At 39.7% G+C, this 101,254-nt stretch overlaps 13 protein-coding genes, 2 long non-coding RNA genes and 10 other non-coding genes across 35 annotated transcripts; 7 read left to right on the forward strand and 18 right to left on the reverse strand.

Annotated features, from left to right (window-relative positions):
* The first annotated feature begins 1,951 nt into the window (after positions 1 to 1,951).
* Positions 1,952 to 6,678, forward strand: scyl3 (SCY1-like, kinase-like 3). Of its 2 annotated transcripts, XR_013326450.1 has the most exons (15): positions 1,952 to 2,324; positions 2,887 to 3,061; positions 3,136 to 3,324; positions 3,432 to 3,545; positions 3,612 to 3,668; positions 3,728 to 3,830; positions 3,894 to 4,005; positions 4,071 to 4,148; positions 4,218 to 4,357; positions 4,431 to 4,609; positions 4,761 to 4,932; positions 5,013 to 5,177; positions 5,257 to 5,891; positions 5,993 to 6,164; positions 6,534 to 6,678. XR_013326450.1 is itself a non-coding variant. In XM_077717522.1 (14 exons), exons 2-14 carry the CDS (start codon positions 2,897 to 2,899, stop codon positions 6,056 to 6,058), a joined length of 2,175 nt encoding a protein of 724 aa, XP_077573648.1. In that variant the 5' UTR covers positions 1,952 to 2,324; positions 2,887 to 2,896; the 3' UTR covers positions 6,059 to 6,372. The 2 variants fall into 2 exon arrangements, 1 of the variants encoding a protein (XP_077573648.1); XM_077717522.1 differs by lacking the exon at positions 6,534 to 6,678 and having other exon boundaries at positions 5,993 to 6,372.
* A 941-nt stretch (positions 6,679 to 7,619) lies between these two features.
* On the reverse strand, positions 7,620 to 15,118 carry firrm (fignl1 interacting regulator of recombination and mitosis). 3 transcript variants are annotated; one of them, XM_077716974.1, is made up of 25 exons: positions 14,945 to 15,118; positions 14,671 to 14,778; positions 14,540 to 14,579; positions 14,383 to 14,471; positions 14,201 to 14,305; positions 13,987 to 14,127; positions 13,610 to 13,772; positions 13,437 to 13,521; positions 12,867 to 13,005; positions 12,596 to 12,685; positions 12,436 to 12,500; positions 11,730 to 11,878; positions 11,529 to 11,658; positions 11,187 to 11,373; positions 10,292 to 10,374; positions 9,810 to 9,861; positions 9,649 to 9,738; positions 9,373 to 9,558; positions 9,047 to 9,163; positions 8,854 to 8,949; positions 8,635 to 8,748; positions 8,442 to 8,549; positions 8,286 to 8,366; positions 8,061 to 8,207; positions 7,620 to 7,951 (listed from the first exon to the last, which is right to left on the reverse strand). In XM_077716974.1, exons 2-25 carry the CDS (start codon positions 14,764 to 14,766, stop codon positions 7,745 to 7,747), a joined length of 2,760 nt encoding a protein of 919 aa, XP_077573100.1. In that variant the 5' UTR covers positions 14,767 to 14,778; positions 14,945 to 15,118; the 3' UTR covers positions 7,620 to 7,744. The 3 variants fall into 3 exon arrangements, 2 of the variants coding, with proteins under 2 accessions (XP_077573100.1, XP_077573101.1); XM_077716975.1 differs by having other exon boundaries at positions 14,861 to 15,118; XR_013326362.1 differs by lacking the exon at positions 7,620 to 7,951 and having other exon boundaries at positions 8,140 to 8,207; positions 8,431 to 8,549.
* Positions 15,119 to 16,798: 1,680 nt separating this feature from the next.
* On the reverse strand, positions 16,799 to 17,853 carry LOC144196451 (14 kDa phosphohistidine phosphatase). The gene is made up of 3 exons (XM_077716639.1): positions 17,683 to 17,853; positions 17,101 to 17,225; positions 16,799 to 17,000 (listed from the first exon to the last, which is right to left on the reverse strand). Exons 1-3 carry the CDS (start codon positions 17,828 to 17,830, stop codon positions 16,908 to 16,910), a joined length of 366 nt encoding a protein of 121 aa, XP_077572765.1. The 5' UTR covers positions 17,831 to 17,853; the 3' UTR covers positions 16,799 to 16,907.
* trnak-cuu (transfer RNA lysine (anticodon CUU)) lies at positions 17,448 to 17,520 on the forward strand. Its single transcript has one exon. It is a non-coding gene; the product is annotated as a tRNA-Lys (tRNA).
* Positions 17,854 to 19,133: 1,280 nt separating the features above from the next.
* On the forward strand, positions 19,134 to 21,887 carry sele (selectin E). Its single transcript, XM_077716637.1, has 9 exons — positions 19,134 to 19,228; positions 19,314 to 19,386; positions 19,471 to 19,869; positions 19,953 to 20,057; positions 20,154 to 20,345; positions 20,442 to 20,633; positions 21,033 to 21,230; positions 21,307 to 21,439; positions 21,536 to 21,887. Exons 2-9 carry the CDS (start codon positions 19,353 to 19,355, stop codon positions 21,594 to 21,596), a joined length of 1,314 nt encoding a protein of 437 aa, XP_077572763.1. The 5' UTR covers positions 19,134 to 19,228; positions 19,314 to 19,352; the 3' UTR covers positions 21,597 to 21,887.
* LOC144196453 (uncharacterized) lies at positions 19,446 to 25,593 on the reverse strand. Its single transcript, XR_013326328.1, has 4 exons — positions 25,552 to 25,593; positions 22,182 to 22,237; positions 20,406 to 20,625; positions 19,446 to 20,034 (listed from the first exon to the last, which is right to left on the reverse strand). It is a non-coding gene; the product is annotated as an uncharacterized LOC144196453 (long non-coding RNA).
* On the forward strand, positions 23,078 to 25,466 carry LOC144196982 (L-selectin). The gene is made up of 7 exons (XM_077717504.1): positions 23,078 to 23,097; positions 23,327 to 23,722; positions 24,194 to 24,298; positions 24,608 to 24,799; positions 24,887 to 24,979; positions 25,057 to 25,078; positions 25,195 to 25,466. The coding sequence occupies exons 1-7, from the start codon at positions 23,079 to 23,081 to the stop codon at positions 25,238 to 25,240; spliced, it is 873 nt and encodes a 290-aa protein (XP_077573630.1). The 5' UTR covers position 23,078; the 3' UTR covers positions 25,241 to 25,466.
* Positions 25,594 to 25,842: 249 nt separating the features above from the next.
* On the reverse strand, positions 25,843 to 25,957 carry LOC144197309 (U5 spliceosomal RNA). The gene has a single exon (XR_013326529.1). It is a non-coding gene; the product is annotated as a U5 spliceosomal RNA (small nuclear RNA).
* Positions 25,958 to 26,338: 381 nt separating this feature from the next.
* LOC144197302 (small nucleolar RNA U3) lies at positions 26,339 to 26,552 on the reverse strand. Its single transcript, XR_013326523.1, has one exon. It is a non-coding gene; the product is annotated as a small nucleolar RNA U3 (small nucleolar RNA).
* A 564-nt stretch (positions 26,553 to 27,116) lies between these two features.
* LOC144197307 (U5 spliceosomal RNA) lies at positions 27,117 to 27,230 on the reverse strand. Its single transcript, XR_013326528.1, has one exon. It is a non-coding gene; the product is annotated as a U5 spliceosomal RNA (small nuclear RNA).
* A 345-nt stretch (positions 27,231 to 27,575) lies between these two features.
* On the reverse strand, positions 27,576 to 27,789 carry LOC144197306 (small nucleolar RNA U3). The gene has a single exon (XR_013326527.1). It is a non-coding gene; the product is annotated as a small nucleolar RNA U3 (small nucleolar RNA).
* A 568-nt stretch (positions 27,790 to 28,357) lies between these two features.
* Positions 28,358 to 28,571, reverse strand: LOC144197305 (small nucleolar RNA U3). The gene has a single exon (XR_013326526.1). It is a non-coding gene; the product is annotated as a small nucleolar RNA U3 (small nucleolar RNA).
* A 513-nt stretch (positions 28,572 to 29,084) lies between these two features.
* Positions 29,085 to 29,298, reverse strand: LOC144197304 (small nucleolar RNA U3). The gene has a single exon (XR_013326525.1). It is a non-coding gene; the product is annotated as a small nucleolar RNA U3 (small nucleolar RNA).
* Positions 29,299 to 29,983: 685 nt separating this feature from the next.
* LOC144197303 (small nucleolar RNA U3) lies at positions 29,984 to 30,197 on the reverse strand. Its single transcript, XR_013326524.1, has one exon. It is a non-coding gene; the product is annotated as a small nucleolar RNA U3 (small nucleolar RNA).
* A 676-nt stretch (positions 30,198 to 30,873) lies between these two features.
* Positions 30,874 to 31,087, reverse strand: LOC144197300 (small nucleolar RNA U3). Its single transcript, XR_013326521.1, has one exon. It is a non-coding gene; the product is annotated as a small nucleolar RNA U3 (small nucleolar RNA).
* A 636-nt stretch (positions 31,088 to 31,723) lies between these two features.
* Positions 31,724 to 31,937, reverse strand: LOC144197301 (small nucleolar RNA U3). Its single transcript, XR_013326522.1, has one exon. It is a non-coding gene; the product is annotated as a small nucleolar RNA U3 (small nucleolar RNA).
* A 1,268-nt stretch (positions 31,938 to 33,205) lies between these two features.
* On the reverse strand, positions 33,206 to 44,707 carry sin3b (SIN3 transcription regulator family member B). 4 transcript variants are annotated; one of them, XM_077716634.1, is made up of 19 exons: positions 44,131 to 44,707; positions 42,930 to 43,036; positions 41,906 to 42,059; positions 40,433 to 40,804; positions 40,157 to 40,330; positions 39,515 to 39,643; positions 39,337 to 39,426; positions 39,124 to 39,242; positions 38,357 to 38,570; positions 38,142 to 38,258; positions 37,623 to 37,861; positions 37,044 to 37,227; positions 35,868 to 36,801; positions 35,342 to 35,511; positions 35,080 to 35,253; positions 34,923 to 35,015; positions 34,751 to 34,845; positions 34,396 to 34,594; positions 33,206 to 34,261 (listed from the first exon to the last, which is right to left on the reverse strand). In XM_077716634.1, exons 1-19 carry the CDS (start codon positions 44,239 to 44,241, stop codon positions 34,025 to 34,027), a joined length of 3,912 nt encoding a protein of 1,303 aa, XP_077572760.1. In that variant the 5' UTR covers positions 44,242 to 44,707; the 3' UTR covers positions 33,206 to 34,024. The 4 variants fall into 4 exon arrangements, with proteins under 4 accessions (XP_077572760.1, XP_077572761.1, XP_077572759.1 ...); XM_077716635.1 differs by having other exon boundaries at positions 35,868 to 36,807; positions 40,157 to 40,312; positions 44,131 to 44,706; XM_077716633.1 differs by having other exon boundaries at positions 35,868 to 36,807; positions 44,131 to 44,706.
* Positions 44,708 to 45,097: 390 nt separating this feature from the next.
* On the reverse strand, positions 45,098 to 50,270 carry haus5 (HAUS augmin-like complex, subunit 5). Its single transcript, XM_077716640.1, has 20 exons — positions 50,117 to 50,270; positions 49,889 to 49,993; positions 49,743 to 49,805; positions 49,527 to 49,559; positions 49,349 to 49,373; positions 49,148 to 49,280; positions 48,902 to 49,061; positions 48,713 to 48,815; positions 48,389 to 48,474; positions 48,246 to 48,300; positions 48,065 to 48,180; positions 47,565 to 47,646; positions 47,323 to 47,477; positions 47,091 to 47,253; positions 46,939 to 47,019; positions 46,708 to 46,853; positions 46,390 to 46,486; positions 46,023 to 46,161; positions 45,806 to 45,938; positions 45,098 to 45,580 (listed from the first exon to the last, which is right to left on the reverse strand). The coding sequence occupies exons 2-20, from the start codon at positions 49,984 to 49,986 to the stop codon at positions 45,481 to 45,483; spliced, it is 1,968 nt and encodes a 655-aa protein (XP_077572766.1). The 5' UTR covers positions 49,987 to 49,993; positions 50,117 to 50,270; the 3' UTR covers positions 45,098 to 45,480.
* A 172-nt stretch (positions 50,271 to 50,442) lies between these two features.
* On the reverse strand, positions 50,443 to 54,707 carry LOC144196599 (fizzy-related protein homolog). 2 transcript variants are annotated; one of them, XM_077716930.1, is made up of 14 exons: positions 54,577 to 54,707; positions 54,158 to 54,245; positions 53,966 to 54,076; positions 53,762 to 53,825; positions 53,496 to 53,623; positions 53,329 to 53,411; positions 53,073 to 53,256; positions 52,912 to 52,977; positions 52,709 to 52,811; positions 52,008 to 52,192; positions 51,662 to 51,895; positions 51,279 to 51,383; positions 51,094 to 51,186; positions 50,443 to 51,030 (listed from the first exon to the last, which is right to left on the reverse strand). In XM_077716930.1, the coding sequence occupies exons 2-14, from the start codon at positions 54,224 to 54,226 to the stop codon at positions 50,989 to 50,991; spliced, it is 1,467 nt and encodes a 488-aa protein (XP_077573056.1). In that variant the 5' UTR covers positions 54,227 to 54,245; positions 54,577 to 54,707; the 3' UTR covers positions 50,443 to 50,988. The 2 variants fall into 2 exon arrangements, with proteins under 2 accessions (XP_077573056.1, XP_077573055.1); XM_077716929.1 differs by having other exon boundaries at positions 53,496 to 53,626.
* Positions 54,708 to 58,667: 3,960 nt separating this feature from the next.
* rx1 (retinal homeobox gene 1) lies at positions 58,668 to 65,947 on the reverse strand. Of its 2 annotated transcripts, none has more exons than XM_077717796.1 (4): positions 65,667 to 65,947; positions 64,146 to 64,490; positions 61,038 to 61,282; positions 58,668 to 60,467 (listed from the first exon to the last, which is right to left on the reverse strand). In XM_077717796.1, the coding sequence occupies exons 2-4, from the start codon at positions 64,438 to 64,440 to the stop codon at positions 60,015 to 60,017; spliced, it is 993 nt and encodes a 330-aa protein (XP_077573922.1). In that variant the 5' UTR covers positions 64,441 to 64,490; positions 65,667 to 65,947; the 3' UTR covers positions 58,668 to 60,014. The 2 variants fall into 2 exon arrangements, with proteins under 2 accessions (XP_077573922.1, XP_077573921.1); XM_077717795.1 differs by having other exon boundaries at positions 64,146 to 64,467; positions 65,667 to 65,944.
* Positions 65,948 to 71,475: 5,528 nt separating this feature from the next.
* Positions 71,476 to 81,613, reverse strand: zfr2 (zinc finger RNA binding protein 2). Its single transcript, XM_077717759.1, has 19 exons — positions 81,473 to 81,613; positions 80,238 to 80,493; positions 80,045 to 80,162; positions 79,506 to 79,730; positions 78,956 to 79,254; positions 78,672 to 78,860; positions 78,320 to 78,536; positions 77,853 to 78,004; positions 77,664 to 77,783; positions 77,450 to 77,589; positions 77,173 to 77,299; positions 76,896 to 77,092; positions 76,483 to 76,651; positions 75,663 to 75,837; positions 73,425 to 73,513; positions 73,230 to 73,325; positions 73,022 to 73,133; positions 72,668 to 72,765; positions 71,476 to 72,600 (listed from the first exon to the last, which is right to left on the reverse strand). The coding sequence occupies exons 1-19, from the start codon at positions 81,523 to 81,525 to the stop codon at positions 72,433 to 72,435; spliced, it is 3,000 nt and encodes a 999-aa protein (XP_077573885.1). The 5' UTR covers positions 81,526 to 81,613; the 3' UTR covers positions 71,476 to 72,432.
* Positions 81,614 to 82,612: 999 nt separating this feature from the next.
* On the forward strand, positions 82,613 to 89,720 carry atcaya (ATCAY kinesin light chain interacting caytaxin a). Of its 2 annotated transcripts, XM_077717182.1 has the most exons (13): positions 82,613 to 83,049; positions 83,731 to 83,829; positions 85,841 to 85,896; positions 85,985 to 86,233; positions 86,394 to 86,567; positions 86,647 to 86,749; positions 86,837 to 86,968; positions 87,053 to 87,139; positions 87,558 to 87,656; positions 87,805 to 87,840; positions 87,914 to 87,979; positions 88,064 to 88,123; positions 88,294 to 89,720. In XM_077717182.1, exons 2-12 carry the CDS (start codon positions 83,753 to 83,755, stop codon positions 88,095 to 88,097), a joined length of 1,113 nt encoding a protein of 370 aa, XP_077573308.1. In that variant the 5' UTR covers positions 82,613 to 83,049; positions 83,731 to 83,752; the 3' UTR covers positions 88,098 to 88,123; positions 88,294 to 89,720. The 2 variants fall into 2 exon arrangements, with proteins under 2 accessions (XP_077573308.1, XP_077573309.1); XM_077717183.1 differs by lacking the exons at positions 82,613 to 83,049; positions 83,731 to 83,829 and adding an exon at positions 84,219 to 84,699.
* On the reverse strand, positions 84,766 to 90,908 carry LOC144196758 (uncharacterized). The gene is made up of 3 exons (XR_013326376.1): positions 90,668 to 90,908; positions 90,561 to 90,597; positions 84,766 to 86,220 (listed from the first exon to the last, which is right to left on the reverse strand). It is a non-coding gene; the product is annotated as an uncharacterized LOC144196758 (long non-coding RNA).
* mibp (muscle-specific beta 1 integrin binding protein) lies at positions 90,478 to 93,925 on the forward strand. 2 transcript variants are annotated; one of them, XM_077717184.1, is made up of 8 exons: positions 90,478 to 90,638; positions 91,555 to 91,645; positions 92,271 to 92,319; positions 92,487 to 92,661; positions 93,122 to 93,193; positions 93,282 to 93,388; positions 93,476 to 93,561; positions 93,664 to 93,925. In XM_077717184.1, the coding sequence occupies exons 1-7, from the start codon at positions 90,613 to 90,615 to the stop codon at positions 93,559 to 93,561; spliced, it is 606 nt and encodes a 201-aa protein (XP_077573310.1). In that variant the 5' UTR covers positions 90,478 to 90,612; the 3' UTR covers positions 93,664 to 93,925. The 2 variants fall into 2 exon arrangements, with proteins under 2 accessions (XP_077573310.1, XP_077573311.1); XM_077717185.1 differs by lacking the exon at positions 92,271 to 92,319 and having other exon boundaries at positions 90,500 to 90,638.
* A 2,735-nt stretch (positions 93,926 to 96,660) lies between these two features.
* On the forward strand, positions 96,661 to 99,709 carry loxl5a (lysyl oxidase-like 5a). Its single transcript, XM_077717233.1, has 7 exons — positions 96,661 to 97,446; positions 97,767 to 97,875; positions 98,405 to 98,542; positions 98,762 to 98,918; positions 99,016 to 99,111; positions 99,181 to 99,296; positions 99,492 to 99,709. The coding sequence occupies exons 1-7, from the start codon at positions 96,714 to 96,716 to the stop codon at positions 99,496 to 99,498; spliced, it is 1,356 nt and encodes a 451-aa protein (XP_077573359.1). The 5' UTR covers positions 96,661 to 96,713; the 3' UTR covers positions 99,499 to 99,709.
* The last annotated feature ends 1,545 nt before the right edge of the window (positions 99,710 to 101,254 follow it).

Genomic DNA, 101,254 nt, shown 5'->3' on the forward strand with positions numbered 1-101,254 from the left:
TCGTTTTTATTGAGAAAACGACATAGGTACCTATGTCGTTTTTTATAGAGAAAACGACATAGGTACCTATGTCGTTTTTTATTGAGAAAACGACATAGGTACCTATGTCGTTTTTTAGTGAGAAAACGACATAGGTACCTATGTCGTTTTTATTGAGAAAACGACATAGGTACCTATGTCGTTTTTTATAGAGAAAACGACATAGGTACCTATGTCATTTTTTATTGAGAAAACGACATAGGTACCTATGTCATTTTTTATAGAACACGACATAGGTACCTATGTCGTTTTTCATTGAGAAAACAACATAGGTACCTATGTCGTTTTTTCTAAAAAAAATGACATAGGTACCTATGTCATTTTTTATAGAACACGACATAGGTACCTATGTCGTTTTTCATTGAGAAAACAACATAGGTACCTATGTCGTTTTTTCTAAAAAAAATGACATAGGTACCTATGTCGTTTTTATTGAGAAAACGACATAGGTACCTATGTCGTTTTTTATAGAGAAAACGACATAGGTACCTATGTCGTTTTTTTAGAAAAAACGACATAGGTACCTATGTCGCTTTTTATTGAGAAAACGACATAGGTACCTATGTCGTTTTTTTTTAGAAAAAACGACATAGGTACCTATGTCGTTTTTATTGAGAAAACGACATAGGTACCTATGTCGTTTTTTATAGAACACGACATAGGTACCTATGTCGCTTTTTATTGAGAAAACGACATAGGTACCTATGTCGTTTTTTATTGAGAAAACGACGTAGGTACCTATGTCGTTTTTTTTTAGAAAAAACGACATAGGTACCTATGTCGTTTTTATTGAGAAAACGACATAGGTACCTATGTCGTTTTTTATAGAACACGACATAGGTACCTATGTCGTTTTTTTATTGAGAAAACGACATAGGTACCTATGTCGTTTTTTATTGAGAAAACGACATAGGTACCTATGTCGTTTTTTATTGAGAAAACGACATAGGTACCTATGTCGTTTTTTCTAAAAAAAAACGACATAGATACCTATGTCGTTTTCTCTATAAAAAAACGACATAGGTACGTACCTATGTCGTTTTTTTTAGAAAAAACGACATAGGTACTTATGTCATTTTTCGGGGAAAAAACGACATAGGTACCTATGTCATTTTCTCAATAAAAAACGACATAGGTACCTATGTCGTTTTTTTCCCCCAAAAATGACATAGGTACCTATGTCGTTTTTTTCCCCATAAAAAATGACATGGGTACCTATGTCGTTTTTTCCCCAAAAAATGACATTGGTACGTACCTATGTCGTTTTTTGGGGGGGAAAACGAATTTAAAAAAAAATGTCTTACCGAGCTCATTCATGTTTCTCTCAGAATGAATCTTTGTAAATATTTTTTCTCCATTCCCCGTAACTTATTTGGTAGTAAAGTCGTCAACCACAGGTCCTATCATCACTTCCTCTGTCGATATTTCTGACAACTTGCTGAATCCACCCTTTTTTTCCCTCTTCATTTTAACTCACTTGTTCTCCTCCCGTTAATCCTGTCACAAAAAAGACAATAATCTAACCTAATATTTAATTCCCCTAACAGCATAATTACCTAATTACCTGTTTGAATGAATGCATAATATTCATTAATTTTCTGTTCACTTTTTCCTCACAGGGGCCACGGGGGTGCTGGAGCCCATTCCAGGCAACAATGGTCTGATTTTATATTTTTAAAAACAAAACAAAAAATTTGTTTTAGTTCATGTAACAGTAGTTTTTGGCCCTTCTAATAAAAATTAAGATTTTTATTTCTCTCTATATATATTAATTTATGAAATTCAAATGTAGGCAGTTACAATTGCGTCACTACCTCACACCACTGCAGTCGATACCATTGACACTAAATATAGGGGTGTCCTTTCCCTGATATTTTGTCTTAAAATAGTTACGCTTTTTATTTTCTCTATACAGTCGTGTAATTAACAATTCAATCAGGGAAAGTCCTCAAAAATTGGTCAAAAAGTCAAATGGTCAAATACAAGCTGCAATTTCGAAATAGTAAGTCATACATTACAGCGTAAGTGATGGTTTCACCTATACCGGAAGTAGCCGTGTTTACAGCGTGTTAGCATTGTCCAGATGAAGTTCATATGATTTCTGGCGTTATTGTGAGCAACACATTGATCATTAATATTACGGCCGTGGATTATTTTATTTAATAAAGCGCTATATTGTAGTTTGTACAAGGGCCACGCTACGGCAAAACGAAGCAGCGATGGCCAGCTGCAAGGGGAACTAACGAGGCTGGCTAACCTGCCTCGCTGCCAGTCGAGTCGTACAGGTAAAGAACGCATGCTGTTAAAAGCGCATCTGTGTCTTGTTGTCGCAACTTTTTACTCTTTACACGTGGCTTCACTCATTCACTGCCATCGACAACAATAAGCGTTAAATCTAGTTTAATAGGGGTATTTAGCTGGCATTACCCGATTGCGTTTTACTGACGTCCAATCTGTTTGGACTGGGTAGATCATTAAAGTGGATTTGACGTCTATCGTCGTCAATGGCACACAATAAGTTAAGTTTTGTAATACAATTAAAGTCGATAGAATGATGCGATTTAAGTAGGAACATGCTAAAGTTACAGTGTGATCAATAATAAAACATTTTTTGTACCTTGAGCCCTTCCCTAAATTAAATTTACATCTATAAAAATAGAGATTTCCAAGTCAATATTCATCCTAACGTTATGGTTACAAAATATTCATGTTTAATTTGACTACTTTGGGATCCAGCATTTTGTTTCTCTAACACTACCTGTTGATTTTGGGCAATTTGGGTAACTTCATGTTGATTTTGGGTCAATTTCTGTCAACTGTGACTGACAATTGACTTTAATCTCGCAGGTGAGCGGCCATGGGCGCTGAAAGCAGCGCAGTTCGAAGCTGCACGCCGGAGGAGCCGCTCCTGAGCCTGCCCTTCGGTCTCACCATGTTCTCCGCCGTACTCCAGGACGGAAGGGCCGCTTCTGTGTTTGTTCACAAGCGCGGCAAAGAAGATAAGGTCAATAAAGCGGCCAAGGTGCGTTTATTTAAAAGGAGATTTATTTAAAAAAATGTTTACCACCATGCGTTACATTCACGTCTCCGCCACAGCACCTGAAGACCCTGAGGCACCCCTGCCTGTTGCGCTTCCTATCCTGCTCGGTGCAAGTGGACGGCAGCATCCACCTGGTGACGGAGCGCGTCAAACCTCTGGAGCAGGTGCTGGACCACCTGACCCCAGAAGAAATCTGCGCCGGCATCTACGACCTCTTGCAGGCACTCGTCTTTCTGCACGAGAGGGTGAGCACGCCGTCACCAGGTCCCTGCGAGGGCAGCAGCTGGAACAGATTGTGACCAGGGTTCCCCAAACTTACATTTTTTGCTAACCCATTTTCTCGAACCGTCAGGGGAAGTCGAGCCACAACAACGTATGTGTCTCGTCGGTATTTGTCAGTGAAGATGGACATTGGAAACTTGGTGGGATGGAGACTGTTTGTAAATTCTGTGAAGCGACGCCACAGGTAGGACGACCCACTGTAAAATTGGCGATAGTGGAAAATGTTTTGACTATTGTACTTTTTCCTCAGTTTCTTGCCAGCATTCGCAGTGTGAGGGACGCCAGCTGTATTCCTCCAGAAGAGCAGGTTAGTTCGTCAAACCATCACAGCATGGAGGAAAAAGAAGTTGAATGAAGTGTTTTCAGGTGGAGGGTTTTCAAATGCTTACCGATAAACACGCCCACACGCGAGACTGTTACTCTTTCGGCGCCATGCTTGCCGGGCTCCTGCCTCTATTGAATGGTTACGGTGAGGAAATTCAACATCGCACTTGATCGTATTACAAGTCTTATTATGAATCTCCTTGTGTAGTGTCGCAAGAACTGTCCGACAGTCTGAAGAAGACGTTGCAAGCCGGCCCGCTAAACTCCGACCCTTCATGTCGGCCTGCCCTCAGCTCCCTGCTGACTCATGATTTTTTCAGGTGCGCCCACCTTCTCGACGCATGCCGAAAGCTTGTTAGCTTGAACGCTTTCTTCGTCTGCGCAGGAACGACTTTCTGGAAGTGATGAACTTTCTGACCAGCCTAACACTGAAGACGGAAGAGGAAAAAAATGAATTCTTCAAGTGAGTGATGGATGGAGATGTGATAGCAGCTTGCTAACTAAAGATAATCTGAAAAATCACTTTGTGCAGATTTCTTCTGGACAGAGTCCAGACTCTCCCGGAAGAACTGACAGCTGCTCGTCTGGTCCCCAAACTACTCAACTCGTTTGTGTTTGCCGAGCCGACGGCCGTTAAAAGCTTCTTGCCGCATCTCCTAAAGCCAAAGAAGGGTATGACAAAAAACAAGCTGGTGTGAAGCCACCAGAAAACTCAAGTCACCAATTGTTCTTTCCTCTTGTGTAGATCGAAGCAGCGACGAATGCCTGCTGTCTGTCTCGTTGTACCGAAAGTACGTCATTCCACAACTTCTCAGGCTGTTCAAAGTCAACGAGGAACACGTGAGGATGGTGTTGTTGGCAAACATTCACATCTACGCTCAGTTTTTCTCTCACGAGGAGCTGAAGACTCAGATCCTACCTCAGGTACACAGTGACTTTTGCATAAGTTATCTTTCTTTATTTTGATTTTATAGTATTTAAAAATGGCATCCTGTAAAGTTGATTTCATAGGTGGGAATGGCATTAATGTCCATTAACAAATGAGAAGGAAATATGATTTTGTTTCTCTGTGTAGGTTTTGCTTGGAATGAGAGACACCAACGATACTTTGGTCGCTATGACGCTGCAGAGCCTGGCTATGTTGGTGCCCTTGCTCGGGGCTCATGTGGTAGTCGGAGGAGAAAGAACCAAGGTCTTTAAACGCACCACTCCCAAGTTTACCAGGTCTGCTGAAGCCACGCCTGAAAGTAAGAAAACATGACCACAGAGCAACCTTTTTCAGTTAATAAATCCCGCCGGATCTGAAGGTTGACTTTTCTGGTCGCAGCGTCACCCGTCCACATCATTGAAGGCTCTTATCCACAAATGGAGCAGCCTTCCAAGGTTTTGAATTTGTTCCCCAGACCGCCTGAAGATCTCATTCATGGTCACACGGGACAATTTTCAGAGAGGAGGGAAATATCACAGAATTTCACGCTGGAACCAACGTCAGGTTTGAAAAATGACACATACTACCAGATCATTTTGGAGACTTTATTTGTGTAATAGTTTCCCAATGGTGTGGTTTGCAGGCCTCAACAAGCCAAAGTCGCTTACCTTAAATGGCTTGAGTCAGCACAGAGACGTAGACTCTTCCAGCCCAGAAGAAGGGATGCACTCCCCCAAAGGCAGTGGCGAAGACTGGCCCGACTGGAGTGATCAGGACGAGGGTGAGGACCAGAAGAGCCAGCCAGTCCAGATCCTCATCGAACCCTCGGGTCGGGCATGCAGAACGTTAGAAGACGAAGAGCCTTGGGATGAATTTGAGGACACTGAAGGGACCTCTGGGACCTCGCCTGACATATTCACTCTGCCTGCTGAGAAACAAACCACTGAGCCACAGAAACTGGGATCTTCCAAAGCTTTGAAATTGAGCTCAAGCACTCACCCGGCCAGTCCACCCCCAACGGACCCCAAGCCTGCTGGGCGGCACATTGGAGATCTCGGGGAGGAGTTCACCATCAAAGTGAAGAAGAAGCTGCCGCACCAAGTGGACCCAGAGCTGGATTTGTTTGCAGACATGGTGCCGGACATCAAGCTGTCTTCTCCAACTCTGATCACATTGTGCGCGAGCGGTGATGCCGGGATGACTTTGCCCATCTCGGCCACGGGCACAACAACAACAACACTGCTGTCTTCCAAGTTTGCTGCCGCCAGTTCGATTGAGGTTAGTTTGTTCATTTTACCAGTTCAAATCCGATGGTGCTACTGAAAGGGGTAAGACAGAAACTACTAACTCCTTGCCAATTGGAATGTGTCTTTTTTTAGGCTGAAGCAGAAGGTTGGGGTGATGGAGATGACCTCAACTGGGAGGAAGACACTGGCTGGGGATGACATTCGTCAGGAAGGACCTATGGGAGGGACACTTTCCCCAATTCTGATTTTTGACTCAAAAACATTGCCTTTGTTTATTCAAGTGGATGGAATCAATACTGATCAGGTGGGTGGAGGAAGTAATTACAAATTTTAATTTGCTTGCTAACTGACATGGATCAATAAGGATAAAATAGTGCCAATTTCCTAATGGCCATGTGAAGATCTAGAACTATTCGTGTCAGGTTTGATGCCCAAAAGGTTTGTTGCACTTTGAATGAATGTGAAGTATGCATTAGATTAATTTATTAGAGGCTTTTTTTCCAGGGTGGGCGGGAGGAGGGGGTTGTTGGTCAAATAAAATGTTTACTTTAACAGAAAACGAATGTTTTTTTTCTAGATGTCATTTGTTAATTTTATAGGAACTTTACTTCTCCAATTCAACCACAGAAATTTAAGTTTGTGTGTATAACATTTGGCATTTCTATCTTTTCAGGTTAAGAAATGCTTGGACTCATTCACCGAAGACTGCAGCGTGACTTCACAAACTTTGCAAAAAAGGTACCAAATACAAAACTATTTAAGACTTGGCACCAAAAATTCCAAGCATGGGGCTTCAAGGTGAGTGTCCACTTCTAACATTCTTCCGAGGACTATGCAGGATGGCTTCACAAGCCTGCTTCCCCATCTCTGCTGTTTCAAAATTATTGGCCAAAGCAATGGGTTCTAACATATTGGAACACCCTGTATTTGTGGGCCAAACTCCATGAAGAGTCTGCACTAAGCAGGTAAAATTATAATTGCTACTCAAAATATTGGATCTCATGTCCTAGTTGGACTTATGGCATACTAACCTGATCACATCTGGATCTCAGAAGGTAAGCAGGGTCTGGTTAGTACTTGGATGGGAGATTGCCTGGGAATATCATGAGCTGGAAGCTCTAATCTTACCAAAAAGGAGTTAATTCCCCTTGGTAACATAAGTGCTTACAGCACATGGTATTCCCAGGCAATCTCCCATCCAAGTACTAACCAGACCCTGCTTACCTTCTGAGATCCAGATGTGATCAGGTTAGTATGCCATAAGTCCAACTAGGACATGAGATCCAATATTTTGAGTAGCAATTATAATTTTACCTGCTTAGTGCAGATTCTTCATGGAGTTTGGCCCACAAATATAGGGTGTTCCAATATGTTAGACCCCATTGCTTTGGCCAATAATTTTGAGACAGCAGAGATGGCGAAGCAAGGTTTGTGAAGCCATCCTGCATAGTCTTAGGGAAAATGTTAGAACAAGTGTGGAAACTTACATTTTTGCCCTTTTCTTGAAATGTTGCGGTGCCAAGTCCTAATTGATTTTGTAGTTAGTACCTTCTTTGCAAAATTTGTGAAGGCAACGTGTACTGTCTTCGGTGACTAAGTCCAAGCCTACTTTAACCTGAAAAGATAGAAATATCAAATGTTACAAACAAAAACTGTCAAAATTATTGGCCTATGGAATAGGTTCAAAATTATTGGAACACCCTATAATGTATTAGGTCAAATTGTCCACTTAAAGTACATTAATGTAAGTACTCCAATGACAACTACAAATTGTTTCTATTGAAATATTTAATCAACATCATTCAAGATTGATATATATAAAAAATAGCATCGTCATGCTGTTTAAATATTTTTTTAACAACAACAAAAAAGCCACTGCACGGGCTATTTTGTAGCCGTGGCTGCACTAATTTCACTTATAAGCACCTGTAGCTCCTGTAGTCTGCCCACCAGCCACAAAGGAGGAGACGTCATCTGTGCTTCTGTTTTGCCTGCGACGAGTGCCTGGAGTTCCCTCAGCGCACTTTCGGCCTTCTGCGTGCAGCGGCTGTAATCCTCGTCGCTCTCCTGCCGAGCTCGTTTGGCCTGCGGCTGCATACAAACGAGACAAAAGTCATCACTTTGACAGAAATAAATACGTTAAAAAAAACATGAAATGTTTCTTCGATCTTTATAGGTCAACAGCATGCATGTAACTCACCTCTGAGGGCGTCGTAGGTTGAACAGATATTTCCATGGAAACCTCCTTCGGGGACTCGAGCGCACAATTGTGTTGCTGTAAAACAGTCTTCTCCGCCTCGAGTCTTTCCAACCGTGTGTCTTTGACTTCTTCTGGTGTACTTACAGTCTATAATACCACACACATTTATTCACTCTTTGCCATTGAACAAGCAAACAATCACTAAAAAGTGGTGAGTTTTCTTACCTTGCTGAGGAAAGTCACCACCTTGCTTTTAGTTTCTTCCAAGCACAAACTGTATGAAATGACCTCCTCGTGCTGTGTTATCTTAAACAAGAACAGATATGATAGTCATGATTTTAAAAAAATGATGTGCAAAGTTAAGTCGTACCCATTGTCTACCTCCACAAAACGAGCAAAAGCCTCCAAAGTGTGTTGCTCGACCAACCAGGAGGAACTTTGCGCTAAGAGCGATCCAAACAAGTTGCTCAACCTGGACAAAATTTCACTCTGGGAACAACAGAACAAGAGAATTGTCAAGAGTCAAGCACAGTGTTGTGATTGACTCCATTTCCATTCTGATTGGACTTCATACCTGGCTTTCAGGAGGGATAAAAACCTTCCCCATCGACGAAAGGAACTCCAAGACAGCGAAGAGTAGCTCATCTGGACATTTCTGAGACACAACAGCATCCACGCACACCAGCGCCTACAAAAAAACCCACATACGCTACATAAAAAGTCAACTTTAAACCATTTTTAAAGGGCAAGCAACCAATATCAATCATAAGAAAATGGTAAAATGTACACACACCTGGATAATGACTTGAGGCTCCATGTTTTTGATCAAAACTGCTGTTATTGAAAAAAGAAGCTGCAGAGTGGAGCGGAGTATTTGATGGCTTTGCACCTGCACATTCCAGCAAAATGATTTACTCACATACCACCAACATAAAAGTTAGATCTACTTAGAACTTTAAAATCTGTCCAGTACTTGTGTGTTTCACCTGATGTGGCGTCATTCTCTGCCACAACTCTTTGACTATAGTGGAGGAAAAAGAGTGCTGATCCCCTTCACGTGACTTTTCTTGAACCACCACTAGGAGACATTGCAGTACCGCATTCTGAAAGTATGGAGTAGAGAGAAAAAAAAAACATTTAATGATGACATATCGCCCAATGTTAGACTGTCATTAACATACATGTTAACCTCAGCCAATTCCTCCCCTTATTAATGATTTCAATTCCCCTTATTAAGCGATAAATCAAAAAATAAACATACAAATGCCATGCGGCACATAGTTACTCACATAGGGTGCACATATGTCCTTACCAATTTGTCCACTTGGCCCAGTTTGTAGCCCCCAATCTGCCAGTCGGCCAAAGCTTTTTGAGCTAACGCAATGATGTCCGACTCCACAAGTTGACGGGCCTCATCGCAAAGAGAGCGGAGCAAGACTTGACTCCATATTGGAAGGTTGGCATCCTCGGATGGAGGGAACCGTGCCAGTAATTCCATCTAGTAAAAAGAATACACATACTTATTAATTTTTTACAAAAAAAGGTGGTTTGGATGCACGTTTTGGACCCTCCTCCCAATATGGCTAACCTGATGGCTGGGCGTCATGAGGAAAAGCATTCGTCGGAGCAGAAGACCCAGATGCCACTTTTGGGAGCATTCGGCTACACAGGTTTTCACCTGGCAAGGGGTGGAGCTTGTATTTAATTTAAGATCGGAAGACGGCTCCAAACTTGTGAAAAAATACCCACCAATTGAGCGATGAGAAGGACATGATGGAGACAAAGTTCTGCTGATTCGTACCTAAAATAAAGAAATAGACCAGTCAATCAAAAAGTAGGAAAATATAGCAATATAAATCTTTTTTGGAATAATAAGCTTATAAAAAGACATACTTTTCCCATGTCTGCATTAGTCCCAGCACATTAGGCCTTTCTCATTAGTTTTTATCCTTTAACATTGTAATTATTCATTTACTTTTTATAATGAGCAATTTCTATTTAAAAATGAAAATTAAGCTCCAACAATAGTCTTGAAGGCATTCAACACAACAGCCATATTCCATGCATACGTTTAAGGTACATTGTCAGTTTTGGTGAAAAATCAAGTTTTTTTTCCTTGTATTCTTAAAAATATAACTTTTCCTTTTCCAATATTGTGTCACTTTGCCATTTTGCAAGGCATTCTTTTAGCATGTTATAGCATTTGTGTCAACAACAACAGAAATTCTCACCGAGCAGTGAAGCACCAAACGTCCGTGGCCAACAGAGCAGTGTGGGTGTCGGCCTGGATCGCAGCGGTCACCAAGCACCGCTCCTATCAGGAAAAAAAAATAAAGATTCACAATGACATAAAGAGGAGTGGTTCTGGTGTGAAAACCTGAGCAGAAAATGTTATCAAGAAATAAAGTGAAAGCAGATATGAATGCAAGCGGAATCAAAGTGTCGCTTGGGGTGAATGAGAGGAAATCCTTCACAAAACATATGCAGGGGCCAATGTGATTAGAATCTTGATAAAAAAAACACCTGATTTCAGACCAAACTCTTAAAGTGAAACTTAAAGCATACACGCACAGGCCATTTCTATAAAGTTTTAATTATTAGTTAGTTTGTTTTTTGGACGATAGGTTGTATGTACAATGACGAAAAATATATACAAGTAGCATTTTTGGGAGGTCATTGTTGGTATTTTATCAAAATCAAGAACAAACATATGTTAAAGTAACAATAGTAAAATGGAGAGCAACAGGCTAAATAGACATCTGTTAACATTACCAGTTTATCTTATAACTATAACCCAAAAAAAATAACATAATAGACCCTAAAATTAAAAATAGACAGCCCCAGGCAAACTATTTTTTTTTTAATCGGAAAATATGATGGTAGTGGTTAAAGTACCAATTTTAAAATGAAGAACAACTAGCTAAGGACTAGGTATTTCTTTGAAAAAAAATTCAAATAACGATGGCCTAAAAAAATAATAAAAGGCTTTCAATGGCCAGAAAAAATGCCCACTCGAGTATTAATTGGAGCCCTGGCCAAAAAAAAGTGTAAATGATAGTCCAGAAAATACAGATAGCACACTTTTAAAATGACTTGTAACAATATAAGTGTTGGGAAAGAACTCACCAAAACAGGAAAGTACTGTAGAGGAAGCCCAGCGACACTAGCGCAGAGATGAACACACACGTGATGGTGAAGAGACACTTGACTTTGGGCCTGACCTCTGGTCATCACCCCCGGCAACAACACCGGCAGCTTGCGCTCCACATAGCAACTCCGGAAACTACGGAAAAGCGCTTGGTAGAGAGGAAGCCTGGAGACAAAGTAGTAGTTGTAATGTTTGATATATATCCGCAAGGAAATAGCATTTCTGGGACAATTTTAGAGTTGGAGCAGCGTAATTCGGATGTAAAACACGGGCAAAATATCGATTTTCGATCACAATAACGAGACATCTGGTCACTTTACCTGGGTGTTTCCTCCGAAAACTGACTGCCAGAGTGCCAAAGTGACAGCACCTCTTCAGACTGTGAGGCCAACTGATTCATCACGAGAGTCAGCAAAAGACACTGAGGAAGTTCGTGCTGCGGACTGATATCTGTGTACGATAATGTAACGATCTCAGAGTCGAGCCTTGACCGAAACCGCTTATGAAGACGCCAAACTTACGAAGTTCTTCAGCCAGGACGACTTCAGCAAAAGGCCTCAGAGGTATCACCTGAAAAAGAAGCGCATCCAGCGGAACAATGGCCGCAGCGTTCAGCTCCTCGGAAAGCGACGGCGGCAACGCCGGTGCTCGCACATTTGGAGGAAATTTACTGAAAAACAGTAACGTATTTCTACATGACTCAAAATTGCCAAGACAAACAACAGGTGATGTAGAGCTGGGCGATAAAACGTTAAAGATATTTATGGTGAAATTATTTTTGAGACAATAAGCGATTATGAGATGCAGGACAACACCGACCAGACCCACTAAAAGATCCAAGTGAATTTTCCCTGGCGTTTTTTTTAATGCCTCATACCTGTACAAAAGGCAGCCTTATTGAAAACTGTCCTCATTCAAGGACACCCTGTAATATTTTCTTATCAAGATGTTTTTCTATTTTATGTAAACGTTCTAAAATCTAAAACTTCTCTTGGGTTAATATAGGTTAAAATTGGGTAAGTATTTAATGCACAACAGAACAAACATACTTTTTAAAAACATCATATTTCATACAGGAAAGTCATTGATTTACTTATTCACAGAATTTTAAAATTGGAAAAAAAGATGTGATAGTTATTATGATAACTGATATCAGGACTGATTTTTTTGTGATAATTTATGTCATATCGCCCAGCTCTAAGGTGGCATAAAACACATGTTACATACCTCATAACCTGGAGGTAAAGTTGATGAAAGAGCGAGCAGGATTTTGCTAAGAATGCCTTGAATTCCTGTTGGAAAAAAAAAATACAGGCACATCAATCAGAGGTCAAATTGTTTTACGGTATTTCCCAATAATTTGATGACTACAAGCTGGATCTCTGACCTTAACGTAATGAACGAGCGTGTTGGCAAAAAACCTGCAGGCCTTTGCAGTTTTCTGGAAGAGCTTGTGTTCTGTGCTATGTGTAGCCTCCTTAAAAATAAATGGACAAAAGTGCACTGAGTCAAATGTCTAATGATCTATTTGAGACCTTTGACTTGAAAATACCTCATACAAGACAAAATACATCAGGCGAGAGATTTTTAAGGCCGGAAGAGAGGGTCATTATTCTATAAGAGGGCACAGAGTAGTGCTGATTGGCAAGCATTCAAACCTGCAGGGCGCTATGCTTTATCTGCTCTGCCAGATCCACGGCACTGTGAAAGGAAGCCAGCAGGTTGTCACACAGGCTGGAGGTGATGTCACCATGATGGAGATGTTCCTCCACCAGCGACTGGTACTTTAGACTCTGCCTGTGTATGATTAGGGGGTCTTAAAACAAGGCACATCTATTTGAAAAGGATATATTTGATTCGTGCAGTGATTTTACATTTTATATTAAAAATAAAGAGTTTGATTTATTTCCTTGGTGTGGAAAATTAATTGATGATAAATTAATGAAACATTATTTAAAATTAGTGATCAGCAGTGTACTTGATATTGAAAATACATGTAAATACGTGAATTTTAATATAGTGGTTACATTTATTATCAACTACAGTCTTTGAATTTAACAAAATTACTTTTTTTCTATATTTTATGCCATTAAAATGTGCATTTAAATATTGTATTTTTCATTTTTAACATTATTTTTAAATTAGATTTTTGTTTTGGCATACATCTACATCATTTAAAGAGAAAAAGACATATGTCCAGTATATTGCATGCATTCCTTGGCACTAACTTGACAAGGAACTTCCACGTGTTGGCGTGCAGAGCCATGTCCAGGTTGGAGATTATGGAGCCAATATCGAGAAGGCTGTGAATTACTGAAAGAAAAGTATTAAATTAATGAATGCATTTTTACATTACAACTTTGAATAGGACAGCGGCAACATGAGAAGCATCTCTTAATACCTGAGACAATATCGGAAACCTCTTCTTCAGAGGCACTGCTATCGAGAGAAAGCCTGTCCAGCAGCTCCAACAGGGCCTTTTGGAGGGCGTAAGCCTCCTTGAAGAGACTCTGCAGGAGGTCAGCCACCAAAGAAAAACGGCCACAGTATACCACCTCGCTCTCCTGTTAAAAATATGAAAAAAAAATTAAATTAAAAACACACATCATTGAATGAGCTGTTCATTTTAGGCATTAACGTCAACTCGGTTTCATGTGGGCCAGACCATTTTAGATTTAATATTTAGATTTTTTTTTAATAAATGGATTACATGAACTGGATAAAAAGCCCTATATGTTACCCTTTTTTTATAGATCTAAAACTGAAAATGACCCTCACCTTACAGTGTAAAAAAGTGTCCCGAAGAATCTTCAGGATGGATGTTGGTAAAGTGCGAATCATCCTCAGATCCGGGACGTCATCATACGTGCTGACGTGACCTACACACATGGACATTGTGTCGATTATCTGCATCAGTGACTAAAAATAAAGACTTGTCAGTATCAAATAATATATTTAAAATCAATTCGTAAATCAGGTTGACAAACCCGACCTTCAGATTGTTCCTCAGTAAAGAACAAAGTTCAGTGTTTTGGCTGGATAAGTCTCCTACTTGGGTTGCCAGTTCTTTCATCATCCTGTCATACATAGTCACAGCCTGCAGAGATGTCAATACAAATAAAGTTTTACAGACTTGTATGTGGGGAAACCTTGCAAATGTGTGCTTATCTTTACTTTTGGTAAAATTTTGGAGAAGCATTCATTTTCTAGATCTGACAGTGCAATGTGGGGGAGGAACATCTCTGTTATTATCTTCAGTACGCCTGGAAAAAGGAATGTATATATTAATATATAATTATAAAACAAAAGAAATCCAGCTACGCTCACGTACGTATATGTTCATTACAGTCTTCGGCCTGGTGATGTAACGAGTGAAATTAGTTAAGATAAATCACGATAGAAAAAAATCATAATGTTATATTATGGACTATAAAAATGACAAGATAGGACATGGAAGGATATGGTAAGTTTGGGCAGGACAGCCTTGAGCTCCTGGCGGCAGGTTTCCTGACTCCATTGCACAATCTGATCCAGGAGAGAAGTGTTGGTCTGGGACATTTTGACGCCAGCCTGCCAGACAACATAAAAATCAAGTTCAAGTGACTCATTTTAAACGTGAGTCAACATGTAGTTTGCCCAACAACATGTGTACCTCGACATACGAACATCGAACGACGTAGCTAAGCTAACTCGTCTCTCATTGTTTTTAGTCGTAATTTAGCAAAAGTGTATTTACAGATTTAATGGTGAACTTCTGGATTTAAGTCCATGTCCTTAACAGCAGCAGCTTGACGAAATCGGGGAAACGATTTCACCAATTCGTTGAAAACTTCACGTCGATTTCGTCGCAAGTTTTAAATTGCAACCGCGTAGCCATTTTCATGTGGCGCGCGTCCGGAAGTGATGTCATATCCGTTTCCGGACATTTTCAGTTACTAAAAAATAAAAAGGATATTTTCGTCATTTAAAAAAATAATAATAATCCAGACTAAACAACTTTGCAAGTAATGCTAATCAGGCTTTTTTTTATTTTATGGTAAATTTGGGAATTTCTCATCTTTACTTGGAGTTGGCTGTGCAGGAGTATTGGACTCACTCATTGTCTGGGAAAGCTATTGTTTCTGAAATCTCAATGTTGACTAAACTATCACACCTTCATTAATTGATGTATTTCCCAGCAACATTCCGGAGGTGTCTGCTTCCGTCAGCATGGGAAGAAAGTGACGATTCTTTTGGGAAATCTAGAAGTCCAATCTCCGAGTATCTTAAACGATGAAATCCTAGAGGATACTTTGGCTAGGGAGAGTTATTATTCACAACAACAATTTTTTTCCTACTCAAGGATGCAAAAAAAGTTGTGTTCCTCACTATCTACTCCGATAAATTTTAATATAATATTAAGATTTTTTCCCAACTAACATTGAATGCCAAGGAAAAATTTAATGGGTTTCATTGAATAACAGCTCGGTCACGAATTATGTTTTTAGTTTTAGAAACACAATTTTAAATCCACTTCTCTTTATAAACATTTAGAATCAGGACGCCTTAGTATTCTTCTTTTTAGAGTATATTTTTTGAGTAATTTTAACTTTCCTCGACCAATTCCCTCACATAAATCTTCCTCGGTTTCTATTTAAAGGAACCAAACCTTCGTTTTCTGTTATGGGCATGTCCGAATTTCCCCCTTTTAGGCACTACCCCGGCGAAACTATCATATTCCGAGAAAAGGGCCGAGTCTCACAGAAGGGAAGACTCTCCCTCGCTTTCGTTTGAGGATAACAGAAAGATTAGCGGTTCACAGGAAACTGGCTCCGGCTTAAGGATGCGACTGAAAAGGAAGACGGCCTTTTGTTTTCCTCATTTCAGGGTCACGGGGTAATTGGCAACGTTGCCAGTATGCTATGTTGGGTTCTCCGTTAAAGCTGCAATTCCTCTTCATGTGGGATTGATGCCAAAACAATGAAGGTGATGATAAAAATGGCTCCAGCGTTTAAGTGCCAACTCGTAAACTCACTCGCATCAAAGATCAGGAAGAGGAGGCAGTGCTGATAACATATCTAAAAAAAATCCTAGGAGTTTAGAGCGGGGGTGGGCAAACTTTTCGGGCTGGGGGCCACATTGACTTTAAAATTTTGACAAATGGGCCGAGTCAGCACAAAATACGATACATATAAAAAAGTGCATCCGTTAACAGTACATATGAAACAAGAACAGAAAATAGGTACTAAAGTATTAACATACTCATCACTCATCATTAAAGTAAAAAGTACAAAGTAAAGTAAAAAGGAATGCATTAAGAAATATTAAAATGTAATTTAAAAAAAGATGGAGGGGCTGTAAAACACCAAAAACAAATAAGAGTGGACAGAGCTACAGCTCTCAAATGTAATCATTTTATCATGATAACAAGTGAATGTTTCACTTTCTCTTTGGGTATTGGATGAGAAATGAAAGGCTTCCTCCGAATCGCAGGATATGTTTGATTCCAAATGTGTCACTCCCTCTTATCCTAAAAGGGAAAATAACATTCTGTAGACGAGAAAAGTTTACTCAGCCTTCTAATCTTTGAAAAATAAACAATGACACATGCTGAGCCATACACATTTAGTTTGATGAATCTATTTCCTCACAAATAGAACATACAAACCATCGTACAATTTGACTCATTTGCTAATTAGTGCAAGTGTTAAGAAATATTCTTATTTTTTGTCATCATTCCAAGTGATGTCGTAGTCGACGAAGACGCTCTTCAATTTGTCTACTGACACAGAATGGTCAGCTTTTCCAAAACCCTGAAAAAAATAAAATTAAATATACAGTTACTCTGCACACAGCTGCATGAGAAATGTTTTTTATACAATATGGAAGTATTTTGAACGAAAAATGCCTTACAGTGGACTCTCCGAAGACCCTTATTTTTTTCTCTTGACTCTTGTGCTCTATCTTTCCTCCACCGAGGCATTGACACTCCATTCCCAAGGCCTCCATGGCTGGCTTGACCTTCTCAAAAATATGATCTGCAAAAAAATTATACACACATGAGGGAGTCTAAAATGATACACACTCAAAATAGCCCACTACTGATATCAACATTGCTTTATCTGAATATTGGATAGTTAGCTTGCTGTAGTGTAAAATTGTCAAATATTTTCATTTTTTTTATCTTGTACTTTTTTATTCCAAAATGAATTGGCCAAGGTTTGTCGATTACACTGTGATCCTCGAACTGGTCCTACATCGCCCGGCTAGCTCAGTCGGTAGAGCATGAGACTCTTAATCTCAGGGTCGTGGGTTCGAGCCCCACGTTGGGCGAAGACTTTTGCAAATTTTGACAGTGTACTTTTGAGCTAACGGTCACGTGTTAAGATTGTTTCCATGAGTGACGCAATTTACAGGTTTCAAACCGTGAGACGTTTACTAATCGTTACGTTTCATACATTTTGGTCCGAACTAGTGGTAGTTGTGTCAACTTACTGTGATATTCAGCACTTTTTGTGCCACGGACAATGTCTTTGTTGACGTCGCTGCCTTTTACTTTCACTCGAACCAAAATATACTTGAAGGTTCCCTCCGGATCAATCTCCACATCGGGGATTTTAGCCAGGGATTCCGACATGTTCATTGTCGCTTTCTATGACGTTGTCCCTAATGTAAAGGAAGGAGGGCCTTTTAAGGACTACAAATTATACTTCCGGTCTTAAAGAGACAGGCACCTTTTTTTGGTGAATTCTATAATGCTTTTCATCGTCTGCGCCTTAGGAAATTTAGTGTTCAACAAGGATGGAGTACCCAGAGAAAACCCACCAAATTCAGGAAGAACATGCAAATTCCATGCTGGAATGTCAAAAAAAGTATTAAATAATTCTTGATAGACCAAGTATTTTGAGTTACATGCATGCTGCCGGAGAAAATTCCACTTGTATTTAAAAAAATAACATTTATTTTTAAAATTTGCTTATCTATTTACACAAAGTGCCGGCCAGCAAATCAACAAGATGCTTTGCTGCACAAAGCGAAAAAGCATCTGTCGCGGAAGCTCCAATGGAGCCAAACAATATAGTCAATGACTCCCGGGGGCCTATAAAAAAAATAATAGGGTTAGAATTTTTTGAGGGAAAAGAGTGAAGGTGAAGAAGTGTCAGCAATATGCAGGAAGGAAATGCAATGTCATTTCTGGAAAGCGTGCAGCCAGCCAGAGCAGGCGCCTGCACATTTCCCATATCCCAGTCTGCTCATTAAAATACCAGTGAAGTTATTGTAGTCGGTTACCTTTCCTTTCTTGTCGATGGCCCAATATTTAGAAGTTATTTTTTTTCTCTATTGTTGTTGGTTTCATTCAAATGAGCTCAAAGTCCTATATCATGGTATATTAATCTCTAAATTCTATTTTTAATTATGGTGGTGCACAAATATTTTACTACATATCAGAAGAATAAATATAAATGTATGCTTGATAAGGAAATAAATACTGTGCCTAAATGGAATTAATGCCGTCAAAACAAAATGCATATTTGGTTCATTTATATCTAATATGTATGCATGTATAGTTATATGTATTTATTTAAGTGTATTTATTAGAAATGCATAATAAATCTATTCTTTTTATCGCTAAGAAGTACATTTTTTTAAACACAAAACAGATAAAATATAATATCCGTTTTCTGCCAATCTCTCCTTTCTTAAGAATAAGAGAATCCAACTAATCAACATGTCACAAACCGCAATTGTAAGGAAATTACTATCAGCAAGCACTTCCGTTGAAGACAATGCGATTTTTTTCACCTCCTGTGGAATTTTGCAAAGTTCTAATGTGGAATTGCCCTGTAGTGGCAACTGGAAGGAGGTGGGAATTTCCACAAAAGGACTGACGACCACTTCCCGGAAAGCCGGACCATGTGGAGGATGGCCTATAAAAGCGGGCCAAATAATATCAAGGAGCCACAGTCAGCTCACTGAGTTCATTGAGACAACAACACTTAAGATCCTCAAGACAGACTCCTGCTATACATCACTTAAAACGGTAAGTGCGGATAAACATTTCAATTCAAAAACCTTGAGAATGCAAAAACATGACCGACCTCATCCTCTATTTTGTCGTTCCTCAGAATCTCATCTGCGGATTACTTCAGAGTCCTCCATCCAAAATGTCCTGGATCACCTCAGCCTTGATTTTCTCAAGTAAGTTCCAACTCCAATAGAACCATCACTCATTCTGTACAAAAAAAAATATCATTAAACACTAAATCCATGCGTCATTTTCAGCACTCTGCCTACAAGTTCAATGCTGGTCCTACTTCTACTCCAACACCACCATGAACTGGGAGGATGCCCGAACCTGGTGTCAGGAGCACTACACCGACATGGTGGCCATTCAAAACCAGGAGGAGATCGGACATCTTAACTCCTGGCTGCCCAAAATGCCCACCTACTACTGGATCGGCATCCGCAAAATCAACGGCACCTGGACCTGGGTGGGCACCAATAAGTCTCTGACGGCAGAGGCCAGCAACTGGGCTCAGGGCGAGCCCAACAACGGCATGCACGGCACAATCCTGGGCGAGAGTGAGGACTGCGTGGAGATGTACATCAAGAGAAGTGCTCAGCCCGGGAAATGGAACGACGAGAGGTGCAGGAATAGGAAAACGGCTTTGTGCTATGCAGGTGAGCGGAAATGACAGCGGTCGAGGAAGAACGCAACTTAAAATGTTCAAGTGTCTGACCTCTCTTCTTCTCCTTGTTCCCAGCTGCATGTCAAAAAGACTCATGCGTCCATGGCGAATGTGTGGAAACCATAAACAGCCACAAGTGCCAATGCTTCGAAGGCTTCTACGGAGAAAAATGTCAACATGGTGAGAATTGTCATCAATAAAAAAAATCTAAGACAAGACATTAAAAACTCTAAAAAAATGGTGCATGATTTAATAGTTCCTCTTTGTTAATTTCAGTGATTCAATGCAACGAAAGCGACTTGACCCTTCCCCCCAAAGGCAATGTTTTGTGCACGGGCCAGTACGGCAAATTCGCCTTTGACTCTTTGTGCCAGTACTCCTGCGAGGAAGGATACCAACTCAGTAGACCAGAACCCTTAAGGTGCACTGCCACCAAAAACTGGTCTCAACTGCCTCCTACATGCCAAGGTGAGCAGTGCATCTCACACACACAAAAAACACACATCTTATTTTATTCGTCTTCCTTACCGTGACCTTATTTCCTTCTTTGATTATTCTCCACAGCCGTGCAATGCCCAGCTCTACTCCAGTTAGAAAACGGCACAATCATTTTGGGGGATGAGGATCCGGAATCCGCGTTCAGCTACGGGCGCACCTGCAGGTTTAGCTGCGACCTCGGCTATAGGCTGGCGGGCCCGAGCGAAGTCACGTGCACCTCGGCTGCCCGGTGGAGTGACACGATGCCGCGCTGTGAAGGTGAGAACACACACATTAAAACCACAAATTCAAATATATTTTGACAGAAGTAATAATAATACATATTTGGTATTATGCTTGGTGACATTTTATTTTATTTTTTTTATAAAGGGCTAAACCAAGGGTGTCAGACTCGGGTTGGTTCATGGGCCGCATTAACGTCAACTCGATTTTATGTGGGCCGGACCATTTTAGATCTAATATTTAGATTTTTTTTTATAAATGGATTAAAAGAACTGGATTAAAAGCCCTGATTATTCAGTTTTTTATAGACCTAAAACAATGTTTTATTTTAGATTTTTTTAATATATTTTTAGATTTTACCAAATGATTTTTGAACTAAAAACTGAAAAAATGGATTAAAAATGACAATAATTGTATTGTTCCCCCTCTTTCCAGCAATTACATGCGCTGCCCCAGCGGTTCCCAAAAGAGGTCACATGAACTGCACCCCATCCTACTCCCCATCATGGAACTCCCATCTATACGATACAGTCTGCACATTTAGCTGCGATGAAGGCCACGAACTCCAAGGCCCTCCCATCTCGGCGTGCACGCTTCTGGGCGAATGGAACGCAGAGCCTCCAACATGCATTGGTATGAAATTGAAAATTGAGATAGTTTAAAAAGGTATGGTTCTCAGTCATTAATGTTAATTTAATTTTTCTTGCAGAATCCACAACTGAGTTCAGTGCCATTACAGCTGGGGCAACAATAGGAGGCGCTGCGTCATTGTCGACTTTGTCTTTAGTCATGTGGATTCTCAGGCGAATGAGGAAGAAGGCATCAAAGTTTGAGCTAAATAGGTAAGATACTATTTAAAATGTACAGTATATTCATGGTGGTTATCCATTTTTTTCCTCAGCAACTCATTAGATGTCTTTTCTTTTTGTTTTTTACAGCAATTCTGACATTGAAGACCCTCCTCAGGTGTACAAAAACAGCATTGACAGCCTTATTTAGCACTTTGACATGACTGCGTTAATTTGAAAAATTCAATTTAAAAATAATTGACTTACTTGTGCCATGTCGCTGACATGTATTTACTCCCAAAGGGAGTTTTATATTGAGCATATTGTTTCATACCATTAAGAACATGTGTAATGTTACATAACATAGCACACTGCCATGTTCTTATTAAGCTGTGAGTAATTTAGCATATTTATGTAATGTGATATTTATTATTAGCATTTGATATGTTCTTTTATACAGATGCATTGATTGTCAAAAATCATGGTTTAATTATTTTTTACATTTCCAATATCATGACACTAAGTTGTATAGTTGTGAGTTGTGTTTGCAAAACACACTACTAATGAAATAAAATAAAAATATGTCAAAAAAATATGAAGTGGTCACCTTGTCACTACTTTAATGTTTAAAATTATTAACCATGCTACTTATTTGCGGTATCAAGACTATGAAACACACACACACAACAAGGTAGAGTGTGCAAAAAAAATGTTGTTAAAGTGTATTTTGTCATGTGCGCAGAAGCAGAGGAAGCAATTTTCAGATCAGATAAAATACTTCATTATTATTACTTACATAATGGGGGAAATTCATATCAGCATGTCATCATGATTGCTTGTCTTCCATCAGCACTTTAGGAAGGAAAAATGAAAAAGAGGTCACGATAAAGGTGAGAAACGATATTCATCATCAATTGTGTACCAATCTGCCAACCTTTCTATCCGCAAAGGTCGAGTGTTAAGTAATATTCAGAATCTATTTCTGGATTATGCAATGAAAAGCGAATTCCCGTATTTTCCGCACTATAAGGCGCGGCTTCATTCAATGGCCTATCTTTACATTTGTTAGAAGTTGTGTTAACTAGATGGAGATGTGCTAAAGGGAAATTCATACAATGATTAACCAATATTGATCCATATATAAAGCGCCTTATAGTGCGGAAAATACAGTACTTTCAAATCAATGAATATCTAAAATAAAAAGACATCGTACTTTAGATTAAAAAATACAAAAACAAATATATTTTCTGATCCCACTGTGCACTACAAACTTAAAGCAATGAATAAACAAGCCCTAAAAGGTATTATCCTTTTTAATCTTAACACAAGATTGTTTTTTAAATAAATCATGCATGACTCATTGCCACCATTTTATCACAGTTCATACTAATTTGGGGACTGTCAATCATCGCATCGATTGACACATTGTGCAGGAACATCCAGGTATTGTCCAAACTGAGATCATATAAGAGCCTGAAATGAAACGCTGCTTTTTGCAGCCGTCTACCGCTGTGTTGTTTTCACTGGAAAATCCAAAAATTAACTCTGCTTTGGAATATACTTGTTCCGATAAACAGTATACACCCTATAGCTGCCATCACTACAGGTAAGTGAACACTCTCTGAATAAGTAGTGACATTAAGTTGTTTTTAACATTTTTGTTGTACAGGTTTTCTTTCTGAAAATGAACTGGATGCGGTTGCTGTTCCTTGGTGGGTACTTGGCCACTTTATTAACAATTTTATATACAATATTATTTTTTTTATAAATGGATTAAATGAATTCGATTAAAGGGCCTGGATATATAATATATTTTTTATAGATCTAAAACAATTTTTATCTTAGCTTTTTTAAAATATATTTTTAGATTTTACAACCCTAACCCCTAACCCTAACCACAATATACGATGCTAACTATTTGCTTATCAAATTACAAATCAGGGTGCTGCCTTGCCGCTGTCACCTCCGGATGGACGTATCACTACTCTAACATCACCATGACGTGGAGCGAGGCTCGAAAGTGGTGCCAGACGCACTATACCGACATGGTGGTGGTTCAAAACCAGGACGAGAACGCCGCGCTGGTCTCTTTCTTGCCAAACAAGAGCCACAGCCCATACTACTGGCTGGGTATCACCAAAGAGCGAGAGGACGGAGATTGGATTTGGATCGGGAATAACAGCACGTGGGTGGGCGAAGAGTCCTGGGCGGAAAATGAGCCAAACAATAAACAAAGCTGGCCCGTTTGCGTGGAGCTCTACGTCAACGCCCGAGTCGAACGAGGGAAGTGGAACGACGAAAAATGCCGAAAAGCCAAGTTTGCAGTGTGCTATCAAGGTGGTGATGGGAGACTTACCGTATTTTCACGACTATAAGGCTCACCGCATTATAAGACGCACCCTCAATGAATGACACATTTTAATTTTTGTTTCCATATATAAAGCACACTGGATTATAAGGCGGCCTGTCTATTATGGAGAAAATTTAAGACTTTTAAGTGCGCCTTATAGTCCAGAAAACACAGTAATTGGAATGCATGGAATGTTTCAGTAGATTTATCAAGACAGACAAGGCATCACTTGCCAAAAACATACTTACAAATTCATAAAAAAGCAAAAGAGCAAATGACAAATGCATTGCATTGATTCGCCTTATAATCCGGTGCACCTTTTTATGAAAATAAAATCATTAATTGATGGAGTGCTTTATAGTCGGAAAATCTGGTAGTAATAACCCCTGATTGAAATAGTTATATTTTAGTCTAGTAGTAGTATTAAAATAATAATGTACATATTTTTTTGGTTTCAGCTCAATGTAATGCAACAATATGCGGGAGAGGAAGATGCCAGGAAACTGTCAACAACGTCACATGTTTATGTGAGGAGGGCTTTGAGGGGGAAGGTTTTCAAGCAGGTAAGCGGTTCTACTGTATTTTACTCGATTAATTCCCCATCAGATCTCGGGTCATTAGACTAATGAAAATATTTAAAAAAAACATCACATTTACAATTTTGAAAACTTTGCCAATTAAAAATGTCTATTACATTTGAAACCTTCTCACTGTCTGTGCCTTTAAAAGTAATCACATCTCATCATCACTGTACATATATTGATATTATTGAAATGCCACAGTAATCATTAGGCAAACATCTGTTTCCTCAGGTTCCTTCCCTTTGAAAGGTGTTTTTGTATGTGTTTTGTTTTCATACTGGCACTCTTCAGTTTCAGTTCCCCCACCTCCAGAATGTCCCCCTCTGTCCACCCCTAATGGATACTTCCAGTGTGCAGAAGGCAACCACACATTAAACTCTTCGTGTCAGTTCATATGTCATGCCGGTTTCCTGCGAATCGGTTCGGCCGAGGTCACCTGCGGGGTGACGGCCAACTGGGGAGGCCCCAGACCCGCTTGTGCAAGTAAAATATATTTTGTTACATCATCATTTTTGAAAGCGCTACTATTATTATCATTGGCCTAACGGTCACTATCATTGTATCCCTTAGGCTATAAATTCTTGTTGATTGTAGTAGGATGTGGAGTGCTGACATTTTTTTGTAGCTGTTGCATGTGTGTTCATTGGACAAAAAGCAGGAAAAGTAAGTATTTGGAAGGCACGTAAAAATGCAATGTGACGCTATGAGAAGCGACTTTAACAATTTTTTCATTCCAACAGGAAAGAATTCAGGCCAGTTGAGGTTAGTGTTGATTATTGACAAAAAAGTGTTGTACTAAAAATTGCTCCAAATTTAACAATGCAAGTTAGAATTCCATCAGACAGCCATGGTATGTTATTTATGTTATTATTTAACAGGTTAACCGAAGAAGGAGAAAGACTGCCTAGTGAAGTGGAGGGATGAAAATCAACACATCCATATTGCCATCAATCTAGTCAACTTTATATAACAATATTTCTTATGTTTTACTCGTGATTGTCTAGATCAGGGGTGGGCAAAGCAGTGTGATATCCGGCGAGAAAAATAATAATCTGAGTGGCACACACATAGCAAATTGTTTTGTTGGAAAAAGAGAACAAAATGACACAAACAATAATTCACATCTCACCTTGCATTCATCCAATAATGTCATTAAATCAAATTTCAGTCAACTCCTAAATTTACAGTATCTTATTGGTGTATGAAAATATGACTAATACAAAATGTGTACTTACCTTCTTTCATGTGACACTTTTGCTTTCCAAAGAATTAAAAACTTGTTTGATGAAAGAGATGGTTAAGTCATGTATATACAATTATTAAGTCAATTAGGATTTTAACTCGCGGTATCACAAGAACCCAAAATTCCTGGCTCAATGTAGTAGAATTTAGATAACAAACTACTGCCATCTGATGGGCTGCAAAAGGTATGTCAAGTCTAATCAGTCCGAAGTACATTAGGGTATTGGAGGTATTTAAGCTATGGTGGTGTGACGACCTCTTGATGTATTTTCACAATGTTGAGCAGCTCCGCGTCAGCAGAGCATCAAAAAATTTGGTAAAAACTCTTACTGTTCCTCCCCACGGAAACCTTTAGTAAAAGGCGAAAGATTTATGCGATCTGAAGAGAAACAAGAGTGTACTGAAGAAAGAAGGGATGGACTGAACAGGTCGTTATAATCGGAGCTGTTTTAACAAACGGTCTGAAGTGCTGCAAACATCAGGGGCGTGTCCATTCGGATTGAGCAGCCAGTAGTGTGGCAGCAGTTGTCTTTGTATTCATCATTGCTTTGGCTCCAAATAATTACATTTTGGAAGTATTTTCGTTGACTAATTAGTCAATCCAGTTTCAATTATTCTTTTTGGCGTAAATTTGTTAAACTTTAAGATTTCCTTGAACTTTGATGACAGCAATACTGATATTTGCTTAACTATAGAACATGGAATTTATAGATGCAAGCCTATTTTCTTGGTAGAGATTTGTTTGCCTTTCTGACATTATTTCATTCACATTACAAGAGAACTACTCAGAACATATTCTTTCCATCGTTGCTCCACAAAGAAGCAATGTACATTCATCAATGGAAGAGAACATATGATAAATCATTATTCTCAGCCAGCTTCACGCTCAGGAAAGAATATCATCTCTAATCATCGTAGTGAGCGAGACCAAACACTTTAGAAACACATTTCTCAAGTCAATAACTATAGAAATGATCCCTAAGAGTATAGTCTTAATGATAGTGAAGGCGAGGACCGAAAGTCAACTGTGAAGAAACCATTTTCAGCCAGAGTTACGCTGTTTGGGTCATTTGGGTTATTTTTTTTAAATGTTGATAATGCCTGCATCAGTCTCTTCATTTCATAAAAACATCAATCATTGTGGTTAGTTTCATAATGGTTTATTATTATTTTGGTTTAGGAAAATTTTACTTTAGGCCCGGTGGTAAGTGGTTAAGAGGCGTGTCTGCCTCACAGCTCTGGGGTCCTGGGTTCAAATCCAGGTCGGTCCACCAGTGTGGAGTTTGCATGTTCTCCTCTAGCCTGAGTGGGTTTTCTCTGGGAACTCCAGTTTCCTCCCAAATCACAGGCATTCATGGAGTAGGCTGATTGGACACCACAAATTTCCCATAAAGCCCTGCGATTGGCTAGCTTTGGCCTGAAGACAGCAGGGAAGAGTTCCAGCACCCCCGCGTTACATTTGAGGACAATGTTCACAAACATGAAATTTCAGGAAATTTCGACTTTGTGTTTATAGCAACGGATAGATTTTATTCTGATTAATTTGACATGAATGGGAAGCCCCGCGTTAGCAGGGCATCAAAAAATTGGTAAAAACTCTTGTTGTTCCTCCCCACGGAAATCTTTAGTAAAAGGCGAAAGATTTATACGATCTGAAGAGAAACAAGAGTGTACTGAGGGAGAACACATTGAACGGACGAAGTCACTCTACACTAGACCTTTTTAACACACGGTCTGAACTGCAGCAATGTTGGGGGCGTGGTCTAGTCAGATTAAGCAGCCAATCGTGTGGCAGCAGTTCTCCTTCAATTCAGCACTGCTTTGGCTGCAAATAATTGTCTCCACTGTATTCACATTGATTGTATTCGAAATCCAGCTTAATCCTAAATACAACATACAAGTCTGCTTTGCTCACCTTTTAGTATATATGGTCAAGTAATAGGATGTTAATATGAAAATCCCTTAAAATTCTGCTTCCAGATTAAGTATTATCACCATTTCTTCACAATATTGTAAAACCACTCAGATCATATTCTTTCCATCTTTGCTCCATTAAGAGGCAAAGAACGATCATCAATGGAAAAGAATGTATGACAAGTCATTACTCTCTACCAGTTTCATGCTCAGAAAAGAATATTTTCTCTCATCATCGTAGACAGCGAGACCAAACACCTCAGAAACACATTTCTCAAGTCAAGAACTATAGAAATGATCCCTAAGAGTATAGTCTTAATTCTAGCTAAGTCGATGACAAATACTTAATCTGTGAAGAAACAATTTTCACCCAGAGTAACGTCGCGAGCCATTTTCTCCAAAAGAACCACAACTTGAAGAGTAGTGAAACTATAACAGAATTCTATTGTGATCTGGAAAGTTCAAGTCGAATTCAAGTTCAAAGTGAATTTCCACGATTTTGGAATTTGGGAAGAAGCCTAAGAACATACAAACTCCCCATTGGGCTAGAATAAAATTTCAACCCATAAACCCAGCAGTGGGAGGCCAAAGTACTACCCACTTTTTCACTATGTTTCTGAAGTATCAAATTGAACACAAACTATGATTAAATTCATTACAGATAAAAGCCTGTCATTACACAATTTGGGCCAACTTTACTTGTACTGCATTATATACACTATAATTGACCTTATTTTCATCTGAGATTAAAAATACACAACTTTGCTTTTTAACCCAACTTTTATAACTTTGAGTGCAGGACATTGCCATTAACTACCACTAGCCAATTTTAACTGGAAAGTGTATGATGTGATAAGACAGTATTTTTATTGACAATTTTTAAGAGCTACTCAGAACATATTCTTTCCATCTTTGCCCCACGAAGAAGTAAAGAACATTCATCAATGAAAGAGAACATGCGATAAGTCACTATTCTCTGCCAGTTTCATGCTCAGGTAAGAATATCACCTCTCATCATCGTAGTTAGCGAGACCAAACACTTTAGTAACACATTTCTCAAGTCAAGCACTATAGAAATGATCCCTAAGAGTATAGTCTTAATCTTGGTAGAGGCATCGATGGATAGTCATCTGTGAAGAAACCATTTTCAGCCAAAGTAACGTCGCCAATCACATTAGAGAGTATTGACTATAAAAAGTATTTCCTATACGATATTGCAAAATGTATGGATATCTTCAATCCAGTAGTTGGCCATGTTTGGAATGTGTGAGGAAAACATACAAACTCCACATTGGTGTTGAATAAAGATTTCAATCCATAAACCCAGCACTGTGATGCATAAGTACTAACCACTCCCTCACTATGATTCTCCAATAGCAAAATAAATACAAAGTATGGCCAAGTTCAATACAAATAAAAGCCAGTCATTATAGCATCAGAAGCAAATTAACATCTCCTATATTATATACCATAACTGCCCTTACTTGTATTTTACATAAAACACAAAAGTTAGAGTAAATCAGAAAGAGGCAATATGCCTGTGATACTTCATTCAAATAGTACTTGTGCATTATATGCTCAAAGTAATTTCATTGACATTGTAGCACAACTAACTACTCAGAACATATTCTATCCACCTTTGCAACATGAAGAAGCAAAGAACATTCATCAATGGAAGAGAACAAATGATAAATCATTATTCTCAACCAGTTTCATGATCAGGAAAGAATATCCCATCTCATCATCGTAGGTAGCGCGACCAAACACATTAGAAACACATTTCTCAAGTCAAGAACTATAGAAATGATCCCTAAGAGTATAGTCTTAATCTTAGTAGAGGCATCAATGGATAGTCATCTGTGAAGAAACCATTTTCAGCCAAAGTATTGTTGCCAATCATATTACAGAGTGTTGACTTTTAAAAGTATTTCCATCTTGATTCAGCAAAATTTAGGGATATCTTCAATCCAGTAGTTGGCCATATCCTATTTTTAGATGTGATGTAACTTATTTCAGCTCATTTTTGGACCATTGAGACTGGTTGCCAGCCAACTAACTATATTGCACGAATGGGGTTGACGGGCAAGCATTTACGATCCAATCAATGGAGAATTTTAAGTTTTAGGTGAAATTTCCACGTGCTTGGAATGTGTGAGGAAAGCAAAGGAGAACATACCAACTCCACATCGGGCTAGAATAAAGATTTCAACCTATAAACCCAGCACTGTGAGGCAAAAGTACTAACCACTCCCTCAATATGCTGCTCCAATTGCAAATTGAATACATAGTATGACCAAGTTCAATACAAATAAAAGTCAGTCATAACAGGACCTGGACCAAACACTACATACTTTTATTTTACATAAGACACAAGGTTTCTTTATTTCTATATTTATAGTTAGACTAGATCTGAAAGAGACAATGTGCCATTGACAATTAATTCAAATCATACTTGAATCAAGAGAAATGCATAATGTGTAAACAGAGTACTTTTTTTGACACTATTGCAAATCTACTCAGAACATATTCTTTCCATCATAGCTCCATGAAGAAGCAATGAACATTCATCAACGGAAGAAAACATGTGATAAATCACTATTCTTTCCCAGCTTTATGCTCAGGAAAGAATATCATCTCTAATCATCGTAGATAGCGAAACCAAACACTTTTGAAACACATTTCTCAAGTCAAGAACTATAGAAATGATCCCTAAGAGTATAGTCTTAATGTTGGTAGGGGCAACGATGGATAGTCATCTGTGAAGAAACCATTTTCAGCCAAAGTATTGTTATCGCCAATCATATTACAGACTGTTGATTTTAAAAAATATTTCCGATTTGATTCAGCAAAATCCAGTAGTTGGCCATATCCTATTTTTAGATGTGATGTAACGTATTTCAGCTCATTTTTGAACCATTATGGAGTGGGCCTGACACTGGTTCTCAGCCAACTATATTGCATGAATGGGGTCGACAGGCAAGTGTTTACGATCCAATCAATGGAGAATGTCAAGTTTTATGTGGTTTTAGGAGAACGTTCAAATGCCCTATTGGGCTAGAATAAAGATTTCAACCTATAAACCCCAGCACTGTGAGGCAAAAGTACTAACCACTCCCTCACTATGCTGCTCTAATAGCAAATTGAGCACAAAGTATAGCCAAGTTCAAAAGAAATAAAAGACTATCATTACAGCATATAGGCCAAATATACATGCCATGTCATATACTATAACTATCCATACATTTATTTTAAATTAATCACAGAAGCCTGCTTTGTTTTCCCACTAGATGAAATAAATCTAAGAGAGGCAATGTGCCATTGCAATTTCATTAACATAGCATCTGAACAAAGAAATGTGCATGATATGCTCAATGGAGTAATTTTATTGACAATATTGCAGAACTACTCAGAACATATTCTTTCCTTCTTTGCTCCATGGAGAAGCAAAGAACAATCATCAATAGAAGAGAATATATGGTAAACCCTTATCCTCTACTAGCTTCATGCTCAGGAAAGAATATCTCCTCTCATCATCATAGTTTGCGAGACCAAACACTTTTGAAACACATTCCTCTAGTCAAGAACTATAGAAATGATCCCTAAGAGTATAGTCTTAATGTCAATGTGGGCAACGATGCATAGTAATCTGTGAAGAAACCATTTTCAGCCGAAGTGACGGCGACAATCGTATTACAGTGTTGACTTTAAAAAGTATTTCCTACTTGACTTTAAAAAATGTATGGATGCCTTCAATCAGGTAGTTGGCCATATGCTATTTTTTGATGTGATGTAACGTATTTCAGCTCATTTTGGAGTGGGCCTGAGACTGGTTGCCAGCCAATTATATTGCACAAATGGGGCCGGCAGGCGAGCATTTACAATCCAATCAATGGGGATTGTAAAGTTTTGGGTCAAATTTCCAGGTGCTTGGAATGTGTGGGGAAAGCAAAGGAGAACAAACAAACTCCATACTGAGCTAGGATAAAGACTTTAACCCATAAACCCAGAACTGTGAGGCAAAAATACGAACCATTCCCTCACTATGATGCTCCAAGGGAAAATTGAATACCAAGTCATTGACTAAATTCAATAAAATTAAATCCGCGTGTAGAACAATAGACATGTAATGAGCTTGGTGATATCGTATCTTTATGATGACAGCTGAATATAATAGAGGGAAAGAGACAGAGGGAACACCTTATTGATCTTTTCCTCAGTATGATATAGCTTTTCATTAACATTACTGGCACTACTACTCCGAACATATTCTTTCTCTCCTTGCTCCATGAAGAAGCAACGAACGTTCATCAAAGAGAGAGAACATATGATAAATCATTATTCTCTACCAACTTCGCGCTCAAGAAAGAATATCTCATCTCATCATCGTAGGTAGCGAGACCAAACACTTTTGAAACACATTTCACAAGTCAAGAACTATAGAAATGATCCCTAAGAGTATAGTCTTAATTTGGGTAAGGGCGAGGACCGAAAGTCATCTGTGTAGAAACCATTTTCAGCCGAAGTGACGTTACCGGCCTTGTGCTTAATTTTCTCAAAAATACACCATGTTTTAACCAATAGTTAAACAACAGGCAAATGTTCAATTATGTTGGGATCTGAACAGTTTGACACAGTTTTAAATGATTCCACTTTATAAGTGTTGTTATCCCAGAATGCTTTGCGAAAGGGAATTTAAAAACAAATGACTTATTTGAAAAGGAATCACCAAATTAAAAGCTTAATGAGTTATAAACAAGTAGCTAAAAGTGAAATGTAGGGGTATTTTAAAATCCTATACTGAAAGAAGGGATTAGTAGGTAGATTCGACATATAAATGTGAAAAGTGGGCGAACAGTGTCTATCTATTATTGCGTCCGAGTGGTAAACAAGCAAGTACATTAAGTTCTGCAAAAGTCACATAACTGCAAGGACTATATTATCCAAGTTAAAAACTTCACCATCCCAAATGAATGAGCTCATACATTCAAAAAGGTGTAAAAATAAACCCAAATATTCTATTTCACGACAAATAGAAAATATATCACATTACTCACCTTATAGCCCCTCGCTCATGGAGGTAAGCTTACGTAGCACTTGATGGCAGCATTTAGGCATGAAGTTTAAGGAACCCATATCAATCGGTTGTAATCTGTAATAAGATATTTTTATTGTTCAAATATTGTTAAACAGTGGTTTAAAAACGCAATAACCACTTAAAATCTACGAAAAAGGAAGACAACACAATATAAGAAGCATGATTAAATTGTTTGTTCAAGATTCCCACCTGCATGATTATCTCCCGGAATGGTAGTAATTAACTATATATTCTTTATATTACGATAGAAATACGACGATTATTTACATACCAGGATGAAATACCGAAGTATTGAACGTAAAAATGCATCTTGGGAACAGATCTGGGCGCATTATGTTGAACAATTGTTTTGAAATAAATTCACCAGCCACGACCAACGCGTTAGGAAAACGTACTCGTTGCGCATGCGCGCGGCAAGATCCCGAGCACCTGATCAAGTTCGAAAATTGATTATTTTTTAAACGAAACGTGTCACGGGACATTAAGGCAAATTTCAAATTATGAATATAAAACTCTATGTGGAAAATTTGAACCCACTCCAGTAGCAATTTGAATAAACCCTAATCACATTTATGGTTAAGCTTGGTTTTGCTTCAATTCTATTATTCTTGAGACAAGACGTTGCCATTAACATCTAGAAAGGTCACAACTAGGTTGTTTATTTTATGATAACTGATACAGGATAAATGTTATACATTCTATTTTAACACTGATATTATTGATTTTATTTTCAATGTCAATACGCAAAAGGAAAAAAAAATCTGACAACACAAAGAAACATTCAGTGAAATCAAGATTATAATGCATGTCATCAGTAATAAACCAATCAACTTCGATTATTTTTTTGCCCCGCTGATAATGTTTAGCTACAATACAAAAAAGAGGGGGAGGGATGGCGGGGGTTATTGAAATTAATGCAAACATCAAGAGTTGGCCAACAGCAAACACTTTAAAGAACCATGATTTTCAAATGGTGTAAATGCATACTGTATATAGAAAAAAATACATATGCACATACTTGTCATAATGAAGTACAGGATACACAAACATACATACACGCGTTTATACCATGATCTTGTAGAAATGCGCATTAAACCCACCAACAAGCAGAAGGCTATCCGGCTATACAAGCTAAAAACTACACTGGACTTTCATTTAAAAAAAAGAAGAAAAAAAGGGAACCAAAAATGAAAACAGACATTCACATTTCTGAAACTATCACCGGGATTGTGGTCAAGTCTTGTTGACTTTTAGTGCCAGATGCTGCTTCTGATGCTGATGCTGAGTGAGTGGGTGGGTGGGTTGAAGGGTAAGACGTTCTCATAACCTCCCCCTTGAGTCCAAACTAGTTGTTGATGAGGTTTTTCTCCCAAATGGGTGAATGTACATACACAAGTACTGCAGTGTTTATTTAGTGTATGGATGTCCATGCATGTAAGCCCTGTGTGTACATCCTCTTAAGGCGAGGAAGGAGCTTTGCTACCGCTGTAATGGACCCGGTATCTATTGACCGCTTGCCCCTTGAGCTCCGTGGACAGGCAGGTGGTCTTGCAAGGGATCATGTCTTCTTCGTCCTCTCCCATCAGCCACTTGTGCACCGTACGCTCGGCCGACGCCGTGACGTGCTCAGCCCGCCAGCCCCGGTGCCATTTGGCCAAGCGATCGTGCTGGTTCGCCGCCACTCGGTGCTGAGACTGGGAAAGAAAAATGTATATGTAAGATAACATTAAGATAAAATTCAAGATAATTTCGAGGAGAGGTGCTGGGTATCAGGTGAATTTCAAACATGGAGTAAATATTAAGATAAGAAGAAGAAGTGGTGCCGCACCTTCCTGGCCTTGACCAACGCTCCTCTGCGGTACATGTAGTCCTCAGAGTTCATGACAAACACCATCTTATGAGTGTTGAGCTTGAAGCGGCAGTCTAGGCTGCCGGCATTCTCCACGCCGAGTTGCCGGTGCCATTCTCGCTTACAACGCATGGCCTCCACCTGACGCACCTGCCAGCGCCGAAAACGGCGCAGATTCCTGCAAAAAGCAGACATGCAAATTATAAATCTTCTCATACGGACATACCAACTTGACTTTCTGAATCAGCAAAAGTGTGTGAATTGTAAAAAAAAAAAACTTAGCATGACAAAAATGCTTTGAAAAAACGGGAAAAGGTTAGTTGAAGTGGATTACCGTGGAAGAAAGACAGGTTTGAAAAAGTAGCCATCTGCTTGTGAGCATAAACTGGACTCTGTTCCAACAAACTGCTCCATGTAACTGGACAAGCACTGAAATAGCAAAAAACAATTATATTGAAGCAACAACACTACTTGTTTTGTTTTAAACATGTATCAAACACACTCACCTGAACATCCAAGGGGTCATCAGCCTGAGCCTCCTCAGTGTCCTGCAGCTCAATAGTCATGGTCACATGACCCTTGTTTTGAATAAACATCACCTAAAAAAGATTAAGGTCAGATATAAATTGTAATTCTACAACTTAAAATTATTAAATCTCTGACCTTGAAACAGTTCTCCTCAGCCATGGCTCTCTCAGCTTTCCACTGGTAGCTGGTCTCCCAGGCTGACCGCACGCACTGAGAAGACAAGTTCCCCCCGACGGCCCCTCTCTTCCTCTCAGCCAGATAGAGATCGACCACCTGCAGACAAACCTCATCGCTGACCAAGTGCTGGAGCTAGAGTTGTGTGAAAAGATAAAAAATAAAAATTAGAGGTCAGCACCACACGTTGAAGTAATAAAGGAACATGTAGAACACCGCCTACCTGCCGGATGATGTTATGGATAACCTTATCGATGGTGAAACCGATGTAGGCGTGAATGGTGAACATCTCTCGCAATGTGTCCTCGTACTGAGTAGAGTCGAGGTTGCCATCCAACAGACTGCGCACCATGTCTAAGAAAGCTGGGTAGTACTCTTCTAATTCCACCTCACCTGCACAGTGATAAACACACGACAAATTATATAAAGCTCATTTTAAGGTTATCAACCTGTAGGCCCAGCAAGGTGTCCCCTGCCTGGTGCTCGTAGTTAGCTGGTAGAGGCTCCAGCGCCTCCACGATCCTTGTGAGGATAAACGGTTCAGAAAATTAATGAATGAAAAAAGGAGGTGGGAGTAGCACCTTTCATTCTGCAACTCAATTCACTCATATGCTAATTTTCTGGCTTTGGCCCCCACATTTAACTGCATATCTGACCTTGTACCTCTATTTTCTATAATTATAGAACAGGGAAAAACGCTGATTGCTGGCTAATAACAGTAATGTTGCTAAGAGGCATATGCTACGTACTTGGCTGTTTGAGGCGCAGCTCCATGGCAAGGTCGCAGGCCTTTTCCCGCCGCCCTTCGGCCACGAGCAATCGTTCCCTGCTCTGCTCGGCACGGTGTTCCAGCAGCTGCCGCTCGGCCTGCCGGTACACTCGTAGCAAGCGCGAGCACAGAGTCTGGTGCAGCCGCAGGAAGAAGTACCAGTTGTTGTTGACGTAAAACAAGTTGTAGACGTCGTCCATCTCCTTTTGATGCTCCGCTTCGGGGTCACGCAGGTCCACCTTCTCGGCGGTTGCTCCTGAACTGGCCTCCATGGGCGTGGCTCCGGGAATAGAAGCAGCGGCGGTGGTGGTGGTGGCGGTGGTTGTTGCGGTGGTGGTGGCGGTCGCGCTCTGGCTGGTGCCGCCGGGAGCGCCGCTACTCTCGGTATCTGGCGGCTGGGACGGGCTACAGCGCCTCCGTCTGGATTCGTTTAGTTGCTGCTGGCTTTGAGCCGGGGTCGGAGCTTGCGTAGGTTGAGATTGACTAGTGGTCGCTGCGCTTCCTGACGCGTCAGAAGAGTTAGCGTTTACCCCTGGAGTCGTCGTCGTTGTTGTTGACGATGATGACGACGACGTTGTGGATGCCGTCGTTGTCGCGGCCGGTGGTCCGTTCGCCCGTTCTCCCCCCTCTTCCGTCTCCGCCTCCTCGTCAGTCCAGTCCTCCGTGTCGCTGAGCTCACCGCGGCGTGAGAAGAAGAGGTCGGGGACAAAGTGTTGGATGATGCGCTTGATGTGGTCCTTGTCATCTTTGTGAATGGTGGGCTGGCGTTTGACGTGGTAAATGATGAGCGCGGCAGCGTCCTCCAGGACCTGCTTGTCCTCGTACGTAAACACCATGTGAGGTTCGCTGGCCGATGCCGAGCTGGAGCCGTTGCGAGCTTGCTGTCCGACGCCTCCCTCCTCTGTGCTCTGCTCCTGTCGCTTAAAACAAGCGTGAAAATGTTTCATGTGTATTTCAAAATTGCAACTTTAACTTTTTAATAAAATGCAAACTTTTCTCTAGCTAAAAGAGTAATGAGCCATAATTCCCCTTTGCTATTTGATTGTGCAGGCGTATTTGTGACGCTGCATTGAACATTGGGCAAAATATTAAGCATCTACATTTTTTGCCCTGCCGGTTTATAGGAGTAGTCGAGGGGAGGGAAAAAAATGCTTACCTCATCGTAGACACTTTCGATCTCATTTAGGAGACTCTTCGAGCGCAGAGCCTTCATGTCGTTCTGTTTGAAGTTGACCCCTTGGTGGTCCAAGGACTTGAGGTAGGCCTTTTCATACTGCTCCCTCCAGATCTTGTTGAAGCCCTGCTGAGCCTCTCTCCATTCCTCTTCCTTGGCTTTCAACCTGTGACCCAAGGAAACAAATTAGTGTTGTGAATGTGACAACCAAATTATGCTTTAAAAAAAAAAAAGTTAAAAGTTTATGACGATAAACACAATCAGGACAATATGTCCATTCAGAAAGCAGCCTTAAATTTTAAATATATCATGTCTATAAATGGAGGCTCAGTAAACCCAGGGGGCATCCAGGCTTGAATGCTTTTATTGTCATTATACAAGTATAATGAGATTTAAAATAGGAAAAATATGAGAACAAATATCTCCCAGCTTCTTGCCGTTATACTGAATTGCATTATATTTGTTTTTTGTTGACTTTATTTTAATACTTCAATTTTTGCTGTTACTAAAATTCAATTTGAGCCTTAGAGAGTTAACCAACGAAAATGTTGCAGCTGTTACCTCTTTAGCACCACAGGCACAGCCGTGGCCGGACTCCTCTTCAGCCCCTCGATGATCTCGGGGGCTTTGTCACCATAGATGCGATAGACAGCGCGTCGTTGGATGACCTCCGAGGTCCCACCTAGGCAGTCGTCCAGTCGGAAGCGATCCTGGTCCTCGGGTGAGAGACGTGACAGCTTCTTCTGGACGCTTTCCAGCACTCGGATGGTGGCCAGGTTGGTCTCCAGAACGACATCCAACTAAGACACACATTTGACCAATTATATTATTGCGTTTCAAAACCGTGACCGGACGTTTGGTCCCCGGTCTTTTGGTCCCTTTTGGTCGCCGGTCAAATGTACTTAGATATTAAACCGACTCTCATGAATATAATTTTGAGAACTGGTTTCAACTGTGAACTCTCTGTCACCATATGACCGGCGACCAAATGTCTGAGCAAAACCAACTAAAAAGAGTATTTTTGTGACATGCGTTTAACAACAAAAAGGAAATATTTTTCTTTTGTAAAATATGAAGTACCTCAAATCTTTCATCCTCACAACGGTGAAGTTGTTCTTCATAAGGAGTCTTTTTAGAACTGACAAAGGTGGAATCTTCTGACCAGGAGGGAAATGACACCCATGTGTCATTTAACACCTGAAGACATCAATGCAGAGAGCATTAGTGGCCTTCTTTGTTCAAAAAAATCAACAACATATTGTAACAGAATTGAATTGATAAATGTATACACACACCTCTTTGCATAACGTGGTTCGCCCACTGCATTTAGGTTGCTGGTAGGTCTTGGGCAGCGCTCTGTAGCTGGATCCCAGGCGTTTGCAAGAGGCATAATCCACCTCCCTGCCTCCACCTCCCTCCATGTAGCGATCTGACAGCCCCGACATAGCATGAGAGAGCTCTTTGTCTCCCAGGAAGGACTTGAACTGCGTGTACACTTCAGGAAATTTCCTGGAAAGCGTTTTGGATTCAATTTTTAGCGATAAACATCAGAAATCCAATCACTGTTTGCTTTTATTAAAAAAAAAAAAACTGAGAATTTTGCACTTTTGCTAAAAAATGAATTACTTAGAATTGCAAGGCAATCTCAAAAGTAGCAAGTACTCACCAAAACTGCAATATAGAAAATTAATACATAAAAAATAAATATTTGGACAATGTCGGCGGCCCGGATTAAAAAGCCTAACGGGCCGTTTGTGGCCCGCAGGCAGTAGTTTGCCAAGTTCTGCTTTAGTATGATTAAAGTCCTAAGAAGTACTGTAATAAAACAGTGCAATGCATGATTTCTGGGTAGAATGTGTAGCTAACTTGAAAATGCTTGTCATCTTTGTAGAGCACTTCATGTATGATGAGCTAGAGGGTAAATTACATTTCAGCATTTTAAAAAGGCCATACTTAATTATGCAATAGGGCTCGAGACTTTTCAAATTGGATGAATTTTGTGGTGAATTGCATTTTAGAAGTGCACTGCTCTCCATGACTAATTTCCCACAAATCTACTTACCCCAGGAAAGGAGTGACGAGCTGGAGCAACTCTGCTCCCGATACCACCTCCTGGTTGAACAAGGCAATGCAGCGCAGGAAATTCTCGTACACTTCCTGGCTTTTAAACAAGCGGCGAACCTGAGTGACAAATCCCATTGACAGTGATGTTATTTATACATGTCATTTGTTAAAGCGCCAATTTCCCATAGAAAACCAGTCGAAGATTTCTCACCTTATCGAAAAAGGAAAATTCTCGGAGAACTCCATGTTTTCCGACTGAAGCGATGGACTGGTCTTTGGTACAGGAATACTTCATTTTTTTCTTCAGGGGAGCAGGAAGACAGTCATGGTTAAATTAAAGTATACGGACGTACAGAAGATAACAATAGATTAGTCTTCCGGGGCTCTACCTTAAGCAGAGGAGACATGTGTGGCAGGAGTATGGGTCTGGGCCTCTTTTTATTTTGTTTGGTTATCAGGTCATCATCATCTGCTCTCTTCAGCTGCTCTTTGGCTCCCGTTAACGAATTTCCGGTGAACTAACGAGAAGACATTAGATCATGTGTCACTTCAGACAGATTCATATTACAGTAATACCTTGCGATATGAGCTTAATGCGATCTGGGACCAAGCTTGTGTATCAATTTACTCATATCTCAAATCATTTAAAAAAAAAACTACTATTCGTTCGTTTTTTAAAGTTATCAAAGCAGCCACGAAGGTTTTGGCTGGTGTTGAAGGAGCCCCTTCTGTTTACTTTCAAGTCCTGGCAGATTCCGGTAACTGTTTTTTCTGTCACCATAATAAAAGAAGCACCTCCCTTGAAAAAGACTAACTAGCGGCTGCATCATATGCTCATATGTCAAATTTGGGCAAAAATGTTTTCAGAATTTTCCTCGTATCTCAAATTTCTCATGTGATGGGACACTCGTATGTCAAGGCATTACTGTATAATATATATATTCATTGATATTATTAAGAAGCCACAGTTATCAGCGTAATACTTTTTCATGGGTCACGCTAACAACATAGCTCCCCATTCGACTACTGACCAGCGATCTCTTGGCGTCGGGCAAGAATTGTCCAAACTCGGCTAGCAGGTCCTCTTGTCCCTTGAAGAGACTGGCCACTTTGGAAAAGACCTCATCTTCAGTCATGCCGCTGGCACCTCGACTGCCCCGGCTCTCCTTCACCTCTAGCTGCTCCTTCTGGGAGATGAAAAAGCACTGAGCGCATTATCAAAATAGCTATTAGTCAGAGTAAATGGCTAAAGGCCAGAGAGTCACCATGACTGGCAACTGAAACAGTACATCGCCAGTCTCTAATACCTGATAGGTGTGAAGAATCTCTAGGAAGGCTCTGTAGATCTCTGGGTGGTCCAGAAAACGATTTTTAATCTTGTTCACGTAGCTGATGGCACTGTCAAACTCAACCGGGCTGGTCTCCGAGGCAGGCGGGGACACAGATGAGGTCGCGGCCTGATTCTGACTCTCTCTGCTCGCCAAAGGAAGGGACAGTCGGCCGGGATTTTCCAAGGGCCCGCTCGACGAGATGGAGGAGGATAGGGACTCCGCCGAGGTCGGCTTGGTGTCAACGCCCTGTCCGGGTCCGGCTTCAGAGGTGGTGGCGGCGGATGCGGCACCAGAGGTCGACGTCACGGGCGAGGTGCTGACAATCTTCCCCGGTTGGCCAGGTGACACCTGAATAGATGACACAATTAGGACCAAGTGAATGATTGCTCAAATGATGGGCACAATTAGAATCATGTCATTTTGACACTACATTAGCAGCCTCCATTTAAATACAATCTCAGAAGGACAGGAAAAAGGCCTGAAAGTCCCCTTTGTTCTACTGGTGAAGTGTTACTACAGCAAACCGACACAGTTTGTCACTATTTGGGTGAACATGTATTGATCGGATTCACTGCCCAAAATATAACATGAGAATTTGTGATTAAATGACGAATGTAATTTTTTCCCATATATAAAGCACACTGGATTATAAGACGCCCCGTCTATTTTGGAAAAAAATGTAAGACTTTTAAGTGTGCCTTATAGTCGTGAAAATACAATATGTGTTACAATAATGACACCTACCGTGATGTGGTAAAGATGACATCAAAATAGTTGAAATCCTACATTCCCTAACCACAACTCTTTTATATGTGTCCCTCTGTTTAATCCAACACTGCAAAAACTTCATTTCGAATGTAAGGGTGACAAGAGCTTGACTGAGCTCACATTACAGCAAGCATGTGAAGAACTGACTTTTTCTCCATAATTCTGTAGAAAAAATGCGATTAGTGATTTAGTTGTTGACAGAAAACTAATATACTATCAATAATTTATCACAACTCTGGAGCAGAGCCCAGCTCGATGTAAGAGCTTCATATCTGCTACACTTTGGCTCCAAAAGCTACACTATGTTTACATCCAAGTCATAAAAAAATCCTTAACGTTAAAATGCTGCTTGCCATGACCAAAATGTGAAATATGAGACCTTAGACTAACTGTAACTAGTAATGTTGTAACTGGACATTCACCTGACTTCCAGGTTGACTCGCGGGCTCAGCAATGAAGTGAATATGAATGATTGTCTCTCTCTATATGTTCCACATGAGTGACTAACAGCCAGTTCAACACAAAAAAAATAACGGTTGAATGTGTTTGGGTGTAATAGCCACTGCTCAAAGCTCTTGTGTTAAATCCCGCGGACAACACAACAGACTTGACCACACATCTAATTATGGCCGAGGGAGGTTCAAATTACTGAGTATGCAATGAAAGTGGCTATTGTCTCACCTGTGCGGAGAAGGGTGACTGGAGAAAGGCAATTCCATTCTTTGGGACCTCTATCCGATACCCAGGTGGAAGGAAGGCGTTGAAGCCCAATACTAAGTCGGGGTGACCATGGAAAAGTTGGGACACTCTGTTTATTACTCCTGGGGTGTCAATGCTAAAGAAGAGATGAGGGTTAAAGAAAATATTAGTGATCAGATATCTGGGTTTCATAGGGAACTCATTGAACTCATTGTCTGCTAATGACGGGGTTAAATGTACAATTCATTTTGACTGGAAGGACTGGCAGTGATTACTCAATGGCATTTTACCATAAGCATTTACAGCCACTACTCCCAATGTAATAGTATGAAATATATTTTTGTCAATTTTAGTCATTGTGAAAAAAATATATATACAAAGTATCAATGTTAAATATAGATATCTAGGATTGTGGATAGAACGTCGGCCTCACAGTTCTGAGATCGAGGGTTCGATCCCAGTTCCGGACCTTATTGTGTCCAGTCTGGGTGTAGACCCTGGGCTTTTGTGGGTTTTATCCAGGTACTCTAGTTTCATCCCACATTGTGAAAACAGGTAAGGTAGGCTTGTTGAACACTATAAATTGCCTCTAGATAAGAGTGTGGTTGTCCATTTCCTGATGCCCTGAGATTGGCTAGCAACCAATCCAGGATGCCCTATGCCAGGTGCCCATAGTTGGCTGGGATAGGCTCCAGCACCCCTCAAAACCCTCGTCAGGATGTGCTTCGGAAAATGAATGAATATAGATATCTATATATATTCTGGTTATGCAACCCCTACCTAACTTGGATCGGAAATGTTAAAATTGTGGCCTACGTGAGCCAAAACGTAGCTTCTTTGTACGTGGACTGAGTAATTTGCCCTAAAAATGTTGAAGCGACCCAAAATAGCTGCTCAATTAAGTATAAAAAGACATTGCAAGCAATGCACAAATATTCTCCAGATAAGCATTTGCATTTTTCAGTCTTGGATGAGAGTGGACAAAGATAATAAAAGGGTAAAATACCTCTGTGATTTGAACTCTTTCATGATGTCGAGAAACTTGTTGTATATGCCCGGATCGTTGGCAAAGCGTATTTTGACCTGGTCCAAATATGACAAGGCATCTTCAACCTGCAACACACGACGAAAACAGTTCGAATATGAAGCAGTCTCTCCACAAGCATTTCGACATGGTCAAATAACGAAGCAGGATGCTGAATCAGCTCTGCTGCAGTTTAACGACGTACGCTGCTTCATATTTAGCTCAAACAAGCAAATAACCACGACGAATTAGAAAACGAATACACACACCAAAAATAATGCATTTTCTTCAATGGTACTCGTATAGCTCTCAATGGTACTTCGAACAGGGCACACGTCGTCATTGTCCAATCCGAAATCTCCGAACGAATACTCAAGTAAACAGCTGTACGCCGTGTTCAGCCAAAGAAATATATAAATAAATGAATGAATGCGTGGCTACCAAAACAAGCCAAGAGGCTTTTGTTCGCTGCTCGCCGTCTTTCTTCGGTTCGCTACGGGCAAGTTTTTTGGGGTTAGGTTCCAAAAGAATGCATGTTTGTTCGCACAAAGCATTGTCACATATCTTTGCAGGGCTACTCGTGTTAGCATTAGCTATTAAAATGACGATGAAAAAACTCACAACAGCTACGCACGCATACACATTTTTTTGACACTCGGGGCTTATTCGTCGCCCATTTTAACCAGCTCACGGCAGTAAAAAATGCATACACTGTGATACGAACAGGAGTGGAAAGAAGCCGCTCATTTAATGGAGTAGCCTTTCTAGGCTAGCCTGGCTGACGTCCTCCACTTTGTTCAGGGTGGTTGGTAAAGGGGAACAAGGAGGAACTTCTCACAAGCGAGCTTTTTTGTTCTCTTTCTTTTTTTTAAGTTCACGTTTGCTTTCCATGGCCGCTTATGACGGTAAAATAAGAAAGTAGCGCAAACTGTGTCACTCGACTGTCACTTGGGACGGCCATTTTTTTTTTTTTTTTTTTTTTACAAAACACACTTTCCACGTTTTAAGCTTGCGTGTCGACGTCAGGATGTTAAGAAATGAATTAGTTCTAATCGGCCAGCTAACAATCCTTTCACTCATTTCGACGTTCTGTGCCTGAAACAAGGCAAGCCCGGTGTAATAAAACAAAATGGTTGTGACTCTGAGGGGACTTTTCCTCCCCCTTTTGCCGTTGTCTTCTTACCTTGAGCTTCTGGAAGTGCTGCTGCTGCACTTGCTTTTGTGTTATGACGAAAGGCTTGTCTTGAATTGGATTGATTTGTTTTCCCGTGCTGTGCGCCTGGATCTTCGCCATGAGCCCGGCGGCGGGAGGCTGCAGGAGCCCAACTTGGGAGCGAAGCTTCGGCGGGTTGGCTAGCCGACAAAGCGTCCTCTCGGTCGGGGAGCCAGCCTGCCACCCGCGAGCAAGCGAGTCGAGCAGCCCCTACTTTGCCAGTTTCGCACGGCTCTAACGGACGGAAAAGCCAACCGAGTGGAGACGGATGACTGACAAGCTGCTACTCGACGAGACTTTGGCAAAACATCGTCGAATAGAAAGAGCCGAGTTAAGACGCAACCGAGGAGGGGGAAAAAAGCTCAGGGACAATGGTTGCCGTTTATCGTGTTTAAAATAACTATCGCCTGTCTCTTTAAATTCGGCGGCAGCGCTTGTTTCTCAGCGTCCGGAAACCAGAGTCAAGTGAGAGGAGGGAAAAAAATGAGTAAAAGTCCTCATGCGCATGTGCAACGATGGTAAGAGCTCAGTTCATAAGAATGAGATAGCTCCACTCCCATAGATAGCGTATATATAGAGCGAGATGCGGAAAAGTTGTGGATGGCGGCGTTAGTTACGGTATACGCACATGAACTGTGAAATGTATTGTAGAACGGCACTGACGCAAAATGGCGGACGAGAGATGATGGTTGTCCCTATTGGTCACAGCGCGCATGTTGCATCTGGTTCTACTTATACTATATGTGTGAGATCTATGTCCACTCCCACTACACTGCTGCAAAGAAGCGGTGATACTTCATCAAAAATCACAATACGCGTCGCTTTAATGATAACTACGCAGAAATGACTAAACTACAAGCTAAGAGCTTCAATTAACAACATTGATTGTCTTTGCATCCTTGCAATGATACAAAGTTGTGAAAGGCAACATGGGCACATTGTTTATTCAACACCAATAGATGAACAAAATGTAAAAGTACAACCCAACAGTTCAAAATACAACAGAAACAGATGAATACAATATATTTTTTAAAATCAGACACTATTCTGAGCAAGACAGGCAGACAACTGTGTGGCTTTAACATGATCCTTCTCCACTAGCCCTCAGTTCAAATTGCTATGACATCAATATTTTTTTATTCATCATTAATGTGTTTGAATGTGTGTATATATTGTACAATTGAATCAAATATGAATGAAAACTGAAAAACAGACATATCCTTCAATAAATCTACAAAGTGGTTAAATTTCATTGTCTATTACTTCTTGCCTTCCATGAACAACAATAGACATCCAAAAGAATGATCCAACTCCATTGATCTAGGATTTGGCAGCTAGCTTCCATTTTTCTAGCCATTGCTGGAAAGTCAATCCTCCCTTGCGTACATCAGGGACCAGATTCTGTGCTGGAAGATCCCACCTACAAAAGTGAACACACGCAGAAAGACATACATGACTAAGTTATCATTTGAAAATGTCAAAACGTATTTGATCAATCAGTATTGCTTTATGACATTGTAAAATCATTGTGAAAAAACATGAATATGGTCAGCGTCTTCCCCCAGTCTGTAACAACCAAAAGGAATGATCGCAAAACCTGACAGACCTCCCGAGTCGGTATGTTAATTTTCGCTTTGCATCTCACCAGTCAGAGATGGACGTCTGGAGCTTCTCTTCATATGAAAGGCTTTCTGCACATTTCTGGGTAAGGATTCTGACCCTTGGGACCATAGATTTCAACAAATTCCCATCTTCTGCCTTGACTTTGGACAGCAAGTCTTAAAACAATAAAGAACAAAAAAATATAGTGGTTTCTTCGCGCTGATTCCAAAGTATGGATCTCAATTTTTTGTTTTGATTACCTTTGTGACTGGATTCAAGCAGGTGCGCTTCCTCCTCCTTGGATTTTTGCAGCGTGGTAGAGTGAAGTTGTTGCAGCTGACAGAGAAAACGCCACTCAAGTTGGTCACTGCACGCCTTGGCACACAACTCCTCTGGAGCCTTAATTAAGATAAGTAATGTCAAACAGTGTAAAACATTCATGTTTCACAGGTTGTCTTTCTGCCCAGGCCAACGAAAAATTAGAGTGAACATTGACCACAACTTTTACTTTTTGACGCATATTGTGAACCGCTGAGTCATGATTGTAAGGAACAGATCGTCATGGGGCATGGAAACAAAAAGTGGGTCACACTTTGGTCAGAAGAGACGAAAGTGTGATATGCTCACCATGTAGAGAGGGAACTCCATGTTCTGACACAGGCTGCTCAAGGTCGGTGACTGCAAGCGATGGATAGAAAGCCATGATGCGGGAATTCTCTGCGTTCTAAAGAAACACACGTGTCGAGAATTTGACTTGATTCAAAATTTGTTTCCAAAGTTGACGGTTCACAACAAACCATAAAATGATCATTAAATGCTAAAGGAGATACTGTATCGTCCAGACTATAAGTCAAAATTTGTTTAATAGTTTAATTTTCCAGATAGTAGAGTAGTCATTAATTATTCGTTGACAACACCGTTAGGAAATGATTTTTTTTTTTTTACCCATCAACAATCCTCCGGTCCAGAGCTTGAAGCGAAATGGTATCCATCTGTTTAACCTCCTTTGAGATAGAGTTCCTAATACTGTTGGAAACTCTGATAACATCCTCACACTGTGTCGCCACCTTGCCCTCCAAAAAGACCTGCATCTAAAACCACAAGAGCGCATTTTATGGTATCCCTTTTAAAACATTGTACGATCTAATTCGAGGCATTAAAAGATGAGCGAAATACCTCTTTGCACATCCGGGACAATTCCGATTTTGCCAAGGAGTTTCCCTTGATCAGACAATTGATCTGTTCTTGTCTGCGAACCTGAAAAAAAGACAATGCAAATTGAACAATATCAAAAGAGTGAAATCCTAAAGTTGTGCAGCAATTCTCACCACTAGCTTTCTGGAGTCCATAATCTTTTTCCGCTGGCTATGGAGACTGCGGATGACTTCCTGCTGGTTTCTGGCATGCTGGCCAAGCTGGATGAGGTGGTTTTGGAAATGATCCTTGGCAGCAACTTTCATCACACACTGGAGCTTCAGTTCGAGAGCCGACCTAAAAACATCAACCAAGAGTTAAGAATAAAACTTGAGTCCAACTTGATTAATGTGGTAGTGGAATTACAGTGGCGACTTGTCTTTGTTGGCGTCATCGACAAAGCAAGACAGCTTCTGTTCAACCTCCGTCCTGCAATCCGCTAGCTGGTTCTGAAGTTGCTGGACTCTGGTACGAGTCAGGGATAATTCAACACATTTCTCCTCTACCTCTTGCCAGGCAGCCTACAATCATGGAGACGTACGCAGTCATTACTGAAAACACTATGGTAAAATATTGGTTGTTATGTTGTATATGTTTGTAAAACTGACATCCAAGAGGGCCTGAACAGATGGCAAGTCGTCATTCTCGTCTGAACAAATGTCCAGGAGATTGTTGTTTTCATGAGACAAGCTAGAATTAAAGAAAAACAGTCAGAAAATTATTTAGAAATCAAAATAGTCTAAGGCAAGGGTGTATTTTGATTTTAAAAAAAATAAATGGATTAAAAGAATTGGATATCTAGTTTTTTTTATAGATTTAAAACAATGGGGATTTTAGCTTTTTTATATATTTATAGATTTTACAAAATTATTTTTGAACTAAAAACAGAAAAAATAATTACAAAATTACAATTACTGATTTAAAAGGGGGAAAATCAGGAAATGTAATATACATCTATACTCTACATTTGAATTTGTTCCTAAAACAGAAAGTTAGCACTCATGATTTACTTTCCTGGGCCACACAAAATAATGCGGCGGGCCATATTTGGTCCCCGGGCCGCCACTTTGACACATGTGCTCAAAAGGTAAACTTTTGATTTTCCTACCCAATATCCTTCACATCCTGAGAGCAAACATTCTCCTCCAATGCCTTCTGCTCTTGAGAAAGCCAATGTTGTAACGCAGAAGTAATGTGACTCATAGGGTAAGCCTCTGCCAGGTTCTAAACAGATGACAAGTATTAATTCATTGAGTTCTTACTTTTATACAAAAATGTGTACTATCTACCTCCACAGCACTCAACCAGCACTGAAACACAGCATTCCTCTTCTCGTCCGGCATGCTGCGACAGGAGAAAAAATATTAACCAAGACTTAAAAAACAGGTAAAAATATTATAATTTTGTTAAGAATAGGCCATGAGTCTCTTACCGTTCACAGTCAGAATGATTCAATTCACTTTCTTGTAAAGATTGATAAAAATGAATCCTCTCGTTACACAGCTGTCTCACTTCACGCTTTCAGAATAAAAAAAATAACATATTGCAAGTTTATGATTTTTTTTGTTTAATTACATTACAAGCGAATCATTATTCGCCAAAAACACATTCTCCAATTTGAACATGAAGTATATTGGTTTTGTATTGTACTATAATAAAGAATAGGCTGAACTTGATTTGCACATCATTGTGTCCGTTTTTATTTATTTAACACAACGTCATTGGAATCGCGGTTATACAGTTGAGAGGTTCCTACCAGGACTTGTGGCTCCATTGATATCGGGGAGTTAAAGAGGAGTGTGTCAACATCACAATTGCTGGAAAAGCCATTCCCAAACAGCACATCAGACTCTGCTTTCCTGCCATGTAGAAAAATTAAGCTTATTGTCTAAAAAAAAAGGTGCCTTCAAGTGGTGGCACTTCCTGAAGATTATTTCTGCCTTACTTTGCCAACATCTCCAGAGCCTGACGAAAATCACAGACCTCTTCAACGTCACTCGTCAGCATCTTCCGATCCGACACGCAGCGCTGCTTAAAAGCCTGGAGGAGCAAATTCCTGCAATGATTCTCTTCCACCTGAGACAATGTAGATTTGATGGATCGCTCTTTGAAAGTAGGGCAAAACATAAGAAATACAATGTTAATCCTTTTTTTTAAAAATCCAAATCAATTTGAGAGTTTTTGGACTAACCTTGAGAGTCAAGATGCTCCTCAGTCTCACTGATCTTGGAGTCAAGATGGTCGATCTCATCCCTAAGCTGTTGGATTTCAATCTGAATCTTGCTCATCTTGGCCAAGTCGTTTTGGCCTTGACATTCTTTCACCTGAACACACACAAGAATATAATAATGAACATATATCCGTCATTAGGAGCGGAATTACTAAATCCTACCTCTTTGTCTTGAAGTGATTTGTACCTTTTAGATATTGTCAAGGAAAATACATACAACATTAACAGTTTACTTTCTGGTTACAAAATCCCTTTTTTGGTCTCACATAAATAACAAAACATTAATTGGTTCCCAAAACAACATTCTGAAGACGTTACAAGAAAGAAAAAAAAAGGATACCAAAGAAGATTGTCTCGCTTGAGTTTGACGGTTCTAGAAATGAAAGAAAATGTTTCAGTGAGAAATAAACATATACAAGGCGAACAAATGATGAATAAGATTTAATAATCAAGGTCTGACTTAGCCCACCCAGTGTAATTGCCAAAACAAACCCATTTGCTGCCATTGACGGCGTTATCCAATTTGACAAACAAAGTTACATTTTACGAGACAAACCTTTGTTGGAAAACGTGACTGATGACATACTCCCAAATTGACGTTCTTTTCCCAGCACACAACCTGAAAAAATACACAAAGAGTTAGCATTGTTGTTCAAATCAGTTATGCTATTGCAACAATAATAACGTGACAAGGACACCGACGATCTGAAGTAGCTGGTCGGCGGCAGACTCTCGGAGGGCAAATTAAACTCTTCTGTCGCCCAAAGTTTTAAGTCCTTCACAAGGTGTCTGTCCGCCATCCTGAATCTGAACGAAGTTGGAATACAATTGAGTTAATTGACCTGTCCTTATTCGCAAGCTAACTATCGAATAGATAGCTACAAGTAGGCATAAAGTGAATGAACGAGGTGGTTTGTAGTTTGTACTTACGTACTGGTGTGATGAATACCGCTATATTTTCAACAAATTACATTTATTATGTTTTTCAGAGCAATCCTTTTGTAGTAATTCAAGTACTCTAAACTTTATACTTCCCGCCCGTTCACATCACTACCGGGATGATGTGACGTGTCAAGTCACGTGACTAAAATATCAACATACGTGCAATTAACCCTTTATATGGCTAGTGACTGTTTTCTGTATGGCTCTATTGTAAATAACAATATTAGAATATGCAATTGTAAACTATTCTGTCCATTCAGATAATTACATTACAAAAAACATGTAATGAACCAAAACTGCTACTAACGACAAGATAGTTTTGAGTCAAATATACGTTTATTCACTAACTACAAAGAATTAACGATGTAGTTCTGAACACAAACTCTAGGATCTTGGTAAACATAATTCCCCATGATAATGAAATAGAGGTTAAGTGAAAATGTTAAGCAATGTGATATTTCCATACATCCATTTCCAATACATAATAACACAAGGGGTGCTTGAGCGTGAAACTTGCTGCCTCATTAAAAAGGGCAGACTCCAAACTTAAATGATTGCCATTCATTCCTGGAACACATACAATGATGGATACCCATTTGTACTCCCATTCGCACCGCCACACAATCAGTGACGTGTCATATTTCAAGTGCTATAAATAAATTAGACTTATTTACAAAAATCAAAAGGTGCTCTACTGGATTCACAACACAATATTTTCACAATTTAAAGGAATAAAGTAAACCAAGTACTTTTTTTAGATTACAAAAGAATGTCTTTCATAATCATTCTTTCAAAAAACAAATTCAAAACGATGCAATTGCAGAGTAGTGTTAAGAAGAGACCTTTAAGTGTTTTCAATGTCACCGAATCCTAGTGAAAAGATTCAGTACCGACACCGACTCCTGAAAGAAAACAAAAACAAAAGTAAATAAGTTATCTTGCAGATAGTACAATTGTTCAACAACCTTTGTGGATCTTGTTTTACTGAAGACATTCCAAAAGCGAAGTGTTTCGTCTCCCGCTCCTGTGACAATCGCTTCACCATCTGGGGACATTGCCTGAATTTTTTCAGGGGGAAAAAAAAAAGAATAAACTCTGACAACATATACACCAATGCCATAAGTTATAGCAAATGTCAGTAAGAAAATACCAGGTAAAGAACTCTGTAGGAGTGCCCTGTGAGTTTAGCCACTTGCGTGAGTGCTGGGTATTTCCATACCAAGATTTGGTTTTGAGAGTAGCCATGAGTGCTCACCTGTAAGCAAATAAAAAAGGGAATACACACTAAACTAAAAACATTTTTGACAAAAGAGAAATACAGGTTACTTTGCAATGTCTCTACATACAAAATATTCAGGTTGTTAAAAGCCTCAATGGGAACATTTTGCCTTTAAATACGAAATAAATTTAGTTAGGAAAGATGCAATATAAAAAAAAAATCAAACATCCTCTTATAGCAGACATGGGCAATCATGTATCATATTAGGATTTTGTTACTCATCAAATGGAGATGAATTAAGTGACGTCACTTACGAGTTCATTGGTGTGCTTGGACCAAGCCAGATTGCAGACCTGTGAGCCCGTGTCCACGCACTGCAGCGGCTGCGACGTCAGCGTATTCCAAAAGCGAATGCAGCGGTCGGCCGTGCCGCCTCCAGAGGCCAGGAGGCCGTGCTGATGTGGTGACCAGGCGATGGCCTTCACTGCAGCCAGGTGATTTGTGTACGCTTGCACGGGGCTAAGTGATGAGTGGTTCCATACCAGCAACTTGAGAGTGTAGGCACATTTTGTTCAATAAGTCAACGGGAGATAAGAGATATGTGAAAGTGAGACAAACTACCCAAAATAATATATCAAATAAAATAAAATCACGGCGAACCTTGTTGTCGTTACCACCAGAAGCAAGCAGCTGATGGTCGGTGCTCCATTTTAAGCCACAGACTTCCTGCCTGTGTCCTTGTAGTCGTCGCTCGGACTGCAATGGAGGAGCTCGGATGTCCCTCTGAAGAATCATGCGATCCCGACTGCCTGAGGAGAGCTGGTCTGCATTCCATGCTAGAGCCCCTGTGAGCATACAACAAAGATTTGGATGTATCACAATGGCTAAATTGACTTATTTTTTTCTTTCTTGTGGCACCATCACAGCCATTAAATTAGCATTAATGTAACAGAAGCCTTAGAACACAATTCATCATTTTATTTGACTAAACATGAAAATAAAATGATACTTCCAACTTACGAGAGCTTCTACATACAAAATATTCAGGTTTCGAAATCCTTTGATTTGCCTATTAGTGTTCCAATATCCAAAATCCCCCAAAACGTAAATACATTTCATGTATTCGTTTATGCATGCTTGTACCTCATTTTAATCCACTAATAAATCATTTTCTTATATTTCTATAACAAATTGGAACACTGTGCTCATTTTTATAGCGTTTAGTTTGGATTTTTTTTAGGGCTGTGGAATGAATTAGAGAATTTACTTATAAAATACTGCTCTACTATAAAAAATCCAAATTATGAAACAAGTTCTATAACCAATTTATTTTGTAAGTAGAGATAGTATTGTATTCTAACCAACTCTGGCCGAGTGTCCTTCCAGGGTGGAGATTTTCTTTGCCCCACCGGCATCCCAGATTTGGACATAGCCCTTCTGAGTGCCCACTGCTACCAGGTTACCCTAAAGACACCATATGAAGAATAATTTCATTAACCAGACCAAACTCAACAATTTTTTTAGAGACCATCCTGGTACAGAATAAGTACCGTACTGCGCTTACCCGCTCAGACCAGCCAACTGACGTAACCGAGTCTCCCTCCACAGATAGATCACACAGCCTGGTTACCTGAGAATATGGCAATTCCAATAGATTCAGTTTTTTGGTGCCAATACAGTAGATTGACGTCTAGTGTCGCCAATGGCAGCTATTGAATTGTGTACCTGGCTAGTAGAGGCACTCCACAAGTAAACACATGTTCCCAGGCCTACGCTGAGCACATTGAGGGATGACCAGTCCACTAAATTCAGATAAAAGTCATCCTGTAGCTCTGGTGCGTCCAGGACTTTGAAAGGAATCTTGGGAATTTTTCTGGCAGGCTTCCTTGGTGATCGCAGTAGTTTTTGACTGCAAGAAAGACAGATTAAAAAATAAATGTTGTTTCAGGAAAGATATGACAATTATAGACAAACCATTTACCTTTTGTTGCTGACAGGTGATAGTGAGTATGGAGATAGATTCATTTCATTGGCTGGTGAGCTTCTTTTGAGCTCCAGAGTGTACTGCAAAGATCAGTAGATTTGATGACACACTATTTGACTGTTCAAATTGGCAAATACGTTTTTTGTTGTTGTTTTTTTTTGTACCGTGAAAAGTCTCTGTTTTTGAGGCGTCAACAGCTGCAAATGGTTGTCTTCTGTTTGAGGGTCCTGGACCCTCTCTATTCCTGCTCCCAAGAGCTCATTCTTGAGCAGAGCAGAATATGTCAAACCATCTGCTGAAGGAACACATCATTAGTTTGATAAAATATCACACTCACAGCAATCATTTCAACAAATGTGGTAAAAATAAACAAATCATAACAAAGTGATGCTAAGGCAAAGATGACATAAATTGCAAGTTTCATATTCACCTTTAACAATATCAGAAGATGGTTCCTTGGCTTTTCTGTTCTGATTTGCTGACTTTTCATTTTCCTATTTGAAAAGCAAAAGAGATGTTCAAGATAAGAAATTTGCACTGTATAGAACAATGTAGACTCGAAATAGCCAATGCATTTTTGACTTTGTCTACATTGTAATGATTATTCTCTGTATTTATGTAGAACAGTACATACACTGAGCCTGTGAAAGTTGATGTCCCAGTTGGCTCCGGCTCTCGTAGGAATAAATCTGTCTCCAAGTTTGTTAGGTGACACAATTGGGGAAGCAGTGTGTTGTGCTGCTTTCTGGAATCACGAGAGAAATACACATGATGTGAAAACACTGCAGTATTTGTCAGTGAATTAGCCCTAACAAAAATAACTCACAATCAGGCTCGTGTTGTCATTTTGATGATTGATTTGGCGTAAGAGGCGGTATTCGTACTGTAGATCCATTTTGAAATTCAAAAGAGACCTTGAAAAGACAATTTATTTATAGGTCAGAAAAACAATATCCATAATTATTTTAGGTGGATCGCTCCATTACAAGCAAATAGACATTTTTTTGTGTGTTTTCCTAAACCATACCACAGTAGACTACATATAAAACAACAATGAGCTAAAACAACAATGAGCTAAAATGAAAACTATTTTTCAGTACTGGTGAAATGTAAGTGACGCCCATTTTAAAGACGTGTTAGAATACACGGTGAAGTAAGTCAAGTGTACGATAACATCACGAAGCGGAATATTGGCTTAATTATCGTGGCTAGTTTGTTTAAATAACCGTTCGTGAAAAGACATACCTTTAAAGTGAAGCGTCACTCTGTAATATCGTCCACTTAACGGTGTACATTTCTCCGTAAAATCCTGATACGGAACATCCACTGGTTACAATGCCAAGAAATGAAGAAAGCTAAACACAGTTGCATTGTGGGTTATTGTCCACGTGACATAAACACGGAAGTGTTTCGCTACCATTTTGAAGCATGTCATGTCAGTTTTTTGCCCATAGGTGGAGCACTAAACCCACCAAGTCTCCATTTTGCGGTGACACTTGACCTCGCCATACTTTTACTTGAAGTTTGCTATTTAAATGTAACCTCTAGTGTCCTATTTAGACCAAAAATAGTAAGTTGGTCGGTTTTATTTAAAGTCTCCAGGTTCATACAAATGAACAAAAACACTGATTATTCATACATTCATCTTTTGTGCTTATCCTCACGAGGATCACAGATTGCAAGGTACATTGAAGCAAAATAAGGTGCATTATAATACCTACAGACGATTTGGCGTGTGCAATCGGCTAGTGTGCATCTTTTTGTATATGGTAGGAAATTGGAGTACCCAAACTAAACCCACAAAAGAACATGCAAACACCACCCATGAAGCCCAGGGTTGAACCCTCGATCTCAGAACTGTGAGGCAGACACAAGACTTTATCTTCTTGTCAAATTAGATTGGACATTTAGTGGCGTCAATGGAGGCCAATGAGATAAATAGTATGTGGATAATACATGGTAGCAAAAAGTGAGCCTATAGAAAATACCCAGAGTTCCACAAGTGTGAACATGACCCCTCCCATTGTCCCTCCATGTCTTTCCGTCCCACTCACAGACACACCCAAGGCAACGCTGGCGCCAATGGGCAAACCCCCCGACCCCTCGTCGTCACCCCACCAGCCCCCAAGTGACCTCCAATTATGTCATGCGAAAAAGCTGCGTCCCATTGAAAAGCTCTCTTAATCAAACCCAATTAATTCAGCTATTTTCCCTTATTATCCACTGCTAGGAACGCGTCTTCCCAATAAGACTGTTAACTCCAGCCGCGGCCTTTTCAGATCTGTCCGGGCAACGGAGTCAAATAATGGAGCGCACAATTACCCAATTAGTAATTAGGGATTGTGTTGTTCTTTATGGACACAAAGACTGTTGTGCATTGTGGGGATTGGGCTTGTGCTTGTCCTATTTACATTTTAGTCAATAAGCTCTCAGTGTAATTGCCATCAACTTTACAGAATGGAAACAGTGAAAATGTATGCTATCCTGTCTTCCACATGTTCAAACTGCTGCCCTCTAGCAGGCCTTACAGCACCATAACAGCCAAGACAAACACACTCAAGGACAGTTTCTTGCTAAGAGCCGTCACCATACTCTAGGACAAGGGTGTCAGACTCGGGTTGGTTCGTGGGCCACTTTATTTCATATAGGCCGGACCATTTTAGATGTATTTAGATATATTTTTTAAATAAATGGATTAAAAGAACTGGATTACAAGCCCTAAATATTCCATTTTTTATAGATCTAAAACAATGTTTATTTGAGCTTTTTTATAATTTTGTGGTTATTTTCTGTTTTGCCGTAAGAAAACAACCATGACTGGATGAATTGTGAACTTGCTTATGATATTGACCCGAATAATGTGCTTATTTTTATTGAGTGTATTACAGAAGTATGACTTTATAATTATATTAAAAGCAGCAATAAGTATGTAGTCATGCACAGTGTGGGAAGGCACACTAGAGAATAAAAGTGCTTTTAAACAAAACTACTTTAGGAATAGAATTATTTGGCGTACCCAATAAAGTGTTTGTATGTGTGACATATGGCGTCCAATAACCTCGCAGACCTTCTGCCATTCCCCGCACGTGCGTCGTCAAGGTCAAAAGAAATCTCCTCGCTGCCGCTTTAGCTGTTTTGACAGAAGTATTGACACATCGCCAGTGCCATTGTTCATATTGGCAAAAGCTACTTTGTGTCGAAAAAGTCATTCGCTAATGCTCAAAGTCATTTTGCGCGTCGGAAGACGCAATAAGCTGACAAATTGATTTTCCCAGTCGGGCCATTGTGGGGATGGGATTACTGTAGTTTTTTGTTTTGGAGGAGTAAATGGATTGATGTAATAGCTAATATTGAATGGCTAAAATATTTTTTTTCCTTATTTTGCACAATTTCTATTTCAATTTTTTTCCTCTTTAAAAGTGGTGAAATGAATAATAAATGCGCACATTTTCATGTATTTTGACTTTTAAATTCTGAGTATGGCTCTCAAGGAATAACATTTGAAAATATGAATTGTTTATGGTTCTCTTTGTCAAAAAGGTTCTCAACCCCTGTGTTAACTAGTCTGAAATACAACCTTTTTTGTTAGCACTGTTGCTCTTTTCCCATGCTTTTTTTTCGCACCACTCTTCCGCTCAAGCCATGCCTACGCCGCCGGCCTTTACCGGCCCCCCGGCTGGGACCACGGGCCCGAGCAGGGCCAAGTTGCCCGGCCGGTCGGTCAGTGTCTGTTCAGGCGCGGCCCGGGTACTAATCCCCCGGGGCTGTCAAAGGACCCCGCACTGAACTCATCCTGCAACACAGGAAAACGCTCTAATTGGGGGATTTTCTCCATCATTAATTCCAACCAGCGGACCCCCACCCCACGCTACCTTCCTCCCCTACGCCTCCTGCATCTCTCCCACACTTTTCTCCTGCTTAATCTTCTGCTTCATGTTTCCATTTTTCCTCATTTCCACTCTGACATCCTCACAATTGTGTTTGTGTGGGTGAAAAATGTGGTTTCTCTTCCAATTTAAAGAGCATTTTGATGTTCTCAAACCCACACCACTACTCTTTACCTCTTTGTTAATACTATCTAATATTATAAAACAAGGATGATCACAACAGGTGAATGAAATCAAAGGGCAAGGATAAGCTAAATAGCCAATTGAGGGGCACAAATAGACAAACATTATAAAAACATACATCGATGCTATAGTCCAACTAAAATCGACATTGGACATTATCCCTGGGGAGTATGATGTGGTTTATATTAGTGTTTTTGTTCACCTCATCAGATAAATATTGATTATGAATTGCTCTAGGATAAAAGATCAGTTGTATTTTGTTAAACTGTTCAATAGTATTGATGACTATGCTCTTAATGCCATCTGAAAAGATGGATTAAGATGGGTCAATCCTCACTAAAGGACAACATGCACATTGCAGATGAATAAAATGACAATTTTAAACCAAAAGCCCTTCTTTAACTAAGTGGCTGAAATCAATACCCAACTTCTGTCCCTATTCCAATTTCATGAATTGGGGGGGATGCCCCTAAATAATAATAATACAATAAATAAATCAATAAATAAAAATATATACATGTATACAAGTATGTACAAGTGTATACATACAAGTGTGTACAAGTATACACATACATGTGTGAAACAGTGTATACATACATGCGTGTACAAGTATATACATACATGTGTACAAGTGTACACCTACACGTGTGTACAAGTGTATACATGTGTGTACAATTGTATATATACATATATATATGTATAGAAGTGCATATATATATGGATATACATATGTATATATACATGTATATGTATACGTATACATGTATATATGTATATGTATACATATACATACATCTACATACACATACATATTTAATCTATATATATAACCTATTAACTGTAAGGCCACAAATTTGGCAGAATGTCCCTCCAAGAAAGTGATGGAGCGGGCCCTATACGTCACCATGTGCTCAACTTGCTTTGGGGGCAATTAGAGAGCCGAGCCCACCCTCCCTTGGAAGCCCTGATTGATTGGAGTCTCATCTTCCTAACGGGCTGGCTCCCTGCCATCCAACTATGGAGGATTGGGAGGGGCGAATAAAAAAAAAAAAAAAAAGGAGAGAGAGAGAGAGAGAGAGGGGAGACACAGTTGGAACGCCAGTGACAAGCACAAGGTAAAAGAAAGAAAAATGTCCCTGCGCATGTATGTCAGATGATAACGATTATTCTCTCGTAATCTTGGATTTCTCGTTGGAGTTAGCGGGCTCCAAACTGTGGGAATGGGCAGGCAGGTCAACATAAAAGGAAGAAAAGCGCTGACGCCTGTTCTAGCAAACTATATTTATTTCCAGTAGAACTTTGTTCACGTCTTTCCACAATATGCGCTGTGTGTTCCAGGCAAAAGGAAGGAAAGGAATGCTACCGCTAGGACATCAATGGGCTTTCTACAAATCAAAAACAGCTTCACGGGGTTCAAAAGGGGGAAGAAAAAAAACCAAAAACAAATTTTGTGCCGGTAAAAAATTAAACAAAAAACATCTAGTGCAGTTTTGTCAATAACCTTTGGCTTATTGGTGGTTGCATATCACGCTTTGCTGGTGTCAGGCAGAAATGAGTACCTGGAAAAAATGGCAATATGTATTAACAATACTGGTAAAATGATTAAAAAATTAAAATTATTCCTTTAGGACACAGGTGTCAAACTCAAAAGGCCCTGGGGTCATTCATACTGTACTGTACATTTTTTTCCAACAAGGGCGCCGCATTTGCTCAATTTTCTATTCACAATCACATTTGTTGGTTCACCAACCTGCCATCAAAACGGGTTCATATGGAACCTTAAAATGCCCAAAAATCAGCAGGAACAAACAAACGAACAAGAAAAAATTCGGAACGTCCCTCAAAATAAATAGGAAATGATCCAAAATTTACCAAAAATCACCTGTTAGTCTGCCTAAAATGGCAGTAAAAAAGTTGCAAAAAGAACTCATTTCCTGCTATTAACAATGATGTCCAATTGACTTCAACTGGCAGTGGATAGTCAACTTTCAGTGCCATTAACGTCCCATTCATTCACCTTAATGTCAGCAACTAAGTAAACTTTTTGGGCCAAAAATAAAACAATCCCCAACAAATGAAGTCAAACTCATGGACAGATGGACAAGACCAAGACGGTGTCACTGACGATCACCGGCGCTCTAATCAATGCTTTGATTGGTAGACGAAGCACAAATGGTTCCGAGGGGCTATTTGCTGGTGCCCGAGACCCTCCCCGAGACTCAAGTACAGACAAAGAAAATCCACTTGGATCAATTGTGCCGAACAAAGGCTGAACTATGTGGGGTGACGCATCACACAGTGCTGCCCCGCACGTACACCGAGCTGCCAACAGTTTTTCTCCTCCAACGGCCACTCGAGCACAAGAAATGAAGCAAAACTATTGTTTTTTTTTCTTCCTTGAGCCCCTTTTTTTGTTGTTGCAACATTCCGTTCCTCTTTCCTCAAACTATGATGGCATACCAAAAAAACTGAGCATGATTATGATTTATTATCCTTGAGAAATAAAACAACCAAAAAAAAAACAAAGAAAAGAAATAATAAAAACGTAAAAAGAGTCATTTTCCTTCTCATAGCGGCTAACGTCCCCGCTCCATTGTCAGTGGCTGTTGGCGGTCACATGGGTAGCCAAGTTTTATCCATGGACTGGATGTGTTCCTTGGCTTTCATCCTCAGTGCCGCGATACTGGAAGTGCGCTGGTCCAAGTCCTCCAGCGGGAACTTGTCGGGGTATGGCGCCGGGCACTGGTAAGGGGGCGGAGCCATGCTTTGCATCCCCTGCCCCATGGAGGGGTGCGGGTTGGAGTTGAGGAAGCCGTGCCCGGGGTAGTTGGGCTGGAGCCCTTGTGCCGGGCTCATGAAACCCGGGATGCCGTGGACCGGCGTGCCGCTGGACAAGGGGGACGCCAACCATGGGTCCAAGGGCAGGGAGTTGCTCATAGGTCCCATGGTACTGTGGACTGGCGGTGGGCGGTTGAAAGAGAGCATGGGTGGCTCGTGGAGCTTCATGGTGCTGGCGTCCATTTTCTCCTGACGCCTCCATTTAGCTCTGCGGTTCTGAAACCATACCTGTGGATTGAAAATGGGCTGTGAACGGGGTTTTTTTGCTGCTTTTCTACTGGGACACACTTCTTCCAGGGAATGTGTGGTACTTTTATTGTTTGTATTTTTAGTTTGGTCCAATCAACCTGCATGAGATGACATCCAATAAATCACTCATGCTGGCTGATTTAAGAAACTATGTTTTTATTCCTCCTTTCATTGTGCATTTTTTGACTAGTGCGACTTATACTCAGGTGCGACTTATACTCAGGTGTGACTTATAGTCAAAAAAAAACGTGTACTTTCACATGACACTTAACGCCTTACATTGGGATGTAAAATTGTTATATTTTATTTTTCACAATTTAACAGGGTAAGCTGTTTGGAAACACACCACTAATTAGTATCTAGTCCAATCACTGGATTTGGCAAGCGAGGCCCCTGGGCTTGTTGGCACACTACCGCTATCCTATAACAATGTTTACCTAACACAGAGTTTGGATCCCCAAGTGAGTTTTGAGCGGCAGAGTCGAGCGCCGCTAGCAAAAAAAAAAAAAAAAAAAAAAACCAAATTTTTTGGATGTATGCGTGTCCTACCTGTACTCGAACTTCGGGCAGGTTGACTTTCATGGCCAGCTCCTCGCGGCTGTACACGTCAGGGTAGTGGGACTTCTCGAAGGCACGCTCCAGCTCGTGCAGCTGGTAGGTAGTGAACGTGGTGCGGTTGCGCCGATGCTTTTTCTTGGGTTGATCGTCCTTACACGGGTCAGGCGATCTGGCTTCGTCGCTTTCGGCGCTCTTCCTCAGATCCTCCTCGCACTTGTTGCTAAACAGATCGTCATCTGCACAAACACACAAGATGAACTTTAATCGTATTCTTCCATTTGACATATCCGCTATATAAGAATGTATGCAGCTAAGAGTAGTGTTGTATTGTTCAGACAAGAAGCCATTAGTTGGACACATGCATCATTAAGCGACTGTAGATGAGTGAAGCCGTCAATCCTCTCAACCTCAATGAGGTTCGTAAACACTCTTGATCGGATTTGTTAAACTTGTTTCCACTCTTTATCTCCTCCCGAAGTATAACCGACAAAACTAAATGCTCAGGCCTGGATACTACCAGTAGTACCAAGTATTAGATATAGAAGTAGACAAAACAGTTCCATTACCTGCAATAAAAAATATTTTATATATATTTTTTAAATTTCTGCTTACCTTAAGCATACTCAAAACACAAAGTGAAAGTTTCTGAAGATAGTTTATTCGCAAATCATGATTCTGCCCAAAAAATTAGTTAACCTCATCAGTTAGCTATCGACGCCAGCTACCGAATTATTTTACTTAACCTGCCGCCATCCATACAACAAAAATCTTTTTGTGTTGAACTAAACCAACTCAGTTTTACACTGAGTAAATCCACCGGCAAATTTTTCCCCCTCCCCATTTAATACTGCCTTGCGTCAGAGACAGTTCACAAGTCAGAAATGAACAGTTGATTACATTCATTAAGAACGTTCCAGTCGGCAGCTCGGATGACATCATTGTTTGGAAAAACTAAACAAGTGGGCCATGTAGCAGCCGCCTTGTTTTCTGTGAATGAGCCGCGCGGTGGCACATAAAAGCAGGGGTCGTGGCGTTCTTTCAAGTGGCGAGCTGGAGCGCAGGCGGCGACAATGCTGGATGCGGAGCTCGCTTTATCCAGCTCTCATTAAGCAGCCATGACAAAGGCCGGGCCGGGACAAAGGCCCGAGGTCGGGTGTGGTTCAGCGACTAGCTCTTGTGCCTGTCAGCCCATCTCAGCCACCGGTCTGAAGGCTGCCCACTGTTTATCAGCAAGCGCACGAGGGTGGGGAAGCGGGGAATTTAGGGGCTGGGTGGGGGCCCAGTGACGTCCAACTTGGGAAAAATTGCCCATCCGAGGGGAAGTGGCCTGACTTTGCCGCGATGGTGGCGTACTGTACAAAAGGAGTGATGTCATTACTGTGGTTGTACGTGCATCGTTAAAAGCCAAATGACGTATTCTTCAAAATTAGTGATGTGCCGATGGGACATTCGGTATCGTTGCCCAGTACAAGTTAAGTATCGGACCGTATCGGATTTGGCCACAAGTGCATTAAAAGCTAAATAAACTGTAAGTTTCGACTAATATAAGTAAACACTAATATTAATACAGATTTGCAAACCTGTTACTGATGAGTATTCTAAATATTCCTTCATTCATTTTCGATTCCGCTTATCCTCACAAGGGTTCGCTGGGGTGTTGGAGCTTATCTCGACCAACTATGGGCACCAGGTCGGGGACACCATGCCAGCCAATCGCAGGGCACACTCAGATCTAATTTAAAGTGTTTAACCAGCCTATTCTCCATGATTTTTGGGGATGTGGAAGGAAACTGGAGAACCCAGAGAAAACCCACGCAAGCTCAGGGACATCATACAACTCCAGACGGGAAAGTCCGAACCCGGGATTGAACCCTTGGTTTTAGAAACTCTGAGACCGACCTGTTAACCACTCTTCCGCCTATACTGAATAATGTATACACCAAATAAAGCAAATTTACTATTGATCTGAATTGACCTAATCAACCATTGACACTATTATATTCAACAATTTTGAAGCCAAAATGCTAATCGTTTTTTTATGATGTTATTGGAAACCACATTTGTCAGGCTATTTTTTTTTGTTATTGGCTGGAAAGGCCTCACATTTAGGGCTTTGATTGCCGCTTGTTGTTCTGGAAATCCAAAACATATTTTGAAAAACACATTCATGCGAGGATCAAGCCCAAATTTGAATCCATGCATAAAAGCATGTACTCCTGGCAAATTCACGGAAATGAATATTTGTCCTGCCTGTCGTCGACCACCTGTCAGATGTGACGATTCAGATTAAACATCCGCGCAACATTACGGCGATCGCCCAACCGAGGCTCGTGTATTCTAATCAGCACACAAGAGAAGAGAAGATTAGGGGGGAATTCCACAAGGAGATGGGATTGGGATTTGGGGCCATAAACCCAATGCACCATCTTGTTCTGTGATTTATCTCCCAATCTCAGGCCACACAGATCACTTAATGCAACACGCTGGAGCGACATGGCAGAATGTTGATTTGAAAGCTGGCTATGGACGGTGTCAACACATTTGACATGAATGAAAATGTGTTTTTTTTTGGGATGATTACATTTCATCAGTGAATTTGAAGTCATTCTTAGAGTTGAAAAATAACATGAGCTCATAGTACTGGATTTTCTGGCCACTAAGCCACACATTTTTTTTAAATACCATATTTCTGGACTATAAGTCGCACTGGCGTATAAGCCATACCAGCCCCGAAATTACAAAATAAGGAGAAAAAATATATATGCTAAGTTAAACTAGAGTATAAGTCACATTTTTGGGGAGGGCATTAATTCTGTTTTTTTTTGTTGCCTTTTGATGAGTTCCATTTCAATCAAATCTGTCTATTATTCACCAATGCCACTGAATTTTATCTAAATGTCACTCAGTCATTCATTACCTATCTATTTATGTCTAAAATGTCTTTTGCTGTGTCTGTATTCTCACCCTCTTGCTACTGTGACAACGAAATTTCCCGAATACAGCACAAATAAAGTTATCCAATCCAATCTGGTAAATTTACCTAAATAATAATAATAATAATAATAATAATGTAATAATAATAATGTGTATGGCTCTCACCCTGATACTGGTGCTGTTGCTCTGAACCGTCATCTTGAAGTTGCCCACTGTAGGACGGGTGGGACTCGTGCTGCTTCCCAGGCTCGACCAGGCCCTCGACGCCCACCTTCTGAGGCCCCGGGACCCCGGCGGGGCCGAGCAGGGAATCCTGGTCTTTACTGAATCCGAGGATGACGTCGATGCTGTGGACGTGGCCCCCCACGGCGACGCCGCCACCTTTGGCCAAGTCGTGGAAGTTGCTGGGCGAGAGGCAGCTGTCGTCCACCATGCTCATGGTATCCAGTGATAAATGCATCCGAGCGTGCGGGCCCCTCAGCGGCTCCTGCGGCCAAGAGGGGAGGAGGTCTAATTGAACGAGCAGGCGCAAATGGGAGGTCAGAGATCACCTCGTTACCTCGGAGGAGGCCTGACGTGCGCTTAAACCCGCTTAGCTGCCCACTGTGGCGGGGGGTCCTAAGGTATACCCCCTCCGACCCCGACTTTCAAAGTTGCCAAATCCTCACTGTTGATTTTAAGCATTCATCAGTCTTTTAGCACCACCAAATTATGAATTACAAAGAATTTGGTGGTCGTGCACAAGAGATAAATTCATCCATCACTTATTGAGATGGATATTTGACATTGGATAATCATTTCTATTCATAGTTAATTTCCTCCACATATTGCACGTCACACAATTCATGATTCTACATTATACAAATTTAACAAATAAATATTCCACAATTATCCATGTATAGTATTTGAACTGACATTTTTTTGGAATGATTTGTTGAACTTTGCCACTATTTCTTAGTGTGAATACTATAGATGCCAAATAGATTTTTACAAATTTGTGTCTAGCTTTTTTGTTTACACTTTTGATATGACTTTTTCCAATTAACGTGTTTCTAAAAATAAACATCTAATAATATAGCCTATAGTCTTTTATTTGCCTTACACAATGTAATTATTTTACATTGGTTAGCACATCCTTGATTCACAATGTTACATTTTTGCATACATCTCAACATTTAATAGGTAAAATATTTTTTTTTGTAATAGTAAAACTAAACTGAACCTCATAAAGACTTTCTACTTAGATGAACATCACATTTTGGGTCACATTGGTCACAATAATAATATTTGACATTAAAGTGCGAACCAAGTGACCAAAAATTGTGATGTCCATCTACAGGGTTGCCAGGTCTCAATTATTATTAAAACTATTAAAATTAATAAAACAGAAATGGACTTTGGCTATAATCCATAATAACAATTTAAAGTTTTTTTTTAAAGATTGACTCACTGCCAAGGCATTGAGAGCATATTAAGAAAAATGACAAAATTATGATAAAACAATACCTGCTTCCGAATGATACATCCCTGCACGTGCCCAATCATTACACACATTTGAACTAAATGTCAGCCAAACCTGAGTGAACGAATGCTATTTTCTCCTCCTCTCCATCCAACTTAAAAATCCAAGACAGTCTCATACAAGACATAAAAAAATGAACCCATCAAATAAAGCACATGGCTTACCTGCTGCTACAAGTAAACGTGTTGCTCAGTTTCCAATGGTTCTTTCCTCCACATTCACTCCCACGGGATCCACTTTGCACGCTGACTCTGCAGCCTGAGCTCACCTTGCATCCCTTAAAAAAATAAAATATAATAAAACGAATGCCCCGTAACGGCGTGTGGGGCAAAAAAAAAGTTTCAGCCAACGTGCCCTGCAGAGAGAAGAAGAAGAGTAAAGGGGAGGCGGGAGGAAGCGAGAGGGAGAGGTGGTCAAGGCTGGTGGGAGGTGAAACGAGGGGATTACCAAGAGGGTTATTAATTGGAATCCTTCCCCTTTAAGAGTGATTGGCAGCTGTTTTCGGCTCTACTAATTGTATTAAATGTCAATTTCATTGACGGCCACAGGAGGAGGCCTGGTCTAATGAAGTCCAGTGCAAGACATTCTTTTAAGAAATGCTTTGTCTTCGGGACAAAAGATGCGCTCAAAGTTTTCATTCGGCACAACCGGAGAGGAAACTTGGACATTAGAACACTTGAGAGTCCAAACATGAGTGATTTGCTAAAGAGTGATCCTTAAGCTGAAAATCAAACAGAGTATTGTTGTCAAATCACTACATCGATATTATAAATGCTAATTATCTCATACTTTGTTACAATTGTATTGTGTTCAGTTCATTCAGTAATTACAATGAAGGACTTGAACACAAAACTCGACTTATTGATCAAAATATTTACACAATTCACCAACTTCTCTGATTTTGACAGTTAAAAGTGTAGTAAATATACAAAAAAAATGCTGAATTGTGTTAGTTATCTTATCTAGTTGAGCGATTCCCAATTTGGGCAGCACATTAGCTCAGGCCAGCTTCGCCATATTTAGTTTAAACCCTAGAGAAGAGCCGGTAATCTTAGAGTAGCCGACCTGAGAGCTTTTCAAGGTTCAATCTGGAGGACAGCATTTTCATTATAGACTGTTCTGTTCTTTGATGTGACGTGTGGCATTTAAGTACCCAGAGAAAACCCACGCAGGCACAGGGAGAACATGTAAACTCCACACAGGAAGGTCAAAACCCATCAGGGACTGAATACTCAATCTTAGGAAAACGTGCTAACCACTGATTCGGGTGAGACATTAAAACTTTACAAACAAAACACCCAAAAATGGCATTTTACTCACATTTTGTTGCAGTTCCAATTTTGCCAAGGATATCATATCTTCCGTTTATTTTTCATTGTTTTATTTGTAAATTTGATTGAATGGATTTGCATTCTGGTTTTTTAATCAATCACAAAGATTTTTTTTTTTTTTAATGTCCAAGGCAAGGCGGGCTGAAAATGTAATGATTTTACAACACAGAGCACAGTATAGTAGTGTAATGCTAATGTAAAGTCTTTAAATGACATAAGATCACTTAAGGCCACACCAACTGTCACTTAACTGTAGACTCAATTAGCCACCAATCAATCTACGGAAAATAAACATCTTCCAGTGCTTTGAACCCTGGCGCTTATAGCCAAAAAAAAAAACATCTTACAAACACTAAATAATTAAATAAAATCTTCATATACTTAAAAAAGATCTGGTCATGTGTCCGATTTGACAAAAAACACTAATTCTGTATAAGTTTGCCTAAAATGGCTTCTGCATTAAAACACAATACAACAAAAAAATATGTTTCAAATGGAACGCCAATTTCCACAACATTCCAAATGACACAAAAACTCGAGACAAATGTCCGCTTCAAACAAGGAGGCCAACAGAGTTGAAGAAGCTGATGCCAGCTTAGTGTCCTAGAAATCAGCCATGACTCTAAAGACACTAAAGAGATTTCCGTTGACCTCAAACAAATCTAAAGATAAAGTTAAAAGGAGAACATTTACTAGAGAGGCTGCCCAAATGTTTACAGGTATAAACTATTAGACCCTAAATTAAGGATGCTGCCTAGTACGGAAGACAGTGATTGTGATTGTCTTGATTTTGTTCTGCCAACAAGTGAGTTAAATGCATCCCATCTATGATGTACTTTACATTAACTTCATTAGAGATTAGTTTGCAGTGCCAGTGGCGCTTTTCACAATAGATGCACGCCCTGATTCGCTCATGGGTACCACATTTTCTCGCATATAAGCCGCATTTGTCGCAAAAAAAGACTGAATCGAGAATACGGCTTATATGCGCATAAATTAGAGTGTACTACCTGCGAGCCTAAAGAGGACCTTTCTATAAACTAAATATAGAGGGCACAATTCTACCGTTAGTCTACTTTAAGCACTATAAGAAAAATTAAATGTACAATTATATTTAATGTAAAGTTCCTTGCAATTTGGCCATGTTAAGTATATAGACGTACATATTGTAGTTAAAAGATGGTGATAACTACTGAGAAAGCTGCAATACCGTAACAAAAATTAAATGTACAATTATATTTAATGTAAAGTTCCTTCTGGTAAGAGCAATTTGGCCATGTTAAGTATATAGACGTACATATTGTAGTTAAAAGATGGTGATAACTACTGAGAAAGCTGCAATACCGTAACAAAAATTAAATGTACAATTATATTTAATGTAAAGTTCCTTCTGGTAAGAGCAATTTGGCCATGTTAAGTATATAGACGTACATATTGTAGTTAAAAGATGGTGATAACTACTGAGAAAGCTGCAATAATAGCATTTTTTGCAGGGGATAAAGAATATGACCCCTGTGATTATTTCTATACTGTCTGTCTAAATGTGCTGCATCACAATTTGTTCAAATATTATGCCAATAGTGTAATTAGCGTATTTTGCAATGATTGGGAGTATTGGAATGCGAGATAGTGCTGTCAAATGTGTGTCAAGAAAGAACAGGAACGTTTAAGTGCTTTTCTAACCTGCAAAACCTGGCCTGAATTCATTCCTTAGTAAGGAAAAGAAAGCCATAAATGATTGCAATTTAAACGTCATTTCCCTCAGTGCCAACAAGATTGCGGTGATTATCCCGTTCCAATTTTGCTCTTACAAATCTTTGTCCTCCTACTGTTTGCCAGTTATCCTGCACATAAATTGGCTAAGGGGGCAGCAGTGTAGTTTTCAAGCTGCTTGGTTTTATCAAATGACAACATAAGTCGCACTGATCCTATTAAAGGTAAAAGCAGCTAACGTGTAAATGCGCAGTGTCAGCTTACCCCGAGTGGTGGACAGACAGCCAGAGGGGGGGATGGCGCTTGAATAAAAAAAGAGGGAAGAGTGAGCTAGCGAAGGTGACTGACGCTCATGTGATTCACTAGTACTTTTAACAAAGGGGGGGAAAACTTTACCAACAAAGAAGGGTACAAACATTTTTTTGGCCTACATTTTCTCATAATTAGAGGACTTGGGCCTATTTAAATATTGTCTATTTTTTTTGTAAAATAGAACTTTCACAATATAATAAGACTTTTAATGTCAAATGATGACAATTCAGTTTTAAGCGTTGTCAATGCTGGAGTATTCTTAAAAACTTGATTTTCTCATTAAATCAGAGTATGATTGAGAATGCTTTTTCTGTGCTTAGATTTGTGTTATCAATAGGCCCAATGACTCAATTCACTTTGTTATTGCCTTCAACAATTTTTATGCATTTAGAAAAGCTACACGTGCCAACACAAATGTAAACATTTACCTCCAAATTTTATATTTGAATCACCACATCAGTTATATTAATGCCCAAGTCTTAAAAGTATTTTTTTTAGCAATAACACTGTTATTTTTTCTTACAACAGCAATACAGTAATCCAGATTTATTTTCAAATTGGCAAATGTTTTTACCCAGTAAGTGTCTTATAAAAACGGAATCTCATCCTTAATAAATTCATTGACGTGGGGGTCACGGGTCTCAAGCCTTTACATGATCTAATTTCTGGCATTAAAACATACCGTGAGCTAAAATAAACAGTTCTGAGCAGGTAATCTATACAACTGCTCTACTCCAATGATGTAAATGAAGCCCTGTTTTTACCAAACTAAAAACATTGTGTCAAAACTACGAAAAAAAGTCTATCAATATTGAATATCGCGAAAATAACCAAACTAAACCATTGTTAAAGATCCACAGAATAGTGTGAGGGATTTGAAGTACGAGTGAAAAGAAATTAGACAGCTTACTCTCTGTCAAAGTAAAGTAGAAAGCCCACCTTAGAAGGTATTAGATGCTCCATTAACATATGGTCAGTGGGATAAAAGCACCAGTATGTCCTGTGACACAAAAATAAGCCTTCAGTACACAGCAAGGAAAAGTAAATCCTTCATGCAACCCCATGAAATCTGTTGTTTTTTTTATTATTATTATTATTATCAGCATTTGTTACAATTGATTTTACGATAAATCCTTGTGGAAAATTGCAGCTCATCTTATTATTGGTCTTGAGAAGAAAAAAAACATGAAACAGATTGAAGCAAATGCTCCAGGATACTGGTGCATTGGGTGATCAGGATCAAGCCTCAATTTGGGTTTGCGTCTCACGGGACAGAGACAAATACTGAGCTTACACCGATTTAAATCTCCTCGACGTGCTCATTCAATGTGACAACAATGCAGCAAAAAAAGGACTTCATTTTCTGCTGACTCTCCATTTCATGTTACTTTTAGCCTACCAGCAAAATATATTTTTCCCCAGTTCTGCTACAGGGGAAGATATGCATATCAATTACAATATGCAAATATGAGGTTAACTACAGATTTATACTTTAAGAGTAATTTAGACCATTCACTCCCGATCTGATCCTTTTTGCTTATGTCTTTGGCAGAGAGCGAAAATTACTATTATTAACTAATTGGCTTTAGATGATCAACGTTCAAACCAGGGGCGGAGCTTATGGGGGAGAGACTGTTTGAGGAATGTAAAAGGGGCGTAGCTGAGCAAGGGGGGGAGTCGAAAACAAACGTAAGATGAGGGGGAGAGAGTAAACATAATATTAAAATAAAACAATGATCAAGAATCCACCCGGATGGCCCGAGTTGTGACATCACAACTAATGGTCTTTATTGCCACCATGTGGCCAAATATTTATACATACCCACACAATTTGTCAAATTATACTTTTTCGGATCGTCTCGGTCACTGATAGCCAACGAAAATGTCATCGTCAACCACTAATATTGTCATGCTTTGAGCATAATATGCGCATGTGTATTCCCCTTTCACCCATCCGCCTTTTCACTCTATAAATATAGCGCGTCAGCAAGCAATGTACCCAGTCAAGCTTCTACAAAATCTTGAATTTTCTGCATACTGATTGGGCACCCCATCTACTTTGGAGAAATTTTTAGACTTTTAATTGCACCCTTTGTGAGTAACTATGTGCCGCTTTGCATTTGTACGTTTTTATCGCTAAATAAAAGGGCAATTACAATCATTAAAAAGGGGAACCATTGGCCGAGGTTGACAGGTATGATACAAGCACACCAATAAGGAGCTCAAGGGGAATAAAAGTTAGAATTTTGCAGAAATATACCCAATAAAATGCGACAAAAACAAAGTATACAATAATCTCACCCTCAAAAAACCCTCCACTTCTCTAAAGGCACAACAACAATTAAATAATTAAACCTACACAGCAGGTTTATGAGAAAAGGGAATCAGGGACCTACCTTTGCTTTGGCAAGGCCAGGAAGACTTGGAAATCCTGCTGAACACCTATCAAAAAGAAAATTGGTCAGTAAGTAGCAAAGTGCTTTCTTAGAAGGTGCCTTTAATGTTTTATTACCTGATGTAGGCTGACTGATTTCTCAGGGATGAAGTACTTCCTCAAAATTCACCTAAATATCCATATAGTCTTCTGATAAATGATGCAATTTGTCACACGTAAGTTATAGGATTTTCTCTGTATATTTTAAAATTTATTTTTTATATGCAAGAATCCCCCATAACAAGAACACTAACTCAATTTAGAGAACAAATTGCTTAACAAGTGCAAACAAAAAAGGAAAAACAGATAAGGGTCACATTTTCCATTTCAAAATAAGAGAGCAAGTGCACCAAAATGACTCATACAAGAGCTTTAACGAAAATTCTTGCACAATCGTCCCTTCGTTCGCTCACGTCGCAATGACGCAAAATATCGTGTTTCTTCCTTTTTCAGTGTACTATAGCCTAAAGGCACAAAAGCTCTTAACCTCAAGATGATTGCCTTAGGATGAAGTCATACAACTGTTCTGCTACATAGATGTTATTACCGTTTGCTGGTAATGAAGTGTTCTTTCTAATTAGGTGACCACTAATTGTGCAAAACAAGACATTTTTTCTCTTCAGCTAGACATTCGCTGATTTGTTTAGTGTCCTTTTGGCTTATTTTAAGGCACCCCATTTGACCTAACGTTATTTGACAGATTTCAAGAAGAATTGGATGGCCTTTCTGAAAAACAATGAGTTTATACTGCATCATCTCAGAAGTTATTATGGTGCCTCCTGAAACTAATCTTTACAATTTTCATGTTTCCTTTCCCAACCTACATCAACTCAGTCAATAGTTTGAATTAAACAATAAAACTAAAGTTAACCGAGAGTTGTGAGTTGTCTATTCTAGCTGAATAGAGATGTAGTTAGAGTGCATATAAAATGAAATGGAATGATGCAATCAACCACTTTTTTTCAACACAATTCGAAAATCTCTATACAGATGTAATTACTAATCACAGAACAAAACGGAGTTGAGGTTTTTACATCCTATGTAGTTTGTTTTTCTTCAGGAAATGATCCTTTGCCCCACTGCTTACTTCTTTTACGGTGAAAATGGCGACATTCAATTAGATACTAAATTGGCAAGCACTCACGACCTGTCTTCCTTCTTGTCCTTCTTGCCTTCTCCACCCCTCTCACTCATTTCGTTAGCATCCCGTCTGCGTTTGCGGCTTCGAGCAGCAGCTTTGGTCGAAGGCACAGAGTCCATGCCGAGGACCTCGTGGATTTGACGGAATGCAAGCAGCCGTAGTGCATGCTAAAGGGAAAGGCAGTTTTGGTTAGTCAGTGATGCAAGGTCTTCACGGGACATTTTCTTACTTTACCTGCGCTCTTGCAGTGACATCCTCTCTGTCTTGAACTCCCATGCAATCCAAAACATCTGTCGGTTCTTTCTCGCAGGGGTCCAACAACCCAGGCCCACCTAGAAAAAGGTGACAAATCATCATGACCAGCTAGCCGGGTAATTATAATCGATTAAGTTTATCAGATAACAATCGCCTAAAAATACAACATAATAAGCGCTCACACTGGTACTTAGGGAGGTTGTCTTTCTGCCCAGACCAACAAAAACAGGGAACATTGCTAACAGATCTAGCAAAAATATTTTCAAAAGTGTAACTTATAGTCCAGAAAATACAGCCCACAACAACAAAGACCAAATGGGTGGGTGACCCTACCTGATAGAAGTATCCCCGCAGCGATACACTCAAGCACCCTACGCAAGGCCTCTCCTGGGTTGAGCTGGCCATCCGCACTGCTGATAACCTTCTCCACTAGCAGTTCCATCGCCTAAATGACAGGAAAATACTCTCTCATAATTGGAACCCTAAGGTAGTATCTCATTAATTCAAGTTTGAATTTTAAAAATAAACACAGAAAACTTACCCAGGTTGGAACTTTGGCCCAGAGGGGCACCCGCTGGCACAAATCCCGCAAGACTCGAATAATGACCACGCAATACTGCAGCCCATTGGCACGAGCCTTCAGCATAAAAATTAATGTACATATGATTACTAGGTCACCCACAATTTTGAAAACTTGAGTAAAAATGGTCATGAAGATGCCGGCAAAAACATTTACCTGAAACCATTTGGCATGACGCAGCCTGGCCAAGTGTTCCAAACATTTTGGTGTATTTAGAAGATCAATCGGGTCATTTTCTGCCACATCTGTTCCAGAAAACACATGCACACTTATGGCTTTTAAAAATTAACATTCTTACTTAGACGTTAGTGATAAACAGTAAATGGATCAAAACATATAACTGTAAAAAAAAAATTGCTAGATTTTGGTTCTTTTTGGGGTGGTGGGGGCCTGCTTTAAAGAACATTGTCAATAAATAACATGCAAAAAAGTTATTCAAAATTCCATCATCATACCTACTAAATGTCAAACGAATTAATTTAACATTTCAAAATGACAAAAACAATACAAAACAGAATACTACAGGATTTCCTTATAGAGCCTTGTCATAAGTACAAGGCACTTGTTGCAAAATGCAAATGTGACTTCAAAAATACTAAATAATAAAAACAAAGCCACCCCTAATGAAGTTTGTCATCACACCAAGTAGAATGAATAGCCCATATTCAACGACATGAGTGGTGTTGCTGCTCATTAAATATGGGCTACTTTTTGTCATTCATTTGTCTACATATTCCTTGCAGTGCAACGTGACTTTAAGTAGCAGTCATGTCAAGGTCCGCTGATACATAATCAACATGATCAACAACCGAAAATGAATGAAAGCAATCATTATAGAAAAAAAAAACATGCTTTCTTTATGGAAAACACAATAATTCCAGATTTGGAGCAGGGGTGTTTAACCACAATAGTTATGGCAGGAATGTGATTACATTACTAATATCCAAATGGAAAGTTTGAATAAATCCACGTCATTGTGAGGACAAACACTCAAGCTCCTTAACAATGAAAACGCCGCCTTAAGATGTCATGAGGAGGAGAATGATTTGAATATTTTTTTTGGTTAAAGCGTTCAAATCAGAATCCACAATATGGACACAAGTTTTTGGCCACCTTCAGATAGTATCATAGCATCCCATGAATAAGATCCCCTCCAACGGCTTTTGTAACCATTTGCAGTGGGCTTTTAGGATTTTTTGTCTTTTTAAAAAGGCCAGATCTGAGATTGGATAACAAAACTTAAATTAATTCACGACCCAATACTTATGTCCATTTCATACTGTATTTTTCAGACCATAGGGCACACCAGATAATAAAGCACACTAAAAGTAGATCTGATTATGAAGTATATTAATACATCAATGTACCACACCCAAATTCTCATATTAAGTGTACTGTCCTTTTTTGGGGGGGAAACTGATTTAAAAGTGTGCCTTATAGTCCAGAGAGAAAAAAAATGGTCATACAGAAGTCCCCAGCCTCTTGAAACTGGGCACTCTGTTTAGGGTACTATTAGAAATGTCAAAAACCACCAGTTTTATACACACTGATGAAATAATAAAGAAAATAGATATATCATGAATGATGTATTATCATTAATGATACCTATTTGTATGAAAACACTCATAGAATGTATGTTATTTACAAAAAAAAATACACAATGATTTGACCAAATATATGTGCAAGAATCTAGTGCTCAAAGGCACCATGTTGGTTAAGCTTTTGTTCACTGCACTGATTCATTTTCAATTGTCTTTTTATCTTTGAATATAAATTAGTTGAACATTTTTGAAATTACTTGTGAATGCATTAATATTTCCTTCTCATATTTGGCAGAGTAATTAGTTATTCATAATCTGTATGGTATCTACCAAATATGAGGAAAGAAAACACCAAATTTAACTAATGCAGTACAATGTATACCATGATCCCCATCAACATGCCAATACAATGTTTTAACAATTTGTTATGAAGACAAAAATGAATAAAATTGTTGATTAGGTCATTTATAATGTTCTTGGTGTCCCTTCAATATGTATGTGTATCTGGGTACTCATAAAATAAACCTATAGTACAGTGTAGTGGCACAGAAAGGTCGGAGAGCCCGGCTTTTGATTCCCATCTTGTTAAATAAACAAAATATATATATTTTTGCTTTATGTGGCCGCAAGAAAAAGGGAGGGGAGAAAGCATTAGGACAAATGAGTACAGGAATTCTTTGTTTTAAGGTTGACAAGTCAAAACGGGGTCCAATCCAGCAAAAATGTGGGAAATTCAAAGTGCAAAAGGGAAGAAGTTGGGTTCATAAGTGCGCTTTATACTGTGAGGGTATTTCTTTACACACAGTGCCAACATGTGCTTCTCTCTGGTACTAAAAGCTTTGGCATCTCTAACCTTTCTCAGCCGCTTTTCCTCCTGCCTGCTTGTCCGTCTCGGCAGCAAGGTCGTCCCTCATGAGTGGCGAGGTGAGAGAAACCGTCACCTGCATTATGGGCTCCTTTCTCGATAATATGACGATGTTGGTCTCCTCTGGGCGAGCCTGCACCTCATACTGATCTTCAGAAAATGTCTGCCGGTTAAAAGGACACTTGGAATTACTCACTACAGAGGAGTTGGGGTACATATGGGGTCAATATGAGCCTTAAGGCCAAGTTATAGGGCTTTTTTTTTTTTGAAAGACGACTGAAAATACAGTTCTCTTGACAATAAGTGTAGAAAAATAATGCTTTGGAAAGTTTGTATAACCCCATATCTCACTCTGTAGGATTCAGGTGTCATAACCAGGCAGTGTATCTAAAGATCAGTGAATTCAACATTTTGTATCAACTCATTGACTTTTGCCTGTCTGCCAATGTAGCCTCAGATAGAAGTGACATTTTTCTCTAAAGCCTTGTGAAGAGGTTTAAAACGTAGAGGTAATAAATATCGAGGTTAGACAACAACCACTCTGGGATGTCCGAAAAATCCCTGTTGAAAAAAGCAGAAGAATAATTCATCATAACACTGCAGTCTCCTGTAATGAAAGTTATTTTTGCCACAGTGCTGACGTAACCTGCAAAAGACAATGTATTCATTTAGAAATTAAAAGGCACCAACACAATCAGCTCTTCCATCAAAAACTGAAAAAAGCGTATCTTTTCCCATTTTTTTCCTGTGGAGAAGAGCATGTGGATGCCTTGAAATGAGGGATTTGACATAAGTGAGATTTTCTTACCGCCAGTTCTTTGGGCAACTGCTCAGCAACGTTCATAAGTAAAGAGACGGTGGGTTTCTTAGCAGTGAGGAGGATGAGATGAACATTAGTGTCCCCTCGAAGTAGCAGGCCTTTGGCTAGGATGCCTGCTCGCATGACACCTCTTAACAGATGTGTCAAACTCTCAGAGCTATAAAAACAAAGGGGGGGGGTGGAGGTGGAGACAATGCCACTTTTAATCTACAATATATATATTTTTGTCCTAGCTCTGTCCACTCTTATGTTTTTTTTTGTGATTTACATGAAAAATTAGAGGGGACATTGCCATCTTTGTCATCTAGTGCCATAATTGTCAGCCAATGGGTTAAATGAGGACCCTATAACAATTCACCATTTTGTTAATTGTTCTTACAAGCTGGTGCCTAAATTTCTACCTTTTGACGTCGTCACCCTCAGTAGCATCAGTAGTGGTATTCTTCTCAAACAGATTGTCCGACACCATTTTGAGGGCTTGTTCAGAATGGGAGACAATCTTCTGGACAGCCTGCAACTCCTCCTCCGCCGGGTAAATAGTGGCATGTTTGGCCATCACAAGGCGGTCATCAGGCGAATCAGGTCGCCGGACACAAGACTTAAGGGCGCGAAAATAAACTTGCAATTATTTATCAGATACATATCAAATGAAACAAATTCCGCATGGTTAAAACCTACCAGCAGAGGGGGCACGGGCATACCAGGGCGGGTCATGAGAGGCAGGGGAGCCATAGTGCGTCTCGGCTCCCCCCAGTACATGTGCTCATCCTGGATTCTTCTCCAGTACATGTCCTCATTATATCGCCTGCACAAGAACGGAGGAAGGATCAGTATTTATTCTTTTTTTAAAGAATTAATTGCAGGAAAAAAAATTGCAAAGTAGTGAATTTGCGATAATCAAAGACGCGATAATCGAGGGATTACTGTAATAAGTATTTTCAAGTATAATCCCAACCTCAACTCCATGTGCCAGCGCTGCTCATCATCTTGCTGTTTCTTTAGCAAAACCGTCTGCTTCTTCAGATTGACCTCCTGAAATTTTCTGGTTCGGTTATTGGGTTTAATTTCCACTGGGATCTCTGGGTTGACTTTCCTCTTTGGAAAGAGCAATTTCAGTGTAAAACACATGTAAGGAGTACATAAGAAAATGCAACTGGAACTTGTGTTACCTTGTATTGCAGTCGGTGGCGTTTTCCCTTCAGGTGCATGTCTTTGGCATTTTGATCATTGAAACTGCAGTCGCATAATTTACAACGGAACTGAATCACTTTACCCGCGCCGTTACGCACCTGAAAAATCATACTCAGATAAGTGCTGCCCAATAGAAGCAAAAATTTGGGGGGATTTTCCTTACTCACCTCCTCAACATAGTCAAGCCCAACTGCTTGAGTGTCTCCATGGACTTCAACTTTGTCACCAGTGTTTTCTGGCACAGTTGACTTTGTTTTCACCACTATGGCCGCAGGTGGCGCCACTGTCCCAGGTGCTTGAGCGCTGGCTGGTTTACTAGCTGCAATTGGATAACACTTTATTGGGACGCTCATTGGCTTCCATTGACGTCTCAAGACGTCCAAGCCATTTAAAGAGAATGATAGCTGCTCTTACGCCAAATGGATTGGACGTCACGCACTGTCAATGGCAGCAGATTAAACTAACCTTTATCTAAATCATCATCCTAATCAGCAGGGATTTATTTTTTTATCTAATTACAAATGTATTTAGTCATTACAAATTATATATAAATTAACCTTGTGTTAAAATGCATAAAAAATATACATGTATATATTTGATACTAATCAATAATTCATTCATATTCATAACTTACCAGTTGGTGTTGATGTGGAAGGTTTGAGTTTCTTCACTTTTTTAATTGTTTTGGCTGTTATATTTACAGGTTTGGGAGCGACAGTAGATGTTGTCGTGTTTGTTTCTGAGGTCACGTCGGTGGAGGAGGCTGCTGGCTTGGCAGATGCTGATGACTTCACCAAAACAGGCTCAGAGGAGGGAATAGGCTTGCCCAGTTTGGTGTGTAGTTTCAACACCTTTACAAAGCAAAACATGAGGGAGAGGGGCAGTTATATCAAGGTCAATTCCTATTAGGTATCCGGCTCAATTATAGGGGAGCATGCTGGTTGACATTCTGCTGATCTAAAACAAAAGTAAACAGCCACACAAACCTTCTGGTGTTTGGAACCACGTATGTGAGAAGTGTAGGAATCAACTCCAATGCAGGACACGCCACACAACTCGCATCGTAAGTAAGTTTGAACCCCTTTGGCGCCATTGCAAGTCCCCGTCTGACTGCCATTCATCAGTGCAGCTTCTTTTTTCTTGTGTTTCTGGCCCTCAAGGTGCTCAATGTAGGTCTGATTCCATCAGAAAAAGTGGAGAAAAGAAACCAAACAACCTAAACACAGAGTTTAAACTTCTCGAAGAAACATATGACTGTTAATTTTCTCACCCGAGGACCTGCACAGCTTATCTTGCAAATTTCACAGTATTGAATCTGGGATGGCTTGGCCGGTCCTTTAGACTTGGGCATCTTGTGCTGCTGAAATGCGGGCTTTTTGTAAGTGCTTCCTATTGAGGTCGTCACCGTGTTGCCACGGGGATAGTGCGGCTGTTGTTGCGGCTGGGGAGGTGGCGGCTGTTGCCTTTGTTGCTGCGGAGGTTGCGACGAAGATTGTGGCGTTGAGTGGTAATAGGAGGTGACAGGTGTCGAGGTGTAACCAGTTGACTGATTGGTTGGATAGCTGAGGCCTTTGGGGAAGTTTGAAAGCACAACATTTAATTTAACAGGTATCTAATTGAACTTTCAATTTACCTTAATTGATTCCACCATGGGCCGTTCAATTACTTATCCACAGATCCGACTTATCGTGTAAAAAAATAGTGTAGACTAGTGTCTTTTGTTCCAAAGGCTAAACTAATTTGGCTATGTGGCTCACATTAGCTTTAAGATCTTTTAAACATACAAAGCCGACACTTGCGAGTTCAGTCATGTTTCTTACCCGCATATGAGGTAGCTGAAGGGGTAGAACTGAAGGTGGAGAAGGGCTTATAGGATGAGATGCATGTTTGGGGTTGCTGCTCACTGCTAGACGGTGAGTAGATATAACTGGTAGACACTGAGCAGCTTGGCCTCAGTGGTTTGATTGTTGTAGCCTGACTCTGGAGAAGAGGCAGGTGGCTGTATGCAACGGTCGGGGCTGGAGTGTAAGCACTTTTCACGCCGACTGAAAAAGCAAAGAGGGCAATGAGAAGGACGACAGAATATCTGATATGCCTAGCGGATCTTCCGTGACCTTCTGTCTATGTTAATACAGAGCATTTGACTGATAGCATGAGTTTTATGTATTAACTATGGTGGCTAGAATTGAACCATCAAACTCGGAACTGTGAGGGAGACGTGTTAAGCATTTTTCAATGTCAATTAAATCAGTAGAAGAACCTTTTGTACTATTAAAATACATTATGACTTACTTAAAATAAAGTGGAAAACAGCCTGCAGATAATAATTTAATAAAATGCAAAGAAAATCCTTTCTCACCAGTCTGGTAGTAATTGTCAGCGGTACTCCTTTCGACGGGAGCAATACTCGTCTGGTAGTACTGTTTATTGTCGTAGGCAGTCACAGTAGCAGGACGGGCGTAGTTGTAGTTGCCCTGCTACAAATATTGAAAGTGGTGTAGAGGGAAAACTACATGGCAATGCTTGTAACGACATTGGACATATGGGCTTACCGTGCCGGAGTACACCTGATATGTCTGCTGTGTAGTGGTGGGCAGAGGTGGTGCAGGGGGGTCTGGTGGCCTGTAGGTATAGTCTGGTAGGGGCTGGTGGCTCTGATAGGCAGCATAAGGAGAGGTGACTACGGTCTGGGCCGTCTGCACTGTGGCCGGAGAGTAGGAGGCGGTCACGGCATGAGGCACTGTGGGAGCCTGCTGGATGCTGTATGTAGCTGTTGAGGGAAGTGTGTAGGCTGGGGGAGGTTGGGTACTGAGATTGGGAACAGGTCAGAACATTGGGCAGAATTACTCCCATGTAAACATTTATTTTTATTTATTTATTTATTTCTTATTGCTTGTTATCATTAGGCTTAGTTGAAACTCGGGTCAGATAAGAGGTTAAAATTGACATAATTGGTTGCCATTGACATCACAAAATATCAAATTACTGCTAACTAGGATGGCTGATCTTATAGTTTTATTGATTAATTTTTAAAAAGTAGAAAGATACTCGATTTTTTTAAGTGATTAAATGTCTAGTGACAATATTTTTAATGACCAAAAATAGACAATATTTTTAATGACCAAAAATAGACAATATTTTTAATGACCAAAAATAGACAATATTTTTAATGACCAAAAATAGTCACATGTATGAATGTCTTAAGGTATTTAGTGTCAACTTTTGAATACCTGTCCATTATCCCTGTAGCTAAATTAATAATAATCTAACATTGAACAATAATCATGTCTTTAATAAAACCCAAGCTTTTTCAATTCTGACAGGCAAAGCAATCAGGGAAGAGCTCTTAATGAGATGTGCAAAGCTTAGCCAGTGCAGGATATTACACGATTGACAGTGTCTCACTGTCCTCATGTTAATCACTTTTCATCAGCAAGTTGTCCAAGACAACATATAAATCCATTGCAGCCATGCCATTAATATTTAGGCACATTTAATTTACAGGTGAGGTCATTTTGCATGCTAACCGTTTAGCCATTCACTGTGTTTCACCTTTCAATAAGGGATTGTACGCTTTGACAGTTTACACTTTTCATGCAGTTTTCCAGAGTGACATTTCATAAGTCAGCATGCGAATGAATGATGGACGGCAGGCAGCATGAACTCGAACACAACTTAGCTTAGCTTAGCGGTTCAAGGACTTCAACTTTAACAGAGATCGGGCATAACGACAGCTATTTTAAGAGCACACACGTTCAGATTATCGGCCGTACATCATTTTAATTACCTGTACTGAGCACCGGTTGCATGAGCGAAGCCGAAATAATTGCTTGCTGCCATCTTGGCTTCTCTGAAGCGTTGCCAGTGTTCAAAGAGTCACTGAAAGCAGAACACAAGATAATTCACCTCCATTTTACGGACGTCAAACGTAACACAAGAGCGGCAGGATTTTGTTTATTCTTTTCATAATATATTCAGACGTAAACATTCAACATTTTATGGGAAGACCATCATTCTATCAAAAGGGAATACAACATTACGTTTAGCGTAAAAAAAGGAAAATAAACAGACATTAATGGGAAAAAGAAATGGGCTAATACTCTATACTTACATCACCCCTGTATGTGGAGCAAAATGTATAAAAATACTCAGAGAAATATTCAGGGATTTAAGGTAGAGAAACGACCCGAAAGTAGTTTTAAGGTAACTATCTCGTTTTATTAGCAATATCTCCAATTTATTTAAAGCCCAATACGTAGTCACAATATTACCTTTTTTTTCTTTTCATTCATCAGACATCAAACAATTACTATCACAACAAAAATATCGAGGAATTGAGTAATCAGGTGCCATATAAAAATGCATAACTTGTTGCAGCTGGTCCAGAAAAATCTGTAAATTATCGATCAATACACAACATGATTTGGTAAAACTTCCATGATAAAAAAATAAAAAAATGAAGTTTGTCTATTGGATTGAATTGCGACCACTACAGGGTGTTCTTTTTCCAAAGTGAGATTAAATTTACTCAAGATCCTGTTATAAAGATAACCACTAAAAACATTGATGGATGAATGGATGGATGACAGATAGACTGATGGACGGAGAGATTGAAGAATATGCAAAGACTTTGCATCAGCACCATTTCACCTAAAACTGATCTGATTGGCTGAGAGCATTTCAAGTACGGATCTTGAATAATGAATGTGTGCAGAGGGGATTTGAGAGTTGGAGCAGTGGGTGTGAAGAGAGATGGGTAGGAGGGGAGAAAAGGATGCTGCTGCTGTTGCCAGGGAACACTGGCGACAACCAGAACCACTGAAAACAGCAGCAGGATTATTAGAGATCAGTGCTGCTTTTCCTCAAGTTACTGCAGGACTGCAGGATTAAAAGAAAGCTGAACCATTAGAAGACTGTGGATGTACTCAATAAAATCAGCCTGAGAAGAAAAGGAATATCTGGTACCAGGATTTAGAGGCGTGGCCCAATCCTGATGCCACAGTCGGTGGACTCTGACTAGAATTTTGGTTGGACCGTCAGGGGTAAGAAGCAGTCCGTCGAGTCTTTTCCTAACAAAGGTGAACAGAGACGAAGGAAAGGAGACGAGGAGAGTGGGAAGGAAGGGGGGTTCCAGTACAGAGATGCCCCCTGTAGTCGAGCACCTGCTGCTGGCTAGCGTCTGACATTGAGGACACTGTCTGTGTGTCTCTGCATGAGTGTATGTGAATGTGAAGTAGGGCAAGAGGAGACATTAATTAGTGTCAGTTTCCAGAATCCACTCAATGTTATAAGCGGAGGAAGGATATAGTATATGTATAAACAGATAGAGTGATCAAGAATTTCAAGATCTCCACAACATCACATGTGAGTAGAACCACTGACGTCATACGGAATAGGGAGCTCACCTTGTAGAAAATCCAACTGTTATTTTTTTGGGTCATCTTAGAAATGCAATGCGGCCATCTTGTTGTCGCCAATTTGTGTATTTTTCAAAAAAAAAATTAATTTGGAGTTTTTTTATTCTTCTTATTTGCTTTAGACCCTAGACTGGTCTGTAGTCAAATGGGGGGCCCACATTTGAATTTATTTCTATGAACAATTTAGAATCTTTATTTACCACTGTGCAATCTACATACAAAATGTCTTTAAAAAGGTCTATAGTGTTCTGTATCGGTGATTACTCTGAGAACATTTGTAACAATGGCCTCTTGATATTAACCCGGAAGAAGGAAGTTTGTACCCTATTTGCCTGGACTCACAAAATGGGCTTCATCACATGCCTCTCACATGTATCCCAGCGGGCAGGGGTATAGAACAATGTGACCACAGTCCTTTGAAACCCTAAATGTCACTTTAAAATGTACTTGGTTGGATTTAATCCACTCTTATTAAGAAAACTTTTTTTACTTCATTTCAAGCAAACATTTTTGAACTGGAGCTGCTCAAATTGTTCATTGGTGATTTCTACGTGGAAGTTTTTTTCCTCCTGCAATTGAAGTGTTTTTTTTATTCCCTTTTGAAACATGTGCTTGGTCTCAATGATAGGTCCATGTTCTCCTCCTGAGGAATGGGCACCACAGAAGCGACTTTAAGAATGGAAAACATGGAAGTGAAAGATGAGTGGCAAGATGAAGATTTCCCCAGGTGAGATATTTAGGATTTGTATTTTTCTCAATATAATGTATTCCTTGACTCTTTGTCTGTGTCAAGCTACTTTTAATAATAGCAAATAGGTCATTCAATGATGAACCAAACGATATAATTAAATAGCTTTGAAGATCTCTAAGAAATAATTATTGACATAATAATGAAAATTACAGAATCAAACAGGGTCAAAATGTATTTTCTTACTTACTTTTGTTTTTGTATGTAGATTGGTCTTTACTTGTTAACATTCAAATTATTTTCTTAACATACAACACAGGTGTTCAGCCAGAAATTACATTTAACATTAAAGATAGGTAAACAGATTCCAGACATAGAGCATACTTGATTATAAGGCACATTGTCAAATTGACGGAAAAAGAAATGATTTTTAATGCTAAGATATGTTCTGATGATTACAGCACTCATGGACATAAATGTATTTGGAGAAATATTTCATCTTTAAAAATCAGTCTTGGTTGCTGTAAGGTAGTACAAATATTAGAAAAACAGCCCACTATGTGATCATACAAAACTAAGTGAGCTTGTGGTGCAGAGGATAGTGGACCGTAAACGAGGACAAATATGATGCCACAAAACACTCTTCCCCCCTCCCTCAACTAAGGAAGCAGGGGGCAGGTGCAAGACTGTTTGTGAATGGTCTCCACCAGGTCACATGACGCATCAGCAGTCACTGATCCAAAACAAAACATTGCCTCCGGTGAGATGATGATGTCAAGTTCAAATGAAGGAGGAAAAACAGTAGGTAGAATAAGATCCGACAAATGAAGGAAAGACAGACCATGAACAAGAATAAAACAGGATAAAGATATATAACTGAAAATACTGATTTAACCTGACTTTTCCAAGGTAAGCATAGCCTAATTCCAGTTCATATTCATTTGGATGAAATGGATCCTGTACTGCATGTATAAAAGGAGGGCTAGATTTATAGATCCTTGAGTGAGAAGATTTTATTTATGGCTCGGAAAGGGGGGCTGCAGAAGGAATGATAAAGCATACGCAGGAATGCAGCACACGTGGAGATGTGCTAAAACACCCTCAGCTGCAAAAACACTGCAGTATTGCTCCCTGCATCACTTATACCACGTGCTACTGCGTTATCTCTGCTGATGTGTACAAGTCAAGTACAAGTAACGGGCTGTTTTTGCATACAAAGATTTTTGGGGAGCTACACCCATGTTGTTTTTCCCATCCTAACTCCCCATCATTACTGTCCTCCTTTTTTCTCCCTCTCCTCAGCCTCGTCTCCTCTGCCCTTGTTGCCTGGCAATCTCATAGTCTTTATCTGTCCCTCAGAGAGAAGTTAATTACCATTCTTCTTCACGCTCTTATTTTCAGTGTTTAACCGGATTTGTGGCCAAAACTCGACATTTATTAAAATTATTAAGGATCCATTGTGTAAGACTTTTATGCAAATTTCTCCTAAGCTATGGACAGAATATAAATTTACACACATCCAAAAATTGTGCCCTTATAACAAATATTAATTAGTTTTGGTTGCAGTCCCTAGGAAACAGACTCAAAAATATTCCTCCCCACGACTATAAATAGTATATTTGTCTGTAAAATTCTCATTAGTACACCACTGCAAAATATTAGATTCATATTTGAATGAAACAAAACAAGAAAAAGGACAGGAACACGAACAAAGAATGACATTGTTAACACAATGTTAATCCGTAATGGAAAAATTAAAGGCAACCAGGCATCAATTTGCCTCAAATTGGAAAAAAAAACATGCTGATTCAAGCTTATTCACGTTGATACTTATCTATGCTGACTACTTATTTATGTTACTGACTACTTATTTAATGAATATTTATGATTATTTATTGATTATTTGTTTGTTGTTGTTATTTTTGCACATCAAGGTGAAGCTTTAAATCTCATTATACTTGTATAATGACAATAAAAGCATTCAATTCAATTCAGTTCTCAAACACGTTGTTGTTGTTGTTGCTGTTGCTGTTGTTTTTTTAAAAATCAGACTTCTGCCTGAATACGGGGACATGGACTCCTCTTGTGGCCTCACAGACAACAGATGTAAGTCAATACCTATCGAATAGTTGTTTTTCAGAAAGTGTTGGCGTCTTATTGCTCCTGATTATACTTTTCCCCCTTGACCTGATAGCGCCTCCCGACTCCCTGAACGTGAACTCACCTGGTGGAGGCGCCGCAGTGGTGTCCTCACGCCGAACACGGCGTACGTTGGTTGCCCCAGAGATGAACCTCTCCTTGGATAAAAGCGAGGGATCTCTTTTGTCGGACGACTTGTTGGACACACCCGATGACTTGGACATCAATGTGGACGACATGGATACGCCAGATGAGACCGACTCGCTGGAATTCATCACTAATGGCAATGACCTAGAGTGGGAAGGTAGAAAAGAATTGTTGACATTCAACAGTTGCTGTTTGTTTGTTCACTGTTTCTAACACTACACTGTTGTTAAAACTCAAGGCTCAAGGATTTTTTTTCTTTGAAGGGAGCCATTTATTTGTGTGTAATAAACAGCCAAATAATTGTTATGTTGGCCCAGATGATACTCCAGTGGCTTCAGCTAAAGCAGGTCCGGCGGGTGGTTCGGGAGACTTGGATGCAGAGGGAAATGCCAATAATGGACGTCTCTGGAGGACAGTGATCATTGGAGAACAGGAGCACAGGATTGACATGCAGATTATACGGCCCTATCAGAGAGTCATCACTCATGGAGGTAGATTTTTAGTAAATAATGCTTTGAATCAAATTTTCAATAAACTTCTTTGGAATATAATCAAAATCTTTTCCCTCAGGTTATTTTGGGGAGGGCCTGAATGCCATTATTGTATTTTCTGCATGCTACCTGCCTGACAGTAGCATTGCAGAATATCACTATATTATGGAAAACCTTTTCCTGTGAGTCCACTGTTGCCAAATTACAAAGTACAGTATTGTAATATTGATATTAAAAACTGAAGATTTATCAATTTCCTCCTCTTCCAGGTACGTGGTGAGCAGTCTTGAGATGCTTGTGGCTGAAGATTACCTGATCATTTACATGAATGGAGCCACACCCAGGAGTAAAATGCCAGGCATTAGCTGGCTCAAGAAATGCTACCAGATGATTGACAGAAGGTGGGAAAGAAGTTGTTTTCATCAACAAATGTCCAGGTGTTTGACAAGTATTTTTTGTGGGTGGTCTTAATGTTTTGATACCAGGTTGAGAAAGAACTTGAAATCTCTGGTCATTGCTCATCCTACCTGGTTCATTCGCACAGTGCTGGCTATTTCCAGGCCCTTTATCAGGTGAGACTGACAAGTAAGCCAAAGTTTTTCTACTCAGATGTGGCCTTTCTGTTTGAAATTGGTAAAAATATGAAATAAAGACATAAATAAGATTGTTGGATAAAAATGAGACTGCAACCAGGCTCAAAATATTGACAAACACAACATTCCTGTCCCTTTTAGGTTGCCAGATAAGCGCATTGCAATCTACTTTTTGATGAAAATTCCAAATGTTGCAATTCAATCAGAAAAGACAGTGGCTCAAAATTGGGCATCATCTGTTGGCCAAAACTTGTATTGTAGGAACAGGTCTATTTATAGGGACAAATTGATACACTTAAAATGTCAATAGAAAATGTCTATATTGTTTTGCCAATATATATTGTCATATCGTACTGCACTAATGTTGACTGTTGTTATTCCCTTTGGGTATTTGCAGTGTGAAGTTCATGAATAAGGTCCAGTATGTTCACAGCCTGGATGAACTGGCCCTAATGGTCCCTATGGAGCATGTCCATGTCCCAGAATGTGTTATGCAGTAAGTTCTTCATGGGTGCTGCAGTCTATTTCAGCTAACTACTACCATTACTAACTGTTTGCCAATAATTCATGAAATTTTCTGATATTTCTGAAAATATATTTTGGTAGAATTAATTGCAAGGATAAAACATTTCTATTCGTTGCAGATTTGATGAAGAGAGGATTAAAGCCCGGCGAGAAAGGTGACTTTTTAGTCTTAATTCTATGTAGTTCTCACTTTATTCATTGACTTAAGATTGTCTTCTATGTGTTTAGGATGGAGACAGAGCAGAGCCAACAACAGTCCGTCCCACCAGAAGCAGTTAACATAAAGTCGGAGAGGTACTGGTTCAAAGTCTTTCATTACTAAGTGCCACGCTTGGAACTTTTAATCATCTTAAAATTTGTATTTTTCTCTCTTTCCAGGCCAAAGTCAGTGATTGTAGAGCAAGGATTATGAAATGTGAAAAGCTTTCTTACAAGGAGGTAATATTACCTTTTGTTATATATAATGTTACTTTTATTAACAGCATAAGTGTTCTGTATTGTAGAGGAGACACAAAAGAGATGGTATCGTATAAGATCTAATGTAAAAAGGAAGGGTTTTTCAGTTTAGAAGTTGCAATAAAAAACAAATACAATCTATCTTCCCATAGTGTGTCACATGTGGAGTATGACTGTTCATCTAAACTCCAAAGAGGAATCGACCCAACATGTCCAAACGTGCGTATCATATTTTGCTTAGCCACAGACCAGTGGCAAATACAACGTTGCATCCTTTGATGAAAGGGATTTGTTCACATTTCCAGCAACAGAATTTTGTGAAATTTTGCACTATAATAATGTCAGAACTGCAATGCTTGCCCTACTTGAGTCACTGTAAAACTGAGCAAAGATGTATTAGCAAAACTAATGCGATATTGGCGCAAAGTCCGTGGATGTAAATATACTACTGCAATACAATGTCTTTGATTTTGCTTCATGCTGTACATTAAAAAGCCTTCATGAGCTTTCTATTTTGCTGTAACGACCTGAAAGTTGATAATGTGAATATGCATTGGCAAAGCCATTTTCTCTGACTTCCACCGTATTTTCTCGCATATTAGCCGTCTCCGCGGATAAGCCCTACCCTTAAAATTGCCTTAAAATCATTGAATTGTCAAATGTCGAATCTAATTTATGCGCATATAAGCCGTACCTTTGATTCACTCATTTTTTTAGCGACAAATGCGAGAAAATACATTAAGTACCCTATCATGTGCCTCTGTCGTCTTGAGAGTGCTCATATCAAATTATGTACTGTATTTTTGTTCAAATCTTATTTTACCTAGAGCTACAAGTAACACAAGAAAACAACACAACCTAAGATGAACAATCTATTTTTAGTGGAAACCAGGAAAACCCCTAAAATACAAACAAAGATCACTAAAAACAAAATAGAAGCCCCCTGGCGGAGTTTCTAAAAGTAGCTGTTAAAAACCCTATCTTTGCACTTTTGTGTATTAATAAATCAAACACATTATCAAACACATAATTACATTGTACTGTATTTGTTAAAATTGGATGTTTCTGCTCATATCTAAACATGACAGCGCTTTCTAACTTCTTTAAAGCATGTTTATGATAATATAATTTCTTATTATGACTTAATTTTGCTTATTTTTGTTTGGTGGATTTCACATTTTGCACAATTCTTAAAAGCACATTCAAGTTTTTCACACGTTTTGGTTTTAAAAATGGAAATTAAAAGTCTTCCTATGTTTTGTTGAGTGCCTAAAGATGAAAACATTAGGAAATGTTCATTTTTCACTCAATATGAATATAATCAAGCATGTAAATAATACATACATTAGTCATACTGGCTCATTCTACTGTATGTAACTGAAATGTGCTATGATATTTCTATGCTGTATCGACAAACATGAACTTTCCAAAATGATTTTCCTTTTGACCATAGAAGCACAATATAGACAGTGGTTATATTTGCTATTTTAATTGCTATAAAATATGTTTTATTGTTCATAGTTTAATGATCACATCTGCTTGTGAATAAAACTAATACATTGTCCCTGCCTAAAATTCATTTGGTATTTGGTTGTGGCATTTGGTTTAATTTAATTCACAACATAATAGTGCCCAAAATTCAATTTAGTGTGAAATAACTGCTCTGAAGAAAACGTCCTCCCCTTTCATTGACTTTAGTGAGAAATGTTTTTTGGTACTTCCTCAATAGTGACTTGCTCACCGCCCCAAAAGAACTGCAAATTCTTAGATAAGCATTCAGCCCCGCGACATCACATGATGGAATAAGATGTAATGCACACCCTTCTTTGCAGGGGGACTTGTAAGGGAGAGTCTCCAACAAGTGACCCCATGACCTCTATCACAGTGACAGAATTTTTACAGATATAAATAGACACGTCCTAAAGGAGGATGGCAAACTAATAATACTATATTTCTGTTTTTGTTATATTTTCTGATCAAATATTTTATTTTCCCTATCATAATGAAAGACGATCATAATTTTATAGAGGCATTTGGATTATTACTATTGAATTCATCTCTTTCTTTCGACAGTATAATAGGGATTTTAGTATCAGGACCAGTTGGGAAGGAAAATTACAGAATGCACTGAGAGTGATGATCGATATGAGCAGGTGTAGCCAAATATAATAATACGTGACGTTTTGATTGGCTGGAACTTCCAGTGCAGTGTACGGTCACCTGATTGGCAGAGGAATGGAAGGGGGCTGACTTGGTTACCATAGCAAAGAAAACGAAGCACGAGTGCTGCCTACGTACGTAGTGACGTCAGACGTTTTAGTGAAGATATATAAATGACCACTTCCCAGCCAACTTTAATGAGCCAGTAGACTTGAAAGACCACATCTTACACAAAGAAGAAGAAGAAAATTATTATTACCTTTTGGGTTGTGTTTCTTCATTTGCTTGAAGGAGACCTAGAAGAATCAAAGATGAAATACGTTATAGGAATTGGCGGGTGAGTCTTTAAAACTTTATACTACAAACCTTGCCGGGTGAGCCTTTAAAACTATATACTAAAAACCTTGCTTCCCTTTTTTTAATTCAATGTAACTACTTGACCTGCTAACACTGCTATTAAAATACCAACAACTTGTCACAAATGTCTGCGTCCACAATAAAAATGTGTTTAGTCTGTCTCCTGTTGCTGGTAAGTGATTCTAAGACTACCAGGGTTTTTGGAAAGTTATTATAAGACCATACAAGGGTTTTGTTTGTTTGATTTGGTATTTACCCCCATTGTGTTTTAATTAGTGTTATCATCCTCTAGCCATGTACGCTGACCATTCCAGAGCCTTCTAGTCTCGTTCGTCGTTTTGTGATTTGTGACGTTGAAATGAGCGCGACATTTGAAATCTTACCGCGGAAATCACTCCGAAAATGGAGGGAGATTTAAACAAACGAGGTTCTATCTTTGATGCATACAACAATGACCAAGCCATTATTGTATTCAACCATGGTTTCCATTCATTTATATTTTGCATGCACCCTAAACGAATGATTTCTAGATCAAATGTACTGCCTTGCACAGTAATGGTACTAAATAATAGATCATGTTAAGATGCCATGTTTACATGATCAACTATTGTCTGAAAGTTTATTTAACGATTGTTACACATATTTGGAGGTGACCTGGGAACATTATTTTATTTAAAGATGGCAGTTTTCTATGAAAATAATGGATAACATAAAATATATTTTTAGAAAGCCCATCCTGTTTTCTATAGATGAAAATAGTTCACATTTCTGTGGATTGATTCTACTTAATACTCACAAAAGGATAGGGATATTTAACTTGGTAACTACTAAATTGATAAATATCGAAATTTATTGCATTTTAATTTTTCAATAACCATTTTTCTTATTTTTTCCAGAGTTACTAATGGTGGCAAGACCACCCTGACTAATAGGTTGATAAAGACGTTGCCTAACTGCTGTGTCATTCACCAGGATGACTTTTTCAAGGTGAGTTTTGGCAGAAAGTTAAATCATTTGTTTGTTTTTGTTTTAATCTTTTGAATATAGCATGCATGCAATATTAAGAGCTCCCTCTGCAAAATGGCATGCCAACATCTGCTTATCTTTGTTAGTATAATTGCTTCAGCCATACTTTTTCATTAGCTTGTACAGTGAACCTTCATAGATTTTTAATAGGGATATGCTCCATAAAAAGAACTAAATATACAAAATATATTCATATGCATACTTCTATTTTCCAGTTTTGAATCAAAAAATTTAATTTTTAAAAAATCAAAAAAAACAAGACAACTAGGGTTGTTGAGCTGTAATGCTAACTGGCGAGCTAATACAAATGAGTCTATAATTTACAGTAAATCTGCATGTCCAAATAGTTGTAGCAATCATTCCTATTATTCCTGCAATACTTGTCTTGATGTGGGATACTCGTGTTCAACGTTAATTTTGTAGAGGTATAAATTAGACTTTACTTGTATTGTGAGGCGGAGGAACACTGTACTTCCTTGACCCAAATTCCTTGACTAATTATGGCCAAAGTATTTCCTCCTCCCGCTTCGAGTGTTTAGATGGCTGTGAGGTTGCTGCAATGTTTTATTGGTGACTGTTATTTCAGAAACCCGATCAGATAGAAGTCGGGGAGGACGGCTTTAGACAATGGGATGGTAAGACCTCACTGAAGATTGTCAGCCCCTCCACGACATTGTATTATTAAACTGCTAACGAGAGCCCATTCTTTTGGGACCTCCTAAAAAACCATATACTCCACAATGCTTCTTTCATCGTAACTAATTTTGCTCTCTTTGTATCTGTAATGCTTTTCCCCCTACAGTGATTACTTCTTTGGACATGGAGGCCATGACCAACACTGTCAAAGGCTGGATGGAGAACCCAGTGAAGTTTGCACGTTCACACGGTGTCCCGTTGACGTCTTCGTCCGATGTGGCCAACTCAGATGAGCAAACCTACATCCTGATTGTGGAGGGCTTTTTGCTCTACAATTACCCGTAAGGAAAAGTTGGAACTGTTTATTTACATGAGTGAATGACTGACTCAGGGGTTATTTAAGGTCGTGAGCAATGATCCTTCTAATTTGTCATGTAAAACATGCTGTAAAATGAAAAACATAAGAGTGGACAGAGCCACTGCCACTGGCTGCCGCGTAAATGGCCCCATCATGGGGAAAGTGGTAAAAAACAAAAACAAAAGTTTGGATTTTATTTACTGCGCGCAATATGATTGCTGCTGTGCAGAGAAGACGAGAGTAGTGCGCAGCTTAGAGGGAACATTGCACGTGAGTAATTAGCATCTATCTGCGCGCCTCATGTACGCGTCCCTGTAGTGAGAGATAAGCAATTAAACAGAAAGAGGCTCGCTCTCGCTGTGCAATATTGAGTGCACCGATAATGTGTGACGGTGTAGATACACATGTCAAGTTGTTAATCACCTTTTCACGTGTCCCTGCAGACAGATGCTGGAAGTTTTTGACAAGTGCTATTACATCTCCATTCCTTACGAAGAGTGTAAGAGGAGGAGAAGGTGAGTTTTTTTTTTTTTTCAGATTTTAACCGCTTTTAGTCTTTTTTTTTTTTCCTCAATAACTTGTCATACCTAATATTTGATTCAGTACAAGACAATACACAGTACCGGACCCTCCCGGATTGTTTGATGGCCACGTTTGGCCGATGTATCTCAAGCATCGCAAAGAGATGGAACACTGCTCCTTAGATATTGGTAAAAACAAATGCCTACTAGATACTTTTTTCCTTTTTGTATCAATTTTATTTATTTTTAAGATGACTTGTTTTTTTTCTTTTGCAGAGTACCTGGATGGACTGAAATGCAAAGACAAGCTCTACAACCAGGTGTATGAGGACATTCAAAACAAACTTCTTAATCGTTTATAGGTGAGTGAATTTTAGGAGTCTCCTTTTAAGGAAATTCAGAATTTTATAGGAAAATAAACTTTTTTTTATTTCATCTAATGTTCTGTTTCTGTTTTCTTGCAGCATAAAGCCAGCCACCCATGCAGTGATGTACAAATGTTTGTAAATAGCTCCAAGGATTCTTTTTTTTAAATGAATATTTTTGCATTTTTTTGTAAATAGATTGAATTTTATTTTAACTTATCACTGTCCTTTTGTTAGTTTTTCCCTTCTGCCGCAAAGACATTGTTGGACTGATTTTTGTCAGTAATTTACATTGAGCTCTAGGTTGACCAATTATATTCTTCTTGCACAATAAATCCTTAATGGTGGAGATAAACAACAAGTATCTGATTCATCTTTTTAGGTTGTATAGGATTGTGGTTCTTATTTGTGCTGTACAAAGATGAATAATTTAAATTGATACTGCCATTTTTAGGGTTAGGGTTGACAAGTGCTATTACATCTCCATTCCTTACCAAGAGTGTAACCCTAACCCTAATTTTTGTCCTCCACTTTGACTCCTGTTTGGGAAAACTTGTCCTCTCAAATGCCACCACCTTGTTAAACCTCTATTGAATGCCAGACTAGGTCACGACAGGGGTGCCTCAAGATTTAGCATATTAACAAAGGATCACCAACACGTGAGGTTACAATGCACGTGCTAACATTGCCCTCATGAAACTAGGCTACACTCACTTCATGAATGCCTTGTGGGGAAAGTTAATTTTCCACTCTTAAGGTCATACTGCTGCTAAATAAAGTACCTGGCCTGTGATATGGTAGACAGTAGAGTCAACATTGCCATTGCCTGATCCAGCCACTATAACCTCAAATATATGTTTGCCCTCGTCACGCTTTAGTATTCTTGACATCATCTGTGGCTTTTTTGTAATGTGACACATGCCTGTGCCGTGGAAATGGATTGACCAGGGAATTGTTGTGACGCCTTAACAGGTGGATGCGGTCGGAACAGCTGCTGGTTTGACTTCCCTGTGCTAAAACTGACAGATGTGTGAGTGAGGCAAACCTGCAGACTAGCGCACGTTCACAGCATAAATCCCCTCATCAAGTACACTCCAACAAGGTAAAGTCATCAAGGTCGCAGCCTATTTCTGCGCGTCCTCCTGCGAATAGAATAGACATGAAGGCTTATACGCGAGAATGTCAATTAACACAATGACGTTATTATTCCGCACTGCTTAACAGTGAAAATAACACCAGTCTCGACCAGGGGTGGGCAAACTATTCCACTAAGGGCCTCAAGTGAGTGCAGGTTTTCATTCCAATCCATAAAGAGGAGACCTTTTTACTAATCTGGTATACTACAAGTGCAATCAATGGATTGCAGTCAGGTGCTTGTTTGCTGCAAAAATCTCAATGGTCATTGGAATGAAGCTATCCATGCCAATATCTAAAATAATGCAGTAGTCTTAATACTGTAGAGCAAGGGTGTCAGACTCGGGTTGGTTCGCGGGCCGCGTTAATGTCAACTCGATTTGATTGTTTTTTTTTTTTTTTTTACATAAATTGATTAAAAGAACTGGATTAAAAGCCCTAAATATTCCGATTTTTTATAGATCTAAAATAGTGTTGATTTTAGCAAATGCTGCAGAATGAAATGGAATACAGAGTGAATAGGTGCCAATGTGGACTAGAGTTGGTGACCCCTAATCTACATTATTGACTTGGACATTTTGGGAGACCACCTCAGGCCACCTGACAAGCATAACATAACATTTGAACTTTCCAAAGCAAGTTTGACAGTCACTCATTGACGGTGTCACATGTCCCCTTACGGGACGTGCCAGGAGACATCACGTCTGCTCGTAGGTTACAAGAGCAATGCGTGAGTACAAGACGAGCCAACCGCAAGCATCCCACGTAGGGGAGGAATCGCACTCATGCGCTTCCACAAGACCACCAGGCCCGGCTGTCCACAAGGTGTGATTGAACCCTGCTCAAACCTGTCCAAATACTCATGTTGCTCACACTTTGGGGATTTAGACTTGCAGATTGTTTAGAAGCGCTGGCTTTTTGTCGCCATTTGGGGGGTATATTTAGACTCGTGCTAATCCTATTCTTGGGGACTGTGGATTTTATGTACTCTAGAACCTCTTTTTTAGTCCTAAAGGTTATAATAATAGTAATGATAATTTAAAATCCCAATGGGATATGGTGTTTAATATGGCTTTCAGTTTGAATTAAATAATAATTGGAATAGAATACATTATTAAGGGAATTTGCAGATTTGACTATCAAGTGGAACCATGGACAGCGACCATACTAACAAAATACATAAAAGACTCTCCCATGCATATCTTAAAAATTCTATTATTATAAAATGTTTATTTCATATGTATGTCTGACATATACTACTGAATCTGAGCCCCTAAACCCAACCGCAAGGTGGCGCACATTCCCTATACACAAAGATTACTGAATAAAACCATTACAAAATTGAATTAAATGCTTTTATTGTCATTATACAAGTATAACGAGATGTAAAGCTTCACCATGAAGTGCACAAATAACAACAAACAGACAAATAAATAATCAATAAATCATAATAAATAAGTAGTCAACAACAAAAAGCAGAAAATTGCACAAATAACAACAACAACAAACAAACCATTTATGGAAGTTGCCAGAAAAGTAGCATGTCATATTTATCCAGTTTATCTTCCGGTTAATTTTATATGCCTCATGGGGCCAATTTAATTCCAATTGCATATTCCAATAATAAAACAACATTTGAAATTAAGAATGAATATTTTAATTTCAGCTTTTTACTTGACTCCCTCTATGAATAACCATGCAAATCTAAAACGAGACCCTTTTTTGATTAGCAAAAACCCCCAAAACCCAACCCACCCCCCATTCCTAAATCCCTGAGCTTCCTTAGTGGAGGTCTGCCCTTGTTGACTGTGTGCTGTCAAGTGACTCATAATGGTCCCAACTTCTCAAGACAAACATTTGCCCAAAATGTGTCACGGAGCTGTGACGGAATAGCTCCAGTGTTTATAACAAGGGGGCTTTTCCCAGCCCCCTCACACTTACACTTACGCGTTTGGGCATTAGTGTAGAGGGCCTCCTCGAAAGTAGCAGCAGAAGAAAAATCATCCTTAAAGCAAATGGACAAGTTGACCTTCCTACTACTTTGCCTTCTGGATCTTCTGGTGCGTCTTAGTAGCGCACAACATCGCCATCTTAGCCGCCCCCGAGTAGACCCTTGGAAACACCGCTTCCAGTGGGTGAACAACGGCCGTGTGTTCAGCTTGCTGAGCACTGGGACCCAATACCGAGCTCCCGTTCCATCCAGAAGCCGAACCCAGCTCCTGTTGACCACCTTAAACAGAGCACAACTCCCAACTCCAACCAGAAGAACATCCAGAACTCGGGGTAATCCAAGGCCTGCTGATCCGGCTCAGAATTTGCTTCTAAGAGACCAACCATGGTCACCTCGCAGAGCGGCGGCGTCCTCCAATCAACAGGAGTTTTCCGGAGAAGGACAAAATCCATCTTTGGAGGTCACCATTGCGCCAACCCAAACATCTCCGGTTTTTACACGCAGAGCTAAATTTGTGAGCTCGACAACTCGGCCCAGGACGGAAACTCTGAACAATGTGCGAAGAGCTGAACCGGAACCAACGGAATCACCGGTGATCCTGTCCAGAAACGTGGTGGAAGTTCACTATACTCAACAGAGAACTGATCCGATACGCACTACGAATGCGAGTGAGGCACGACGTGATCAACACAGGAACTCTGTTTTCTATAATGTGTACCCCCCAGACCAGAGGAACAGGGTCCCGGCGCGACCAGTTCTACCAAGACCGGGCCACAACACTGGCTTCTTCCATAATGGTGCGGTGACACACATTGTAACAAGCCATTATACTAACATATATTTTTACTTTTTCACTTTTCCACCCTTTAGTTTTCCCTTTTCCACCACTACACATCAGTATTTATTACTTTTTTAGTCCTTGAGCGGGTCGAAAGTATTTGAAAATGTTCACATTTGACCGATTATACTACAAAATATATATACTCCAGGTAAATCTTGCCAAAAAGAACTTATACAAACAGTCAATGGTTAGACATGATAGGTTACCTGCTAGATGAAAAATTGCTCCTGTACTGGATCGGATTTGACTTCAAATGTCTGGTTTTCTTCTCCACAGGTCTCCCAGACTTGATTCCTGACCCCTACTACATCCAAGCTGCATCCTACATCCAGAAAGTGCAAATGTTTGCACTCCACTGTGCCGCTGAGGAGAACTGCCTGTCTAGGTATGCTTCACATATCACACAGTATACTCTCCTATCAGAGCCCTTTCCGTTTCTACACTAATCCGCAAAGTAGGGTCACCCCTATTTGAATTATTATTGTTTTTCTTCTGTGCTGAGTCCTAGTAACAAGAGTGGCTTCTGGTTACGAATTTCAGCGTGGATTTAAACATTTTTATGAACAAAAAATCTATATATTTATTTACAATACCAGGATATTTGTATTTTTACCGGCTTGTGTATGGGATGAAATGATATCTTGGCTTGAGTTGCACGCCATAATGACATGTGCTGGCCTTTGGCCCATTTGCACACCATCTGGCACGCTTTGAATAATTCTTTGCCAAGTAAAATAAAGGTTTTTCAAATGAATGCTAGGGGTAAAATCACAAAAATGTGCCATGTTAAGGCTCGTGCAGTAAATGCAATAAAACAGGTCATAAGCTACATTCCAAACCACTTGACCGATGTTTTCCTCTTCATGTGCCGTACATGATGCAATATGTGTTAACTGGCATCGTATGTTGTGCAGGTCCGCGTATGACCCGAGGGTGAGTGAGCTGGATTATAGGGTTCTTCTGAGGTTCCCCCAGCGTGTGAAGAACCAAGGAACGGTGGACTTTCTCCCAAAGAAGCCCAGGCATGAGTGGGAATGGCACAGCTGTCATCGGTAAATTCACTGTTTACTTGCTCATAGCTTTTCATTCCTTCATTCATTTTACGAACTGCTTATCCTCACAAGAGTCAGGGGTCCAGGGCCAGATCTGAATATTCAGGGATTTTAATCCAGTTCTTTTAGTTCATTTATAAAAAAAAAAAATGAAATATTATATCTAAAATGGTCCGGCCCATTATTTTTTTTTTATTTTCTTTATTGGTCTGTGTGAAGGCATTACCACAGCATGGAGGCTTTCAGTAACTACGACCTGCTGGATTCCTCCAGTGGACACAAAGTAGCTGAGGGACACAAGGCTAGTTTTTGTCTCGAGGACACGTCATGTGAGCGCGGCATACGAAGACGCTTTGCCTGCACCACTCATACACAGGTTGGTTTCCACAAGATGACATAATGACGGGTTTTCTATATAGGATAATGTAAAAAATACAAAATGTACTTGAGTATTTTTTTAAATGTCTCTTTAGGGACTTAGTCCTGGTTGCTTTGACACCTATCATGCCAACATCGACTGCCAGTGGATCGACATCACTGACGTGCCGCCCGGAAACTACACACTTCAGGTAAAACAAATTTAGTCAAATGGACAAAATACAGTGACTTCACCTCAAGTTTCCCCACATTTTTCTCAGGTGACTGTAAACCCCTATAAACTCGTCGAGGAGTCAGATTTCTCCAACAACGTTGCCAAGTGCGACATCCGGTACACAGGAAGCTATGTGCAAGCGACCAATTGCAGGATCACAAAGTAGGCCCCTTATAAAGTGGATTTATATATGTGTGTGTGTATGTTAAGATTCTCTCGCTACGTTTGTCCAAACCTTGCAATGCAGAGAGTTGAATTTTTTTATGGTGGCCAGAAATGGCTGTTTCTTCACATTCATTAATGTGCAAAAACAAAATATCTAATATTAGATGTTTTATTTTGTTTTGTTTTTGGCAGGAGCTGACCTGAGTGACTGCAGCTGAAATAATTCTACTAAAATCTCACTACCACAGTTCGTTTCATGTTTATTTTTTTTAATGAGAATGTTTAAGTTTCTGTTTTTATGAGAGAAAACCGAAAGATGTAAATGGATGTTGTGATATTTAAAAAAGAAAGTTTCTTGTATTATTTAAAATGTTTCTCAATTTCCATCTGACAAGTGTGTATTTATAGAAGTGCATTTTCATGTTTGAACTGTTATTATTTAATAAAAGAAATTAACAAAGTGAAATTCTATGCTCCTTTTTTGTCTTATATATGTCCTAATATTTCCCACAGAACTCTTGCTCTCACATAATCTTTAAAATTCAACACGGCCCATTATAAACAAATAATACATTATATTTTTAAAAATAATTTGACTTTAAAAATAATAACTAATAAAAATAATAACTTTAACTCTCAGTTTAACATTTTGGCTCTTTGAGTCATCATATGGTTACGGAACAAGAGCCTGATTCCAATCCTGTTTCCCTTCTGGAAGTTTTCCACGAGCTGCATTTGAAAGGCAGCGGCCCTTCACCCCTAACGGCCAGTTTACCGAGGCCAGTTGATCGTGTTGGGCTTGCTGGCTGTGAGCATTTCTTCTCCAGCCCAAATGACAGGGAGGAGAGACATTTCACAGGTAGCCAGGCCAAGAGGGAAAGCGGCCCTGCGAAAAAAGTACGTCAGCACGCCGTTCCTATCTTGACGTTTGTGAGAAGCTGGCGGTCAACAAGCGTCAGAGCCAATGGACGCAACCGTGACGGAAAATGAATCTCGGAAGTCCACTCTGGCTTCCTCTCACATTTGAAACATTGACATTAAATCACTTATGACGTGGTGAATATACCGTACAGCGATACCTTGACATATGAGTGTGCTAAAATAAATGCATGAAGCTAGTATCTCAAGGTATTACTGTAGTAATGAAGGGAATTTGTGGTAGAAAATGGATGGAAGTGGTAAAATGGTTCAAGTAAATTGACAGTTTCCTTCATCAGGTTCTGTTTATGACTATTTAAGTAGCTGTATGTACTTGTGCTAATACCAAACCACAGACATGCTGACATTTCTTTCACATCCCCGGTGTGTGCTCAAAGTCTGGGAAATGAGCGTCATTAGTAAGCGGCGGCTCTGTCGGAAAGCACTGCATGTGTTTGTCTAGGCCGAATGGGTTTGTTTGTAGTGGAGAGAGGAAGTTAGTCTTGGTATGAGTGTGCTTCTAATGAATAAATATATTTCTCCGCCTCTGAAATCCTGCCGGAGGAAAACATTTGTATTGACATGACATGTTGTTCCCTGTTTAAAATACAAGAAAGGGTGCCCATTGATTTTGGTGGGTTTTTTCCCAAATGAGCTGTGGCAGAAACACACATTAGTCAGAAATATAGCTAAGAGTTATGCTTCCGAGTACCGTTAATGTCTTGTTTTGGGACAGGGAGTTCAATTTACAAGGAAAAATGGCAGGTGAATTTTCGAGGAAGACAGACTGACTGTATGGACGTCTATTTTTAATCTTCATGTCATGTTTGCTGATTTCATATGTGGTTGTCAGACTATGTTGAGGGTTCTGGATTCAGGCCAAACATATGTTCATCTGTCACACTTTGCTGGGAGGATACTTTATGGCTCCAAATACATATGTGTAAAAGTAGACACGAGTGTTTTTTTGTCTGTCTAAGACTCGGTTTTACGGAGGGCCCATATTAGTACAGCAAATATATTAGAAGTCACAACTT

The sequence above is a fragment of the Stigmatopora nigra genome, chromosome 5 (assembly GCF_051989575.1).
Source record: "Stigmatopora nigra isolate UIUO_SnigA chromosome 5, RoL_Snig_1.1, whole genome shotgun sequence".
Lineage (NCBI taxonomy): Eukaryota > Metazoa > Chordata > Actinopteri > Syngnathiformes > Syngnathidae > Stigmatopora > Stigmatopora nigra.

Excerpts from the sequence above, each read along its gene's own strand:
- scyl3 (XM_077717522.1), top strand. The coding sequence starts at position 2,897 with ATGGGCGCTGAAAGCAGCGCAGTTCGAAGCTGCACGCCGGAGGAGCCG. Across the intron at positions 3,062-3,135 it reads AGGTCAATAAAGCGGCCAAG|CACCTGAAGACCCTGAGGCA; the intron begins GTGCGTTTATTT and ends TCTCCGCCACAG. Across the intron at positions 4,933-5,012 it reads TGCTGAAGCCACGCCTGAAA|CGTCACCCGTCCACATCATT; the intron begins GTAAGAAAACAT and ends TTCTGGTCGCAG.
- firrm (XM_077716974.1), bottom strand. The coding sequence starts at position 14,766 with ATGTCCCAGACCAACACTTCTCTCCTGGATCAGATTGTGCAATGGAGT. Across the intron at positions 14,472-14,539 it reads AGACTGTAATGAACATATAC|GCGTACTGAAGATAATAACA; the intron begins GTACGTGAGCGT and ends TCCTTTTTCCAG. Across the intron at positions 8,550-8,634 it reads TTATCCCTCCTGAAAGCCAG|AGTGAAATTTTGTCCAGGTT; the intron begins GTATGAAGTCCA and ends TGTTGTTCCCAG.
- LOC144196451 (XM_077716639.1), bottom strand. The coding sequence starts at position 17,830 with ATGAACATGTCGGAATCCCTGGCTAAAATCCCCGATGTGGAGATTGAT. Across the intron at positions 17,226-17,682 it reads AAAAAGTGCTGAATATCACA|ATCATATTTTTGAGAAGGTC; the intron begins GTAAGTTGACAC and ends ATTTTTTTGCAG. Across the intron at positions 17,001-17,100 it reads GGGTCTTCGGAGAGTCCACT|GGTTTTGGAAAAGCTGACCA; the intron begins GTAAGGCATTTT and ends TATTTTTTTCAG.
- sele (XM_077716637.1), top strand. The coding sequence starts at position 19,353 with ATGTCCTGGATCACCTCAGCCTTGATTTTCTCAA. Across the intron at positions 19,870-19,952 it reads AACGGCTTTGTGCTATGCAG|CTGCATGTCAAAAAGACTCA; the intron begins GTGAGCGGAAAT and ends CCTTGTTCCCAG. Across the intron at positions 21,231-21,306 it reads AGAGCCTCCAACATGCATTG|AATCCACAACTGAGTTCAGT; the intron begins GTATGAAATTGA and ends TTTTTCTTGCAG.
- LOC144196982 (XM_077717504.1), top strand. Across the intron at positions 24,299-24,607 it reads GGGGGAAGGTTTTCAAGCAG|TTTCAGTTCCCCCACCTCCA; the intron begins GTAAGCGGTTCT and ends GGCACTCTTCAG. Across the intron at positions 24,980-25,056 it reads TTGGACAAAAAGCAGGAAAA|GAAAGAATTCAGGCCAGTTG; the intron begins GTAAGTATTTGG and ends TCATTCCAACAG.
- sin3b (XM_077716633.1), bottom strand. The coding sequence starts at position 44,241 with ATGGCGAAGATCCAGGCGCACAGCACGGGAAAACAAATCAATCCAATT. Across the intron at positions 40,805-41,905 it reads AGTCACCCTTCTCCGCACAG|GTGTCACCTGGCCAACCGGG; the intron begins GTGAGACAATAG and ends TCATCTATTCAG. Across the intron at positions 34,262-34,395 it reads CGTTGGTCAAGGCCAGGAAG|TCTCAGCACCGAGTGGCGGC; the intron begins GTGCGGCACCAC and ends TTTCTTTCCCAG.
- haus5 (XM_077716640.1), bottom strand. The coding sequence starts at position 49,986 with ATGGCGGACAGACACCTTGTGAAGGACTTAAAACTTTGGGCGACAGAA. Across the intron at positions 47,254-47,322 it reads AACAAAGACAAGTCGCCACT|GTCGGCTCTCGAACTGAAGC; the intron begins GTAATTCCACTA and ends TGATGTTTTTAG. Across the intron at positions 47,020-47,090 it reads TGGACTCCAGAAAGCTAGTG|GTTCGCAGACAAGAACAGAT; the intron begins GTGAGAATTGCT and ends TCTTTTTTTCAG.
- LOC144196599 (XM_077716929.1), bottom strand. The coding sequence starts at position 54,226 with ATGGATCTACAGTACGAATACCGCCTCTTACGCCAAATCAATCATCAA. Across the intron at positions 53,826-53,965 it reads TCAACTTTCACAGGCTCAGT|GAAAATGAAAAGTCAGCAAA; the intron begins GTATGTACTGTT and ends CTTTTCAAATAG. Across the intron at positions 51,384-51,661 it reads CCAAGCACACCAATGAACTC|GTGAGCACTCATGGCTACTC; the intron begins GTAAGTGACGTC and ends ATTTGCTTACAG.
- rx1 (XM_077717796.1), bottom strand. The coding sequence starts at position 64,440 with ATGCATTTATCACTGGATACCATGAGCATGGTGGACGACAGCTGCCTC. Across the intron at positions 61,283-64,145 it reads GCAACAGCACCAGTATCAGG|ATGACGATCTGTTTAGCAAC; the intron begins GTGAGAGCCATA and ends GTGTTTGTGCAG. Across the intron at positions 60,468-61,037 it reads TGCCCGAAGTTCGAGTACAG|GTATGGTTTCAGAACCGCAG; the intron begins GTAGGACACGCA and ends TTCAATCCACAG.
- zfr2 (XM_077717759.1), bottom strand. The coding sequence starts at position 81,525 with ATGGCAGCAAGCAATTATTTCGGCTTCGCTCATGCAACCGGTGCTCAG. Across the intron at positions 80,494-81,472 it reads GCAACCGGTGCTCAGTACAG|TACCCAACCTCCCCCAGCCT; the intron begins GTAATTAAAATG and ends TCCCAATCTCAG. Across the intron at positions 77,590-77,663 it reads GCCACCGACTGCAATACAAG|AGGAAAGTCAACCCAGAGAT; the intron begins GTAACACAAGTT and ends CTCTTTCCAAAG.
- atcaya (XM_077717182.1), top strand. The coding sequence starts at position 83,753 with ATGGGCACCACAGAAGCGACTTTAAGAATGGAAAACATGGAAGTGAAA. Across the intron at positions 86,234-86,393 it reads CAATGACCTAGAGTGGGAAG|ATGATACTCCAGTGGCTTCA; the intron begins GTAGAAAAGAAT and ends ATGTTGGCCCAG. Across the intron at positions 87,841-87,913 it reads ATTAAAGCCCGGCGAGAAAG|GATGGAGACAGAGCAGAGCC; the intron begins GTGACTTTTTAG and ends CTATGTGTTTAG.
- mibp (XM_077717184.1), top strand. The coding sequence starts at position 90,613 with ATGAAATACGTTATAGGAATTGGCGG. Across the intron at positions 90,639-91,554 it reads TACGTTATAGGAATTGGCGG|AGTTACTAATGGTGGCAAGA; the intron begins GTGAGTCTTTAA and ends TATTTTTTCCAG. Across the intron at positions 91,646-92,270 it reads ACCAGGATGACTTTTTCAAG|AAACCCGATCAGATAGAAGT; the intron begins GTGAGTTTTGGC and ends CTGTTATTTCAG.
- loxl5a (XM_077717233.1), top strand. The coding sequence starts at position 96,714 with ATGGACAAGTTGACCTTCCTACTACTTTGCCTTCTGGATCTTCTGGTG. Across the intron at positions 97,447-97,766 it reads CACTGGCTTCTTCCATAATG|GTCTCCCAGACTTGATTCCT; the intron begins GTGCGGTGACAC and ends TCTTCTCCACAG. Across the intron at positions 98,543-98,761 it reads GAATGGCACAGCTGTCATCG|GCATTACCACAGCATGGAGG; the intron begins GTAAATTCACTG and ends GTCTGTGTGAAG.